Raw genomic sequence first — 144,179 nt, 5'->3', positions numbered from 1 at the left:
TTTTCCCACTGGCTTGACAAGACACACACGTCCGGCAGTAGGTGTCGGACGACACTTTCATCTGAGGCCAATAAAAGTGTGGGACAAGCCGGGCAAATGTCTTGTCTTGCCCCATGTGTCCTGCCAAGGGGATCTCATGAGCCAATTCCAGAAGGAAGGCTCGGTAACGTTGAGGGACAACCAAGGCCCGTGACGATCCGTGCATGGGTGCCTTGGGTTCACTGTAGAGAAGGCCATCCTCCCAGTAAATATTGTAATTCCCCTCAACGTTCCCTGCTGCCTGGGCTTCGGCCTGTCGCCTCAGTCCCTCAAGGGTAGGACACTCCCTCTGGCCCTTGCAGAATTCCTCCCTGGTCGGCCCTCCCTCCACGTGCCACTCGGCCGGAATGGGTAGGTTCTCCAGGTCGGTAAAATCCCCCTCCGCGGACTCCTGGTCCACCATCTCCGGTGGCCTATCCGTCACACGGGGCGCGGATGCCGAGGCAGGCTCCTCCTGCCCTCGGTTCTTCCCTTGGTTGGCAGCCGGCGGTGCCTTTGTTCCAGGCTCCCGCCTAAACGAACTCCCCCTCCGGGTAGTCGCAGACCCTGTGCTGACACAGGCCCAGTCAGGTGTACCCAGCATCTCAGCATGAGTCCGGTATTCCACCTCCTTCCAAGCATTATGCTCCATGTCATTCCCCAGCAGACAATCGACTGGCACGGCAGGGCTTACGGCAACTCGAAGCGACCCTGCAACCCCTTCCCATTCAAATGGAACCTCGGCCACCGGATAGTGGCCCATTCTGCCGTCAGCCATCGCGGCAGGGTGGAGTACATCGGGAATCACCTGCTCTGGAGACACCAGTTGGCTACGTACCATAGTCATACTGGCTCCTGTGTCTCTCAGAGCCTCCCCTCTTTGGCCGTTGATGGTGACCCACTGCCCATACTTTGTGGTATTTGCGGGCACCTGGATCTTAGGAAATATCTCCCGTTCTCCCAGGGACACTAAAGTGACACCCGCCCACTCCCTTCCCTTATCTAAAGGCATCTCCTCCCCGAGCACTACACTAGCTACTCCGGGGGCCTTTCCTCCGATGGGAGGGGGTGGTCTTTTCGGGCACTTCACATCTCCCTTATAGTGTCCGACACCACCGCACTCAAAGCAATGGACAACCCTTGGCTGCTGACTCTGGCCAGGATTAGGGTTTCTGGGGGGGTTAGCCCTAGGGGTGAATCCCGTTCCCTTCCCTTGGAAACTATTTTGGGGGCCTCTAGAGAAGTCCGTTTTCTTTTCCCCTCCCTCTTTCTTCTGGGGGGCGCCCTGTCCGGTCTTTTGAGAGTCCCCTCCAGTCCCCCTTGTGGACACCCGGGTACTAGCCCAAATATCCGCCTCCTCAGCAAGCTTCCGGGGATTGGTCAGCTTGCTATCCACCAGGTGTTGACGCAGTTCAGGGAAACATTTTTCGAGCAGGTGTTCCTTCAACATCAAATCAAACAACCCCTCGTAGTCCCTCACCTCGCTGCCTTGTATCCAACCCTCCAATGCCTTCTTTGCATAGTCCAGGAAATCCACCCAATTCTGTGTGCCCAGTTTGTGGCTACCCCGGAACTTCTGTCTGTACTTCTCGGGTGTTAGTCCAAACTTCCTCACGAGCGCCACTTTCATGGTGGGGTAGTGGGTCTGCTCATCCTGCTCCAGGGCCAATAATGTATCCCTACCAGCTGGAGGCATGTATCTATACAATCCCCCTCCCCAATATTTCTCTGGAACCCCATGGACTCTTAAAGAGACCTCATAGGCTGCTAGCCACCTGGCGATATCATCACCCGCACTATAGCTAGCTACTATGTCTTTTGGCAAATAGAGTTTGGATTCCCTGGTGATTTCTCTTTCTTCGCTGCCACCACTAGGAACAGGGTGTGCCCCGACCCGTAGGATCTGGAGATCTATCTCCCTGAGCCTCAACTCGTGAGCCATCCTCCGTTCCTCCTTTTCTTTCTCCAGCTTCGCCAAATCCCATGTGAGCTGTCTTTTCTCCCTCCGGTCAGTGAATTCTGCTTCTAATAAGCCGTTGCTAGAGACACTGCTGCCCTTCCTTGAAAGTGTTCTGGGCCCCGCTACTAGGTTCCCCACCTCAGGTTGGTACAAACCAGCCTCCTCGCTGTCAGGCTCTCCATCCCTGTCCTCCTTCTCAACCTTACTTTCTCGTTGTGCCTCCCCCCAAGCCCTTAAGCTGGTCTGGAGCTCACCCTTCTTTGCACCTTGGGGACAAAACACCCCCTCTCGCTCACAAAACTCTCTGAGTTGGGCCACAGTGTAAGTTTCCACATCTTCCAATACAAACTCCATTTTGCCCACTCAGGATAGAAGACAGTTGCTTACAGAAGCTATGCAGGGGGGTACCTTTTGTAATACCTCCTCCCACCACCAGAAGTAAATTTGGAAAAAACAAAACTCAAAATTAGGAAGTCCGCTTGGAGAAAACTCCCCGTGTAGGCCTATGGACTACCCAAAGTTATTGTCGAGTGGACGCAAGCACAGCTCAATCCCACCACTGAACACCAATTTTATGTTGGAAACCGGGCAACCGGGTTAGCAGTCACCAGGTTCCCAGCACAATGGTAGCTTGGCTCGAGCGGTTGGGGTCAGGCACCGTGTTAAGCGTACGTCACACCCTCACAATAACCATGCGTTCATCCGTTCCAAAAACGACACTACACCGTAAAAATTATGCAAGTCAAGTTGAAAATATATATGTCTTTATCTTATTTTCTCTTAGTTGCAGGTTTCATTACATAAATACAATACAATAAGATTTTCCCTTAAAAGAGCAGGTCAAATAAATAATACTACATTGGAATTTCAATAAATAGGTTCAGGTCCTCATTAAGCAAAGAATAAATAGATGTGCAATAAATACAAATGGCAAATAAATACAGTCAGACAATATATATAGTGCAGGAATAAATTAGTGGATGACCATAAATAAAGCACCTCCAATAAATAAGGTAAAACAATCAATGACAGTTACAGTTCAAATCATTTTCTTGAGGTCACTTGGTCTTACTTTGCCCATACACAACTTAAGGACACTTAGATGGCATGGGGGTGTCCCACCTAGGTTGGTCAAGGCTGGGGCCTAAACTGAGGCAGAACCAGAGTAATCTAAAGATCTGGCCCTCCAAACTACACAGCTCTTTATGTAGGTCACTGTACCAGTCTCAGTTCACCCCTGGCACTCCCAGGCTGGTTCTAACACCCCTCTAGCCCCTAGAATGGTCTTTTAGGGCTCCATGGGGCCTTAAACACCCCCTCTACCACTTACTGCCCTTTTCACGATGATCGGCTCCGCTCGGCACCGTGTCGACGCCGTGAGGCGGCTCCGGATCGATGTCGCTGGGCGGTCTCGACTCGATGTCGCTGGGCGGCCTCGGCTCGATGTCGCTGGGCGGTCTCGACTCGATGTCGTTGGGCGGTCTCGACTCGATGTCGCTGGATGGCCTCGTCTCGATGTCGCCTTCCGGCGTCGCAGGGACTCGGTCTCCCCACTTCCTGGTGTCTCCGGAGTGCGAACTCCACTCCCGACCTCCGGCGTGCTTCACCTCAGTTTCCGGCGACTCCGGTGGGCGGACTTCACTCCCCCGTCGACGCCTCACCTCGACCTCAGGTGACTCCCGACTCGACCTCCGGCGCCTCTTCACGACCTCCGTCGGCGCCCTCACTCGACCTCGGGTTACTCCTTACTCGACCTCCGGTGACTCTCCACGACCTCCGTCGGCGCCCTCACTCGACCTCTGGCGGCTCCGGGTACGACGTCTGCTTTCTGTCAGCGCCGCTTCTCGACCTCAGGCCCCAGGTCTCCAGGCTTCTCGACGTCAGGACTCCAGGAGGACACTGCTGAACAGGTCAGGAACTTGCTGTTCTTCTTCTTTAAGGCCTGTTTCAAATGTTCAGTTCTTTAAGATGGTTCTTCTGGTCTTGGTCCCACACAGGGCTCTAGGCTGGGCTTGGTCAGTAGGGACTAGCATCAAGGGTGGGTTTCTGGACCCCACTCCAAGCACTGGTTTCCACCCCTGCTGCCTTACTCCGACCTCCTTCTAACTCTGTCCTCTCTCTTCTCCAGTCAGTTGCCAACTGCCACACTGAGATGGCCTCCCAACATTCTAAACTGCCTCCCTCTGTCACAGGGTTCTAGAATGTTCTGGAAACCTCCAGTGGGTTCTGGTGATGTCACAGGTGACAATGGGTGGCCACCATTTTGTGTCTCAGGCCCTCAGACAGAAGTTCCAGGGGTAGGGAAAATGGCTCCCTGACCCTGCATCAACACTAAAAAGTCTGGTAGTTCCCAAAAAGGAAAAATTATAACAGGGATGAGGCAAAAGTGGGACAAAATAAATAATGATGAGGAGGGACCACCCAAAGGGCTGACAGGTCTAACAATGCGGTTCTGTGGAGATTGTACTTGAAATCAAAATAACAGTCACATAGCTGGCATGTGTCTGTATTATTGTGGTACCGAATCTCATTGAGGGGGATCGCAGAGGAGTAACTTTACTTCCATTGGTGTATTCAGTGTCATCTTTTAAATCACTTGATGCTAAGCCACGGTATATTGTCATTGAGGCCGATGGTGTTTGTCTTAAGGCGATGCACTCACCTTTGTTCTTTTTCAAACAGGATTTTCTCTGCATTCTGATTTGTTCTTGTCAGTGTCTCAATGATAACCCAGTTGAGCTCATCAATGGAGTGGCCACGTTCAATATAGTGTTTGCTCATCTTTGTTGTTTCGCGTTTGCAATTGATATTGCTTCTATGTTCACAGATACGCTGCTTGATTTTGCGACAGGTCATACCGATATATCTGAGATTGCATGGACAAGTGATCATGTAGATCACGTGTGTTGTATTACAGTTAGTATGTTGTCTCAGTGTCCATTTCAATTCGGGGGTTAGTTGTAGGTTTTTTGTGATGGTTGTGAGTTTACAGACAGAACATTGTCCGCATGGGTGGTGGCCCGTTACTGCTGGTAAGTTCCACAGTGTGTTGGTAATTCTGTTATTTTGAGGGGTTTGCGGCCGTGTGTGTACTAAAATGTCTTTTATATTCCTTGTTCTTCTGTTTGCAAACCTAGGTTTGGGCCAGTCAAGACTTCCTGAAGTTAATATTCGCCAGTTTTTGTTAATTATCTTTTTGACAGTATTGCTCACCGTGCTGTATGTGGTGACACATGTTAGATTGTCAGGTGTAGGGGTCGAGCAAGCTTTCCCGTGGTTGGTTTCTTGCTTGTTTTTGGCATTTCGCCACTATTTTGCTTGGATAATCCCTTTTGGAAAGTTTCAAGCACAGGTCTTTAGCTTGTGTTTTATATTCTGTTAATTCACTACAGTTCCTCTTTAAGCGCAAGAATTGGCTGTAGGGTAAATTTTCTCTGAGTGGGCGTGGATGGAAGCTGTTGTATGAGAGGAGGCTATTTTTCGCAGTGGGTTTGAAAAATGTCTTTGTTTTGATGGTATTGTCCTCTATGTAGATGGATAGATCTAGAAAATCTAATTGGTGCTGGTCTGCTGTGTAAGTAAATTTTAGGCAATCGTCTTGCATGTTCATCCATTTGTGGAATTGGTCGAGGCTAGTTTTGTCGCCTTCCCAAATCACCATGACATCATCTATGTATCGTTTCCAGAAACGAATCTTGGATCGGTGAGGGTTGATTATGTTGTGTACAAACATTTTTTCAAAGTTGCTGACATAAAGTCCTGCTACGCTTGGAGCAAATGTGCTTCCCATGGAAGTACCGTGGCATTGTTGAAACAGGGTTCCATTGTACTCGAAATAGTTTTCGGTAAGTGCGAGTTTACAACATTCCAGAACAAAATGTCTAGGTGTTTTGTGAGGCCAAATTTGTTCAAAAAGTAATTCCTCCAGGGTCTCCATCGTTTTCTTTTGGGGCAGGCTAGTGTATAGGCTTTCGACATCAAAACCAACAAGAAGCATTGTTTCCTTGGAAAAAGTTTTGTCTTTGAGAAGATTTTGTAAATCTCGTGTGTCCTTGAGGTAAGTAGGAGTTTTTTGGACCAGTGGTTTTAGATAATGGTCTGCGAATTGTGACAAAGGTTCGAGGACCGACCCTATACCTGATACGATAGGGCGTCCTGGTGGTGGTCTTCTCTTTTTGTGTATTTTTGGGAGTGAATGGAAGTAAGGTATTTTCGGTGAGGTGGTTTTTAGAAAGTCAGCCTCATTCTTTGTAATCCATCTGTTGGTCTCCGCTTCCTCCACCATTATGCTGATAGTTTTCTGTAGTCTGGGGTGTAGGGTCAGTTCTAATGATCTTGTAGAACTTGGCATCAGATAGAAGTTCGTTGCATTGTTGATTGTAGTTTTCTTTGTTCAGGAGAACAATCCCGCCTCCTTTATTAGCCGGTTTGACTACGAGGTTTTCATTGTGTCTTAGGTCTTCAAGTGCTAATTTCTCTGTTTTGGTCATGTTCATGAATGGTTTCTTTGCTCGCATTTTGATGTCTTCAATTTCGCCCATCACTGCCTGTTCAAAAGTTAGGATCTCAATTGGTATCTATCGTATCAGGTATAGGGTCGGTCCTCGAACCTTTGTCACAATTCGCAGACCATTATCTAAAACCACTGGTCCAAAAAACTCCTACTTACCTCAAGGACACACGAGATTTACTAAATCTTCTCAAAGACGAAACTTTTTCCAAGGAAACAATGCTTCTTGTTGGTTTTGATGTCGAAAACCTATACACTAGCCTGCCCCAAAAGAAAACGATGGAGACCCTGGAGGAATTACTTTTTGAACAAATTTGGCCTCACAAAACACCTAGACATTTTGTTCTGGAATGTTGTAAACTCGCACTTACCGAAAACTATTTCGAGTACAATGGAACCCTGTTTCAACAATGCCACGGTACTTCCATGGGAAGCACATTTGCTCCAAGCGTAGCAGGACTTTATGTCAGCAACTTTGAAAAAATGTTTGTACACAACATAATCAACCCTCACCGATCCAAGATTCGTTTCTGGAAACGATACATAGATGATTTCATGGTGATTTGGGAAGGCGACAAAACTAGCCTCGACCAATTCCACAAATGGATGAACATGCAAGACGATTGCCTAAAATTTACTTACACAGCAGACCAGCACCAATTAGATTTCCTAGATCTATCCATCTACATAGAGGACAATACCATCAAAACAAAGACATTTTTCAAACCCACTGAGAAAAATAGCCTCCTCTCATACAACAGCTTCCATCCACGCCCACTCAGAGAAAATTTACCCTACAGCCAATTCTTGCGCTTAAAGAGGAACTGTAGTGAATTAACAGAATATAAAACACAAGCTAAAGACCTGTGCTTGAAACTTTCCAAAAGGGATTATCCAAGCAAAACAGTGGCGAAATGCCAAAAACAAGCAAGAAACCAACCACGGGAAAGCTTGCTCGAACCAATACAAAAGACCCCAACACCTGACAATCTAACATGTGTCACCACATACAGCACAGTGAGCAATACTGTCAAAAAGATAATTAACAAAAACTGGCGAATATTAACTTCAGGAAGTCTTGACTGGCCCAAACCTAGGTTTGCAAACAGAAGAACAAGGAATATAAAAGACATTTTAGTACACACACGGCCGCAAACCCCTCAAAATAACAGAATTACCAACACACTGTGGAACTTACCAGCAGTAACGGGCCACCACCCATGCGGACAATGTTCTGTCTGTAAACTCACAACCATCACAAAAAACCTACAACTAACCCCGAATTGAAATGGACACTGAGACAACATACTAACTGTAATACAACACACGTGATCTACATGATCACTTGTCCATGCAATCTCAGATATATCGGTATGACCTGTCGCAAAATCAAGCAGCGTATCTGTGAACATAGAAGCAATATCAATTGCAAACGCGAAACAACAAAGATGAGCAAACACTATATTGAACGTGGCCACTCCATTGATGAGCTCAACTGGGTCATCATTGAGACACTGACAAGAACAAATCAGAATGCGGAGAAAATCCTGTTTGAAAAAGAACAAAGGTGGGTGCATCACCTTAAGACAAACACCATCGGCCTCAACGACAATATACCGTGGCTTAGCATCAAGTGATTTAAAAGAAGACACTGAATACACCAATGGAAGTAAAGTTACTCCTCTGCGATCCCCCTCAATGAGATTCGGTACCACAATAATACAGACACATGCCAGCTATGTGACTGTTATTTTGATTTCAAGTACAATCTCCACAGAACCGCATTATCTGTAGTATGCAATTTTAAAAATATCACAAACCAAAAGAGACATTTTGGCGTTTTCCCCATTTTGCCCCCCTTTATTCTAATTGAGATCTGGCCCTCGAGTACTTTTTCTAATTAAGATCTGGCCCTCGAGTATTTTACCCAACGTGAGTATTTCTTCACTCTCCTTCATCTGACGCTTTAACGCTAGCGCGAGAGACTCTGCGCGAACCGGGAGCCTGCAAGCTGTGTCAGCACAAGTCGTGCTTAGACCGCCGAAGAGGTAGGAACAGCGCTGGACCAGCACTCATCAAGACACGTAACATACCTGATAACAGTATACTTAGTAACCCAATTCCCCCTTCCCTTTTAACCCACTAGCAGGTACTACGCCGCTGCTGGCCCCGCTTGGAGCCCGATTTGGGATTTCAAGAAAAAGGTATGCAACCGACACCTCCCAACTCACGCTGTAACCCAGCGATAATCTGTATCGAGTAAACTATTACTGCACGCATGAAAAACGCTGAGACCTCTCTGTCACTACTAACTGTGCAACCTCCGGTATATTTATATATTTTTTCAGTGCACATGCGATGCCCCACCTTCGCAGTAGACTACCTAAATACCGGACAATGATTGACAGGTTTTACCTTAAGTTCCATTGTGAAGGGCGTTTCCAACTTTTGTTAAAGACCCACGATCTCCTCACCTTTGAATACTAAACACAATATAAACAATGACTTAACACTATTAAAAAATATTATTTGAGGACTTTGTTACCACCATAAGAATTACAGCTTCAAGAACAAAGAGTTGCCATTTTATACGAATGCTTGAGTGTGTTTGTAAAAACAGTTGGTATCTACTAACTTTAACCACAGCATTTAAAGCATTGCCATTTACCATAGTGTGCTTTACAGATCAAACGATTGCGATCTCTTCTACTTTTAAATTTTGTTTTAATGTTTCCATGTTTGTTCAATGATGAACTTCGCTGGTCTTATTCTCTATTGTTCTACTTGAACTCTGACCAGCACCATTTTTTACACACTATATCGCACCTATGATATCATAATTCTGTCTCTTCTTCTAGGTACTATTGACCTATAAACAGGATATTTATCCTGACCACTCCAATTGGAAAATACCCAATTGCTGCACAGTTCTTAGGTCCTGAAGAAAGCCCATCGACCCTCTTGAGGGCGGGTTCCGGGCTGAAACATGTCGACCATAGTGCGGTGGACTCATAATTAGCCCATCGCTGCACTTGAAAATATTTTTATCCAGTTCTCCCATACACCATACAGAATAAAAAGGTAATTTTTGGCTAGTATGTGGATTACTTTTTAAAGGAGCACCATACCTCACTTTTTCACTCACCTTGATTTCTGATCACTACTGACAAACCAGTGGTTCCCTCCAGGTGGAGGAACCATACAAAAGAGAGACCCTATGATGATGCTGTCACGCATATAATAAGAGGCGGAAAACCAAGATATACCGCCGCACGAGATACCTGCGTGAATGAGGGTTTTTTAAGTATTCCAGTGAGGAGTACTGACGGAAAGAACATAACGGACCCTGGTGGCAGGTACAAGTGATCCATTCCCCCCCCCCTTGATTTTTTGACTTTACAGCAGGAAGCTGAATGGATCACAATTGCTTCTTACTCCCTCAACTTCTGATTTGAATATAATGTATGGAGGTAGCCTGGAATGTGTTGTGGCTGCTTTGTTGCTCTCTGAGTGTGTCTGTGTGCCACTTGACTGGATGCGTGCAGTGATGTGTCCATTCAGGTGGTGTGTACTCCACAATAGGGTAGTACTGCTAACTTGTTTTTATGTAGGTTTCTTGCGACATGTTTTGTGCATGTGTATTGCATTTCTCTCCTGTTCTGCTGTGCTTTTGACTGTGTCTTGTGTCTGTCCTTCCCAGGGTACTTTGCCTGTTCTTTGGTCAACACTGACCCCCAACACCCAGAATCCAACACCAGTGTGGAAGTTGTCAATTCCCATCAACTGATGCACCACACATCCCTGGACTTCAATTCTCCAACACTTTGTGAGCGTGTGTCCACTGTTACGTAGAATTATCTTGCAACTATTGTGGAATAAACGTTGCTGATGTGTAATGAACCTGTGCTACGCTTTGTTATGTGTGTTGTCTGTCTTCCCACATCTGACTGACATCTGCTTACCTCACCTGTGGACTTGTTACCACTGACTGGGGTTGGTGTTGTGTCTGTGCATGCCAATGTGTTTCAGGTCATAATCATTGTGTGGGATGAGTAACATGGCCATGGTGAGTATGTGTTGTGGTGCCATAGTGGTGGGTCTCCCTCACATGTGTCACATCACCATGACTCACCTTCGGTTGGTCACATTGTTGCAGTATTTGGCATGCACTGTGTTGTGTAGCAGATTGACATCTCCATGACACATGACACGTTGGAATTACAACAGAGGCAAGTATGGTGTACTGGTGAGTTTATTTTCAAACATGTGTGAGGAAAGTGCACAGGATGGTGGGTGCTGTACATTGGTTTTGTAATCCAAAGTTCACATTAGAGTTGGATGTGCTGGTAGATGAAATGTCCAGGGTAAAGTCCACAGTCATCTGCTACATTGGCCCAACATGAACCCTCCATGTCATGTGGGCGAGTTGTGTGCGATTGGACAAGGTGAATGGGTTGCGCACAAAGAACATTGTCCAGAACAGGTTTAGAGGCCCTGGGGGATGCGCTGGGACATCTGCCTCTCACATGTCCTTCTTCGGACGACCCCTCTTCTTCCTGGGGGGGACTCCTCAGGTGTAGAGTCCTCCTCCCTCTCTGTGGCGCTGGCAGATGGTGTTGCTACAGATGTGGCCACACAGGGAGGTGTGGACAGGTTTGTGTTGATTTGGCGTAGGCATTGGAGTATGTCCCGATGCACCGCAGTAAGGGCATCCCACTTGGCCTCCATGCGGGCATGGTGGGCAGCCTGCTCCTGTTGCATATCCTTGAGGATCCCCACTACCTGGCCAAATCCTCCGGTGCTATCCTGGTACGCATCTATGATGCGTGCCAGGTGGGAGTCACCATGCAGTCCAGACCCCTCTGCAAGGCGCGCCCTTTGCCTCCCACCCCTCCCAGCACCTCTATCCACACGGGCAGGACCAGCGGCGGGATGCACAGGTGACACTGGGACCCCTTGGGTGGTGTTGCTGGTGGTGTTTGTTGTAGCTTCCAGGGGGTCCTGTGTCCCTGTGCTGTGGGTGTTCAGTGGCCTTGGTCTGTCCGTGTTGGCGGGGTTGCCCTGTCTGTTTCCAGATGCTGGTGGCGTGGGTACAGGGGGAGCAGATGTTGATGCTGCTGGTGCTGCATGATGACTCACACCGGAGGGGCCAGGTTGGTCGTCGTCATCCGAAGAGGACAGAGACAGAGTCAAACCAGAGAGCTCAGTGTCTGAACGAGTCTGGGACTGGGAATCCTCATCATCTGGTGCCCAGCACCACCTGTGTTTGGAAGAGACACACGATGTGAGTTATGTTTCTACATGCATCGATGGTTCACAAACATGACATTTTCTACTTTACGAACAGATGCCTGCCTGTACTCTGCTTTTTTCCCAGCTTGTCACGGACAGAGTTTGATATTGTTGTTGCCCGGTTCCCAGCATGGCCTTGTGCTCCCCACAACAGAGCACAGTGTCAGACATCCTGTCAGTCCATTCCCACTCCCTGTGAGGTGAGCATGGTTCAGTGTGAGCTTGCTGGGCCATGTGGGTGGGTGGGGAATGTCTGTGACTGCAACTCCCATCATACTCTTGGCTACACCCCCCTTCCCAGCATGCCCACACTTCCTTCCTCTTGACTCTGCTTCCCTGTGAGGGGTTGTGACAGCAATGGCAAGATGGCTGACTGTGAAGTCCTGGTGTTTGTTGGTGCCCAGTTCCCAGCATGGCCTTGTGCTCCCCACAACAGAGCCCAGTGTCAGACATCTTGTCAGTCCCTTCCCACTCCCTGTGGGGCGAGTATGGTTCAGTTAGAACTTGCTGGGCCATGTGGGTGGGTGTAGATTGTCTGTGACTGTAGGAGAGTAGGGTCTGCAATCCTATGATCACCCAGATTTTTTTGCTTTTGCTTCATTGGTTTACGACTTTCCCTGGCTGTGGGCCTGCCAATCAGACCCACAGCCTAGCTGTTCTCTCTCGAAATTAACACATGTACATTAGGTGCATCCACTAATTGGAACTGGGCTGCCTTATCAGTCCCTGTATCAGCATACCACAGGTATCCAGGGCATCGGTGTACCCAGGGCCTACCAGGGGCTGCAGCATGTATTGTGCCACCCCTGGATGGCCGCCCAAATCTGACACAACTGGCTGCGGGACAGCTGGGGCAAGGTGGTGTAATCACCCGTTGCTGTAGGTGTAGTATTCCTATACCTAACCCTAAAATGGACGCATGGATTCCTGTCAGTCACTCCTATGGCAGGCCTTATCAATCCTGAAGGCAGAGTGCTGGGAATCATGTGAGATGGTGCTCTGGCGCGAGCTGAGCCCGTCTACAGCTTGCGGAGCCAAATCCTAATAGCCGTTCCATGGTGACGCGGGCCAACTACCTTAAAGTGCATTATAATCCTCGCGGTTATTTGCTAACTTTGGCATCGCGTCACCCAAACATGTCGAGTAAGGTGTCATACGAATTGGAATACGAACCCCTGCCAGTTCTGGCGACGGGGTTAGCATTCCACCCTTCTAGAGGGACACGACATGGAAGTAACCTTGAACCCCGGTTAAAAGTTGACTCAAGCCTCAGCATCACAAAATGGATGCTGCCACCAGACACAAGTCTGACCTCCTGCTGCTGGGAGACCTTCCAGCGAGGGGAGCTTGGACAAAGGGTTTCCTGTCAAGGGCGGTGTTAGCACCATCCCAGACAGGGTTTGTGTATCCCAGGTAGGCAGGGCTGAAAGGAAGGTGATTGCAAGTGGCACCCCGGAGCTCATTGTGCATAGCCCAACTCAAACCAGTTTCGGGGGCACACCAGCCCCTGAGCTGGGGCGAAGCCGGACAAAGGATAGGGGTGTAACCACCCCCCTCCTGGTCCCACCCATAGGTAGGACCTAGTCACGGGCCAGCCCCTTTTTCCTAGAATAAAGGTGGGAGCGGGTCCCCTTCCCAAATTGGATAATTCTGAATCTTGAACTACTTTCCACGAAAGGAACTCTTGACTATTTCTGAAGACTCTCCCTTGTGGCTAAGGAGTAGCCACCCTGCACCAGCAAGCACCAACTAAGCGCTTGCGGTTTGCTGTACGTCTCTCCCACGGATCAAGACTGCCCAGCTCGACGAGACCCGGGTTCCCTGCCATCTCTGACCTCTACCTACATCGTCAGCCCAGCTGAGATTCGTAGGTGTGACGAGACCTGCGGGGCCGGCCATCTTCAGAACCTGCACGACGCTTATCTAGCACACCCACCGAGGGACCCTCGAGTGAGTGCACCTAGGGTTTGAGAAGCCCTAACCCTGAGCGGCTCCAGCACCGAAGTCTGCCTCCCCAGCATCCACGAGATCTGCGTGGGGGCCCTTCTGCTCCTTGCTGCTCACCGCGTTGTCCGACCACTCGCCGACCGGCTTGTGGCCCTCTTCACGACGCACCACGACAGACTTTCATCACTGGTCTGGTTGCTCCAGACTGGCCCTTGCTCCCCTTCAACAGAGGAGTACCTCGGACCCTCCTGGTCCACTCCCGACGCCATCTTGACTCCACCGCGTGGGTTTGCCACTGCCAAGACCTGCTGTCCCATTCTTGGGCCCAGCATCATCGACAGCAGACACCTTCATGGGACAGCTCGCCCTCCCTCCGGGTCGCCGCCGCGCCTCCTGGTCCAAGGAACAGCCGAGTCCGACGTCATCCACTCACCTGGTCGAGGTGACTTCAGCCGGTACCTTCCTGGTACCCACACGATCGCTGGCTAGCGGTTGAGAACTGAGTCCCCTCTGCTTTCAGGTTTCCTTCATCACCGATCCAGGCTTGGATCTCTCTGAACATCGACACTGGTCGCCTGCCAGCAACTTCTTCTTTCAGGCTCCTGAGACTACAACGAGGACTCCCGACATCTTGCTGAACCCCACGCAGCCGCAGCCTCTGGGCTAGGTAACTCGAGCATCTCGGTGCTCCATCGTAGGTTCGCTCTACAAGTGTCCAGTTCCTTTTTCGTTTAGTCCCACTGATCGGATTCCTCCGGAATCAGTGACTTTAAACTATCTAACCTTTCCCATTCCACTTGCAGTGTATATGGTTTCGTGCCCTCCGGGCACTTGTGTAAATTGTGCAACCAGAAGTATTCTCATAAGAGTTTTGTAGTTTGCTTAGCTCTCTGACTCATACAGAGCCAGGGTAGTCTTGTTATAAATAAATATCCTTTATTTTCATAACAGCTTGTGTGGTGTCCTTTCACTTGGTGTTCAAGGGGTATATGTGATGGTAAACAGCTGGCTTAACACGCCCTCTAGAGTTTAGCCTAAAGACTGCTCGTATCCACGCTACTAGGATAGCTGGTCTATAAGGTTGACTTACAACCAATCATCAATAAGGGTCGTTTGGAATGATACACAGTGATCACTAGAATAGTGAGCACTACATATCAGGCCAACTTCTCACAGTGACTGTGACTCCCATCATACTCTTGGCTACACCCCCCTTCCCAGCATGTCCATACTTCTTTCCTCTTGACTCTGCTTCCCTGTGAGGGGGTGTGACAGCAATGGCAAGATGGCTGACTGTGAAGTCCTGGTGTTTGTTGTAGCCCATTTCCCAGCAGTGCCTTGTACTCCCCACAACAGAGCCCAGTGTCAGACATCTTGTCAGTCCCTTCCCACTCCCTGTGAGGCGAGCATGGTTCAGTGTATGCTTACTGGGCCATGTGGGTGGGTGTAGATTGTCTGTGACTGCGACTCCCATCATACTCTTGGCTACATCCCCCTTCCCAGCATGCCCATGCTTCCTTCCTCTTGACTCTGCTTTCCTGTGAGGGGGTGTGACAGCAATGGCAAGATGGCTTCACACAGCAGCACCCAGTACGGTGTATCTTTTGCTGATATTTCACAGAGGTGTGGGTCAATGCATTCTACCCGGTGAGTTGTGTGGAGTTTGTGTTGAGGGGTGTGTGTGTCTCCACATGCTGGTAAGTATGGACAGAGCTGTCAGTCCTCCTTCCCACCCGGCCAGACATCCCACCATGAAACCTGCTTCCATTGTGGAGCGTGCAAGTTGTCTTTCAGGATGTCAGTCAGTGGTGTCCTGCTTCTGATTTGCGCACATGCCCTAGCAGGGCCTTGTGCTCTCCACAGCAGGAGCCAGTGTCAGCCATCTTGTCAGTCATTTTCCACTCCCTGTGATGTGGGCATGTTTCAGAGAGGTCTTGATGGGCCAATCAGGAGGGGGAGCATTATCTGTGACTACAGGCCCCATCATGCTTTTGGATACACTCACTTCACCTGCATCCCCACAATTCCTTCCTGTCAGTCAGCTGCACTGTGGGGTAGTGTGCTTGTGGTGGCAAACTGTCTGGCAGTGTCTATTTAGCTTTGTGCCACTGCCTTACTCTATTTGTTTGTAGGTTGTTGCATGTCATGACACAGTTCCAAGTCACTGTGAGATGGCAGGTATTGTGTTTGTCTCACTGGCATACACATCTTGGGATGGTTACTGTAGCTTTGCTTGCGGTGCATGGTTTCACTGTCCCCTTGCCACACAATCTTGGGTATGTTGTTTGTGTACTCACCAGGCTCTGGTATGTCTGTTAGCCCATGGACGCTCTCTGGTGGTAGGATGTCCCGCACCTTCTCCTCCCAGGTCCTGAAGTAGACTGGTTTGGCAGGAGGGCCACCGCCGGTGCACTGACTCAGGGCGTGATCTTTTTCGATGAGTTTCTTGACCCTCCTGCGAACGTCATACCACCTGTTCTGGATATTGTCCTTTGTGTGCCTTGCTGGTGCTTGAGCATTCACCTCCTCGCCCACATCTTTGTTTTCTGCGACATGGGGGTCCTTTGGACCAATGTACCAAACAAATGTGGCTCTACTCTGATGATCTTGTCTACCAGCACTTCTAACTCACTATCTGTGAACTTTGGATTCTTCTTTGGGGACATGGTGATGGGTGGTGGTGGTGAGGGATGTGTGTGTAAGGGTGCAAGTGAGAGTGGGTTGGTGCTGGTTTTGCTGGCTGTATGTGTGTGTGCTTTTGAATGAGGTGCTGATGGTGTGTGGGTTGTGTGATGGGTGAGTTGTGAGTGTGTCTGTGGTTGCTGTGTAATGGTGTTTGCTGCTGGCTGTGTCTCCTGTTTGCAAGGGATGATGGTAGTGATTGTAGTCCTTTATATATTTGGAGTTGTGGGTGTGTCTTTGTCCCAGTTTTTGTTTATTTGATATTTATTGGCTTTGTCATTGCTCGTTTGGTCCTTTTTTTGTCTTTTTTCCTTTGGGTTTTGTAGGCATGAAGGAGACGTTCATCTGACGGATACGGATTTTTTGACTTTACAGCAGGAAGCTGAATGGATCACAATTGCTTCTTACTCCCTCAACTTCTGATTTGAATATAATGTATGGAGGTAGCCTGGAATGTGTTGTGGCTGCTTTGTTGCTCTCTGAGTGTGTCTGTGTGCCACTTGACTGGATGCGTGCAGTGATGTGTCCATTCAGGTGGTGTGTACTCCACAATAGGGTAGTACTGCTAACTTGTTTTTATGTAGGTTTCTTGCGACATGTTTTGTGCATGTGTATTGCATTTCTCTCCTGTTCTGCTGTGCTTTTGACTGTGTCTTGTGTCTGTCCTTCCCAGGGTACTTTGCCTGTTCTTTGGTCAACACTGACCCCCAACACCCAGAATCCAACACCAGTGTGGAAGTTGTCAATTCCCATCAACTGATGCACCACACATCCCTGGACTTCAATTCTCCAACACTTTGTGAGCGTGTGTCCACTGTTACGTAGAATTATCTTGCAACTATTGTGGAATAAACGTTGCTGATGTGTAATGAACCTGTGCTACGCTTTGTTATGTGTGTTGTCTGTCTTCCCACATCTGACTGACATCTGCTTACCTCACCTGTGGACTTGTTACCACTGACTGGGGTTGGTGTTGTGTCTGTGCATGCCAATGTGTTTCAGGTCATAATCATTGTGTGGGATGAGTAACATGCCATGGTGAGTATGTGTTGTGGTGCCATAGTGGTGGGTCTCCCTCACATGTGTCACATCACCATGACTCACCTTCGGTTGGTCACATTGTTGCAGTATTTGGCATGCACTGTGTTGTGTAGCAGATTGACATCTCCATGACACATGACACGTTGGAATTACAACAGAGGCAAGTATGGTGTACTGGTGAGTTTATTTTCAAACATGTGTGAGGAAAGTGCACAGGATGGTGGGTGCTGTACATTGGTTTTGTAATCCAAAGTTCACATTAGAGTTGGATGTGCTGGTAGATGAAATGTCCAGGGTAAAGTCCACAGTCATCTGCTACATTGGCCCAACATGAACCCTCCATGTCATGTGGGCGAGTTGTGTGCGATTGGACAAGGTGAATGGGTTGCGCACAAAGAACATTGTCCAGAACAGGTTTAGAGGCCCTGGGGGATGCGCTGGGACATCTGCCTCTCACATGTCCTTCTTCGGACGACCCCTCTTCTTCCTGGGGGGGACTCCTCAGGTGTAGAGTCCTCCTCCCTCTCTGTGGCGCTGGCAGATGGTGTTGCTACTGATGTGGCCACACAGGGAGGTGTGGACAGGTTTGTGTTGATTTGGCGTAGGCATTGGAGTATGTCCCGATGCACCGCAGTAAGGGCATCCCACTTGGCCTCCATGCGGGCATGGTGGGCAGCCTGCTCCTGTTGCATATCCTTGAGGATCCCCACTACCTGGCCAAATCCTCCGGTGCTATCCTGGTACGCATCTATGATGCGTGCCAGGTGGGAGTCACCATGCAGTCCAGACCCCTCTGCAAGGCGCGCCCTTTGCCTCCCACCCCTCCCAGCACCTCTATCCACACGGGCAGGACCAGCGGCGGGATGCACAGGTGACACTGGGACCCCTTGGGTGGTGTTGCTGGTGGTGTTTGTTGTAGCTTCCAGGGGGTCCTGTGTCCCTGTGCTGTGGGTGTTCAGTGGCCTTGGTCTGTCCGTGTTGGCGGGGTTGCCCTGTCTGTTTCCAGATGCTGGTGGCGTGGGTACAGGGGGAGCAGATGTTGATGCTGCTGGTGCTGCATGATGACTCACACCGGAGGGGCCAGGTTGGTCGTCGTCATCCGAAGAGGACAGAGACAGAGTCAAACCAGAGAGCTCAGTGTCTGAACGAGTCTGGGACTGGGAATCCTCATCATCTGGTGCCCAGCACCACCTGTGTTTGGAAGAGACACACGATGTGAGTTATGTTTCTACATGCATCGATGGTTCACAAACATGACATTTTCTACTTTACGAACAGATGTCTGCCTGTACTCTGCTTTTTTCCCAGCTTGTCACGGACAGAGTTTGATATTGTTGTTGCCCGGTTCCCAGCATGGCCTTGTGCTTCCCACAACAGAGCCCAGTGTCAGACATCCTGTCAGTCCATTCCCACTCCCTGTGAGGTGAGCATGGTTCAGTGTGAGCTTGCTGGGCCATGTGGGTGGGTGGGGAATGTCTGTGACTGCAACTCCCATCATACTCTTGGCTACACCCCCCTTCCCAGCATGCCCACACTTCCTTCCTCTTGACTCTGCTTCCCTGTGAGGGGTTGTGACAGCAATGGCAAGATGGCTGACTGTGAAGTCCTGGTGTTTGTTGGTGCCCAGTTCCCAGCATGGCCTTGTGCTCCCCACAACAGAGCCCAGTGTCAGACATCTTGTCAGTCCCTTCCCACTCCCTGTGGGGCGAGTATGGTTCAGTTAGAACTTGCTGGGCCATGTGGGTGGGTGTAGATTGTCTGTGACTGTAGGAGAGTAGGGTCTGCAATCCTATGATCACCCAGATTTTTTTGCTTTTGCTTCATTGGTTTACGACTTTCCCTGGCTGTGGGCCTGCCAATCAGACCCACAGCCTAGCTGTTCTCTCTCGAAATTAACACATGTACATTAGGTGCATCCACTAATTGGAACTGGGCTGCCTTATCAGTCCCTGTATCAGCATACCACAGGTATCCAGGGCATCGGTGTACCCAGGGCCTACCAGGGGCTGCAGCATGTATTGTGCCACCCCTGGATGGCCGCCCAAATCTGACACAACTGGCTGCGGGACAGCTGGGGCAAGGTGGTGTAATCACCCGTTGCTGTAGGTGTAGTATTCCTATACCTAACCCTAAAATGGACGCATGGATTCCTGTCAGTCACTCCTATGGCAGGCCTTATCAATCCTGAAGGCAGAGTGCTGGGAATCATGTGAGATGGTGCTCTGGCGCGAGCTGAGCCCGTCTACGGCTTGCGGAGCCAAATCCTAATAGCCGTTCCATGGTGACGCGGGCCAACTACCTTAAAGTGCATTATAATCCTCGCGGTTATTTGCTAACTTTGGCATCGCGTCACCCAAACATGTCGAGTAAGGTGTCATACGAATTGGAATACGAACCCCTCGCCAGTTCTGGCGACGGGGTTAGCATTCCACCCTTCTAGAGGGACACGACATGGAAGTAACCTTGAACCCCGGTTAAAAGTTGACTCAAGCCTCAGCATCACAAAATGGATGCTGCCACCAGACACAAGTCTGACCTCCTGCTGCTGGGAGACCTTCCAGCGAGGGGAGCTTGGACAAAGGGTTTCCTGTCAAGGGCGGTGTTAGCACCATCCCAGACAGGGTTTGTGTATCCCAGGTAGGCAGGGCTGAAAGGAAGGTGATTGCAAGTGGCACCCCGGTGCTCATTGTGCATAGCCCAACTCAAACCAGTTTCGGGGGCACACCAGCCCCTGAGCTGGGGCGAAGCCGGACAAAGGATAGGGGTGTAACCACCCCCCTCCTGGTCCCACCCATAGGTAGGACCTAGTCACGGGCCAGCCCCTTTTTCCTAGAATAAAGGTGGGAGCGGGTCCCCTTCCCAAATTGGATAATTCTGAATCTTGAACTACTTTCCACGAAAGGAACTCTTGACTATTTCTGAAGACTCTCCCTTGTGGCTAAGGAGTAGCCACCCTGCACCAGCAGGCACCAACTAAGCGCTTGCGGTTTGCTGTACGTCTCTCCCACGGATCAAGACTGCGCAGCTCGACGAGACCCGGGTTCCCTGCCATCTCTGACCTCTACCTACATCGTCAGCCCAGCTGAGATTCGTAGGTGTGACGAGACCTGCGGGGCCGGCCATCTTCAGAACCTGCACGACGCTTATCTAGCACACCCACCGAGGGACCCTCGAGTGAGTGCACCTAGGGTTTGAGAAGCCCTAACCCTGAGCGGCTCCAGCACCGAAGTCTGCCTCCCCAGCATCCACGAGATCTGCGTGGGGGCCCTTCTGCTCCTTGCTGCTCACCGCGTTGTCCGACCACTCGCCGACCGGCTTGTGGCCCTCTTCACGACGCACCACGACAGACTTTCATCACTGGTCTGGTTGCTCCAGACTGGCCCTTGCTCCCCTTCAACAGAGGAGTCCCTCGGACCCTCCTGGTCCACTCCCGATGCCATCTTGACTCCACCGCGTGGGTTTGCCACTGCCAAGACCTGCTGTCCCATTCTTGGGCCCAGCATCATCGACAGCAGACACCTTCATGGGACAGCTCGCCCTCCCTCCGGGTCGCCGCCGCGCCTCCTGGTCCAAGGAACAGCCGAGTCCGACGTCATCCACTCACCTGGTCGAGGTGACTTCAGCCGGTACCTTCCTGGTACCCACACGATCGCTGGCTAGCGGTTGAGAACTGAGTCCCCTCTGCTTTCAGGTTTCCTTCATCACCGATCCAGGCTTGGATCTCTCTGAACATCGACACTGGTCGCCTGCCAGCAACTTCTTCTTTCAGGCTCCTGAGACTACAACGAGGACTCCCGACATCTTGCTGAACCCCACGCAGCCGCAGCCTCTGGGCTAGGTAACTCGAGCATCTCGGTGCTCCATCGTAGGTTCGCTCTACAAGTGTCCAGTTCCTTTTTCGTTTAGTCCCACTGATCGGATTCCTCCGGAATCAGTGACTTTAAACTATCTAACCTTTCCCATTCCACTTGCAGTGTATATGGTTTCGTGCCCTCCGGGCACTTGTGTAAATTGTGCAACCAGAAGTATTCTCATAAGAGTTTTGTAGTGTGCTTAGCTCTCTGACTCATACAGAGCCAGGGTAGTCTTGTTATAAATAAATATCCTTTATTTTCATAACAGCTTGTGTGGTGTCCTTTCACTTGGTGTTCAAGGGGTATATGTGATGGTAAACAGCTGGCTTAACACGCCCTCTAGAGTTTAGCCTAAAGACTGCTCGTATCCACGCTACTAGGATAGCTGGTCTATAAGGTTGACTTACAACCAATCATCAATAAGGGTCGTTTGGAATGATACACAGTGATCACTAGAATAGTGAGCACTACATATCAGGCCAACTTCTCACAGTGACTGTGACTCCCATCATACTCTTGGCTACACCCCCCTTCCCAGCATGTCCATACTTCTTTCCTCTTGACTCTGCTTCCCTGTGAGGGGGTGTGACAGCAATGGCAAGATGGCTGACTGTGAAGTCCTGGTGTTTGTTGTAGCCCATTTCCCAGCAGGGCCTTGTACTCCCCACAACAGAGCCCAGTGTCAGACATCTTGTCAGTCCCTTCCCACTCCCTGTGAGGCGAGCATGGTTCAGTGTATGCTTACTGGGCCATGTGGGTGGGTGTAGATTGTCTGTGACTGCGACTCCCATCATACTCTTGGCTACATCCCCCTTCCCAGCATGCCCATGCTTCCTTCCTCTTGACTCTGCTTTCCTGTGAGGGGGTGTGACAGCAATGGCAAGATGGCTTCACACAGCAGCACCCAGTACGGTGTATCTTTTGCTGATATTTCACAGAGGTGTGGGTCAATGCATTCTACCCGGTGAGTTGTGTGGAGTTTGTGTTGAGGGGTGTGTGTGTCTCCACATGCTGGTAAGTATGGTCAGAGCTTTCAGTCCTCCTTCCCACCCGGCCAGACATCCCACCATGAAACGTGCTTCCATTGTGGAGCGTGCAAGTTGTCTTTCAGGATGTCAGTCAGTGGTGTCCTGCTTCTGATTTGCGCACATGCCCTAGCAGGGCCTTGTGCTCTCCACAGCAGGAGCCAGTGTCACCCATCTTGTCAGTCATTTTCCACTCCCTGTGATGTGGGCATGTTTCAGAGAGGTCTTGATGGGCCAATCAGGAGGGGGAGCATTATCTGTGACTACAGGCCCCATCATGCTTTTGGATACACTCACTTCACCTGCATCCCCACAATTCCTTCCTGTCAGTCAGCTGCACTGTGGGGTAGTGTGTTTGTGGTGGCAAACTGTCTGGCAGTGTCTATTTAGCTTTGTGCCACTGCCTTACTCTATTTGTTTGTAGGTTGTTGCATGTCATGACACAGTTCCAAGTCACTGTGAGATGGCAGGTATTGTGTTTGTCTCACTGGCATACACATCTTGGGATGGTTACTGTAGCTTTGCTTGCGGTGCATGGTTTCACTGTCCCCTTGCCACACAATCTTGGGTATGTTGTTTGTGTACTCACCATGCTCTGGTATGTCTGTTAGCCCATGGACGCTCTCTGGTGGTAGGATGTCCCGCACCTTCTCCTCCCAGGTCCTGAAGTAGACTGGTTTGGCAGGAGGGCCACCGCCGGTGCACTGACTCAGGGCGTGATCTTTTTCGATGAGTTTCTTGACCCTCCTGCGCACGTCATACCACCTGTTCTGGATATTGTCCTTTGTGTGCCTTGCTGGTGCTTGAGCGTTCACCTCCTCGCCCACATCTTTGTTTTCTGCGACATGGGGGTCCTTTGGACCAATGTACCAAACAAATGTGGCTCTACTCTGATGATCTTGTCTACCAGCACTTCTAACTCACTATCTGTGAACTTTGGATTCTTCTTTGGGGACATGGTGATGGGTGGTGGTGGTGAGGGATGTGTGTGTAAGGGTGCAAGTGAGAGTGGGTTGGTGCTGGTTTTGCTGGCTGTATGTGTGTGTGCTTTTGAATGAGGTGCTGATGGTGTGTGGGTTGTGTGATGGGTGAGTTGTGAGTGTGTCTGTGGTTGCTGTGTAATGGTGTTTGCTGCTGGCTGTGTCTCCTGTTTGCAAGGGATGATGGTAGTGATTGTAGTCCTTTATATATTTGGAGTTGTGGGTGTGTCTTTGTCCCAGTTTTTGTTTATTTGATATTTATTGGCTTTGTCATTGCTCGTTTGGTCCTTTTTTTGTCTTTTTTCCTTTGGGTTTTGTAGGCATGAAGGAGACGTTCATCTGACGGATACGGAAGCTGATGTTGTCTCGTGCGGGCTTCGCCGCCTCGTTCACGCTGTCTGTCTTCAATGTTTCATATGCGTCGGTCGCGAAGGTCTCTATTGCTTGTGGGCCCGGTTGTCTGTGTGTGTCGGTCGTGCGGCTTGGTCTCCGTGCGAGTCGGTCTGGTTTTACACGCATTGCATCGTACTGCGCGGATCGGACATCGCGGGTACGGGTCGGTCGGATTCATTCCGGGTTTGTGTCGGTCGGTGAAATTCGCGTCGGTTTTCCAGCCGGATCACTATTTTCCCTATGGCTCGGTCGTATGGCTTGTATTTCGTACGTGTTGGTTGTAATTCACACACGTTGCATCGTACTTCATGGGTCGTACGGCGCTGGTCCGTGTCGGTCGGTATCCGGTCCGGGTCCGTGGGGGTCGGTTCGTTTTGCGGCCGGAATCTGAATCGGCCCCTTTGTGTTCAAGGATAGACTGAGGGTGGCAGGCAGAAGCCAGATGCAAGCATGGATCATATTATGCTCGAGGTTCCAACGGGACCTATAGCTGAGCCAGGGCCAGGGCCAGGCTTTAGGCTCAAGCTTTTATCGGCTCGCCCACCACTGTGTGTTATGATCACAAATATAGTCAGTGTCTGGCTCCTGAGAGTGCTTAAGTGAATGCGCCCAGCTCAGCTCATCAGAAATGAAGGCACTTACAATCAGGACAAACCAGAAGTGCCATGCCACTGCAGAGGGCCTTACTGGCATTGTGTTTATCAAAACCACATCCCTTTCACCTTCTAACCAAAGGATCCAAAGTCTTTCCAGAGTCCTGATGAATGGGATCACTATCATAATATCGACGAGCAAAATATAGAATGGACATAATATCGACGCCAAAATATCGAAGTACAAAATATCTGCTCCCTATCTACAAACAGGTAAGTACAAAAATATCGAAGACAAAATATCTTTGGTTAATATTTAGAATGTAAAAATATCGAATTTGTAAAATATGTTAAAAGTAACATTAACTTAAATATTCAATATAATTAAGTAAAACATACTTTAAAATTATTTTAAAAATGTTAAAATTAATAAATAATATATGTAATCTCTTAAAAAACATTTACATCACTGTTGGATAGCGGGAGGGTAAAATTTACTATTCCCACTCCAGCGAGTGGAACAGTAGGGAGAGAGTTGGATAGCGGGAGGGTAAAAATTACTATTCCCACTCCAGCGAGTGGAACAGTAGGGAGAGCATTGGATAGCGTAAGGGTAAAAATTACTATTCCCACTCCAGAGAGTGCAACAGTAGGGAAAGCGTTGGATAGCGGAAGGGTAAAAGTTACTATTCCCACTCCAGAGAGTGCAACAGTAGGGAAAGCGTTGGATAGCGGGAGGGTAAAAATTACTATTCCCACTCCAGTGAGTGCAACAGTAGGGAGAGCGTTGGATAGCGGGAGGGTAAAAATTAGTATTCCCACTCCAGTGAGTGCAATAGTAGGGAAAGCGTTGGATAGCGTAGGGGTAATAATTAAGTAAAGCATACTTTAAAATTATTTTAAAAATGTTAAAATTACTAAATAATATATGTAATCTCTTAAAAAAAAATTACATCACTGTTGGATAGCGGGAGGGTAACATTTACTATTCCCACTCCAGAGAGTGCAACAGTAGGGAAAGCGTTGGATAGCGTAGGGGTAAAAATTACTATTCCCACTCCAGAGAGTGCAACAGTAGGGAAAGCGTTGGATAGCGGGAGGGTAAAAATTACTATTCCCACTCAAGAGAGTGCGACAGTAGGGAAAGCGTTGGATAGCGGGAGGGTAAAAATTACTATTCCCACTCCAGAGAGTGCAACAGTAGGGAAAGCGTTGGATAGCGTAGGGGTAAAAATTACTATTCCCACTCCAGTGAGTGCAATAGTAGGGAAAGCGATGGATAGCGGGAGGGTAAAAATTACTATTCCCACTCCAGTGAGTGCAACAGTAGGGAAAGCGTTGGATAGCGGGAGTGTAAAACTTACTATTCCCAATCCAGAGAGGGCAACAGTAGGGAAAGCGTTGGATAGCGTAGGGGTAAAAATTACTATTCCCACTCCAGTGAGTGCAACAGTAGGGAATGCGTTGGATAGCGTAGGGGTAAAAATTACTATTCCAACTCCAGTGAGTGCAACAGTAGGGAAAGCGTTGGATAGTGTAGGGGTAAAAACTACTACTCCCACTCCAGTGAGTGCAATAGTTGGGAAAGTAATGATTTAATATTTAAATAAAAGTAAATGAATTCTCAATACCAATTAAAAAAATTATTTAAAATTAATTACCAAATACAAAATATTTAATAATTAATTAATTATAAATACCAAAAAATATTGTATATTAAAAAATTAATTACCTATTAATGATTAATTAACAACCAATTATTTTTTAATACCAAAAATGTAATAAGTAATAAAGAAATTACCAATGAATAATTAATTAATAAATGAATTATCAATGCACAAAAATAATTTCAATAATTACTTAATTACAATTAAATTACTTCCCACCCTATTTCCCTATAAACCCACAACCCGCTCAGAATAATAAATTACAATTAACACAATTTTCAATTAATTAATTAATAAAAATTAATTACCAATTAATAATTAGTTAACAATAAATTAATTATCAATATCAATAAATACAAATAAATATTTACTTAATTACAATTAAATTACTTCCCACCCTATTCCCCTATAAAAATACAACCTGCTCCGAATAATAAATGAATACAATTAACATAATTATCAATTAATCAATTAATAAAAATCAATTACCAATTAATAAAAATTAATTACCAATTAATAATTAATTAACAATAAATTAATTATCAATACTAATAAATAAAAATACATATTTACTTAATTACCATTAAATTACTTCCCACCCTATTCCCCTATAAACCCACAACCCGCTACAGAACTAAAATGCAAAATTAAGTTAAACATAATTAATAATTCCTAAAAATTAATATTTAATTTACTATAATTAAATTACTTCCCACCTTAATGCCCTATAAACCCACAACACGCTACGGAAGTAAAATACGCAAAAATTATTTTACATACATTTCTTAACTTTAAAAAAATAATTAAACATACATTACAAAAATAATATACACTTTTAACACATATACTAACATACAAAATACTTTAAAAAATTCGATATTATTAAAAATTCGATATATTTTAAAGCCTATATTATGTACTTCGATATTTTGACAGTCGATATTACTTACCTGCATGTCGATATTATTAACCACTACATTATGTCCATTCGATATTATGTCCATTCTATATTTTGAATTCGATATTCTGTCCATTCTATATTTTGTTTTTGATATTGTGTCTAGTTATCCCGACCACCGCCACACTGTGGGCTCGCCGACTGGGGTGGTCAAATTGCCACTGGACCGCTGCTACTGCCGGGGATCCAGAATCCTGCGGCGGTCGCGCAGTGGTTAGAGGCAGAAATATGCTGGCAGTGCTGCAGCGGCACTGCCAAGCATATTTCGAGTTGCCTCTCCACCGCCCTTTTCATGCCTGCGAGCCTGCCATGAACAGGGTGGCGGCGAAGCAACAAAGGGGGCCCTAAGAGGGCCTCCTGCTGCCTCTGGGCCAGGAGATGCATGCAGGGGGCACATGTAGTGCCCCCATGGATTTGCACCCCCATTTCCTGCATGGTGTGGCATGAATGCCACACCGTGCAGGAAGGTGCAATTGGCTCCCTGAGAGCGGCGGTCTGCATGTTAGGCTCTTCTATGAGCCGAACAGCAGACCGCCGCTGTCAGACAGCCGCACGACCACCCACTAGACTAGGATTAAAGTACTAATCTGGCGGGCAGCAGCACCATGGCTTTGGCAGGCCAAAGTCGTAATAAGGCCCTAAGTCTTGCACGTCAGGACCCAATATAGCATGTTGCATTCATCGTCTCCCAACACCCAAACCTGCAGACTCTACTCTGTTCGACATGCCTAATTTTTCTGCTCTGTTACACTGGTTTTCTCTGGCAGGATTACAGATCGAAGGAGGGCAGTCATGAGGAATGCGAATGTTTAGCAGACCCAGAACCCTCCCCTTCCATGATTAACTTTAGACTTCATAGTGCAGTTTTGTGTTTGAGAGCAATATGGGCTGCCCATCCAGCTGCACGGATGGTTAGGTCCAGTTTGACAGTCCAACTGTCAATTTACCATATGTGGTCAACAAAAATTACCTTCCAGAGCTCTACTGAGAGAGAGACTCGACCCACACGCCGGTTCTCCTGGGTACAGCATTTGATTGGGCCAAAGTTGTGTATTTCTACTAAAAAGATTGGTTGTGATGCACTTTTTGACTTGTGGTAAATCTTATATTTGATACAACGTGATTGAGTGGGACATGGTAGTAAGCCAGTGATCATGGCCATAGGCTTGATCTGTTTATTCTGAGATTTTATGATGAGAGCACTAGGCCTGGTATATTTTGTGTGCCATAGGCCCGATCTGCTTATTCTGAAACGTTGTGACAAAGGCAGTTGGCCTAGTTTATTTACTGCGAAAAGCATTTGTTAAAGCCAGTTTGCCTTTAATAGTTGGTTGTACTCACATTGTGCTATGGGCTATAGACAGGTATTTTGTTACATGTAATCTCACAGATTACGCTACTAGGCAATTGTATTGGCGTTGGCCACCCACTATGATAAACCTTGGAGGTTTTCACTGTGATGATTCTCATTAGGTCCTTTTGAGAGGGGTTCTCCATTGTTTTGCAAGTTGCTTTTTTCTACATATTTGTAGTTTTATAACTGAATGCATAATGTTAATGCGTAAATCTAAGTGCACTTGAATATGCCGGTGTTGGGTAAGCTGTAAAGCTAATGATAAGAGGTACAGGTCTTATTGGTTCATTGAGAAAACCACTGTACCTGACCCACTTATTGTGAAAATCATGTGTTAAAAACAATAAGCAATAAGCTTTTAAGGGTAGTTGTTATTACACTGGGCTAAAGCCTGTAGGCAAGTATTTTGTTACATGAAATTTCACAGATTACTGTAGTGGGCAAGGGTTTTGGGGTTAGCAATCTATCTGAACAGTCGTGGAGTTAGAAGATATGCACCACAATAATACTTGTTATGCTCTTTTAAGAGAGATAGCATTTTGCTTTGACAATTATAATTTTGCATACATTTTTACTTTTATGACCGTATGCTGGATGGCTGCCTTGTGGAAAGCTTACGATCCGTACAGTAGGCTAGAGTTAAGTACGGTGACAAGCCAATAGACCTGGTTGTTTCTTATGAAAAGTTACAATAAGAACAGTAGGCCGGGTATATTTATTGTGAAAGCATATGTTAAAGTTAATAGGCATTGATGGGTGGATTGTTATTCCTCTGATTAAAAGACTACAGCTAACTTTTTTTACATGGAATTCCACAGTTTACATAAATAGGCAAAGATTTTGGTGTTGGTTACGCCCTCTGACAAACCAGCGGTATGGAAGATTTGCACAGTGAGAATCCTTGTTAAGTCCTGATTGGAGAGAAAGTATTTGTCTTTACGAAATGTAATTTAGTATGTCTTTAGAATTTTATGAATATATGCATGATGGTTGACTTACGTTCAGTACAGTAGACCTGAATTGGTTATGGTGACAAGTCAATTCTAATGACTATAGGCTTCATTGGTGTGCAGGGAATAATTACGCTAGATGCCATAGGTCTGCCTGTTTGTTATGAAAAGTAATTACAAAGGCAATAAGCCTGGTTTATTTATTGTGAAAGATTTATGTTAATGCTAATAGGCCTCTGATTGTCATTGTGCTAAGTTACAGGCTTTGAACGGGTATTTGGTGACTTGTAATTCACAGATTATCATAGTATACAAGGGTTTTGGTGTTCGTTATCCACTCTGAGAAACCCTGGGATTAGAATTTGACTATGATGATTCTTGTTAATCCCTACTGAGAGAGGTTGTCATTTTGCACATGTTTGTAATATTATACATGTATGATAGATGGTTGCCAGTTTATGTGCACTCCAGTAGACCTGTGATGTATATAGCGGCAAAACATGGAAAAAACGGCTAGATACCTCATCGGTTTACTGGGAAAAGTTATGTCTGATTCCTTAGGTGTGATCTGTTTATAATGAACCGTTATGACAAAGCAAGTAGGCCTTACTTATTGTGAAAGTTATGTATTAAAGGAAATAGGCTTTTAAGGGTGGATTGTAATTATAATGTGATAAAGCCTGTAGGTCGGTATTTTATTACATGCATTTCACAGATTACCATGAATTTCACAGATTACCATAGTAGGCAAAGGTTTGTTATTGTGACCCACCTGAACAAACCATTGGGATAGGCAATTTACATCAAGGTAATCCTTATTAAGCGCTATTAGTAGGGATTTTATATTGTTTTGACAAATGTATTTTGTGCATATATGTAATTGTATTATGGTAGACATGATGTTTGCCGAGTGGGAAGGCTTTTGGCCAACACAGTAGCTCTAAGGTGGTTCTGGTGACAAGCCAATATTAAAAGGTTTTAGGCCTGATGGTTTATAATGAAATGTTGTTATAAACGCAGTAAGCCTGACATATTGATGTGTTAAAGTTGATTGTCATTTAAGCATAGATTGCTATTACTCTGTAATAAAGGCTACAGATATGTATTTTGATTTATGGATTACCGTAATTGGTAAGGTTTTAGTGCTGGTTACCTGCTCGGACAAACCGTGGGCAGAGAAGATTTCCACTGTCAGAATTCTTGTTAGGCCCTCTTTGGAGGGATAGTACTTTGCTTTGCCATCTGTAATTTTGTATTCTATGTAATTTTATATACTTTGCCTGATATTTTTCCCAGTGTGAAAATTTAAGTTCAGTACAGGAGGCCTCAGCAGGGTATGGTGACAAACCAATGATGAGAACTAGAGGCTTGCATTTCTTAATTTGTGCTAGTGGTTTCTGGTCCTCAGCACCAGCACCTAATTGTCAACACCAGCACTTGTGACAATCCCCCATATGGTGGTGCTGTTTGTCTAATTTTGAGATGAGCACAACAGTTGTTTAATATTTCAATATACAATAAAAATGACTAATACTTGCCACCCAAGCCCATCTTAAGGCTCTGGGTGGCCTGGTATAGTCTGACTTGCAACACTTGTAGGAGTGTGATGGTTAGTAGTTGTGTTGGTACTGTCATTGGCAGATCTGGCAGGGTTAATGGGTGGCACTATCTGCAGTGGACTCCTTATATTTTGTTTTTTACAAATTAAGCACCGCCTGATTGATTCACCAGGAACAAATATTTACAATGCCATAGGTCTGGTCTGTTTATTATGAAAAGGTATGATAAATGCAGTAGGTCTGACAAGCTCATGCCAATCGTCATTGGATTGTTATTTCTCTGTATTAAAGCCACAGGTAGGTATTTTGTTACATGAAATGTCACAGATTTCTTTTATATGGAAGTATTTTGGTGTTGGATACCACCTCCTACAAACCTTAGGGTGGTGATTTGCAATATAATAATTATTGATAGACTCTCTTCTTAGTAGTCTGCCAGACTTTTGTAATAAAACAAACATTAAGGTGCCTGTAAAAATAATTTGCGTACGACCCGTATCCGTATTTTTTTACGTACGAGTCGTACAAGTACCGTACAAACTGCCAAGTACGATTCGTCCGTGAAAAATAACTACGAATAGCGTCGGGAAAAGTCTACGAGAGTGCGTCGGAAAGTTTTCACGTCCGAATATCGTCGGGAAAAGTGTACGAGAGTGAGCCGGACATTGTTACGTGGAAATCGTAAAACACAAGTCCGAGCGCGCAAGTACGATCCTGACCGTCCGTCCGAATGCACATTCGCACGTAAAATGGCCCATACAGAGCCAACGCAGTAGCACACATGTACACGGGTAAACTTATGCCCGTGTATGAGCCGTACAGACCCCCCCACCCCCAAATATGTCAGCACCGTACACCACCCTGTCCGCACTGTACCCCAGCCCCGCAACTGTACGCGCCTTACCCCCCCATGTATGCGCCGTACCCCCCCATGTACGCGCCTTACCCCCCCTCTCCGCACTGTACCCCAGCCCGCACCTGTACGCGCCGTACCCCCCATGTACGCGCCTTCCCCCCCCTGTATGCACATCACCCCCGCATGTACGCGCCGTATCTCCGCATGTACGCGCCGTACCCCAGGGCCTCACGTGTACGCACCGTACCCCCACCGCATGTACGCGCGTTAACCCCCCCATGTACGCGCCGTACCTCCGCATGTACGCGCCGTACCCCAGGGCCGCACCTGTACGCACTGTACCTCCACCCCATTTACGCGCCCTCCCCCCCATGAACGCACCCTCCCCCCATGTACGCGCCTTACCCCCCCATGTACACGCCGTACCACCGCATGTACGCGCCGTACCCCAGAGCTGCACGTGTACGCACCGAACCCCCACCGCATGTACGCGCCGCACTCCAACACCGTACCCCAGCACCCTCACCCAGCATCGCGTCGGTACGGATCGTACCTAAGCGAAAAAGACTCTTACAGAACCAGGACACTGTAAAACAGCACAAGGAGGGTCCATTCGACTCGCACAACACCGCAAAACACGTCTACATGACAAAATACATCTCAATGACTGACCTGGCACATCCAAACAGGCAAACAGAGGCCCCAAATCACAACCACCTCTTATAACACACCCACCAAAATTAAAAAACAGCCACACCCAAAAATGGAACAATAAAAAGGGCCCACACACACAACCCATGAGCCTTTGCAACAGACCCACTGCTGCCAGACCCCACTGAGAAACAACTCCACTGAGAAACAACTCCACATCACTCATACCTCCACTACACCTTCACTCACACACCTTCACACAACCTCCTCCACAAACATCCCCTCTTCACATTCACACACACACCATCACATTCACAACCACACACCCACAACCACCCACACCCACACCCCACACCATGCCCACAGACAAGAATCCAAAGTTCACAGCGGCGGAGCTGGACCTCCTTGTCAACGAAGTCATCAGAGTCGAGCCACAGCTGTTTGGAACATTGGTCAGACAAACCAGCATAGCTGCAAAATCTGCCATGTGGCAGAGGATTGTAGATAAGGTGAATGCTGTTGCGCCCATCCGAAGGACCAGGCATGAATGCCAAGCCAGGTGGTACGATCTGCGCAGGGCGGTCAAGAGGAAAATGAACGAAGAGTATGCCCAGAGTAACATCACTGGAGGTGGGCCGCCCCGCAGACCCGTACACTGCCATCCCTGGGAGGAGAAGGTGATGGCCTTGCTACCGCCGGTGGGAGTACACGGAGTGGAAGGAGTCGCAGAGCCTGGTGAGTACACAAACAACTTACGTGACATGGGGGCAATGGGGTCCACACCATATATACACCAAATGCACGCAACTTCCCGCAAGCACTCACCGCACACAACCACACTCAAAAACCACGCTCATGCCACTAACGTCTCCATGCACCCTTCACAAATCAAGGCAAGGCCATGTCCAAGGCTACAACAACCACAAACACAAGACTGGATGTCCGGGAGGCTGGGAGGGTGGGCCCCACACAACACATTGTGAAAATGAGACGCAGACACCAATGCCCTCAGCCTATATGGCATAGGTACATACCCATGCACAATGCACAGGGACTGGCAAAGTACTGACAAGGTAGCTGACACTTGGCCCTGCTGTATGCAGCACACGGCCCTCCTGGGACCACTGTACACTCAAACACCAACTCCACAAGCACAGGTATCTAGCACAGGAACTCACACTCACTGTCATGCCAGCATGCACCATGAGGGGACACACACATCACCTGGGAGACCCAATGACAACTCACACTACACACAACAGCACGCCCGGTCACAACCCCCCCCCCCCTTAACACAAGCACACACCCCCGGGGCAGGCAACGGATTTACACACTCCCACAATGGACATGTGACACAACAAGACCAATACAGAGCCAAATAAGCATCAGAGCAAACAATCTACAGGTCAAACACTCAGGAGAACATCCCAATCTGTCCCCCGCAACATACCCATCCCCAAGTGGACATTGAGAGGAATGCTAGGCACATCCAACTACCTGGAGGAACTGTGTCAACTTGAATATGTATGAAACATAGATGTCGCATGAAACAACATTAACATTGTCTCTCTCTCACACACAGGGCAACGTCGACGATCTCCCCCCAACACTGGGGGGGAAGATTCACAGTCCCAGACTCCGCGTGAAGACGATCCCACCGGCAGCGATGACTCTCACCACTCCTTGGATGACCCCGACCAACCTGGACCCTCTGGTGCCCAAGCCCCTGCAGCACCTGCGTCAGGTACATCTGTGCCAACCACCACCCCCATTCCTGCCACATCCCAGGACACACCCAGGAGATGCTGCTCGCACTGAACAACAAAGCCAGTCTGACCAGGAGGGACAAGGTTCTCCAGGCACCCAGGAGGAGGCAGGCAACACTGCAAATGCCATCCCTCAGGGGTCCCGTAGACCCGATGTGCCCACAAGGGCAGGCCAGGCTCAAGTGGGCAGGGGTTGTTGGAGTGGAGGCAGGTGGAGGCGCGAACCTGACCAGCCAGCTCAGGACACCGGTATGTCACACATACGCAACATCCTGGACTCATACCAGGCATCAACCGGGTCGTGTCCAGACTCTCCGATATGCAGGGGACCCTCGATGAGATTAAGAACCTACAGGTCGAGCATCATGCCAGTCATCAACAACACCAAGGACGGATGGAGGCAAGACTGGCTGAGCTCCTGGCGGTGCACAGGGACGTGAGCCAATCACTCCGTCAGATCGCCCAAAGCATCGGCAACCCTCCCTGTGCCACCAGGCGTAGACCAGCACCAGACACAGGGAGGGAGGAGGAGGATTCGTCTGATGGAGCGTCCCCAGCATCGTCAAGGCCTGCATCTGAGGGTCCCCGGTGGAAGGTGGGTCGTCCACGGAAAAGACTGTGAGAGTCAGCGGACCATCCACATCTCCCAGGTCACCTGGCCTGGCACCTGGCCCTCTGGCGCAACAGCAGCACCTCATCCAATTACATTTTCTGCCACATGGACTTGCTGGTCACAGTCTGACCAATGACGACCAACACTGTGCCCTGGACTCTGATGACTTCCAATGCCACGGATACCATCTCCCCCTGTGAACTTTGGATTCTATTCCCCCGGTAGAGCACCTAATTGCATCTACCAAACCACTTAACCCACCGCAAATAAATATATCACTTTGGACATGAGACGTTCCTGTCATTTTGCATTATTCAACGACATATGTGTGTGGAAATGTCAAACTATGCCTGAGTGTTGAACTAACTCCAGCCATCCATACCCTGGGATCAGAGTCTGGTACAGGACACACATGGGTCACAAGGTATCATTCAATGTAGGCATGGAGCACAACACTCACCTGTGATGGCCTCCGGCTGCTGAGGGGGTGCTTGCTAAACTGTGAGGACAGACCTATTTGGGAGATTATCATCAAGGCGTAGAGGACATGGCTCATGTGGAGGTTCCCGGGGAGGGAGTCCCAGGTATATGTGGCCAGGTGGGAGAACAATGTCCTGTATGCTGGAGTACGGTGGATGTGAAGAATGGTGGCCAGGGCAAGGTTGGATGCACGGAGATGGCCAAACGGGATCTAGGATGACAGACGTACAAGGTTGGTTTGGGGTCGGGGTTGTGGACTGCCTCCTGAGTGTGGGTGGGGAGTGTGGAGGTCATCCTGCAGCAGACAGTGATCCATTGCAGCTATCTATGGTGTATGGTGAGGTGGCTGGGGCGCAGGGTGTTGAAGCTGAGGTGTGCAGATGCACCCTGGAAGTGGACAAGTTTCCTGGGAGTTTGGATGTACTTGCTCCGTAGAGGGCAGGGCAGTATTTGACATGGATGTTGTCATGGACCTGGGGGATGGTCTGTCTTTACTTGGAGTGGATCTATATGTGGATCATGTGCATAATGCAGAGGTCGTTGCAGCATGAGGTACAGATGGTGATGACTAGCATGGCATATGTGAGCGAGCCAAACATGATGCACACCATCTTGTGTGTGTGGCCACTGGGTGCTTGTGCAGGGCTCTTGCGGGTGGGACACAGGCACTTGACCCAGCTGGAAGGGGACAATCCTAAGATGATCACCTCAGTCCTGTACAAGTCCAGCCTCAGGTGGCTCGTGTTCAGCCATTCATCAATGGATCTCATGCATACTTGAATGATGGAACTGCCAATGTCTGTGTCTTTGTTGAGGGTGAGGAGCACCTGGCTGTCAATGGCATACGAGCTGATGATGAGGTGCTGTGCACATGTGATGGTGGAGAGGGGGGTCCTGGACACTCTGTAGATTGACATGCTGAGAGATGATACCTGTGCCATGTCCCAGACGATGACACCATACTACATGCTGAAGCCTTGAGTCCCACTCCCATGCCCTTGCTGGGCTACAGAGCCTGTGGGGAGTATTAGGGACGTGACCTGGTTGGTGTGACAGTGCCTGGAAGGCGGGGCTGGGCAGTGTAGGCCGTTGGAGTTGCACACTCAGCATGCAAAGGTGTCGTGTGTGTGCCCAGGGTATGTCTGACAGCAGGCGTTAGATGTGTGGATGGACATAGCTCAGAGTGTGGCTGATACATCAGACTGTAGTGTGATGTGGGTTATGCAAGGACAGGATGGTGGTGCAATGTGCACCTTGCATATGCTGATGGTCCAGTCTGTGGCACCGCGTGGCGGCAACAGTGGCATAGACAAGCTGAGGACAGCCAAATGAATGGGTGGAGGGAGGAAGTGAGGAGCATCTTGGAGGCGTGTGTGTTGCCCAATCTGGATACTCTGTGGGCCCTTGCTGCAGGGGCCGCAGCAGCAGGCGGCATCTCCTTGCAAAATGACAGAATTTGCACACATAGACTAGGATGTCAGAAGGACAACTGCAACAGGCGCGTGTGTAAAGTAAGGAGTGTCCAGTGTCACATGGCACACCCAGAGACAATGCATGCACAATCACCAAAGAAGCATGACACCGGATCAGGAAACTGAAGGCCGACCTGCGCACAGGAGACACACCCTCAGCAGTTGTTGATGGCCCATTGTGTGGACCAATATGCCAAAAAACATACACGACCATGTACTTCATGCCCAATAGGGAGCCTAACCCATGAGCAACTGCATGCATGTTGCTAAACTACACATGGACTCCTATGCATAATCTTCCACAACTATGCCAGATATGCCGCATGCAAAGTGGCAAGAGACCTGCATTGACAGATATGAGGCACCTTGGAGTGTGACGAACACCTTTATTACTCAGCCTCACACTAAGGGAAATGCATCAATTGGAACAGACTCACAGGTCATTTGGCTGACCATGTGTGACCTACACTGGACACCCCCTTCAACACACAGATGTGTCAATCCTACTGAGCTGGCACACAAGTGAAGGGGTTGAGCCTAACACCCCTTGCTGCACACGGAGAGTCTACAATTCCCCATTGAGCCTCATATGGGGATGTCTCACACTATGTCCACCATTAGCATCCCGTATGTTCCTGAGGGACGTTATACACACCTTGATGCCCCGTGCCCGAGCCCTTCATCCTCCACGGGTGGATGATCCTGCTCATCCGGATCAAGGATGAGTGGCACGGCCTTCTCAACTGCCATGTTGTGCAGCATGCAGCACACAATGAAGATTTTGCAGACCTTCACCGGGGCATATGGGAGGGCGCCGCCGGTCTTGTGGAGGCACCGGAATCTGCTCTTCAGGAGTCCAAACGTCCTCTCAATCACGCGCCTCGTCTGCCCATGGGTGTCGTTGTACCGGTGTTCTGCGGCTGTTCTGGGGTTGCGGAGAGGCGTCATCAGCCATGGCATGTTGGGATAGCCAGAGTCCCCTACATGGAAACATCATGTGAAGAAGTGGGTCAGGAGATGCTGTAAGATACAAAGATAGCGCTGAACACAGGACTAACAGAGTATACCCACCAACAAGACATGCTCGTTCCGCGTGCAGCTGCAGCATCATTTCTGGCACCCTGCTACGCCTCATGATGTATGCATCGTGTGCGGACCCTGGAAAACGTGCACAGACATGGGAAATCAGCATGTTAGCAAGACACACCACAAGGGCATTAATGGAGTGGTAATGTTTTCTGTTTCTATAGGCTACCTCCTGTGCCTGTGGTGGCACCAAAGCCACATGTGTCCCATCAATGGCCCCAATTACATGAGGCATCCCTCCCAGGGCATAGAACTCATCCTTGACACATGTCAACTGCTCACGAGTGGGAAAATGGATGAATTCATCCAGGTGCACCAACATGGCTTCTATAACATGATGCAGGACACGGCTGAACATTGTCTGGGACATGCCACCGACATCAGCTATGGTCAATTGAAACGTGCCAGTGGCAAAAAAATGTAGGGCTGCCATCACCTTCACCTTGGGGGTCAGAGCTGTAGGATACCTGTGTTGTGGTTGGAGGTGTGGTGCAAGCCGGCGGGTCAAGTCCTCTATCAACTCTTGCGAGAAGCGGTATCTGCGTATGCAGTCATGTTCACGCATGGCATCCAGGTCTGGCATTCGTCTGGGGAGAGGCGGTGCCCTGCAGAGATTTGGAAGGAATAACGAAGAGTGAGTACATTACCACACCAATGTCACTGAGGTGAGCACATGTTCAACAGCAAATACACATCTGCTTAATACAGAGTCTGTGCTGTGCAATACATCCAGGACACGTGGGCCAGCCAGGTGATACTCCTACGAAGAGTCAGCCACAATAGTTGCATGGCAATGTTGACGTGACATGCCATTACAAGAGCTGTGGGCCAGTGTAAGTGACAAGCCAGACACATCACATGAGTGACAGACATCCACATATCAGCATTTGAAGGATGTCATCTAATACAGACAGCTGGCGGGAGTCTAGACGCACAGGTCATCTGGAAATGGACAGATAACACACATTTCCATTAAGGGGTCCATGTCAAAAACTGATGACACAGACATTGAGAGAACGCAGATATTGTCTCATGTCAGGAAGTCATCTTCGAACCATCATGACACATGTAACGTGTGAGTCCACATGTGGCATGGTGTGCGTATATGTGTGTCATGCACATATGCACACAGACACATGTTGGATGCTGCAACAGCAGAAGGAGTTGACGGAACACCAACGGAAAGCTCATGGGAACACATGACACACACATGACATAGTCACATCGTGCCACGCTGGGAGTCACATGTCAGGTGTAATTATCCGTGTACCTGGCATCAGGGGACAGTTGCGGGTGTTGCTGACTGTGCCATACCAGTGATGCAGTGCTTGACACGTGTGTCGTACATGCACACATGTGCAAAGTGTGAAGGGGAAGTGTGCCACGTAGTGCCCCATCACACATGACATGTGTAAACAGCTCATCACACATCTATTGTGCCACAACATGAGGAGACATGTGCCACAACACTGCCTGACACACCTAGACCCTGCACATGAAGGACTGCACTGACAATGACTTGATGTACAGCCTTGTGCGAGTCTGACACCTCCATTCCTTTCGTGTGCGCCTCCTATCACCAGTGTAAGCAGTGAAACGCAGTACACACGCTCTGAGGGCATGTGTAGGGCCCGTACTCACGCGTGAGTACCTGCCGTACACGCGTGAGTACGTGCCTATCACTATAGTTGTGTTACTGTAGGTCCGAGTGATACGGCACGTACTCACGTGTGTACGGCCGTACACGCGTGAGTATGTGCCGTATCACTAGGCCAAAAGGTACCCCCAACTATACTGATAGGCACGTACTCACGTGTGTACGGACCGTACACGTGTGTGTACGTGCCATATCAAGCGGACCTACGGTACCCCCAACTATAGTGATAGGCACGTACTCACGCGTGTACGAACCGTACACGTGTGAGTACGTGCCGTATCACTAGGCCCTACGGTACCCCCAACTATAGTGATAGGCACATACTCACGCGTGTACGGGCCGTACACGCGTGAGTACGTGCCGTATCACTCGGACCTACAGTAACATGACTATAGTGATAGGCATGTACTCACGCGTGTACGGGCCGTACACGCGTAAGTATGTGCCGTATCACTGTAGTGATGGTGCCCTAGGGGTACGTGTGAAACGCGCCGTACCTGTGTGGGGATTTAAGAATTACAATGGGGACACATGAGGGACAAGTATTAGGGCCTAAATGCATGCTGGTTGTCATGGATACCGAGTTTCAAGTTCAAAATTTTACATCATGTGGTCTGGAAAAAGCAGTTGGCCACATTTAACATTGTTGCAAAGTGGTTGTTGACTTGACATGATGCTGCAAAATCGAAAGATGCAAAGGCTGTCACTGGTGTATGTTTAAAGGGATTGGAGGAAACGTAGGATGCAAATTAGTCTGACCAATCACTCTGTACTCCTGTACATGAAATAGGCCAGCAAGGCAGATATAAGGCAGGCAGAACCCATGAGAGGGCACGCATTGCCTGCACAACATGTCAGTCGATACCACTGCTGCTGTATTGTCTCCCTCTGGCACCATGTCAAGGACTGTGGAGAGGGCCCAGCCTTTCACCCAGGAGGAGAACCAGGCCCTGCTGGATGTGATCCTCCCACGGTACCCCATGCTGTATGGTCGACCAGGGGAGCAGGTGAGTGCTGACTCCGCTGCCTTTGCCTGTGCACCTTTATTGTGTCTGTCACTTCTGGCATTGTGGCCAGGTGTGACAGACATGCAATGTTGGTTGGAGTGGGTCCCAGGGGGGGTGGCTGGCTTATGTCTCTCATGCAGGGCTTGATGTAGTTCATGTGTGCACTCCTCACTTGCATTGTGCTTACTGTGACATTCACTGCATAGTGCATGGCACATTCCGCCAGCCTAATCCTCTTGGGCATTCTTGTTCTATTGTCCTTCGGTGATTCAGTGGTCACCCCGGTGTGACAGGTGACTGCACCCACAGATGTGTGTGAGAGTTGAGTGGAGCTGTGGTGAGAGTGGTGAGAGTGTCCAAATGATGTGCACGCCCCCTGGACATTGATGTGTGTGAATGTTTCTTGTCATGTGGGTGAGTGTCTATGTGGAGTGTTGCACCACAGCTGCATGGAGGAGGCAACTGCTCAATCCATCTGATGTGTGAAGTAAGCCGTGCTGTGTGTCTGACTTGCTGAGCTAGCCCCACACCTGTGACCCCCCCCGGCAAGTGGCACATGTGCAGAGTGATGTTTGCATCCGCTGTTGCCAATGGCAAGTGATTGATGTGTGCCTGTGTGTGTCTGTGTACTCTGCTGAGGTTTCGTCAGTGGCCTGGGGCATGTGACTGCTTTGCGGTGCTGTCCATCAGCCTTGTGTTGCTTGGGATGCACAGTGTGTGCCATGATCAGGGATTGTTTCGCACCCCTCATGCCACCTGTGTACTTACTATGCCATGTAGTGCATTGCTGCGTCCCCAGTGGAAAAAGTCCCTATGACTAAGGTGCTATTACTTGCCAGCATACTATGCCCTGTTCAACAAATCTAAGATGTTCAAATGTGTGTCTCTGTGACATGGTGCAGGTGTAGTGATGTTGTCCCACTTTGTCATCCACACAGGTATCCCCCTACCACAAGGGGAAGATCTGGAAGGATGCTGTCAAGGCCGTGCAATCGGTGGAGGGTCGCAGTCGGCACCTGCCACAAGTGAGGAAGAGATGGCAGGACATCCGGTGCTGGACCCGGAGGATCGCCCGGGTCATGCTGAAGGAGGAGGCTCCTCGCAAGCATGGCGGGCGCCGGCGCCTGACCCACCAGATGCGGCGTGTCCTGGCGGTGGTCTTTCCTGACCTGGATAGGCGGATACAGGAGTTACAGCAGCAGGAATGGGGTAGGTACATGTGTGTTTGTTGTGTGTCGCCAGCTTTTGGAGCTGCTCAGTCGCCTGGATACACTGCCAGGCTATATATGTGCAGTGCATATCCTGTACCCCAAAGTCAACCTGTGCTGTTCTTCCTCCCTTCCCCTCCTGGACATGTGTTACCTGGTCTGTGTGTAATCACTATAGCACATGGTCATCTAGGCTGCCAGTTTATCAAGGTGCACACTGCTTTCAGCATCATGTGTGGGGGTGGTCTGCCTGTGCCCTGTCCTGTTCAGTCATTTGGGGGTGCATAATTGTTGGCACTGATGCTGAGTCCCAACATAGGAGTGTGAGGGTTTAAATGAACAGACTTGCTGCATGCATTACCAATGTTGTGGCCTCAGACATGATGTGCATGAGTGGGATATATGCATAGTGCCGGGACGGTTGCTCCTGTAACAGTCAGCTCATTCCAGGACCATGGAGCAGTGTGCACACTACAGTCCCCTGACATAGCCTGCCCTCCTACTCATGTGTGTCATCCAACACTGTGCACATTCACTGTGGGTTCATCATGGCTCTGCCTCTGTGGCATTGTTCCCTGGCCTAGGTAGTAGTTTTCACATGTGTGATACATTTGTCCACTGGACAGGGCTACACCAGTTTGCTTGTGCATACTCACACTGGGCAGTGCCTGTGTGGCTATTCACAACAATCTGTTGATGGTTGTTTGTGACCAATATGTTTTGGCAGCCCTACAAGGTGAGGTCGTGTTAATGAAGCAAGTTTTCAAGCACAGTTATTGTAACCCTGAATAAGAGGTTTCACTTCTTGATCGGTATCAGTCACATTGACTCAGGTATGGGTGGGTGTGTGCGGGAGGGGCGTACATGTTCAACCCTGATGTTTCATTGCCAGTTCAGACTTGTGTGTGATGATTCGCAGTACAGAAAGTCATCGTGCAGTGCCCCCGTGATGTTGGCCAGTGCTTAATGTTCGTGCTTCATTGCCTGTGTCAGTTTTTGACAATCATGTATCCTGCGTGTACATTTTTGGCACCTGTGTGTGGTTCAGATGCTACACAGTTGTGACTTTGTGTGCTGACATCTGTGGGTACATTCTGGCTTGCCATGAGGGGGAACCCACAGTATAGCTAGGCTTTTTTGCTAAACAATTGCAGGCCCATTAGCTTATGTATTGTCCTGGGTGTGGACATGTGTGCCACTCCAGATGACAGTCAGTAGGTAATATGTGAAGCCAACTGTGTGATCAGGTGACGGATAGCAATGTGACAAATGACATTATTCAAGTTGTTACTCAGATAAAATGTTCATTGGCACTCACTACACCTGTCAACATGTCTCAATGTTTCATATGCGTGACCATGTTGTTTGGTTGTGAAGGACAATGATGTGCCTGCATGACAGATGTCTCCCAAGGAAGTGCACAAGACACCACCTTTACACTTTCCAGGGACACGCTGGCACATTTTAAAGTAAGGCACAGTTTGAACAAAACTTGTTTTGAGTTCATAGATATACATGTTCCCACAGTGTGCTGGCATTTGGGTTAGTCCTTGGTTGTTGCTGATACCAACTTACGAGTGTCAAGTCATCCGGACCACCCTGGTGCCATGTATATGTACTTACTGATTCGGCATTTCTGCCTAACAGTGGCTGATTTGAATGAGTCTGGCAGCTCAGACAATGACTGTGTACATGTAGTTTGGTGTGCACCTCCTTGTGTGACTTCTGCTATACAGACACATGTGTGTTGTGTTCACTGAGTGCTACATTCACACATGCTAGACATGTCCATTGTGTAAAGGGTTGTGATTCTCCAGGAGTCACAATGTATTTCTTTGGGGTGTCAAAAGTACTCACAGGTCTCTGAGTGTGGGGACACCTTCTGCATTGACATGTGGTATTTGGCCTTGGGTGCGACAATACTGTCTGTTTCACAGTGAACAAGAGGTGGCATGCCTTCATAGTCTTGCTGTGCTCAACTGATCCCAGACACTAGCTTCTCATGATCTTGTGTTTTCAAGTTATTTGCTGTTGTGTCCTAATTTTCATTGTTTCCAAGTGGCATGGTGGGTCAACCAACTGGGGAGTGCAGGGCTTACATATGTGGGGAGTATCCTAGATGTTACTTATGATGCCTTTCCTGATATGCACTGTTGCCTATTTTGTTTGGACTCATGTGTCAGATGTATACAGGTGACTGATTTTTTCCTGTCTCTTCACCTTGCCCACAGCATCATCGGAGGACACCGAGGGAGACACCTGCACTGACGTTGAGGAGGGATCGAGCAGTGGTGCCACCACTGCTGAGGAGTTGGTGGAATCTAGTGGCATGGAGGGCGAGGGGAGTGAGGCGGAGGACCTGCCCAGTACCAACACAGACTACGAGGCAGACGGGTCCGAGGCTGAGCTCCCAGAGGGGGCGGAGGCTGCTCCCACAGCTGAAAGCAGCAGTACATCTCTCGCCGCCCCCTCCATTCCCATCACCGCCCTCCCACTTGCTCGGGTCCCTTCTGTCCATGCTAGGCCACACCGTGTCTCCTTCGTGCCAGGCACCGCACCCCCTGCCCCTGTCCTCCCTGCTGCCCTCACTGCCGAGTCTGTGGACATTCAGCGGCAGTTGCAAGTTGGGCAGACATCGATCCTGACTGTCCTCCATGGCCACACCAGACTGCTGACCCAGATGGTGTCGTACACGGAGGGCATGTCATCAGCGATGTCTGACCAACGGATGTTGCTGAGGTCCCTGGACTCGTCACTGACGGCAGTAGCAAGTCACCTGCAGCGCTGCGTCCCCCCCTACCCCTGCCCCATCCACAAGTCTCACACCCATGCCTGTCCCAAGCACACCAAGACATCCACACACACGCACCCCACCAGACACAAGCAGCACACCACCACGTAAGGGCAAGCGCACACCTCCTGACACGCACACTCAGGGGGAAGCAGGCACACCCACTGGGTCTGGGGCACACAGGCAGGCTCGCAGCCACAGTCCTCGTCCACATGACTCACTCCCCAGTCCCTCCGATGTCACTCCCCTTGGCTTCCCTGCCCCAGATTCGGAGAAGGAGGCCTACTTTGCTGGGTTGGGCCTCAGCCCCACTAGTTCACCTGGACGCAAACGGTCAAGGCACTCCGCGGGTAGGGGAGTTAAGTCCCCCAGCCCGTCCACCACCTCCCCCAGTAGCGCTGCAACCCATCCCTCCGACCCCCCCCTCCTTGGGGCCTGTTGTTTCTCCGGGTGCAGGGGAGACGCTTGAAGAACTGGCAGAAGTGTGCCGCGCCGAGCTCACCTCCACCTTTGGCGCTGCCCCACCCCCTGTGGTGGAGTCGTCCGTCCCTGCACCCACCACCCCCCCCCCCCCCCCCCCAAGGACTGATGATATGGACTGGCCATTGGCCTTTGTGAATAGTATTGTTTACACATTATTATTTTTATGCTGAATCTGCGTGCCATCACAAGGTCTCTGCAAAGATTCTTTGTCGTGTATGTTCTGTGTGTTTGGAGACATTGTCCCAAGGAGTGCTCCTTCCTCTGTGGCACCTGACATCTCCCCTGCAGAGAGTTGCACAATTGTTGTGTTGCCCTGTGTCTACATGTCCTTTGTTGGTGATGGATCCCTTCAACTCTGGCCATGCCTGGTCAGTAATGGGTCAGGCTGCATCGTATGTGCCATCCTTGGTACTCACTGTTCTTGTGTATAGCGTATTTTGCCATGCCTTCATGGATAAATTGTCCCTTTTCCGCACAATGCATGTGTGTAATCCCAGCCTAGTACACATATGGTACTTGTTCTGCTGGGTATTTGAACACCTGACTCACAATTGTGGGCATTGTATCTGTGGGAACTCCACCCTATTCCTTCCATGACAGACAACATCTTGGTGGCTAGCCCAGCACCTGAACATTCCTATCAGTCCTGGGATGTGTGTGACAGTGTGTGTTCTCTTTGGCTCTCTTAGTTTATTAGGCAGTGACATGACTATAAAGTCTTGTGGCATGATCTCAGTGTGTGTATTGTGCTGCATCTTCCAGGGGTGGGTATGCATGTGTTATTTGTCCTCACACCCACATGTGGTGTGTCATGCAGTGGGGGAAAGACATCCATCCTCCTGGGAGTGGGACACTGCTGTCAGTGATATATTGTTATGGCACTATCATCACTGTCCTAAGTTAGGGATACGTACATTCACCCATGGAGCTGTGGTCATCTGATAATGATGTACACCCCCCATGTCTCTGTCCACTGCTGGGAGTCCTCTGCACCCACCCCTCATATGTCTGGGCACTGCTGGGAGTCCTCTGCACCCACCCCTCATATATCTGGGTGTTGGAAAGGCGTTCGCCGGAGGGGGGTTCGATACACGTCTTACCCACCCCTTTGACCCACCTCTCCCAAGTATGCCGAGCCAGGCGCGCACCACCCTGAGATACACTACGAACAGAGTGACACCACACGTATTCTTTGTAGGACGATAGGTTCTTTTATCGATGATTTCAAGAGATCTTTATGATCCAAGATGCAAGCAGTACAGCAGTGGCACAACGTACCACAAATCGGTCGTGGGGAATGGGGGTAGCGGGACAGTCTTTCAAGATAGTGTCTCTGCGAAATACCCTGCGGAAGCTCACAATCCTCGAGCTGGAGGGTGTCGTGTCTCTGGGCGATCTCCTACCGAGTCGTCCTCAAGGGGAGCGCCGCGAGTCTCTCAGCAGGCACAGGTGGTCGGGGTTCGGGAGCCGCGATTCCGTCAGCAGGGCTCAGATGGTTCAATAGCTGGGGGCCGCGAGTCACTCAGCAGGCCTAGGTGGTTCAGTGTCCGGGAGCCGCGACCTCGTCCGCAGGGCTCAGATGGTTCGATAGCAAGAGGCCGCGAGTCACTCAGCAGGCCCAGGTGACTTCAGCATTCAGGAGCCGCGACAGCGTCTGCAGGCTCGGATGGTTCCAGGTCTTCTCTGCCCTCGTTTCTCCGGCACCCCTTGTTATACTCCGCTGGTTCTTTGAAGTCCGGAGTGCTCGCAGAGGGGGGACTGGGGTGACGGAGGGGGTTCGGCGGGATTTCCTGCCGCTCACTTCTTTGGTCTTTTCAGGTGGGTATGGGAGGGACCCCAGACGCTCGGCAGGGGAGGCGCCTGCTCCCCAGGGGCCTGGTGGCCGATTGAGTCCTCCCGGGGAAGGCGACCCGAGGTGTGACTGGGCTGGCGCCTCTGGGTCTGGCTCGAGGGTTCCCGCTCCCTCGGTTGGACATGCGTGGTAGGGTGTTGAGTCTGTCAGGCCTCTGGCCGGCCCGCGGATCGGGGGTGGCTGGGGCGGCCGGAGTCGGAGATGTCGTGTCTTGAGGGTGGTTGCAGGTTGGCTGGATGATGGAGAGGGCAACGCCGTGAGGCCGGTCTCACACGCGTCCCCCCCAGCTGAAAGGCATGGAGAACTACCCATCCACTGGGGGGTTCTCCTCGCCGAAGCGGAAGAACCGGGACAGGCCGTCGGCGTTGGCATGATCCGTCCCGGGGCGATGTTCGACAGTGAAATCCATCCCTTGGAGAGAGATGGACCATCGTAGTAGCTTGGGGTTCTCCCCCCTCATCTGCATTAGCCACCGCAAGGGCCGGTGGTCCGTCTGTACTCGAAAATGGGTTCCGAACAAGTAGGGCCGTAGTTTCTTGAGGGCCCAGACTATGGCAAAGGTCTCTCGTTCTATAGTACTCCAACGCTGCTCTCGCGGCGGCAGCCTTCGGCTGATGAAGGCTATGGGCTGATCAATGCCCTTGTCGTCGAACTGCGAGAGCACGGCCCCGATGCCGTGTTCGGATGCGTCGGTCTGGACCACAAACTCTTGGGAGTAGTCGGGGGCCTTGAGTACGGGGGCGGTGCACATGGCGGTTTTCAAGGCGTCGAACGCCTGCTGGCACGGGGTGGTCCACTGCACCTTCTTCGGGAGCTTTTTGGAGGTCAACTCTGTGAGGGGCCCCGCGATACTACCATAATTTTTAATGAACCTCCGGTAGTACCCCGTAAGGCCCAGGAAGGCCCGAACCTCTGTCTGCGTGGTGGGGGGCTCCCAGGACTTGATGGCGTCGATCTTTGGCTGGAGAGGGGCGACCTGGCCGCTGCCCACCTGATGCCCCAGGTAGACCACGGAGCCTTGCCCGAGCTGGCATTTGCTGGCTTTCACTGTTAGGCCTGCTTGGCGCAGGGCCATTAGTACTTGTCGGAGGTGCTGGAGATGCTCGTGCCATTGAGAGCTGAATACGGCGATGTCGTCAAGGTACGCTGCACTGAACTCCTCGAGTCCGGCCAGGACCTTGTTCACCAACCGCTGGAACGTGGCTGGGGCGTTTTTCATCCCGAACGGCATGACCCTGAAGCGGTAGTGGCCATCTGGCGTGGAGAAGGCAGAGCGCTCTTTCGCTCCCTCCGTGAGAGCAATCTGCCAGTATCCGCAGGTCAGGTCGAAAGTGCTGAGGAACCGGGCGGCCCCCAGGCGGTCGATGAGCTCGTCGGCTCGGGGAATAGGGTGAGCGTCTGCGCGGGTGACCGCATTGAGCCCCCGATAGTCCACACAGAATCTTAGTTCGGGGGCGACCCCTGGGGAAGCCGCCTTCGGGACCAGAACCACCGGGCTGGCCCAGGGGCTGTCGGAGGGTTCGATTACTCCCAGGGTGAGCATCTTCTGTACCTCGGTCTTGATGCAGGTGCGGACCAGGTCAGGCACCCGGTAGGCTCGGTGTCTCACAGGCGGGCTGTCGCCGGTGTCCACGTCGTGGACACACCAGTCGGTAACCCTTGGAATGAGGGAGAAGAGGTCTGCGAATTGTCTGAGCAGCTGGCGGCAGTCGTCGGACTGCTGGGGAGTGAGGGTGGTCGACAGTTTCACTCCCTCCACGGAACCATCCAGTTCTTTAGCGCACAGGAGGTCGGGCAGGGGTTCGGTGTCTTCTTCCGCCCCATCATCGGTGGCCAGTAGCAAACTTAATTCCGTCCTCACAAAGTGGGGCTTGAGACGGTTCACGTGGAGGACCCGGAGGGGGTTCTGTGGGGACTGTACGTCGACCGGATACGTGACCTGGCTCTTCCGCTCGACCACCTTGAAGGGACCAGTCCATTTGTCTTGTAGGGCGCAGGGTTTCACCGGAGCCATGACCCAAACCTGCTGGCCCGGCTGGAACTCGACCAGGGTTGCGTTCTGGTCATACCAGCGCTTCATTTCTTCTTGGCTGGCCTCGAGGTTAGCCTCTGCAAGTTCTCTGAACTTCCTCGTCTGGTTGCGGAGCGCCAGGATGTAGCGGAACACATCAGGGGGTGTCCCCCGGGGGCTTGTCTCCCAGCCCTCTTTGACCAGGCTCAGGGGCCCTCGGACAGGATGTCCGTACAGCAGTTCGAAGGGGCTGAACCCCAGAGACTTTTGGGGGACTTCTCGGTATGCGAACAGGAGGCAAGGGAGGAGGACGTCCCATTTCCGGCGCAGGGGCTCTTCGAGGCCCAGGATCATTCCCTTCAGGGTTCGGTTGAAGCGTTCCACTAGGCCGTTGCCCTGGGGGTGGTAGGGGGTCGTGAACTTATACGTGACTCCGCACTGCTGCCACAGGGACTTCATGTAGCGGGATATAAAGTTAGTGCCGCGATCACTCACAACCTCGCGGGGAAATCCGACACGGGAGAAGATCCCCATGAGAGCCTGGCCCACCACGGGAGCCGTCACGGTGCGGAGGGGGATGGCCTCGGGGTAGCGGGTGGCATGGTCCACCAGGACAAGGATGAATCTGTGGCCCTGGGCAGTCTTCGGATCCAGGGGTCCCACGATGTCGATGCCGACCCGCTCGAACGGGGTACTCACAACGGGGAACGGTTGTAAGGGAGCTTTGCGTTTTCCGCCACTCTTCCCACTGCCCTGGCACGTGAGGCAGGATTTTCAGTGTACTTCTACATTCGCTCGCATCTTGGGCCAATAGAAGTGGGTAACCAATCGCTGATATATCTTGTCTTGGCCTAAGTGTCCTGCCAAGGGTACATCGTGGGCCAGGCCCAGGAGGAGGCTCCGGAACCGCAGGGGTACCACCAGTACCCGTGCTGCGCCTAGCTCGGCGGACTTTTGCTCGCTGTATAGGAGGCCATTGTCCCAATAGATCCAATGGGTTCCGGTTCGGTCACCGGCGGCCTGGGCTTCGGCTTGTTGTCTAAGTCCCTCGAGGGAGGGGCAGGTGGCCTGTTCCTGGCAGAACTCTTCGCGGGAGGGCCCCCCTTCACAGCGCCACTGGGCCATCTCGGGCAGTTCTTCGAGCTCCGTCAGGGCCTCTGGGGCAGAAGGTTCCGGTCCTTCCCCCGGGTTAGTGTCTCCTTCTCCCTCGGAAGGAGGGTTGTCTGCTTCTGGTAGGGGGTCCCGGCTCTCGGGGATAGTGTTCGGTAAGAGGGCTTCACCGCCCTTGGAGAGAGGCAATCGTGCGGTCATGGAGCGCGTGGTGGCGCAGACCCATTCTGGTAGGCCCATCATCTCCAGGTGGGCTCTTCGTTCTACTTGCCCCCACGGGGAACTCTCCAGGTCGTTGCCCAGGAGGCAGTCTACGGGCTGCGAGGTCCGGACCGCTACCTTCAGTTCCCCGGAGACCCCTCCCCACTCGAAGGGCACCAGCGCCATCTGGCAGAGGCTCTCAGAATTGTCGGAGGATACGACCGGACAGAGGGCCCCGGTTAGGATCTGGTCTTCTGAAATTAGGCTGCGGTGGACCGCGGTGACACTCGCCCCGGTGTCGCGAAGGCCCTCGCCTCGGTGGCCGTTGATGGTCACCTGCTGTCGGTATTTTTCTGTGTTGGCGGGCAAGGGTGTCCCGGGGACCATTTCTCGATCACCAAGGGAGACCAGGGCCATGGCCGCCGGTTCCCATTCCTCGGAGTCTTCCATCTCTTCCCCCAGAGCCACGGGGGCCATCTGCCGGGCCATGGGGCTGGTCGTTGTGGTTCGCTGATACTGGAGACACTGGGGGTCATTGGCGTAGTGTCCGGGCTGTTGGCAGCGGAAGCAGGTGATCCTAGCTCGTGGACCTGGTCGTCCTGGGGCTCCGGTGCTTGCTGGGGACTGTGCCGAACCCGCCGCTGGTGGGCTGCTGGGGGGGCTGGTTGAGGACCCCCCGGGGAAGTCTCTTGGTCGGCCGTGGTTCCCTCCGCCCCTCTGGCGGGGGGGGGCCTTGACTGTGGCGGCCGTAGTCCCCCACGGGGCCCCGGGTGGCCCGGGTGTTCACCCAACGATCAGCCTCAGCGGCCAGCTTCCGAGGGTCGGTGAGTTTACTGTCCAGGAGATGCTGGCGCAGTTCTATAAAGCAATTGGCCGCTAAATGTTCCCAGGCAATCAGATCGAACAGTTCTTCGAAGGTGGAGACCTTGCTGCCCTTGATCCACCCATCCAAGGCTCGGCTGTAAAAGTTCACGTATTCTACCCACGTGGTGCCCGGTATCTTCTTGCAATCTCGGAACCGTTGTCGGTACATTTCGGGGGTGAGTCCGTACCGGCCCACGAGGGCTTCCTTCATGTGGCTGTAGGAGTTCATGACCGTGGAGGGCAGATCTAGCAGAGTGTCTCTTCCTTCGCTTAAGAACCGGCCCCATAGGCCAGCCCCCCAATCCTTCTGCGGGACTCGGTGAGAGGTCATGGCGACTTCGTAGGCCTTAAACCACTGCTGGATATCATCGTTCTTGTAATACTCCTTTACCACATCCTTGGGGATGTGAACTTTGGTTTCCCCGGTGGGAGCGGACGGTGGATTCCTGGGTGGCTGTGACTTTTCGTTTCTGGCCCGCCACTCAATTTCCTTCAGGCCGCGTTCATGTTCTAGCTGGAGTTTCTTTTCGTCGTGCTCCCTTTGGAGTCTCTTCTCTTCGAGTTCCCCTTGTAGCCGTAACTGCTCGACGGCCAACTTCTTCTCTGCCAGTTTTATTTCTCCCTCGATTTTTAGTTTTGCCAGTTCAAGTTCGTGGTTGCGGCTTCTCTCTCGGTCCGCTAGTTCCTCGGGGGACAGGTTCCCCTCTGGCCCATTGTTTCTCGCCGGGATGCTTGGTGGTTCATGGGTAGAGTCTCCTTCCGTTTGGCTCGGGGGCGCCCCCGTCTCGACCCAGGCTTTCAGTACTTTCTGGAAGTCTTCCTTTGTGCTTAGTCCGGTGGTAGCGATGCCAAGGTCTTTGCAGAACTGTTTTAATTCTCTATGCGTGTAATAGTCCAATTGATCCTCTCGGAACGGTGAGCTTATTTCGGTACCTGCGGCACCCATGGAGGTTTCTCCTTCCATCTCTGTTTGGTAGTGCGTCAGTCGCTCACTGCACGCTCTCTTTCGGTGTCGGCTCGGATCCCGTCGTCTGCCACCAAATGTTGGAAAGGCGTTCGCCGGAGGGGGGTTCGATACACGTCTTACCCACCCCTTTGACCCACCTCTCCCAAGTAGGCCGAGCCAGGCGCGCACCACCCTGAGATACACTACGAACAGAGTGACACCACACGTATTCTTTGTAGGACGATAGGTTCTTTTATCGATGATTTCAAGGGATCTTTATGATCCAAGATGCAAGCAGTACAGCAGTGGCACAACGTACCACAAATCGGTCGTGGGGAATGGGGGTAGCGGGACAGTCTTTCAAGATAGTGTCTCTGCGAAATACCCTGCGGAAGCTCACAATCCTCGAGCTGGAGGGTGTCGTGTCTCTGGGCGATCTCCTACCGAGTCGTCCTCAAGGGGAGCGCCGCGAGTCTCTCAGCAGGCACAGGTGGTCGGGGTTCGGGAGACGCGATTCCGTCAGCAGGGCTCAGATGGTTCAATAGCTGGGGGCCGCGAGTCACTCAGCAGGCCTAGGTGGTTCAGTGTCCGGGAGCCGCGACCTCGTCCGCAGGGCTCAGATGGTTCGATAGCAAGAGGCCGCGAGTTACTCAGCAGGCCCAGGTGACTTCAGCATTCAGGAGCCGCGACAGCGTCTGCAGGCTCGGATGGTTCCAGGTCTTCTCTGCCCTCGTTTCTCCGGCACCCCTTGTTATACTCCGCTGGTTCTTCAAAGTCCGGAGTGCTCGCAGAGGGGGGACTGGGGTGACGGAGGGGGTTCGGCGGGATTTCCTGCCGCTCACTTCTTTGGTCTTTTCAGGTGGGTATGGGAGGGACCCCAGACGCTCGGCAGGGGAGGCGCCTGCTCCCCAGGCGCCTGGTGGCCGATTGAGTCCTCCCGGGGAAGGCGACCCGAGGTGTGACTGGGCTGGCGCCTCTGGGGCTGGCTCGAGGGTTCCCGCTCCCTCGGTTGGACATGCGTGGTAGGGTGTTGAGTCTGTCAGGCCTCTGGCCGGCCCGCGGATCGGGGGTGGCTGGGGCGGCCGGAGTCGGAGATGTCGTGTCTTGAGGGTGGTTGCAGGTTGGCTGGATGATGGAGAGGGCAACGCCGTGAGGCCGGTCTCACACTGGGCACTGCTGGGAGTCCTCTGCACCCACCCCTCATATGTCTGGCCAATGCTGGGTGTGATAGGCACCCACCCCTCATATGTCTGGGCACTGCTGGGAGTCCTCTGCACCCACACCTCATATGTCTGGGCACTGCTGGGAGTCCTCTGCACCCACCCCTCATATGTCTGGGCACTGCTGGGAGTGATAGGCACCCACCCCTCATATGTCTGGGCACTGCTGGGAGTCCTCTGCACCCACCCCTCATACGTCTGGGCACTGCTGGGAGTCCTCTGCACCCACCCCTCATATGTCTGGGCACTGCTGGGAGTCCTCTGCACCCACCCCTCATATATCTGGGCACTACTGGGAGTCCTCTGCACTCACCCCTCATATGTCTGGCCACTGCTGGAAGTGATAGGCACCAACCCCTCATATGTCTGGCTACTCCTGGGAGTGATAGGCACACACCCCTCATATGTCTGGGCACTGCTGGGAGTCCTCTGCACCCACCCCTCATATGTCTGGGCACTGCTGGGAGTCCTCTGCACCCACCCCTCATATGTCTGGGCACTGCTGGGAGTCCTCTGCACCCACCCCTCATATGTCTGGCCACTGCTGGGAGTGATAGGCACCCACCCCTCATATGTCTGGGCACTGCTGGGAGTCCTCTGCACCCACCCCTCATATGTCTGGGCACTGCTGGTAGTGATAGGCACCCACCCCTCATATGTCTGGGCACTGCTGGGAGTCCTCTGCACCCACCCCTCATATGTCTGGGCACTGCTGGGAGTGATAGGCACCCACCCCTCATATGTCTGGGCACTGCTGGGAGTCATCTGCACCCACCCCTCATATGTCTGTGCACTGCTGGGAGTGATAGGCACCCACCCCTCATATGTCTGGCCACTGCTGGGAGTCCTCTGCACCCACCCCTCATATATCTGGGCACTGCTGGGAGTCCTCTGCACCCACCCCTCATATGTCTGGGCACTGCTGGGAACCCTCTGCACCCACCCCTCATATGTCTGGGCACTGCTGGGAGCACTCTGCACCCACCCCTCATATGTCTGGGCACTGCTGGGAGTCCTCTGCACCCACCCCTCATATATCTGGGCACTGCTGGGAGTGATAGGCACCCACCCCTCATATGTCTGGCCACTGCTGGGAGTCCTCTGCACCCACCCCTCATATATCTGGGCACTGCTGGGAGTCCTCTGCACCCACCCCTCATATGTCTGGCCACTGCTGGGAGTGATAGGCACCCACCCCTCATATGTCTGGGCACTGCTGGGAGCCCTCTGCACCCACCCCTCATATGTCTGGGCACTGCTGGGAGTCCTCTGCACCCACCCCTCATATGTCTGGGCACTGCTGGGAGTCCTCTGCACCCACCCCTCATATATCTGGGCACTGCTGGGAGTGATAGGCACCCACCCCTCATATGTCTGGCCACTGCTGGGAGTCCTCTGCACCCACCCCTCATATATCTGGGCACTGCTGGGAGTCCTCTGCACCCACCCCTCATATGTCTGGCCACTGCTGGGAGTGATAGGCACCCACCCCTCATATGTCTGGGCACTGCTGGGAGCCCTCTGCACCCACCCCTCATATGTCTGGGCACTGCTGGGAGTCCTCTGCACCCACCCCTCATATATCTGGGCACTGCAGGGAGTCCTCTGCACCCACCCCTCATATGTCTGGCCACTACTGGGAGTGATAGGCACACACCCCTCATATATCTGGCCACTGCTAGGAGTGATAGGCACCCACCCCTCATATGTCTGGGCACTGCTGGGAGTCCTCTGCATCCACCCACCCACCCACTTGCGCCCTTGCTGTGGTACACTGCTGTCCTGGGCATACACCACCCCCAATTTACAGCTGATGTGCTGCACCAAGCCGTACACCTACATCCGTGGCATGTGTACGCCTTGTATCCATCATGTAATGGGGCTGTAGGGGTATGCGTGGTACGGCCCGTACCCACGCTCTGGGGGGCGTGGGTACGGTCCGTACACGCGTACCCCTACATCCCCACTACAATGGTGGTACAGCCCGTACCCACGCTCTGGGAGGCATGGGTACGGTCCGTACCACCATTGTAGTGGTGATGTAGGGGTACGCGTGTACGGACCGTACCCACGCTCTGGGGGCGTGGGTACGGTCCGTACCACCATTGTAGTGGTGATGTAGGGCTACGCGTGTACGGACCGTACCCACGCTCTGGGGGCGTGGGTACGGTCCGTACCACCATTGTAGTGGTGATGTAGGGCTACGCGTGTACGGACCGTACCCACGCTCTGGGGGCGTGGGTACGGTCCGTACCACCATTGTAGTGGTGATGTAGGGTCCGTACATGCGTACCCCTACATCACCACTAAAATGGTGGTACGGGCCGTACCCACGCTCTGGGGGTGCATGGGTATGGTCCGTACCCACGCTCTGAGGGGCGTGCGTACGTCCCGTACCACCATTGTGGTGGTGACGGGTACGCGTCCACGTCCACTTCCGTTGTGGCGGGACGTGGGATTGGTGGACACGCCCCCCAAAGTGACCAGACCATGGAGGTAATTAATGTGCAGGATGTATTATTATTTTGTGGGATGTGGGTTATGTTTCCTGCCCCTTGCACCCCTACCCCCCCCCCCCTTAGTCCCTGGGGGTTGTTTTGACCTTCTGCGGCATCTGCGTCGGTTTCTGAAAACGAGGTCATAGGCTATGAGGGCCGGGATGACGCGTAGGTTGGGGTCCATCGCTGTCCGTCGCATACCGGTGCTCCTTGTTCGCGGCGTCCTCAATTTCCCGGCAGTTTTTGGCGCCCATGAAAAATGCTACGTGCGGAGTGACGTCGGCACGAATCGTACTTGCTGGTCCGTAAAACGCTGCCTGACTCCGTCCGGACGTCGCGTATGCGCCGTCCAGAATCAGATTTGTATGTATTTTTTTGATGGTCGGTGTTTTTTACGACTCGTACGGAAATGGTATTTCTGTGCGAATCGTACTTGCGAGTTTGTAAGGTGTTTTTCCCGGGTACGAGTCGGACGGAAAAAACGCTCCGTACGACCATTTGTACCCAGGTTTTACCGGATCGGAATCGCCACCTAAATGTCTCGCAGAGCAACGCATGTGCTGGCTCAGCGAGACCTAAAAAGGACCCATTCCCGTTTGCGATTGGGTTGCCATCTCCTTAAAGGAGTCAGTAAAATATGAATATTCATACATGCTCCTGCGACTCACTAATAGGAAGGGACGCACTTGAAACGCCCCTTCCCAATACAGACTCGCAAACACTATTTTGCGAGTCAGTAATACGTTACGGACTCGCAAAATAGGGTTGGTACATGCTAAAAGCTGTTTTAGTGGTCGCAAATGGCCTGATTCTCCATTGCGATGCGTCACATCTAGGACCAATATGTTAGAGCGCAAGGTGACTTTGTCACCTTTTCACGCTCTAACACATTGGTCCCCATAGAGTGGGCTACTTGAGTCAGATTAAATTGCTGCAACCTCACTTTTTTGATGCATTGCTGTTGTTGCGTCAGTTTTCTTGCGCCATGGAGAGCCGTATCATAAATACGGAGCATATATGGCGTCGTAAGCAATTTTGCCACAGTTGCAAGTAAACTGGCACGTAGCTGCTTTAGTGCAGCGATGCGTCCGTTTCTTGTAAATGAACCCCCAAATTGAATAAGACTATAATGAACTGAGTCCAACAATCCTAGTTATTTTAGATTTACAGGATACACCTTGCAATAAATTTCGGCAACATTTTTCGTGGATTTTTGGTTTGGTAACTGCCAAGTGGCAGGAAGATCACATTTGTCAAACACATCCTCTCAATGGTTTGGTGTTTCTGCCACAGAAGGAAGACCCTTTGTCCCGCAAATTAGTCAGTGCTGCCATTACTTGGTCTCTTCGATCTCATCTATGTAAGAGGAGTATCTTCTCTGTCTCCCCATGGCAGCCACTGTCTTTGCAACTGTTCTAAAAATCATGAGCCGTTGTTCAGCAGCTGGGGAGGGCATGCCTTTTGGATAATGTGATCTGCTCCTCTTAGCTTGAGAGAGGGAGCAACAGCGGGAACCGGAAGGGCTGCACCATCTATTGCGTCCCAAACAATTTGCAGATGCACTTCGACATGCTTCTTAGCCAATGCATGCATTCAATACTGGAGTGAAACAGCACACAACAGCACTTGACACTCAATGTATACTGGGAACCACTGCATCTATTACCTGACAGATAGGAAATCCTGGTCGCAAGAAGTCATCCATATGTCCGCGTGCTTCTGCTGTGACTCTTCCTCGAGGATGCCTGGTCACCATGCCAGTTTCCAGTACTGCGCCTGTCCTTGCTGCCCAGATAAAGGAAGTACTCATCTTTGAGCAACAACTGTAGCATCTCAGCAGGTGCTCATGGAATGTCATGTATGGTGTGAATAGATGCTAATGGGACACTTCTATAGGGCCAGAGCAGGTGCTGTAGAGTCAAAGATGGGGCTGCCAAGAGCACAGCAAAATGGTACAGGTAGGTTGTAATAGGACACATCTATATGGTGATCAGATATAGGTAAAGAATATATGGTAACAGGACACATCTATATAACTTTTTTTTAATTTAAATTTATTTTATTTGCATCTTTTCTTAAAATACAGAAAGCATAACATACAGCTATTACAGCTACTGCGTTTATACATTGCATTTAGAACCTAAAATATAATGTGGGTATAAGGCTTAGTTACAGGATTATGCATTCATATAGGTATATAAGGTACGATGGGGGGAGTTGGGCGTCTAAGAAGCACAAGTCTTCGGCATATACAGTACAGGTTAGAATTTTGGACCATACGACAATAAACAAGGCCGCCTGGAATTGCGGTTCAGGCAGTGGGCATCTGGGATCCATGGTGTCCAACGTAGGGCACTTTTTATATACATGCCTCAGAGCTGGAGGAACTAAGAGGTGTCGGCAGCAGGGATAAGATGGCGGCTGTGTAGTCTGGCGAGTGCCTGCATTAAACCGACTTAGGCTTGAAAGTGATTGGCCTTCTGCTCCACAATCTCTTCATACTGACCAGCATCTATCCGGTCAGTGCAGGTTCTCATAGGATGGATCTATAGAGTCAAAGCGGGTGCTGAAGGAGCGCATCTGTAGGGCCAAGGCAAATGTTAACAGAACACGCCTAGGGGACAAGGGTAGGTGCTTGCGGGTCACATCCAAAGTTCAAAGCAGGGGCCAATATGGGGGGCAGGAGAAGATGCTTATAGGACACATCTCAGGCATGGGAGGAGGTTTTCATAGGACAAGTATATAGTGCCTCAACAGGTGCTTCAATGACACATCTATAGTCTCAGGGCAGGTACTAATGGGACACATTTATAGGGTAATTATTGACAACAAATTTACATCTATATGCATAGGCCAGGGCAGGTGGCACTTGTGTAGGGTCGGAGCAAATGCTAATGGGTTTCAGCACTTGTAATTGCTAGGTACAAAGTTCTCAATAATTTTGGAGAAAATGCCAAAGTTGATTATTGGCTTCTTGCTTGTTAGGTGCAAAGGACTAAAACTGGACTTCGTCGACAGGATGTGCAAGCCTCTTCTTTAACTTGTGGGGGAGAACAGGGGTGGCCTGAACGGAGCTGTAGCCCAATTAGCACTACCACAAGCCATACATTATTTCTGGGGTCAGATGACCACTGGCCTTCCAAGCCCAGTGACCAGCCTAAAATATTTCAGGGAAGACACGTCGCCAGTGAAGCCACCTGGCAGTCAAAGCCAAGGGTATCCGAAAATCATGGGGAGCCAAGAACAATTGGAACCCTAATTTATGGCAAACAGCTTGTCTCGGCCAATTACCACTACGGCAACTACATAGAACAAATCAAAGCAAACATAAGTAGGTTTGAGGGGACAGTGGATGAGGTTTATAATACGTAGAACACAATTCTTGGACTGCAGCTGCAATGCCTCAGGTCATTTTCCACTAATTACAAGGGTGCCAACGGTGCCAAGGATGAGGATGGCCATGGCAATGGACAGCAGCACTGTGATTACCACCATACCCCCACTGCGCTGCATAGTGTTGGGAATGTCTTCGTAATTCTGAACTGCAAAGAGAAAAAAGTGACCATTAGTCGAGAGACCCTCATAATATGCTCATAAAACAGGGGATTGTATGGTGTGATTAACCTCAAATGGTGCAACCACTTTGGGTATACATTGTGAAGAGGTTCGGAGTACTACTATATCATCGTGTATGGTGCAGTGCGAATCGTGAATAGTTGAAGATTATAATTTGCTAACTCCTCGACTAGATATAATTCCAATTAAAAAGGCTGTTTTTACAGCTGAATACTTGAACGTTGACTTATTCGTAGGCTCAAAATCTGCTTTCAGACAGGCTCCAACCAGATTTAAAATAATTCCACTTTGGAGCTGGAAGATATAACCTTTTCACCCCTTCGGATAATCTTTTAATACCAGCCATTGAAAAAGATCTTTCTTGAATGTATTGCTTTAACAAATGCTGCTATGGCTGACAAATACACTGATAATAAACCATGACATAATTTACACTCAGCAAAATACATTAAGTATTGGAGGATGACTCTTTCTTCTGTTAAATGTTTGTGGAACTTATATTTTGACATCTGTTGATGTACCTTGTCCATTTAAAATGATATCTTCTTTCTTTCTTTCTTTGATTGTAGATGAATTTTTTTAATTGTCACTCAGTAGGTGTGTGCATGCATGATGACGTATGCGTGCACATGCATCCCCATGCATCTGCCTGTCTACTGAATAATGGGGGCATCATTTTATTATTTACAGATCCAAGCTAGTGGACCCCACTTGGCACTGTATAAGATTCACCATCTTTTGTATACATTTCTGACATTGTAAATGTCAATTACCTATGACTATACTTAGTGGTTTTCAACATTAGATGCAGCACCACCTCTGCCAGACATTTTATGAAAGCTATACAGCATATTTCATTCCAAAAGCTAAATATGTGAACGGCTAATGAATTCCTTGCAGTACTACATTGGAGATCTTTTGTGTGCCTGATGCACTGGTATATGAAAGTATGCGTACTTGATCTCAATTGTAGCTAAAAAGTCATCTTCTTCCATTTGTGAAATAACTTGTTGAAGAGTCATCATTTGGACCTTTCCATCTTTACAAATTTGTTTAAGAACAGGACGTCTAGAATTGGTTTTAGCACGAGATCTTCTTTGGAATTGGAAAGTATATTGTCTATACTCCCAGGTGACATTCTTGAATTGCTATTTCTTCTAATGCATCTTTTAGGAGGAATTCTTAATAGGTCTCACCTATTAGATAGCTTTTAGGTGTCTGTAGGCGCAAGCCTCTTTTGGACAATTGCAAAAATGTACAGTGGGTGTAAGGTCCTCCCAATGCTCACCATTGGTTCGTGTCATTGTCACTCTCATTTGCTTGCTTCTTATTCAATAACTTGCCTTCCTCTTCTTGTGTTTGCTCCTCCCCTGATGCGCAGCCTCTTTACCATCCTTCTGTTTGGCTGACTTGATCCTTGTGTGCTTCTCCCACTTCCAAATACCTGCACCTATATTCGGTGTTGCTCTCTTTCTTGTCTGCTGTGCTCGCTTTCTTTTGCTTCTCCCCCTGTCAGATTCCCCACACTCTGAGTTGCTCTCTCCATTGTATGCGGCTTTTCCCTTCTTTTTTATTGCTTCCTCCTCCGCCCACCTTTATTTTTACTTCATTCTTCCCTGCACGTTCCCCATTGCTTCAACCCACCCACTCCTTGGTGCTTGGCCACCCTTTATAGTCCTTCTAATATTTATTTTTAAAATGTTTAACATTTCTTGTAGTGCACAGCAGCTTCCACTTGCTGTTGTGCTGCTGCGCTTGCAGAGATGTGCTTTAGCACACTTGAAAAGGTATTTTTTTTATTTACAGCGCCAAGTAGCTTCTGCTATCTTTGGGGCATATTATCAAGCACGGCGTTAAAATTATCGCCGCTTTAGCGGTAGAAAACTGCCGCTAAAGCGGCGATAATGGGCTTGATAATATGCCGCAGAGAATTCCCATAGAAGCCCATGTTGACACCAGAACATGGGCTTCTATGGGAATTCTCAAGGGCATATTATCAAGCCCATTATCGCCGCTTTAGTGGCAGCTTTCTGCCGCTAAAGCGGCGATAATTTTAACGCTGTTTCTTGATAATATGCCCCTTTGATTGGTCAATACAAAAAATAATGGTGTCCAAGTCATTCAGTAGGCCTGTGCAACCGTGGTGATAAATGCCAATGCATATTTCATCACGCATGATCCCACCTACTGATTAACACTGGAGCCAGTAGCGTCATGATATGTACGAGCTATGAGCGTGCCGTTTCATGACACATTTTTTTTGTTGCAAATGCTGCAGCATTGGGAAATCACATTTTGCTTTTTAGTGATGCTGTACAGCATCACCAAAAAGCACTGGCAAAGCCAAAATGTCCCACAGGTGAGACCTACTGGCTCTACCAATCCTTTTAGTGGTGGTGGAGTGATGTGATCTTACTTATAATTTTGAGCCTGTGTCTGATTGATAGAGATGTTTTCACAAACTCAATACAATAACCGTATCTGCGTCATTTGGAACCCATTTGTCTGTAGTTAAAAGGCTGCCATTTTGAGAGTTAGAACCTGATTTAGAGTCTAGCGGACGGGTACTAAGTCACAAACGTGATGGACATCTCATCCACCTTATTACAAGTGCCACAGGATGCAATGCACTTGTAGTAAGACAGTTGGGATATCCATCGCGTTTGTCATGGAGAATATGTAGTAACACAGAATCAGAAAAAACATTTTTTAGATAAGACCCTCAGTTCTTAATCCTGTTCCCTACAATTGTTTTGTGTTGTGGGGGCAGATTGACTGATTAATTTACTAGTCGTTACTAGATGTTGTGGTTGCTCTTGCACTATGTCCTCTTCCACTAGCTCTTCCACAAAAGAAATGCCTTTGTGTAGTAGATTGTTGCCACTGCCCTGAAACCTGGGATAGATACTGTTGTCTTACTCTCTGTGGAGTAAAAGTATGACAATCTTAGCCTCTTTTGAAACCTCAGATTATAATGGCAGCATAGCGCTGGCTATTTTATTTGCCTTTTTTATTTTTAGGTCTCGCATGGCGTTGCAGCGCAAAGCGCTGCTCGCCCTCGGCGAGAGATTTTGTGAGAGAGGGATTTCAGAAGGGGGCTTGAAGCCCGCCCCTCATTTTCATTGGCTGGCGTCACCGTTTATGCTAAACGGTGGCCTGCCATTGGAAATGAGGGTTTTTGGGTGACGCCCTTTTGCCTTGGATCCGGACTGGGTCGCCTGCTTTGCTGCTGTTGCAAAGCACTTTCTTATCTTTATGGGGCCATGTGGTTCTAATTAGAAACACATGGCCCCATAAAGACAAGAGATCTTTAATATTTGTTTTTGAATTTGCGACATGAAGCCGGCTCCGGAGGGATGACGTCAGCGCACTGACCTCTGCCTTGGCACCTTGGGTGGAGATGGGTGTAGTAATGGGCAGTTGATGAAGATGCTAGCTCCCTCCCCTCCTCCAATCAGGCGAAGCGGAATTGGCTAAAAGAGCATTATGGATGCTCTGACAAATACGCAATTATTTTATGGATTGAATAAGTAGAGCCGGGGTGAAACTTCACAAAGTGTTTTTCGAACTAAGAAGCTTTCCCTGGTTCTTTGGAGCGGATCAGAGCACCTCGATGCTGTTCTGTGCGTTATTTTGCGTAATTTAGATAAAAAAACAACATGTTCTTGCATCTGAGCAGCATTCTGCGGTGGTTCAGTTGTTTGCGACTACAGCAGAAAGCGCAGACCCAGCAAGTACAGGCGCTGGTGTGAGTTAGAAAGGAGACAGATACACAGAGTAGGCCTTACCCGAGCTCGGCAGCACATGCTGGGGCACCTCCTCTGCCTATGGTCGGCTGCTCCTGAGGGGCCGGAGGGCGGCCTCTTCTAGCCGCTATGTGGTGGCCGGTGAAGTTCTCGAGGCGGCGCCGCAGCAGAGTGGAGAAGGAGGGAGAGGTGTCAGGGGAGGGCAGGCAGAGACCCGACAACCCCCTCGAACTATGGAGTGTGCCAGGAGCCCCCTCTTCTGCAGGGGCCCTCTGGAGTCTCTTGTCCCGAGGAGCATCCGATATCATGCAAGGTACGCCACTACTGGAGGCCCTGTGACACTGGTCTCACCTCTCTGCAGCCTCTTACTAGAGAGTTATAACGTCTTGGGGCAAGAAGGTGTGTTCAAGCAGACCATCTGGTAAAACAGGGGTACTCTAGCTCCTTGAAGCAGGTGGCTTGGGTCTCTAGTACTGGTTTAGTCGCCTCTGGTCGTGGTTTTGGCCCCTACAGATGTTGTGTCACTCTTTGTATGCTTCCCTCCTGGAGGACTTCCTTGCGACCTATTGCCTCTAGGAGGGGCAGTTTCAAGCGTCTGTCTCTATAGCGCCTCGTGGCCGACGGAATGAACGGTGGCCCTGGCTCCGCTGCTACAGTACCTCGGGCGCACTAGTTTCATGATGGAAAGATGCTGCTCCCTGCCTCACGCCCCCTGCACCAGCCAGTGACGCCACGCTCCCACCTTCACGGCAATGATTCCCTCCTCCCTGGAAGAGAGGATGCTCATGTGTAAAGCTGGCCAGGGCTGATAAGCGGTAGACTGACGCCTGGTCTGTGCCGATAAGTATGCGTCCGCCATCCGAGGCAGGAGGGCAGAGACTTGGAAAAGGTGCAAGAGGAAGCGGTGCCGCAAATGGTGTCACAGGAGGTGTGTGCGAGGAGCAGCACGAATGCAGCAGTGCGCACGTGGCCAGCCAGCGGACGAATGAGGGAATGAATAAGAACTCACTCAACGGGGCATGAGCAGGGACGGCATAAACAACTCTACTACTCGGTTCCCTTACCCACTACAAATAGAACCAAAAAGCGCCACTACAAGATTCCCTTACTGACTGCAGCATGAGCACGAGCAGAATGACTTCAAGCTTCCCTCACACACTGCAGGTGCAGCAGAAGCTCACACTCCAAAACCCCCTGCACACTGCAGGAACAACACCACCAGCATCACTGCAAGCTTCCATGACACACTGATGATACAGAACAAGCAGCATCACCACAAGATACATTTACCTACTGCACGCACATCACAACAAAACTCCTCACACACTGCATCACTGCAAACTCCCATTAAACACTGTCGCAACAGCACACACAGCAGCACTGCAAGCTTCCCTCACCCACTGGAGGTGCAGTATGGGCTGTCACTGCAAGCTTCCCTCACACACTTCAGGTACAGCACAAGCAGCCTCACTGCAAGCTTCCCTCACCCACTGGACGTGCAGTATGGGCTGTCACTGCAAGCCTCCTACACACACTTCAGATACAACACAAGCAGCATCACTGCAAGCTTCCCTCACACAGTGTATGTAAGTCACAAGCAGCAGCATCACAAGCTGCACGCACACCCTGCTGGTACAGTACAAGCAGCATCACCACAAGCTTCTCTCATTTACTACTGGAACAGCACAAACAGCATAATCGTAAGCTTCACTCACACACTACTGGAACAGCACAAGCAGCATCACCGCAAGCTTCATGGAAAAGCACAAGCCGCATGACCGAAAGCTTCACTTACACACTACTGAAATAGCACAAGCAACATCCTCATAAGCTTCACACTACTGGGACAGCACAAGCAACATCATCGCAAGTTTCACTCACACACTACTGTAACAGCACAAGCAGCATCACTGCAACCTTCTCTCACACACTATTGGAACAGCACATGCAGCATCACCACAAGATTCACTCACACACTACTAGAGCAGCACAAGCAGCATAATCACATGCTTCACTCACACACTTCTGGAACATCACAAGCAGCATCACAGCAAGCTTCACTCACACACTACTGGAAAAGCACAAGCAGCACCACCCAAGCTTCACTCACACACTACTGGAAAAACACATCATTGCAAGCTTCACTCACACACTACTGGAACAGCACAGGCAGCATCATTGCAAGCTTCATTCACATACACTACTGGAAAAGCACAAGCAGCATCAACACAAGTTTCACTTACACACTACTAGAACAGCACAAGCAGCATCATTGCAAGCTTCATTCACATACACTACTGGAAAAGCACAAGCAGCATCACCACAAGCTTCACTTACACACTACTAGAACAGCACAAGCAGCATCACAGCAAGCATCGCTCACACACTACTGGAACAGTACAGCACAAGCAACATCATTGCAAGTTTTACTCACACACTACTAGAACAGCACAAAGCAGCATCACTGCAAGCTTCTCTTACAAACCGCAAGTACAGGGCAAGCAACATCACTGCAAGCTTCCTCACACACACACTACCGGAACAGCACAAGCAGCATCACTGCAAGCTTCACTCACACATTACCGAAACAGCACAAGCAGCATCACTGCAAGCTTCACACACACTGCAAGTATATTGCAAGCAGCATCACTGCAAGCTTCACACACACACTACTTGAACAGCACAAGCAGTATCCCCACAAGCTTCACTCACACACTATTAGAAGAGCATTAGCAGCTTCACTCACACACTGCAAGTACAGCAAAAGCAGCATCACCGCAAGCTTCACTCACACACTACTGGACAGCACAAGCAGCATCACTGCAAGCTTCACTCACACACTGCAAGTACAGCACAAGTAGCATATCTGCAAGCTTCACACACACATTACTGGAGCAGCACAGCAGCATCACTGCAAGCTTCACACACACACAGTACTGGAACAGCGCAAGCAGCATCACTGCAAGCTTCACTCACACACTGGAAGTACAGTGCAAGCAGCATCACCACAAGTTTCACTCACACACTACTGGAACAGCGCAAGCAGCATCACTGCAAGCTTTACTCACACACTAGTGGAACAGCACAAGAAGCATCACTGCAAGCTTAACTCACACACTGCAAGTACAGTGCAAGCAGCATATCTGCAAGCTTCACTCACACATTACTGGAACCGAACAAGCAGCATCTCACCTCATTTACTGTAAGTAGAGCGCAAGCAAGATCATCACAATCCTCCCTCACACAAGGCGAGGACAATATAAGAAGCATATCTACAAGCTTCACTCACACACTACTGGGACAGCACAAGCAGCAAATTTAACTCACGCACTGCAAGCACAGTGCAAGCAGTATCAATGCACTTTCACTCACCACACACTGCAAGTACAGCACAAGCAGCATCATCATACACTTCCCTCAAAGGCTACAGGTACAACACAATCAGTGTCACCTCAAGCTTTGAAAACACATAACAGGTACATCTCAAGAAGTATAACTATAAGTTGCTCTCCTGGACTGCAGGTATATCCTAGACATCAGTAGAAATCATTGCTAAAACAGGCAAAGCCATTACATATGGCAGGAACAGAGGACACTTTCCTCACATTCACAAGCACAGCATCACAACAGATGCAGCAGTATCAGTACTAGAATCACTTACACCACCAGTACACAAATACAATATGAGCTGTGGTAATGCGAACATCTCTCACATTCGAAGAAGATACTTTAGAGAGAACAGCAGTGCAAGCTTCTATCACACTATAGGTATAATGCAGACGGCAGCAGTGCAAGCTTCACACATAGATGCAGCCTAAGCAGCAACAATGCAAGGTTCTCTGACACGTTACATGTCAAGGACAGAAAGAAGCAGTGTGTGCTTCTCTCACAAAAAGGATAACACAGACAACAGCTCTGCAAGCTTCTCTCACATACAGAGAACAGGTACAACACAAGCCGCAGCACTGCAACCTTCACTCACATCAGGTAGATATAGCGGGGGCAGCATCATTTCAAGATTCTTTCATGCTCTATGGGTATATTTTCAGCAGACCCATATGCTTCCTTCACACCACCAGGACACATAACTTTATAGCTTTAGCACTGCAAGCTTCACTCACACACAGAACAGATACAGCACAAGCTTCACCACTGCAAGTTTCACTCACATCAGGTAGATATAGCGGGGCAGCATCATTTCAAGATTCTTTCATGCTCTATGGGTATAATATCAGCAGACCCATATGCTTCCTTCACACCACCAGGACACATAAAGTTCTAGCTTTAGTACTGCAAGCTTCACTCACACACAGAACAGATACAGCACAAGCTGCACCACTGCAAACTTCATTCACATCAGGTAGAAATAAAGGAAGAACAGTAGAATGTTAAGACTCTTTTATACTCTACGGGTATAGCATAATCAGCAATCCAATAAGATTCCTTCAAATCCCCAGAACACATACAGCTCTAGCTGTGGCACCGCAGGCTTCACTCATATACAGAGAACTGATACAGCACAAGTCACAGCCCTGCAAGCTTCACTAACACACACAGAACAGTTACGGAAAAAGCCACAGCACTTCATGCTTCACTCACACACAGAAGAGATACAGCACAAGCCACAACACTACAAGCTTCACTCACACTTACAGAACAGGTACTGCTTCACTCATATAGAGAGTAGTTATTTTCCCAAAGTATTTGTACAGCAAAGAAAGCAGCACAAGACACAGTCCTACAAGCTTCCCTTACACCCAAAGAGAATGTGGCCTAACGGCTAGAGCGGTCAACCTCGAAGCTGGGGAACAAAATGAATGTGTCCACCTGTAACGTAACTGGTGCTCATGTAAAGCGCTCTGATACCTTCGGTTTGAGTTTGCGCTATATAACCCCCCCACCCCCCCAAAAAAAGCAGGGGCAGCTGCTTTGCAAGTGTTGCCCAAATGTTACTGGCATCGTACAAGCAGCAGTAATGCAATCTTTCCTCAAACTCAAACAACACATATAGGGGACGAGTTACAGAATCACAGCCTATCCTCACACTCAAAGGAAATACACCTTGGGCAGTAGCAAAACAAGCTTCACTATCCAACAGAAAACCAGAGTGCAGGCAAGGGGAGGGTAAGTTCCTCTCACTCAAACAAAAGTGCAGAGAACAGGAGGGTAAGTTCCTCTAACTCAAACAAAACAGGTACAGTATAAACACAGGTACAGTATAAGCAGCAGCAAGGCTAGCTTCCCTCGAAAAATACCAGATATATCTCTGTGAGTAGTGGTGCAAGGTTTAGTCACATGCAAAAGATATAACAGAGGCAGCAGTGCAAGCTTCACTCATATACAAAACATGTACATCACAGACAATAGCAGTGGATGCTTCCCTCAAACACATAAAAGCTAGAGCACAGAAAGCAGCAGTGGAAGCCTCTTTCACACACAGAAATTGTAGTTCCTGAGCAGCAGGTGTGCTAGCTTCACCATCACACATAACAGATGCAGCATAGATATAGCAGTGTAAGCTTCCCTAAAAGAAAGGGCACGTATAGCACCGGTACCTGCAATACAAACTTCCCATATAACTAATGTGTACAGAATAGGCAGCAGCCTGGCATGCATCACTCTTGAATAATGAAAAATGTGGGCTCCCGAGCCATAAAAGTTTTACTCACTCTCATAAAAAACAAGCATTGAAAATGCAATAGGTCTCGCCTTTGATTAAGTTAAAGCCATTTGCTTTGCTAATGGTATTGTATTCTAGCTTTGTATTATTTAGTGTATATTTGTGATATGTGCATATATTTGCTCTCCCCTCGCCTCTTTTGTCTCCCTTATGCTATTGTAATCCTCACTATACAAAATTAACACATACTATTCTTCCATTCATTCACCTCCCAAATATGAAACACTGCTCTTTTCCAACCAACGCTATGCTTTAAACTACTACACAGCCAACAAAACAATTCTAACTACATACAACTACAATATATCGCAAATATACACTAAATAATGCAAAGCTAAAATACAATACCATTAGTAAAGCAAATGGCTTTAACTTAATCAAAGGCGAGACCTATTGCATTTTCAATGCTTGTTTTAAAGGTTGTCATCAACCAAGGGTCTAAATACATGCTCTCCTGTAAGAGGCTTATCAATTATATCAAACCAAAATTCTGATCTGAAGCAGGCTATATGCTGTGCTTTATTTGTAAAAAGATAATTTCCAGGGCCCTTCTCAGAAGCTCACTGCAGCCTTCACCACCCATTGCCCCTGCCAGCGCTGCCAATGACAGTACCAACTAGCCACGGCCGGTGCAGGTAAGAGTGGTAGGGCCGGGTGGGAAGGGAATTTCGACAGACGAAGATTAGGGGAAATTAAATAAATAATTAATTTTCCTTCGTCGTCTGTCGAAATCCCGCACACCCACCAAGCCCCATCAACCGATCACTTTTACCTGCACAGGCCGCAGCTGGCAGCACCATAACACCTAAACATCGCACTCGTACAAGTGTGACACTTCAGACTATTTCAGGCCACACAAAGCTTTAATAATTGCTTTAGAGGCTGGTATTTTTAATTTTCAGTGTATATTGACTTAATAAACACGGCTGTTGTGCTCGTCTCAAAATTAAAAAGAGAGCACCAGCATGTGGTGGACTGTTACTAGAGCCAATGCTGACAACTAAATGCCTGTACTGAGCACCAGAAACCACAGGCTCAAATTCAGCACTGGCTATATGTAACCATGCATGTCTATGTAGGCCAGTTCCAGTGGCTACGGGTCTACCATAAGCCTCGCTGAATCTAGTGGTTGCTTTAAACAAGTATTGAATGACCGACTTGAGCCTCCCCATGAGATTAAATTTCAACACAATAATGGTTTGTGAAGGCATTTTTATACCAAATGCTACTGTAGCACCGTTGTCAAAAGTATATGTGCTTATGGTTTATGGTCGAATGGTGTATTGATTAATAATGAATAGCAGAATTGAGTAGTTACAGGGCAGCTGAAAGTTTGACAACCATCATGGTCTTTTCTTATGACTCAACTGCCGTTTTCATTAAAGCTGATCGTGCTTAGTGTGACGTACTTTGACTTATCACTGCCGGTGTCTTTTGTGTAATGATGGATGGAGATTTTTTTGCTAGTAATTCTTTGGCTCAATGTGTCAAAGTTTGCCCTCCAACTTTGGGTCCGCGACAGCTGAATACTTTGAGGTTACAGGGGCCTAGAGTTTTTTGAAGGGCCTTGTAAAACTTTTTCAGTCTCAGAATCAATACATTTTCCCCACTGGGCTTCTCCATTTGCCTCTCAACCATCATAGTCGCCAGAAAACTCAGTTTCTTCCATAGACGGATCATGTTTACTCAACTTATAAAATTTAGGATCCATCGACATTTCCATTTTTTTAAAAAGCCTTAAAATCTTTTTATTTTTAATGGTCCAGGAGGGGGCGGAGGAACTTTCCCGCGCTTCCCCCTACATAGGATCGATGTGTCAGTGTTCAGGCAGCGGACGCGTGCAGCTGACATGCCGCTAAGGCAAGCCCGTCTGCGCCCGTCCGCACCCGGACAGGACCAGGTGCTACGACCCCTGCTCCCCTCAACCCCTCCAAGACAGCCACAAGCACTATAGAACACTACTCAAGGGAGTCTTTGCTCGCGATATCCCCAAATCTAAGATACAATAAATTGCAGTGCATGAAAGCCCATCCAGGAAAAGCTGAGGGCCTGTTTTCCTGCCGTGGCTGTAAGTAGCACAGTTTAGCGTTTTCTGTCCATTCCGACACAGAGACAGACGATCAGCTAACACTTAGATGTTTATATTTTAATGCCAGGTCGATACCTAAACACTCTTCCGATATCTGGGACACCTTAAACTAGAGAAATCCCGACCTGGTTTTTGTAACTGAAACATGGTTGGGCGATAACAACCTCCCTGATATCGCCAACGCCCTAACCCCCAAATATAAAATACTGAAACAAGATAGGCAGAGACGGAGGGGAGGGGGGCTGGCTCTCTTGTTCAAAGACCGTCTCGCCTGTCTCCACTCTGAAGTGGCGCCATTTGAAGAGCACGAAGTACTAACATTCCAGGTGTCCAGTGAAGGCCACACTTTGCTTGGGGAAGCTGCAATCTATAACCCTCCAGGCCACCAAACTGAACTGAGTGCCAAACTTTTTACTCAACTTTTCCCTTTATGCCTGAAATATAAACATTACCTAGTTATAGGAGACTTTAATGTACACTTCGAGGAAGTACACAGTACCGCAGCAAGGCACCTCGAAAGAGATATGCAGATTCTCCAGCTCAAGCAATGGGTCAAATGCCCCACACATAGTGCCGTGCACACTCTAGACCTATTATTTTCCAACATAGAGGCCACAAATATTCAGGAGATCACTCCAGTATCTTGGAAAGAGCACTCACTCATATCTTTTGCACTCAACCTGCCGGCGAATGCAACCAAACCCCTAAAGATCGTATGAGTGGCAAACAGAGCCTGGAAACTGGTCACTCAGGACCTGTTCCAGGCCCACTTTTCTCCTAATAACCTAACTACTCAAGATACTCTTCCAGCTAATGCAGAAGCAACAAAACTTGAAGCCGAGATCACCAATACTTTAGATACCTTTGCCCCCAAACTTAAACTTAAACTAACAAATAAACCTCTATCCGAGAAGTGGTACTCACAGGATCTCAGGATACTGAAAAGGAAGTGTAAATCATTAGAACACTCCTGGCGGCTGTCTAAACAGGAAACAGACAGAACAAGATATAGGGCAGAATTAAGGATCCATAATAATGCCATCAATAAAGCTAAGAAGACTTACTTTTCACAACGGATAAACGAGAATTGCAACTCGGCAAAAGAATTATATAGAGTAGTGAAGGAGCTCTGCAAACCAGCCAGCTTGTCTCAAACTTTGCCTCCTTCAGAGGAAAACTGTGAAAAGATCAGCGAATTTTTCGCTGATAAGATTAGCAAAATCTACTCCTCATTTGACACTAACTCCTCTTTAGCCGTAACTAACTGGGAACACCTACCCCCTCATCCAGATGTCACAATACAAATGGGAAACTTCTCCCCTTTTACAGAACTAGAGGGTGAGGGAGCCATGATGGAAGTAAAATCAGGATCCCCCTCGACCCATGACCCCATTTCATATTCTCGCAGATTACATCAATAATACGCCCTTATGTCACTCACCTATTTAATAGATCCCTGGAGACAGCAGCATTTCCAGAAATATGGAAACAGGGTGTAGTGACCCTTCTGGTGAAGAAAGTCAGAACAAATGTTCATAACCCAGAGAACTATCGGCCCATTTCTCAGCTTCCATACCTCTCTAAGGTCCTTGACAAGCTGATGAACAGACAACTGTCCAACTACCTGGAGGCTAACAAACTACTGGACTGTTCTCAGACTGGCTCTAGAGCCACCAACAGCACAAAGGCCACTCTCCTAGCCGTCCTAGACGACATAAGATTACTGACTGATCAAGGAAAGGCTGTTGCCCTAATCTTATTGGACCTGTCGGCGGTGTTCGACACGGTCTCACACAACCTCCTGATGGAAATTCTCTATGAAAAGGGAATCCACGCCGAAGCTCTTCAGTGGCTTAACTCCTTTCTGAGGAACAGAACTCAGATGGTACGGGGCCAGTTCTCCTCGAAACCAAAAAACATCAGCTGTGGTGTTCCACAAGGAGCCTCCCTGAGCCCAACACTTTTAAATGCCTATGTGTCATCTCTGGCATTGATAAGCAGGAAATGGGTCTTCAGCATCTGCTCCTATGTGGATGACACAGCTGATGATAACCATTGAAGAAAAACATGAGGACACCAGGGTTAAGTTAAACAATTGTGTCTCAGAGATGGCAACCTGGATGTCCGAACACTGCTTTAAGCTAAACGCAGGTAAATCTGAAATACTGCTCCTCAGAGGAGCTAACTTAATCTGGGATGCCACTTGGTGGCCACAATCCCTGGGAGATGCTCCAGCACCTAAACAATGCGCAAAAAACTTGGGTATAAACATCAACAACACTCTGTCTATGCAGGATCATGTGCGGGTTCTGTATGGAAGAGGCTTTGAGATAGTGAAGCTCCTAAGAAGGCTTTTGCCTTGGAACCCACTAGAATGTAGAAGGACGGTTACAGAGGCATTACTCATCAGCAGATTAGATTATGGAAATGCACTGTATGTGGGCATGGCAGACTACCTTTTCTCATGCCTACAAGTGCTGCAAAATGCGGCTGCCAATCTTGTGTGTAATAACAGCAGATTTAGTTCAGCGTCCGCATGCATGAAACAGCCCCACTGGCTACCTATGCGCCAAAGATCAAGATTCAAGCTGCTGAGTCATGCGCACAAGGCACTGCATCGCCTTGGTCCCAGAATTCTCCAGAATAAAATCGAATTCTACGCCCCCACGAGGTGCTTAAGATCATGACACCAAGGACTAACCAGGCCCAGACGTATAAAGAAAGTTAGAGCAGGAGCCCGATCATTCTCATACCTGGCGGCTAAGCACTGGAACGAATTACCCCAAGACCTACGTCTGACCGAGGACTAAGTAACTTTCAGGAAAAAACTAAAAACCCAGCTTTTTCCTAAGACGTAAGTGTGGGCAGTTGAAGGCACCCAATACAATTTACCATGTGTTCCTCTAGACAGCGCCATGATATCCGTCAGGATGAATGTTGCGCTTTACAAATAAATAAATAATGTTTACCGATGAAAACATGAGGCGGCATAACCACTTTCTCAGTAATGGTTAGTGGGCAAACATGGATGTTCGTCATTAGATGCAAACTTGCAGAGGCAGTGAGGACACCATTTGGAGTGTTCTCCATGTTCACTCTGTAAATGGCATTGAAGAGACCCAAAGTAAACAATCCCAAGACCAGTCATTCTTCAGCCTGGTCGACAACCACAGGAAACACCTGTCTCATCGACACTGACGTCAGATGTTGGTCTTCTAAAATTGTGCTGCTTGGCTTTTCAATAAAAAAGCTTGATGTCACATTGAATTATGCAACAATCTCTGCAGGCAGTTGTGTTACTTCCGGACCCACCAACAGAAAAAAAGAATTTGGAGTGATGATTCAGCACTGGGGCATTGTGGGCTTACTGATGTCATCATAGTAAGTGATTATAACTCCACATACAGTTGACACGTAAACAGGTAAAACTTTGAAGAAATTTAGATACAATTCTGGACACTACCACCAGATGTGGAATAAAGCACAGCATGTGAATCTAGAATAAGTTGATGCTGCATAATTTCATGAGATAATAGCATGGCACAAAAACACAACAAAAGTCCTTGTCACAAAACTGAGTTTCGCATGGACACTTACCACTACGAGTCGTGAAGGTGATATTAGATCCTGTATCCGTACTGCCGATAATACTGTACTTAGCGCTGCAAAATACAATAGCAGTTAATAGTGTATGTGCTCCCTCAACTTCTATAGTTAAGTTGTGGCAGGAGAGTCCACAGTAAATCCATGACGGCCTTCAAGATAGCCACACAGGAGAACTTTGCATAGAAAGAGGTAGAGGGAAATCTTATACATAGAGGTTATATGACATGTATGCTCTCCTCAATCTAAGTTTGACACCCTAGTATTATGTCATGTCACATTTCGCACTCTCCTGCATAGCGTTTTGATGCCTTGCTTCGTCTAAAGTGCTCTATAAATGCTACAAATACAAATAATTTCCATAGCGTGCTTGCATCATTGTTGAGGAATCTTGTGCAGGCAGAGTACACGTATGAGCTTGAGCTCTTCAGACCTCTTGAGGCCAGATGATGAAAGTTGAAGTAATCTGTTTCAAAAGCACTAAGAAAGGTCACATGACTAGGTCCATGTGTAGGATGTATCAAAGAGAGAGCGAGGAAGGACAATGGGGGATGTCCTTTTCCCCTGATTAGCAATGATTTAGAACAACGTGGATGGACCCACTAATGAATCCTCCTACCAGGATGACTCAGTGCAGTGCACTGGAATACAAGAAATCCAATAGGTTTGTAAGAAGAACCCTCACCCACCAACCTAGTTGGCGGCATGCTTCATCATTGGGTTCTCAGCTGGGTTGCCGAATGTAACCCAGCTGTGCTTCGACGTCTGAGTTACAGCGCAGCGGGTTTTGGTTTTTCAATGTGATGTGTGCTCAGAGTGGTGAAATAAAAAATGCCTCTGGGATGCCCTGCTGAAAAAGTTTTATTCACGGGGTCCTAGTACACAGTTAAAAACAGGGCGGGGATATAGTGACGATGAACAATTGGTCTTCGTTATCCCCTAAATACTGGTGAACATGTTGCTGCCTCGTAAACAATAATGAGGCTTTCTTCAGGACCATATGAAGTGAACTGTGATGTGGCAAAAAATAAGCCACATGAGGTTTTTTTCTCAGCACACACGCTAACGTGTGCTGTGCATGCAGTGGTGTAACCGTACTTACGGACCCACCGACTGGTTAAAAAGACAAAACACAACATAAAGAACATACAAAACATGTAGAGAAGCATAATTGTGAGTGTTCGTGTCTAGCTTTGTTATCCATTTGCTCGTGATGTACTTACTTATGCATTCAATTGCACTCCGTGAGTCGGTTTTAAGGATTCTTTGCATACAATTAGTCACACACAGACATGCGACATACACCTAGTGTATTTAAATTCATGCATGATGGTTGGTGCAGGCATGCATGTCTCATAGTGAACATTCATAACTGGCTTGTGTGGCCACATATATCTGTGATTGCAGCTTGAAGCAAAGCATGTTTGTTGAAGTTGCCGTTTTGACTCTCCATTGTAAATGGTGTTCTGGGTAAGTATAACCTGGAAATGGTGGCCAATGTATTTGGTCAAGGATGAAATATGCCTTATTGTGAATGCATGCGTAACGGAAGGCATGCGATTAAAAACATTCCTATTGTCCGAAAAGTAAGTGTAAGCGTAAAAGGCCAAAGGTATCTTACACTAGCTATGTGAATAGTGCAGCTATAATGGATCCCGGAAGGGGCGGACTCCTGTAGTCAAACACTGTGAAAAGACAAATGTGGCATCTTAGTCAGTACTAGGCCTCGATGCGGAGGAAAGTTATGGCCGATGGATGCCAGATCGGGCCTAAGTCTAATGGTGGACACTTACTTCATCAAGGCTGACCGCCCACCTGCCTCACCTATTCCGGTCTTCTCGGGATCCTGCTGGTAACTGTAGGAGGCGGCTGCGGAACTCTAAATGTTTCCTGGCAGTAGCTGGGGGCGTGGCCACGCAAGATGACGTGTCCGCATCATCATGAATACGTGAAATATGGTCCGTATCACTTGGGCGCTAGACCGCAACCCAGGGTGGTAGGCTCTCTATTTTGTAGAAAGGCGGAAGGGGATGCTTGTTCGTTTTAATATGGCGTGTGCAATAACGTTATGAAACTGTTTTTTTTAATAAAAAATGTGGCACGTACAATAAAGTCCCATTAATTATTACGGGCTGTGAATAAAAATGTATGTAATGTTATCTTTGTTGGACTGATGTGGCTAACGGCTATACTTAATGAATGTTCGTTTTGCACTAATTATATATCTTGGAGACAGAAAGGGCTATAGGCAGCTGTAGGCAGCTGTACATTATATGAGGCGTCCATTCTGATTATTGGTATATACATAACGACGCTAGTTGATGTACGTGAAACTTGTGCTCTCAGTACGGAGACACTAGAGTGCTGTGCCTTTGATGGTATCGCTATCAAGTTAGCTTATGCAGGTTCAGGGTTTTGGAAAGACCATAGGCAAAGGATGTGGGCAGAGGAGCTGGGGCTGCCACAATGCTATGCTCTATGTTATGAACTTGTGCTCCCAGTATGGAGACGCTAGAGTGCTGTGCCTTTGATGGTATCGCTATCCATTTTGCTTTATGCAGGTTCAGGGTTTCAGAAAAAACATGGGCAAAGGATGTGGACAATGATACTGGAGCTGCCACAATGCTATGCTCTAAGTTATTAAAGGCCAAGTGGCAAGGTTTTTCACTGCTACCATGAGTTGGATGTTGGGGGCCTTTCTATTGAGGTCTGTTCAATGAGTTCCATGGGATTATATTGTTGAGTCCATTTTAATGTGTTGATAAGCGGTAGATCCACTGTTGTTCCTTTTCTAAAAGGCGGCTCTGTAGATTGGTGGTGTCCTTCTCCAGTTGTTCAATAATGACCCATCTTATGTTGTTTGTTGTGTGTCGAAATTCAAGGAAGTGATCAGTCATCTTTGTGGTGTTTCGTTTACATCGGATATTGCTGCTATGCTCGCAGATCCAGATTTTGATTTTGCGGCTGTTCATGCCGACGTACCGGAGACCACAAGGGCAAGTGATTAAGTAGATTACATTGCAGGAGTTGCAGTTTGTATGTTTTTTGATGTGCCAGGTACTTCCTGGTTCCAGGTGCAGAGATTTAGTGGGTTTGGTGAGATGGCACACGCTACAGTTCCCACAAGGGAAATGGCCAAGTACATTAGGGAGTCCCCAAGCATTTACCACTGTATTTGCAGGGTTACCCATGGTGTTGTGGTCGTGTAGCCACCAGGCTATCTGTCAGGCTTCTCGGTCTTCTGTATGAAAACATTGGTTTTTCTCAGTTGAGTTTGTCTGTTGTCAGCATTCAACAGATTTTTTGTTTGATCCTTGACACTTTGTTAGAGATGGAATTATAGGTGGTCATGCATGTTAACGGTATTGCTGAAGATGTGTGTTGCATTTGTTCCAGTAAACCTTCACAGTTCTGATTTCTTGCACATTTTTGTGCTGTGCTGATGACTCTGTCAGGATAACCTCATTCCTTGAGTTTGGTTGTTAATGACGATGCTTGGTCCTTGTAGTCTTTGATGTCACTGCAATACGCAGTCTGAGGTATTGCCCAAAGGGTGTGTTTTCTCGCAAAGGCCTGGGATGGAAGCTATCAAAGCAGAGAAGAGTGTTTCTGGCTGTTGGTTTGAAATGCGTTTTTGTCTTTAACTGACCTCCCTGGGCTATGATATCAAAGTCTAGGAAGGTGATGCTTTTTTAATTCACATTAAGGGTGAATTTTAAGTTTGGGGCACATCCATTGATCCATACAAGAAAAGAGTGTATGTTTGCAAAAATAGGTCACCTTCGAACTCAAAGAAATTGTCCTAATAAGTCTTTTGTGTCTTTCAAGTAAGTAGATGTTGCCTGTACAATCGGTTGTAGGAAAAAATCACAAAAGCGTGAAAGAGGTTCCAGCAGTGAGCCAATGTCTGAGACTGTCGAGCGGCCTAGTGGGGGGTATTTGTTTTTATGTTTTTTGGGGATGGTGTAAAAGTACGGTACGCTTGTGGTCAAGAACTGAGTTTCCTGTTTACTGATGTTGCCCCTTGATTCTGCATCCTCTACTAGGGCTTCTATTATAGCTCTGAGACTTTCGCTGTAGTCTTGACCCAAACGTCTGTAGTTCTTTCTGTCGTTGAGTAATCGTTTGCACTCTGCTCGGTAATCATCCCTGTTTTGAAGTACTATACCGCCCCCTTTGTCTGCCAGTTTGATGATGATCTTGTCATTAGATCTTAAGGTCCGTAAAGCGTCAAACTCTGCGCTGCTTGTGTTTTTGAAGTGTGGTTCTTCATTTGTTTTTTCTGTTTCATTGAAGATGGCCTGTTCAAATGCGGTAGGTTCTACTGTTATCGTGTGTGGAGGAGGGATGAATGTAGATTTTAGCTTCAGCTTGGTATCCCATTTTATGACCCTCACGGCCGCTTGGCATTCACTTGAGCTCAACTTTGTAAAGTTGTTTTGTATACCTGTATTAACCTAATTGTGCCACCTTTAATTTTTCAATAAACCTGACTGTATATGTAACTTGTTAGTGTGTAAATCTCCTCATGTAACTTACTTGGTTCTATGGTAAAGTGCTTTGACACCTTTGGGTAAAGTTTCCGCTATATAAAACTGCATTAAATAAATAAATAAATAAATAAATAAATAAATAAATAAATAAATAAATAAAAAGGCTAACTTACATGTAGGTGGTGTTCTGCAACAAGTCTTCCACGCGGACACCAACGTTTCTGATCACGGTGTTGCCAGAACTGCTGTCTGAGAGCACGACTGCACCGGAAGCCCGCCTCGTGCGGCATTGTGGGACTTTTATGGAGACGTTAAACTGCGTCTCTGTCAGGAAACAATGTGGAAAACCCGGTACGAGAACTTTAGTGGGATGAGTTACTGAGGGCAGAGACGAAATCTACCTCAAGAGACGCTGTTACATTCTGCATACATGGCCAAACAAGGTGCTTTTGTAGCAAGTGTTTACCTTTTTTGACTTCTGCATCTGCAAATATTGGGAGATCACTTTCCGATTTTTTAACTCAGAGAGCTGAGTTGAAGGGTGACCTTCTACAACTACTTTTCCTCTACAGCTACATTTCCCACAAGATAGTAACCAGAAAATGTGAAATGACACCCACGCCTCCCTTTGACCCACACCTGAGATGCTGATCGAGAAGACGAGCAAATAATGTTGCCCTTAGAAGTGTTCCAATGAGGACTATAAAGCACATTTAAAAAAGTTCCAATGGTACATTTAAAAACACATTAAAAATATATATATATATATCTTTATTGAGTTTTGTGTTAAAACCAGCGAAAACGACCATCAAAATAAAATTTCACAAAGCACCAGTATGCAGAACATTATTGGCATGTATCCTATACATCTAAATACCTTTCCTTAACGAATGGTTCTGGATCAGCCATTTTTCTATTGGTTGCGACCACTTTGCTGGCAGTACGTTTTCTTATTGAGTAACTAATTGGTGGTCAATCGTCTACTTTGTCTGAATAGTATCCTTCCTATCTACCTCAGATTTTATTGAGTTTTAGGGGGTAACCCTGGCTTCATATATCGGGAGCTCAAATATGTGAGATCTGTCCATGAAGCAACAAGGGGGTGTTGACTTCCTCTGTGCTATGTCTCTTGTCCCCAGTGGTAGTCCCAATTTCAGTAAAGCCTTCTCAGCCTTCGTGAAGCCTCGTTGTCCTGTATGTTTAATAGGGCAATATTTTTGTTCAGTTTGATAGTCGTTCAGTATGGCATGGAATGTACAGATTTACCCCTCCCAAAAGGACCTAAGTACTAGGCAGGACCAGAAAGTGTAGAGGAATTCCCCCACCTCAGGCTTGCATCTCAATTGTAGAACACAATTTAAAACAGATGTTTGAAGGTAGCGAAACATATGTTAGGTGTTTTTGAAGGGACATTCATGAAATAATAAAACAAGATAATAAAATACTGCCTACTACTGAGGCTGACCTTCCCAAGGGGTTTTAGGGGGATCATTTACCCAAACCCTCCTTTTGCCCCCTCCTTCTTTCCCTCATTAGTCCCCCTCTGTTTTTCTGTTGTCTCATGTTTTTCATTTCCCTTTTATTTCTTTTCAGCTTTTGTTCTTTCTTTTTTGCATTTCTTTCTTCCCCTGTAACTTTCACCCTTCCTTTCTTTTTATATTCTATATTTTCCTGCTTCTTTCTTTTTCTCCTCTTCTTACCTTTTCCTCCTTTTGGTTTTTGTGTTTCTGTCACCCACTTGCTTTATTTTCCTCTTTCTCCTGTTTCTTCCCAATATTCATTATTTATTTTTTACTGTCACCATAGTCACTTGTTTTCCAGCCTCCAAACCCCACCTTGCAGCTCTATCAAGGAAACCCCCTGATGTGTTACATATGAACTTCTACTTGCAGATAGAAGGAGGTCTATAAGGAAATATTTAGAATGTTATGTGACCCAGGATGAGAGGATCTTCCGTATTTCTCATGGTTGCAGCAAACGTCAGTCGAGGATACCGTCATGCTACACCTCGCCACGCTTCTATAAGGCGCACCCAGCTAAGAAAGGAATGGCCAGTGCGTGAGACTGCCCACAAAGGAATGTCCTAAAAACGTCCCTCGAGGTAATAAACATTCATTTTCATGTCCTGTTTGTTGTGGTTAGATTGTCTCTGTGTCCATAGTGTGTGATTCAATTACCCCAGTTGACTGCCTGCGTGGTGAGTATTTGTGTGTTTGTGCAACTCAGTGCTGTCAATTTTATGTCCAGACAGGAGGCTAGCATTATGCATTAACTTAACTTTTATTTCCTCCTTCTGAGCAGCAACACATTAGAAGCTTCCAAATAGAACATTTAAAGACATCACAAAGAATAATAAGAATAATAGAATGTTCACTCCCATAAATGCTGGTAAACCTCCATCTTCCTTCCTCTTTTGTTTGCTGCTTCTGAGAAGATAAGTATATTTATGGTTTCATTCTAATTTGTTGAGTTTGAGGTGATTAACGGCATAGGTTATTTTTGTATGTTTATTTTTTTAGTAAGGAGACTCTCAAATTACCCAAATAATCGCTCGCAGGTCTCAGCTAAGATATCTACATGCTGGAGATGTCAACAGTGGATTACCCAATTAATCGCTCACAGGTCTCAGCTAGGATATCTACATGCTGGAAATGTCAACATTGGAGCTGTGCCTGGAGCTGTGGCTTTTTGCTTATTTTACACTAGCTCTGAGCCCCGGGAGATTTTAGAGATGGAGAGGGCTTTTAGACGTCCAATTTGAGGCACGAACAGGACTATAAGACGTCCATTTTGAGGCACACAAAGAGGGCTTTAAGACGTCCATTTTGAGGCACATATTACAGGGAAGTAAAGTACTATCTGAAAGACAGACCATAGTTGGCGCATGTTTGTAATTATGATTTCACTTGTCGTTACTGAAGTGGCAAATATGTGGCAAAGCAACAATTGCCTAAATACTGGATTTCATCAAATCCAGGTGGATTATTTCTGTCTTTTACCCACTGGTGTTTGAAGGATGGCCTGCTTCTAGGTCCGTCTTTTGATCTGGCTTTCGCAGGTATACCCAGTGTCTATTTGTCTCTCCCACTTGCACCAACTGTCTGTTGGTCTCAAACAAGCTGTGTGAACTCTCCACCTGTCACACAGGCTACATACCCTATCCATTTGTCTATAGCAGCTATGTCCATTGTGTGTTTGTCTCTAACAGCTATGTTCATTGTGTATTTGTGTATTTTTCTCTAACAGTTAAGCTCATTGTCTGCTTGTCTCTAACAGCTATGCCCGAAGTTAATTTGTCTTTAACAGTTAAGCTCATTTTTTGTTTGTCCCTAGCATCTATTCCAATTATGTGTTTGTCTCTAACTGTTAAGGTCATTGCATAATTGTCTCTAGCACCTACGACCATTGTGTATTTGTGTCTAACATTTAAGCTCAATGTCTGCTTGTCTCTAGCACCTATGCCAATTGATTTTTTACATTTTTTATCCTCGTTCACCTCAGACCAAAGTGGGCATAGAAGCTGCCCGTACCGTTATTTGATGTTAGAGAAGTGTAGGCTGGTGGATGGGGACCAGGAGGGAGCGCTCCGCCTACCGGTACAACAGCAGACTAGGACGACACTGACCCCAAAGTAAGGGGGTACGGTCACTCTCACATTTGATCCAGGTAACCATGGCGACTGTTGATGTTGGCAGTGAAAGGAATCGGAGAGTGCCCAACATAGTCAGGAGAGTTTCAAAGAGGCATAATCATAGGATCCATTTTTCTTAGATAAATGAGATTATCCAGTCTTGCAAGACTAAGCATTTGACCATTTTAATAAAAAATCCCATACTGTTTTCTTCTTCCTACTCCTACTACGGGTCCCACTCAAATCCAGTTTCGATGTCGCAAACAACGAGGACAGCCACTCGGTGTACAGAGGAGGTGCACATTCTACCCATATTTTACATATTTCCCTCCTGGCCAACAACTTAGCATAGAAAAAAAGATCTGGCAGGGCCCGTGACTTCACTGGATATTCCAAAAATTATCAAAGTTAGATTTATTTGGATTTGAAGGCCTAAAATGACTGCGGTGGTATTGCCTACTCTTTCCCAAAAGTCCGCTATGGCAGGGCACCTTAAACTTGTGTAGATCCGAGGCTCTCTCCAAGCCACATTCTTTACAGCTAACTGGAGGCCCGTCCATCATTTTTGACAGCCTTAACGGAGTTGGATAAGCCCTGTGGTCCGTAAACAGGTGATTCCTTCTGAGCCAAGCTGGTTTTACGGTGGCAAACAGGATGCTAAAGGATGTTTACCAAAGATGTTCCCACGGTTCATTTGGTAGGCTAGCATCCCACAACTCTTCGGCCAATTTAAAGTCCCCGTCAATAGCCTCCTCAATGCCCCAGTAACAAAAGGAGACCTCCTTCTTCCCAATAGGTCTTGCCACTAACTGTTCCTCTAGGATGTTACCTTTGCCTATGGGTTTTTCAAGTTTTGAGACCAACTCTGCAGCTGGATATATTTAAATTTAGACAAACCCTCTTCTGCCCTGCTATGTAGTGATTACCAAGATAAGAGCATGCCCTCATGGGCCAAATCTCCCCACACCTTCAGCCCAGCCACTCTGAGTGGTAATGCTAGTCTGTCCTTCAGGCACTCTGGCACACCTGGAGAGTCCCACATGGGGGCCAGGCTAGAGAAGTAGTTAAGACCCGTCAGCCGTTTGATGTTAGCCCATGTTCTTGCCATTCCCAGTAGGACTTTTAACTTAATCTTCTTGAAGAATTTAGGTTCTCCAAATTTAAACAAGAAACCCTCTTGAGACAGACCAGCACCCTTTAACATTGCGGAAAACATGGCCCCTACCCAAGTGCTCTCTGGAGTTTTTAAAAGCATCCTGGAATGGGATAATTGAAAGGCCCAAGCATAATATTGCAAATCCGGCAGTGCAAGTCCTCCCTTCTCCCTCCTGCGTCTCAACTTCTTCCAGGCAATCGTGGTACCCCTATACGCCCAAACAAATGAGTTGATTGCCTGCTGGAGCTTAACTATAGCCTGTTTGTCGAAGTGTAGTGGAATAACATTAAAGAGGAAGGTGATTTTCGGGGGCACTACCATCTTTACCAGATTAATCCTACCAAAAATGGATAGGGGGAGATGAACCCAGGACTTCATGAGTTTCTGACACTCCCTTGTAGCATTGGCCAGGTTGGTTCCTGAGATCTTATCGATATCCTGAACAATTCTGAACCCCAAATACCTCATGTCACGCTTGGCCTGATGTTGACACTCCCCCAAATTCCAAGCATTGACCTCGGTTTTCTCCGCATTTATCTTGTAGCCAGATAGCTGAGCACCAGACGAGTCAAAGAGCTCATAAGGACGGGTCTCGTCAAGCTAGAGCCTTTCACCTGGTGTCAGCTGATATGCTCGCTGACGCACTCCATGCACATCCTTGCATTACGACTGGGAACTTAGAAGTCGACCTGCCGCTAGTCCAGGACTGGCTTCGGACAAGATTCGAGGAGCTTGCCCCTCGGAAACCGGTCAGGACAGCCCCCTGCCAGGATTCCGCTCCTTGGTTCACTGCTACTCTGCGAAAAGCGCGCCAGGACTGCAAAAGATCTGAAAGGCTCTGGCGGCGCAGATATGCGCCTGAGGAGAAACTGAAGTACAGGGGTGCGATAAAATCCTATCACAGACAGATTGCCGAAGCTAAAAAGATCTACTTCGAGCATAGAATAGACCAGGCTGATAACACGAGCCGGGAACTATTCCGAATTGTGAAGGAATTCGTAGAGCCGGTGGCGGCCGCTAGGGTTCACTCCCATACTGAGGAGTGGATCAAGCAGCTTGCTGACTTCTTTGTGGACAAGATCCGTAGGATTCAGGACTCTTTCGATCGGGTGGGGTCCCTGGAAGTGGCTGCAGCTGTGGAAAGTGATCTGAAGGTCCTTCCATCCGCTGCAGCCGAGCTGGCGCCCACTCTTTCGACGTTCCCCCCGCTATCCTGCGAGTCCTCTCTGGAACTGCTTTCCCGGCTGAAATCTGGATCCCCCTTGGATGCGTGTCCGGCTAAATGCCTGAGCTCGGTGGCACCAGCTATTAACAACTTGCTGAACCCCTTGCTCAACATGTCTCTGAGTTCTGGAGTGGTCCCTAAAGAATGGAAGCATGCTCTTATTCTCCCGCTCATTAAGAAACCTCTGCTCGAACCTTTACAGTGGGCCAACTATAGACCAATCTCCCTCCTCCCTGCTCTGGCGAAGGTGGCGGAGAAACATGTTCAGCATACTCTTACCACCTTTATAGAGAATAACAAACTGCTGCATGACTCCCAATCTGGTTTCCGTGCCAATTACAGTACAGAGACAGCTCTTGTGGAGGTGACCGACGCCATCAGGGAAACGCTTGATCTTGGGGGAAAGGCTATGTTGGTCTTGCTGGACCTGTCGGCGGCATTCGACACCGTCCCACACGCCGGCCTCCTCCTAAGACTCAGGGAGGTAGGTCTGCGGGGGACGGTGTTGGACTGGTTTCAATCCTTCTTAACCGACCGTCGGCAGGTGATCTGGGCTCCTCCGTTCTCCGCGGAAATGCCTTCGCTAGAGGTGGGGGTGCCTCAAGGATCCATCCTGAGCCCCACCATATTTAACATTTATGTGGCCCCTTTGGCGAAGGTCGCTGAGGCATTTGGAGCCCGGGTCATCTCATACGCTGATGACACCCAGCTCCTGTTTACCTGCAGGAAGGGAGAGGTTTTTAATGGCGACAGAATCAGAGACTGCCTGAGTGCTGTTTTTGCATGGTTTCAGCACCAGAACCTGAAATGTAACTCGGATAAGTCCGAGTTGCTCTTTTTTGGCTGCGCTGAGGACCCTGGCTGGAAATCGTGGTGGCCTTCCGACATGTTCCCCCCTGAGAAACCATCTGCCCAAGTAAAAAATCTGGGTGTGGTATTTGACGACAGTCTTTCTTTTCGTCTCCACATCACGGGCCTGGCGGGGAAATGTTTCGGTATCTTGAAGATGGTGAGGAAATTTCTCCCACTGCTTTCCCTTCAATATCGCAAGAACATCGTGCAAGCACTTGTGGGCTCGCGTTTAGACTACGCTAACGCACTTTTCTCTGGTCTGCCTAAATATCTGGTATCCAGATTGCAAGTTGTCCAAAATTCGGCGGCCAGAGCCATCTTTGGCCTTCCACGGAGAGCCAGTGCCTCTCTACTGCGCGGTAGGCTGCATTGGCTGTCTATCCCTAGCAGAATTAGTTTCAAGGTCCTCACGTTGGCGTTTAAAGCCCTCCACTGCATTGGCCCAGCTTACCTCAGGAAGCGGATTGCTCTCTACGTTCCCCGGAGGAGTTTGAGATCTGGTGACCTGGCTAAAGTGGAGGTACCAGGGATCAAACGCGTGCGGATGGGAGGCCGGTCTTTCCAGTTTATGGCGGCCAGTTTGTGGAATGAGCTCCCTCTGTCACTCCGCAAGGCTAACAATCTTCTGGCCTTTAGAAAGGAGCTCAAGACGCTCCTCTTCTCCGCCTAACCAGTGGGCCTACAGTGTTTCTGCCGCTGGGTTTTTCTTGGTTGTGTTCAGGACTCTCTGCCAAAGCGCCGGGACACCCGTTCTGGGTAGCCGTGCGCTCAAGAAATATAGTTCTAACATAACATAACATATCTGACCAAAATCTTGTGCAAGCTTTATAACTGCCAGAAAGGCCAAAGAGAGATCAGAGGAGAGGACCAAAATGTAATCCGCATACAGGGCCACCTTCCTCTCCCAATCCCCATGCTTGAATGGTAATACTCGGATCCTCTCTTAACCGCTGGGCAAATGGCTCAATGTACAAGTCGAAGAGAAGGGGAGAAAGGGGGCAACCCTGCCTAGTGCCCCTGGTGATTTTAGAGGGTCTGGTCAGATTGCCATTTACCAGCAGTCTAGCTGACGGGTCTTGATAAATCAGCTGGAGGGCTCAGCGGAACTTCCAACCAAGGTTGAATTTCTCCAAAACCACCAACAAATACACCCAGTTGACCCTGTTGAAGGCTTTGGTGGCGTCTAATGTCATTGCTGCGAGGGGGACCGTATAGGTTGTAGCCAAATCTATTGCACCTATAAAATCATAGGTGAGGTCCTATAAATTCCTGCCCTTAACAAAGCCTTTTTGGACGGAGTACAGCATATCTCCTGCAACGGATCCCAACCTGCTCGCCAGGATTATGGCAAAGATTTTATAATCCGCGTTCAACAACGAGATGGGTCTATATCACCCACAACTCGCTGGGTTCTTCTCCGCTTTCAAGATCAATGTGATGGTTGCCTCTCCCCATGAACCTGGCAACTTTGTACCAAAAGATAAGATCTCATTAAAAACTGTGTCAGAATGGGAACGATCGCCTCACCCAATGATCTATAAAGCTCTATTGGCAGCCCAGTAGGTTTCCCCTCCTTACAAGCAAGAGTGGCCTGTTTCACTTCTTCTTGTGGGATGTCCTGCTCTAGATCCTCCTGCTGAGTTGAATTCAGGGGGCTAAGCATGCTGCCACTCAACCACTCCATAGCCTCGGATTTATCCACCACCTTGTCTTCTTGGTATAGATCCTGGAAGAAATCAAAAAAGGTGCCCCCTATTTCCTCATCTGTAGACAGGGCAGTAACCCCATCCATGCTATCAATTTGCTTAATCAAGTTACGCATCCTGTCTAACTTTGCCTTCCAAGCCAGCAGCTTGCCTGCACCTTCGCCATACTCAAAATGGGCAAGCTTACTTGCCTCCCATCTACGAATAACTCTAGTCTGGAGAATGGTATCTAGCTGGTCTTTTAATTCTTTCAGTTTGTCTGAATTTTCCTGCTGTTTCTCAGAGTCAACCCCCCTATTCAGGCCAAGCTCTACTGCCTTCATCTCTGCTTCCTTGTGTGCCACCTCTTCTCTGTATTGTCTATTCCTAAAACATACCTTACTCGTGATCATGCCCCTTAAAAAGGCCTTTAGAGAGTCCCAAACAACAGAAGTCGCAGCCGATTCTAAATTAACGGCCAAAAAGCTCTCAGTCTCCTGGGATAAGTATTTCATCTCCTCACTATAAAGAAGTAGAGTTCGATCAAACATCAAAACTCTAGAATGCTGACCGTCTTCCAGATCCAGATCCATCCATACCCCTGAATGGTCAGACAGATGAAGAGTCAAATAACAGATGTCCTTAACTTTCCCTCTCAGGCTGTGGCTAACCAAGCTAAAATTCATTCTCGACTTATGGCCCATTGTGTTTTTGTCTTTAACATTTAAGCTCACTGTCTACTTGTCTCTGCTTGTCCATTTTTTGGTTTGTCTCTAACAGTTAAATTCGTTGTTTAATTGTCTCTAACAGATATGCTCATTATGTATTTGTCTCTAACAGTTGAGTTCATTGTTTGATTGTCTCTAGCAGCTATACCAATTCAGCTTATTTCCTGCTTGTCTCTAGCAGCTATACCAATTATGTACTTGTCTCTAACAGTTCAGCTCGTTGTTTGCTGTCTTTAGCAGCTATGCACATGTTTGTGTCTAATAGTTCAGCTCAGTGTTTGCTTGCCCCTATAATTGTACTATGTGGCTCCAATATGTGTGTGTAATGGTTGTCTGTTTTCATGAACTGTGTGCACTTTCTAGTTGCCCCAACAGCCTTTCTTCAGTGTCTGTTTGTCTCTAGTGTCTATGCCGCTTGTTTTTGGCTCCAACAGCTGTGAACATTGTCTGCTTGCTTTTATCAGTTGGTCACATTCTCTGGTTGCTCTTGTCACCAAGGTGTAATGTCAGGTGGTCCTGAACAACTGCATGCACTGTCTGTTTATCTCTAACTACCATAACAAATGGTCCATAACAACAGTGTGAAATATACTGTATTGGCTGTGTGCTTTGTTGTACATGTATCCCTATCTGCTGTGTTCTGTTCCTGTCTCTACCAGCTGCGCGCACTTTTAGTCAGCTATGCCCGCTATCCGGTTACCCCGTTCGGCTTGGCGCACTTCAGTTGCGTCATTCCCTCCCACGCGCGCGCGCTAACAGAGGACACTCACTCAATGTGGTAGAGTTGATGATCATCAGGGTGGCATCCTGACCGCTGTACTGGCACGGTGGGAAGTCCACAATGGCAAACGATGAAAAGTCTTTGGTGTAGAGGCCGGTTTCGGTGATGTTGATTTGATAAGTATCTGCAACTAAAAACACAGAGAGGTTTGTGAGACAAGAGAAGCGTCCATTCGTTCACTCGCCCTTCGGCCACCCACACTGGGTCATATACCAACTTCACCACCATTCATCACTGTTTCATGGGTTTTATGCTCCGCTACCCACTCACAGTATCCTGTAAAGAAGGTGTTGCATTAAATAAGCACTTGCCTCTAGTTCTAACAAGAGGAAGTTATTGCTGTTCAATGAGAACCATCAAAGCGTGTCTAAGATGATTAGTCTTTTATTGTAAATACCTTCCATTGACTTGTGATTTATGAGATGGAAAACATTGAGTGCGTGAAATGATGAAATGTTGTAAATGAAATAGTGTAATTGGTTTTCGTATGCAGCAGCACATTAATGGGAGGGATGCAGTGGCTTATGGGACTTGTAGTTTGTGCAGCACGTGGAGCTTTTAGATGGGTAGTTTGAGTTACATTTGTGATTGGCACACACATAGGAGGGAGTGGTCATGTTCGTGGAGTAAAAAAATGGGAGTGTCACGTGGGAGATGGCAGCTGAGCACTTAGTGCCAATATTGGCAACACACCTCACCCACACAACAACAGAGCATGCATGCTGAATAAATAAAAACACAACACAACTTTTGTTTTGGAAATATATTGCTGCAGGTTTATTCCAATCAAAAGTATGCAATCCGGTGGGTTATCTTACGGGCGATCCAAGGGCAGAAAGCTGTAACCAACCCATGCTGCCATGCCTGCCTGATGAGCCAAGCACTGTGGAGATCCCAATCAGTGCTACACCTTATGGGGTGATCCTCTTTCAGGATCACGTGACATATTGGTCCCTTATTACTCACGCCCCTTTCAGGGCAGAGCGTAGCAAGGCAAGCCCCCGGATGTTCAGGCCCACAACCGCCCGAAGGACAAACGGGGCGCCGACAAGGTTTTTCAGGAACCTGCCATGAGTCTCCTGGTATTTGGCTCTGGCACCCCTATTGTGCCGCGCAGAGGTACCCCTCTGTACCCATCTGCTTTCCGATCACCCTGCATCTCCACCTTCAACACAAAAGGAAATCATTACAACATTCCATGAAACTTGCCTGCCACCCCCCCACGCCGGGTAAGTGGTAGGGTGAGAGACGGCGTGCAAGGCGCAACAGAGGACGCCAGTATGGCCGGGGGAATATATACCCTCCTCTAGTTCCTGTCGCGCCGGAAGTGACGCACCTAGCGCGTCACAAGCAAAGGGGGACTCCTCCTTGAGTCCCAAAATCAGAGGGGGTGGCTTGGTGCCCAAATGGCACTAAAGGGGCCGCCCACTTAGGGTGGCCCCCGGCTTGGGCCGTCGGCAGCCGCATTTACGGTGGAGTTTTAAATCGCGGCTGAGGCTGTTTTTCTGTCGAGCAAAGGACAAAGGTTTTGCAGGTATTTGATAGTTTGATTTGTTTTTGTGTTTTGAGCATGGTGTGGGTGTGTTAATGGGGTAGTTACATGGGGGAGACCGGAGGGGATAGAGCAGGGAGGCAGTGGCGTAACAAGAGTTGAGGCCCCCCCCCTGCTAGGTACCTGGAGGGACCCCACTCCGGATTTAAACTGGAGCTCTCAAGCCTGAGTACCTTGCTGAGTGGGCCCCTTGCAGCTCGGGGCCTCCGCGCACCGCGGGGGCCTGTGTTACGCGCCTGCAGGGAGGGGTTATGTCTGTAGTGTTGTAATGGGAAGTGTTACGCAGGTAATGGTATAGTGGAGGTTTGGATAAGGACTGAGGCGGGTTCACCATTGAGCATAGGAGAAAGATTCAGCAGACACACTGAAATATTCGTTTCTTGGTGTGTTTACAGGGGATGGACAATTAACCAGGGTGTAAGGGATTATGGGAGCCCACAGATTAGCAAGGCACACAGGGCATCACGGTTTGGGAGATTTCGGGAATAACCAAGGGTAGTGTTTTGTAATGCATGGTTTAGAGAATTTATACAATGCAATGAGAGTAGTATAGATCATATTACATGTTAAATGCAGTAAAAAGAAGTAATGGTGTTTTTCTCTTCAAATTTGTAGTTACCACTGAAGAAGGGCTCCTTAGCCCGAAATGCATTGGGTGGATGCGGACTGCCTTGGATGAACAATGCATTTCTATAAGTGTTTTAAAAAAAGGCCTGGATGGGCATATCTCTAGCATGAGAAGTAATGGAAAAGCATGAAACCTTATATGTGGATGACGAAAGAAATGAAATAATACTCGATGAAACAGAATACAATGATTAAACATGGATGGTGGTTAGTCTAAATATCGAGTTTTAAATGTCGACCTACAAGTATATCGAGTTGTTAATATCGTAGGTAAAGAATATCGAAGTCAAGAATATCGATGGACAGAATATCGACCCCAAGGTAAGTATTATCGAAGTTAATAATATCGAAGTCATTAATATAGATGTAAGTAATATCGTAATGAAAAATTTCGATGTCAATAATATCGATATTTTATTAGTGTAATGTATTTTAATATGTATTTTATTTGTATGTTAAAGATTATTGTAATGTATTTTAATACATTTAAAAATAAATGTTTCGAGATTAATAATTATTTAAAATATAATTTAGCATTTTAGTATCAGAGCGGGTTGTGGGTTTATAGGGGAATAGGGTGGGAAGTAATTTAATTATAATTAATTAATTAATATGTATTGTTTAAACGGTATTTATGATTAATTAATTGTTAATTAATTACTAATTGTACATTAAATATATTAATTGATTAATTAATTGTTAATTAATTATTAATTGGTTAATTATATAAGTTATAATTAGTTTAATGTTAATATTTATTTATTGGTATTGTTAATTAATTAATTGTTAATTACTAATTAATTGGTGATTTAATTTTATTAAGTGATTAATTGATGATTAAATTAATTATGTGAATTTCTATGTGCAGTGGGTTGTGGGTTTATAGGGGAATAGGGTGGGATGTAATTAAATTCAAATAATTACTGATAATTTTTATTTACTTGTAATTAATAATAATTAATTGTTAATTATTAATTGGTAATTAATTGGTATTAGTACGTTAAATATAGTAAATATAAATAATGTATTATTTCATGGTATTTGTTGTTATTGCTAATTAATGTATTGTTCATTAATAATTAATTTGTGAATAATTGTAATTTGGTAGGTAATATGTATAAATTAGTAAATAATAAGTATATTAATTATAAAGAATGTATTATTAATTGTAAATAATAGATAAACTGATATTTAAATGTATTGTGTATTTTGTATGTGTAGTGTGTTGTGTGTTAAAGGGGGAATAGTGTGGGATGTAATTTAAAGTTATTTATATAAATATTTATTTTAAATAATTGGTATTTAAGAATAAATATTTTGTAAATTAATTATTAATATGCTATTTTTTTATAACTAATTATTTAATTGGTTATTATGTTTATAGAATCCCTATGCTATCCAGTGCTTTCCCAACTGTTTTACTATCTGGAGTAGATATAGTAATTTTTACCCCTACGCTATCCAGCGCTTTTCCTACTGTTGCACTCTCTGGAGTTGGAATAGTAATTTTTACCCCTACGCTATCCAGCGCTTTCCCTACTGTTTCACTTACTGGAGTGGGAATAGTAATTTGTACCCCTACGCTATCCAGCGTTTTCACTACTGTTGCACTCTCTGGAGTGGGAATAGTAATTTTTACCCCTACGCTATCCAACGCTTTCCCTACTGTTGGACTCACTGGAGTGGGAATAGTAATTTTTACTCCTACGCTATCCAACGTTTTCCCTACCATTGCACTCTCTGGAGTTGGAATAGTAATTTTTTTCCGTACGCTATCCAACACTTTCCCTACTGTTGCACTCTCTGGAGTGGGAATAGTAATTTTTACCCTTACGCTATCCACCGCTTTCCCTACTGTTTCACTTACTGGAGTGGGAATAGTAATTTGTACCCCTACGCTATCCAACGCTTTCCCTACTGTTGCACTCTTTGGAGTTGGAATAGTAATTTTTACCCCTACGCTATCCAGCGCTTTCCCTACTGTTTCACTTACTGGAGTGGGAATAGTAATTTGTACCCCTACGCTATCCAACGCTTTCCCTACTGTTGCACTCTCTGGAGTTGGAATAGTAATTTTTACCCCTACGCTATCCAGCGCTTTTCCTACTGTTGCACTCTCTGGAGTTGGAATAGTAATTTGTACCCCTACGCTATCCAGCGCTTTCCCTACTGTTTCACTTACTGGAGTGGGAATAGTAATTTTTACCCCTACGCTATCCAGCGCTTTCCCTACTGTTTCACTTACTGGAGTGGGAATAGTAATTTGTACCCCTATGCTATCCAGCGTTTTCACTACTGTTGCACTCTCTGGAGTGGGAATAGTAATTTTTACCCCTACGCTATCCAACGCTTTCCCTACTGTTGGACTCACTGGAGTGGGAATAGTAATTTTTACTCCTACGCTATCCAACGTTTTCCCTACTATTGCAATCTCTGGAGTTGGAATAGTAATTTTTTTCCCTACGCTATCCAACACTTTCCCTACTGTTGCACTCTCTGGAGTGGGAATAGTAATTTTTACCCTTACGCTATCCAACGCTTTCCCTACTATTGCACTCTCTGGAGTTGGAATAGTAATTTTTACCCCTACGCTATCCAACGCTTTCCCTACAGTTGCACTCTTTGGAGTGGGAATAGTAATTTGTACCCCTACGCTATCCAGCGTTTTCACTGCTGTTGCACTCTCTTGTGTGGGAATAGTAATTTTTACCCCTATGCTATGCAATGTTTTCCCTACTGTTGCACTCATTGGAGTGGGAATAGTAATTTTTACTCCTAAGCTATCCAGCGTTTTCACTACTGCTGCACTCTCTGGAGTGGGAATAGTAATTTTTACCCCTACGCTATCCAACGCTTTCCCTACTGTTGGACTCACTGGAGTGGGAATAGTAATTTTTACCACTATGCTATCCAGTGGTTTCCCTACTGTTGCATTCTCTGTAGTTGGAATAGTAATTTTTTTCCCTACGCTATCCAACACTTTCCCTACTGTTGCACTCTCTGGAATGTGAATAGTAATTTTTACCCTTACGCTATCCAACGCTTTCCCTACTATTGCACTCTCTGGAGTTGGAATAGTAATTTTTACCCCTACGCTATCCAACGCTTTCCCTACTGTTGCACTCTTTGGAGTTGGAATAGTCATTTTTACCCCTACGCTATCCAACGTTTTCCCTACTGTTGCACTCTCTGGAGTGGGAATAGTAATTTTTACCTTTACGCTATCCAATGCTTTCCCTACTATTGCACTCTCTGGAGTTGGAATAGTAATTTTTTTTTTTTTAATTTTTTTTTATTAGAAACCGTAGGTACACGATAAAATACAGACAAGGGCCTACAACCACCAGGGCCGGCCGCTATAGAGCCCGAGGGCCCGCAGTGCAACGCCACACATTCAAATGAACCAGAGGCAAAGCTCCCGGCAGTTCGTGAGCACATGTAACAGGCTGTGGCCATAGGCCTGGAGCAATCGGAAAAAACAGTTTCATTTTCTATTAAATATAAAACACACTCAAGGCAATGAGAGTCCGAAATAGCAGCGAGAATAGTAATTTTAACCCTATTCTATCCAACGCTTTCCCTACTGTTGCACTCTTTGGAGTTGGAATAGTAATTTTTACCCCTACGGTATCCAACATTTTCCTTACTGTTGTTTTTGTTGGAGTTGGACTAGTAGTTTTATTGTGTCTGATATTTAATATGTTTTGTATTATTTTTGCTATTGTAATATACCATTAATAATAAAAATTATTCACATTAAAAATATTGATTATTATTTGCTATATGTAATTATTAAATATTTATTAATGTTATTGTTTTATGTGTATAGATGTATTGGTAATTTTTAAAAACATGTAATAATTTATACGTTACAGAAATTATTATTAAAATTAATTATTAAGTAAGTATATATATTATATATTATATGTATATGTTTAATTAAAGTTTTATTAAATTATATATATTAATTATACATTTTAAATATTATACAATATATTTAATTATGTTTATTTAATTTCTAAGTATAATTTGGTTTATTTTACATATATTTTTAAACTAAAAGAAAAACGATATTTTTAATAACGATATTTTTGACATCGATATTTAATTTTCGATATTTTTGTACTTACCATGTTGTAGATAGGATGTCGATATTCTTGACATCGATATTTTTGTTGCGATATATTTGTAGGTCGATTTTCTGTCTGTCGAAATTATGTCATAGAACCAACATGGATTACTAAATTGAGATGGAGTATTTTGTATACACATGGATATTCGCTATGCGACTGGGATTGGGGCGTAACAGCGCTCCACACCTGATGGATTCACAAAAGCGCGCCATTGGAGCAAGCCACGTGCCGAGTCTGCACACGCAAGTAAAAGACGTGCATTTAAAGAAACTGAGAATAAATGAATTCAAATAAGGAGTGCATACTATCACCTATTTGGACATCTAGCACCTTCACCACCATTCATTATTGTTCCATGGGTTTTATGCTCCGCTACTCACTCACCGTATCCTGTAAAGAAGGTCTTGCATTAAATAAGCACTTGCCTCTAGTTCTAACAAAAGAGTGTAGATGGCCATGCCTGTCTCCTTTAACCAACTCATGGGTGCGCTACCACACGGGGGCATGATCAGCAACTGTTTCCCAGAGCTGCTCATCAAAGTCATACCCAACACGTCACTGCCCATATCTGCATAAGAGGCCTGACCCTCCACCCCTCCTCGACTGCAGAGCTGACAGGTTTTCAAATGTATTAGAATTGATTGCATACCAATGAGCACATCTGCTGTCAGAGGAAACAATGAAAGGCAACCTTTTACATTAATGACAGCACAAGGAAGTAACACCAATGAACTAATTAAAATAGATTAAATGTATGAGATAGTCCTAAAATAATGTCAAGCCTCATTTAAATAGGGATGTGTCATTTGAGTGTACTGAAGGCATGATACAGGCAGAAGTATACAATATATATATGGAAAATATATAACCTGTGGGTAGTGAGGAACTGCTGCACGCAAAGCAGCTACTTCGACCACCTATAGAGGTCAGATAAGGGCTTGTCTCGTCAAGGGAGGGCTTCCAGTACCCTTTTATGCTGGCTGAAGTAGTTCTACAAGCAGATGAGTGTGACACTTGGATGGCAGGGCCTAGCCCTCTTCATTAGGTGTGAGCTAGTTCCTAGTATGTGTGAGAGGTGATTTCTAAATGCGTGAGTCTCACTCATGATGGGTGAGACTTGAGACGTTCCCTTTTTTGGTCTCACCTGCTAGACAGCGCATGTGTTGTCTGTTGTGAGACATATTTTGGGCTTACCAAGAACATAAAGGTGTTTTGGATCCGCCCCTTGCTTATATTGGTTGGCTTTCCTGTCACTCATTTGCCTGTTTCTTATTCCTGTCCCAGCTTGTCAATCATGTTTTTGTCCTTTCCTTGTAGCATTGCCTCTTTATCATCACTTTTGATTGGCTGGCTTCTATGCTTTCACTGCTTGCTTTTCAAGCACTACTTTTTCTTTTCAATTGAGCCCTCCGAGAGAATGCATGTTTTTTCCAACTGTCTCCCTTATGCGTCTCCATGTTGCTCACTCTTGTCCATGTGCTTCTCACCATCCCCCTCCATGTTGCACTCAACCTCATGCACTCCCCCGGTGCTTTCACACACATATGCTTCACCCTGCATGCGCCACATTGCTTTTATGCTTGTTGCTTCTCCTCCCAACCCCTGCATGTAGGAAACTGGGTTTTTGTTGCAGTAGCCCCCCCACTTTTTGCCTGATTTTTTGATGCAACTTTGACTGGAGTGCACTGGGTTCCTGCTAACCAGGTCCCCAGTGTAGAATATGACTCTTTCCAATGCAAGTCATTACATCGCGTGCCTTTACAACGCGGTCGTTGTAACGACCACGCTGTTACAACGCAGTACCATTACAACGCAAGTCGTTACAACGACTTGCTCTAGATGGCTCGCTGGACTTCTTAGTAATAGTATGATTTACTCTTCCAACTCCAGTGTGTGCAACAGTAGGGAAGGTGTTTGAATAGTAAATCATACTATTCCTTAGTCCAGAGTGCCATCTAGAGCAAGTCGTAACGACTTGCGTTGTAATGGCACTGCGTTGTAACAACGCGGTCGTGGTAACAACCGCGTTGTGAAGGTATCCCGGTGTAATGTCAACGTTGTAAAGGGTGTTTCTCCCAGTGCCAGTGTTCTTGCCCCAAAACAATTGTCCAGGCCTTTATCACCTCTGTAAGTCCCTAGTAAGTGGCACCTCTGGTACCTAGGGCATAGAGGGTACTTAAGAGTTGCAGCATATCTTGTGCCACTCTAAATGGCCCAGCACTAAACTCAGGCAGACTGCCACTGCAGGCTGAGGGACAATGTGCTCCAAAAAGTGAAAACACAACATGGCACACACCCTGTGTGCCATGCTTCCTAACACGGCATGTAATATTTGTAAGTCACCCCTACAGCAGGCCTTACAGCCCTAAGGCAGGGTGCATTATAGGACATATGTGCATGAGCAGCTCTGTCCCTGTGCTGGCCAGTTCAATTACTGACACTACAAGGGAACAGGGAAGCCACCTTAAGGTATGTACTGCGCACTGGTCAAAACGAGTTTCCCAGCTACGTAATGGCTTCACTAAAACCTATGGTGTTTGGTATCAAACGCATGATATTAATAAACCCACACTGATTCCAGTCATGGATTTATTAATATATGCACCCAGAGGGAACCCTTGAGGTACCCTCTGAAAACTTACCGACATCCAGTGGATTCGCTGGCTGGTCCTGTCCAGCCTGCCACCACAGACTTGTTTATGACCCCCTAGGGGTGAGTGCCGTGCTCTATGAGGTCGGAAACAATGCCTGCTCTGGCAGGAGGTATTACCTCCTCCTCCAAGCAGGATGACTAGTAATCAGTATTTTAAGGCAGTAGGCTTCAAGAGCCTCCACCGCCTTTGATATGCAATCCTGACTCCACCAGACAGGGGAAATGCCACCCCCTGCCCAGGGCCTATTTCACACCAGGACAGGCACGTAAATTAGATAGTCAGGAGGTATGTTCACCCTCAGGCTAGTACCACCCCTAGGGTGGGCTGCCTAAAGTGAATAAGACTAGGAAAATTCCACCATCTTTGTTTTGGTGGAATTAGGTCCTCTGGGTCAGGGTTATGCTCACTTTCCACATGATGTGGTCATATAGAGGGTGTAGTCATCTAAAGGTAGGTAGCCCATTGGCTACTACCTGACACTCCCTGTAATGCCCCTAAATACAGTATTTAGGTGGCACCCCTGATACCAGGATTTCAGATTTGATGAACACAAAAAAGGAGTGAACAAAGAATATTGCTGGCACAAGAACAGAGGAGCAACTACTGACTTGGCACCAACCCTGCCAGCCTGCCTGCTGCACCCGAGCCTCATGGAGGAACCGACTCGTCCTGCCACTGTGGAGACTCCAAGAATTCTGGAGGGCTGCCAGCACTTCTCAAATTGCTGAGAACTCCCTTGGAGTAGATGAGCTATTCCCCGGCAGCCGCGGGCACCAAAGAAGTAAGGTCCGGTTCACTGTCCTGCCACTTACCGAGACTACCGATGCTGTAGCCACCCAGGAAGAGGTTGCCGTGCTTCCACAGATCAGATCGGTCCTCCCTCCTTGTGTGGGGATCCCAAGACCGACCGAGCTGTACAGCACTAATACCTGGGGTACCAGACCCCTTGCAACAACCAAGGCTTGTTGTGTGCAGACCAGACACCAACACTGAGGAAAACCAACCTGTATGTCAAATGACTTCAGGAACAGTGAGACCCACATCTAGAGTGGCCCAGCTGTCCTGTTTGCCCCGTTTCTGCAGAACCAAGAAAAACTGAGCCTCCGACTGCGCCACCCGATACCTCAAAGTACCTCTGCACCCACACCTCCCAGCCCGAGTTCGAGAGAGGTTACTGTGCCAATGGGGTCCTGAGACCCTCAAAGGCTGAGCCCACTCTTGGGTTTGCCTAGACTGGACTCGTAGACTCCGCCTGCAGCCTCTTTGTGCAGGCCCCCTCAACCGCCAGTGTCTCTCGCAGCATGAAGCCGACACCTAATAGCACCACTGCACCCAAGCCCCACAGCATGAGGAGTGGTGGACCCAAGGTGTCCCTACGTGCCTGAACTTCTCAAGAACTGAGTCCCTCATGGGTTCACCCAGACTGGCCCCCCAGTCACAGCTTGCAGCCTCTTTTCAACTGGTCTGCTCCCCATTGAAGTGAGTGGGGCACCCAACACTGAAACATACGCCTGCACCCAACTGCCCAGGTGCCGCCTGTGGTGACCTTTTGGTGTTGCCTTGGTCCTTGCTCCCTACTCACCTTAAGTCAAAGAGAAGGGTCCCGTAAGTCACTGACAAGTGCCTGAATGCAGTATATGTTTTTCACCCAAAGGATAAAATTACCGCTCCAGAAATTGCAATGTGTGAACTTTTCAAACCTGTAAAAATTCATAATTCGAAAAGTACTTACCCGATGATCTTGGTATCTAAATTCATTTAAAAATGTGTGTATTTTTTATAAATAGGTGTCATATTTCTTTATTGAGTGTGTGTCTCACTTACTGCCTTGGTGTGTGCAATAAATGCTTAGCACTAACTACCCACTGACTGCTCGCCCATACTACCAAAAAAGAGAGCATTTAGGTTATCATTTTTGCCTCTGTCAGCCAATTGGGGTTTGCCTTTACACAGTGTACCTTATTTTGGTCCACTGTGTAAAAAGCCAGCTTCCTACACCCCCTTCATGTTTCTTCTCATTTCCACACCCTCCTCTTACGCCCTTTGCTTCTTTTCCCCACCCCATACTTCCCTGTTGCCTGCTAGCCTGTGTAGTTCTGCCCCGCCTGATCAACATTGTTTTCTCGCCCATTGCTTCACCTTCTTACCTTCTTAGACCCAGAGCCCTCCCATTGATTCCAACCTCCAGTGTTGCTTTTGCCCAGCCCCATGTTGCTTTCCCCCACCCATTAATTGTTTTTTTTAACGCTTTTGCATATTTTTTTTATTATTTGTTACCTATCCAAGTTGGATAGTTAACTAAACAGAAAAAGAAAGTGCCTGTGTCATTTTTTAAGGCGCACACATGCATGGTGTGCATGCCTCAAAATGGCATAGGCGACTGCATCAAAGGCTTTTTTTTATTCTTCAGCCATGCTGCTCTGAATTGGCTTTGTCAATGGTTGGCTCTGCTGATCAGTGTGTACGAGGTAACCTGCTTCTCTCGTAATCCGTGTTTCCTTGCTGCAGGGACTCGCTGGCCCACCTGTGTGTTTTCCTTTCTTGCTTCAGCTATTTTTCTCTTTATGCTTCCTACCTCACTTAGAATGCTTGGGGACCAAAGTTCTGGATTTTTCACCATATGATACATATGTAAAACTGTACATTCAATTCAGAAAGCAGATCTAATATATTTTAGAGATTGCTCATCCGATCAACAATTTAGATTACTGGCACTAACTAATGTTTGTCAGTGTTCTGTGTTCAGTCTCACAACACAGACATGAAACCTTTTTTATTTCATCGCCAAAAGACCCACTTGGGAATGTCTGCTTTACAAATACAGATATGTTTCTGTTATATGGAGGCAGTATGTGTGATTCCTTTTGAATATGTATGATTACATTAGCATGCTAATAACCTCATGAATCGCAGACTTTTCACCGTTAACGGGCTTTAAAGCCCTTTCCCTCATCATGTGCCTTCACCTTAATCCAATAACTATGGAGGAGGCAGTTGTCTGAGGGTGATCACTGTTAATGTTCAAAGCTGAGGGCATTAATGCCAAACGCCTCCTCCTTTGCGTGCCCCTGACTATGTATGGAGCCCGCTGCCTCTTGAGTCCTCTCTCATTGGATTTTGAGTTGATAAACAAGTGAGATCTTGCCCCTGAGCTAGGACTCCCTCAGCTAGGAAAGTGGGCTGAGACCCCCAAGAACAGTAAGAAAAGGAAGCAGCATCTTTCATCCATGGCGTCGTGGCTGCGGCTGTGTTTTTGGAGGTGAACAAGTAACAGTGGTTCATGAACTGTCCTCCATCACGCTGCATGGACTCTCTAACGCCTTCTGTGAATCCTTCGCTCCTCCAAATCCTAGACCACTAGGAATGTTGTGTGGGAGCGTCTCCTGCCAATTCATGGCCTGAATTGCCCAGTGCTCTTTCAGTTGCCCACCTTCAGGGGAATTCAATGTCAATGGAGTTTCCTTTTAGTTGCCCACCATTCACAAGTGATTGGCTAACTGCGGGACTCTTAGAGCTCCAAATCTGTCGACTCAGTGGGTGTCGAAGGATTATCAGTGATAGTCACAGCTTCCGGCTGGTTCAGATATCTTTTTGAGGCACATCAAAACTAACTTAATGACATGGACATGTCTGTTCTTAGCCTTTGGCGACACCATTTTTGATACCACTGAAGCAGACGGGCACCTGTCATCCAGAGAGTACTTAAGTACAATTTTCATTTGGGTAAAGTTGCTATTAAGGAGATGAGACTGTCTGACGTCAGTCCAGATACTAGCACCGATGATGAAACAAATGAGGATGACACAACTCCACACCCTTCTAGAAATTACTTTGCAGTCTTATAAACATCTGTGCAAGTTTTTTTTCCTATGAAGAGTAAATTGTCAGCTCTGCCCATTAGTATTTTTGTAGCGATAGCCTTTGCAATGAACACTTCACCCCACTCCCAGCATCATGACTTGAAGCAGCCTTTGGAGATATGAATCGAGTCTCACCCAAGGCATTAAGGAGAAGGGGGAAACGATCTGAACAATGCGGGCAGAGCCATGCATGCCATTCCAACGCTCGCCTTAACCATGCTCGCCGAAACCACACTCGCATTAACCATGCATATACCTTAACCACACATATGCGTGGTTAAGGCAATGCGCGGTCTAGATGCTAGAATGGGCGGGCCCAGGAACATGAAGTATCGGGAGAGGAAGCAGTGAGATAAGTGAGGCTGGGCCGGGTTTTGGAGGGACGGGGGTAGTTTTTAAGGGTAGGGGGTACTTTTTAGGACTCGGGGAGTCAGGGTAGTTTTTAAGGCTGATGGGATCAGGTAGTTTTCTGGACTCAGGGGGGTCAGGGTAGTTTTGAGGGCTCAGGGTGGGTCTGGGGTACTTTTTGTGGCTCGGGGGGAGGGGTACTTTTAGGGCTTGGTGGGGTCAGGGTAGTTTTTAGGGTTTGGGGGGTCGGGGTACTTTTTACGGTTTAGGGGGGTTTGGTCTAGTTTTTAGGGCTCGGGTGAGGTCGGGGTACTTTTTAGGATTCGGGGATTCGGGTAGTTGTTAGGGCTTGGGGAGGTCGGGTCGTTTTTAGGGCTTGGGGTGGTCCGAGACGGTTTTAGGGCTCAGGGGGAGGGGAGGATGAGTTTTAAGAGCTCAGGGTGGGGTCAGGGTACTTTTTAGGGCTCAGGGGTAATTGTTAATGCTAAGGGCAGGTGGCATAGGGCATGATCTTTGCCACACATCCCTATACCAGTCATGCCTTTACCACTAAATTGGGTGGTAAAGGCATGCATGGTAAAGGAATGCGTTGTTCAGACGCATTCGTGGTTTAGGCAGCGTAGTAGAGCCATGCGTGGTTTAGCCATGTGTGCCTCTGTCATACAGTCAGGAGAAGGCCCTAAAGAGGAGCCACATCCACTTCTGCTAATCCTCTAATACGGTCATTGTTAGCTACAGCAGCCATGAGAAAGGGAAGCGTCTTCCTCTCTTATGGACAAGAAGCTGAGGTCCATGCAAAGACACAGCAGAAATGATTTATCATCAAGGGTCACCTTGTTCGAGGCCCTGACAATATCCTCTACACCAGGTTCATCTCCTGCATAAACTTCTTCCCTCCTTAATTTGTGACAGACTTACGCTGTTGCAGCCTTTCTTCATACCTTGATACCCTGACAGGCAACACACTATACCTCCTGATTTGTTTGACACGTTAACCCACTGGCACTACTGAATCTTTCCACAGCGAGCCCATGCTCCCTACTACTGCCTTCTGTTTTTGTTTTTTAACCAATTTGTATTGATATTTCGCCCTACTACTGCCTTCTTAATGCAAAGTCCTTTCCCTCCCTTCACCATCCCCAAATGCTCCCCATTCCCGCTTTATAATCTTAGGATGTGCTGCTCACTAGTAATAGACAATGTTATAATACACGACAACCTGTTGATTCCCTCGTTGGGTGACAACCTTCGTAGTAACACATATATATGGTTTGGAAAACTGCCTTTCTGAATTGGTCGCCCTCTCGCAAAACATTTCTGATGTTTGTTGAATTGTGCCTGATGGGATTGCTACAGTATTTGGCTGTTTTTTTGTTAAATCATATGTCTATCTATAAAGCAAATCAAAACAAAAAATCTAAGAAACGATTGGTTTAAAAAAATGATACACATGAACAACAGTGCTAGATACGGGTGAAACATTGCGCCAAAAGGCAAAACACGACTTGATCCACGAGCCACCATGAAATGCTGACACATTCGGAAATGTTGTGCTTGATAGATTACCCTTTGCACTTTTTTTGCTGCTTCGTAGAACACAAACAAGAACTTCTAAAAAAAACATGGCTGTTTAGCAAAACAAAAAATAGTACACGCATGCCTCAGAATGACAGCCATATAGTTCATCAGAACTCAGGGAAGTTCTAATTTAGCATCTCTCTTTTGGCTCAGAGTGGGACATTCCTCAAGAATTTGTCTTTGTTTATCTCATATTGAAAGCTGTGGAGCTGACACGGTCAGAGCCTTTATTTGTGAGATCTGAAAATGAGAGTTCTCAGTGCCATCATTCAGGTTTCATCCTGTCCACAAATTGATATTTTACCATCACATCTATTTCAAGCACAAAACATTTGATTCACGGGTTTAGAAAGGGCCAAGCTTCATGTGGGTGGTCTAAAGACAGTCTAGTTAGAGAAGTGATTCTAGTTTTTTTTCAGCAACCCCATTAGTTCCAAAGATCCTTTAGAAGTTTCAAAGACGGCAGTAACCCTACGACTGGCCTACTATACCATCATCAACCTGCTGGACTATTGGTTCTCAGAGTTTCCAACCTACACTACCCAACTACCTCAAATATGCAATATTTTGATAACTGATAAGGAAGAATTCTCCTTCACTCACTCAACGTGAGTGCTCGGTTTAGAGAGACTGACCCTTGCACGTCAAGGTCTCGCGTGAATGTGTGTATGTACTGGTGGCTGCCAGGGAGACATGGAGATGATCTCAATGCGTGACCAAAGGCCTGTGGTTTGGGCAGAAGCATCATCTCTCTGTCCTGTTCCGTTAACATTATTATCATGTCTTTACTAAGTCATTTGGTACATCAAGTTAACAATTTAGCCTATGTACAGGCAATGTGAAATCTATACACACTGTGAAGTGATATCCTTCGTAACATCTAACGTGCTTAAAATTGTCTCTTTGCCTTCTTCGCCTTTTGGGAAGGCCTGGACTGGAAGTCTTTGGATTGAAAGACTCTACACTTGGGGGCCCTTTAGATGTAGGCAGCGACCTGTGGTTCCCCCTGCACATTTAGAAGTCAGGGAACCGCTGCGCTCACGAAGGCGGATTTCTCAGCTAGCTCCTTTGTCTCAAACCATGGCCCAGACACAGGAGTGCCAGATCACAGTGGTAGAAGCCCCGCCCTGCGACGAGGTGTTCGGCATTGACTTTTGCTTCCGGCATCGCCTTACGAGGCGTGGTGGACCCAGACAGGGAGAAGAAAAATGTCCCCAGTTGCTGGGAGGAAACTAATTGGAAGGCACACCTCTCAACTCAGCCTCCTTTGGAAGTGGTTACTGTTCTAGGACTCATCTTGACCCTCCAAACAAGCAAAATGCCTTCCATAGACTTCAATGAGCCCCCACTCAGCCGGAAAATCCTTCTCACCCTCTCAACATTGATTTAAATGTATTGAATTTAATGGAGTTGTCTTCGAAAACTGCTCAACTATCCTTGGAGACTCAAAAGGTTGAGGTATGATTACTCTTTCCGCTACTGTAGCTCCTGTGTGCGAGGGAAGCTTGCACGACTGCGGTTTTTGCTGTCTGTTTTTGTACGTCAGGAAGCTTGCACATCAGCTGCTTGTATTACAAACATTCTGTATGAGAGGGTTTCTTGCTCTGCCTTAGCTACTGGCTGTGATGCATCCGTTGTGTGTTGGGGTGAGAGAGAACAGTTAGCACTGATACTGCTCACCCGTGTTTGCGTTTGTCGGAAGCTTGCGTCAGGGCCGGCTTTAGGGCAGTGCGACCGGTGCCACCGCACCAGGTGCTGGCTTCCTGGGGGCGCCGTGTTTGAAAGTTTATTAAGCTTTTGAAGCACCTGCTGCAGCGTTTCTTTCCGCCTGCAATTACCAGGCCTCACATAAATGTCAAGAAAACTCGTGTGATTAATTATCTTCCTGGAGAGAAATCAGCGTTTTGTATAGTTGAGGTTTTGACTTAGGTGAAGTTAGTTCAGAGGGTTAATATGCCTGCTGCAAAGAACTTGTATCAAGTAGATTACATATGATGTAAACAGGTCAGCAGATTACTGCTTTCAAAAGAGACATCCTTTTGTTACTTGCAATTTATAACTTAAAGTCCTAATATAGAATAGTGAGCTATTAACTTTTATCCCAGATCTGCATACACAATGCAAAGTATACATTATTAGAACATGGATTAATGTTGCAAAAAGGGTTAATTTGGCTAGAAATCGATTCTTATTATTAAAGAAAACTCCCAACTATGCTTTTTTTTTTTTCGACTCTGCGTTTGTGCTTCTCCACACCAAGCACTCTTAAACTATACTGCCTACCAGTATGGGTGACATGTGACTGCTACACTTTTAGTCCTTTGGCTTAAGTAACATTTCCTATACACTGATTTACACTCGTATGATTGATTGTCTCTGTGTAATGTGTGTGTGATGCAAAGTGCTCTGGTATGAGTGGCGCTATATAACTAATTCAATGCATCTGAGAGAGTGGGGTTATGGTGACTTGGTCACTGCTAAAGGGTGCTAGTGAGAGAATCCGTGGTGGAGGTGGTGGGGGGGGGGTGTGCGCCAACAAACATTGTCGCACAGGGCGCCACCAGCACTAAAGCCGGCCCTGGCTTGCGTTATTACTGCCTCGTTACAGTTACAGAACTGCCAAAGCTGTGGGTGAAACTTGAACTGCCGCCACTGCCTGTGCTGTACCTGTCCTTTGTGAGTGAGGCGTGTGCCGCCCTCACCGTGCTGCACCTGTCCTGTGTGAGTGAGTCTAGCACTGTCCTGACTGCTGCGTACGTGAAGCTTGAAACGCAGCTGCACGTGCTGTACCATTTCTGCGTGCGTGGCGCTTCTTTCTCTGCGGGCGCGCGCCTGGTCTGGGGCGGAAGCTTTCTCTGTCTCGTGGGCCCGATGCTGTACTTTTAGTGTCTGACTGAACCTCACGTAACACAAGAAACGTACGAGTGACTTACCCTGGACGTTGATGGCCGCGGCCAGTAGCAGGAGGGCTGAAAGGGTCGTGGTGAGCGACATGGCGGCCAGGGACGGAGGAATCCTTGGACTTTCCTCCAGGGTAAAGGGCGCCGGTTCCGAAGCGGTGCTGGAGTAGAAGGGGATGGTCCCTGGAAGAATAAAGTGGAAAACCTCTTCAGGTTCGCTCTAGAAGAAGAAAGGAAGATATACACCCCAGGCAGCAGCAAGGCGCTATACTTTCAAGACACTAGACGGTTCTATGCCTCAATACAGTGGATCGCTGCAAGCAACTCTTTGGTTAGGGTGCGGCGAAGTGCTTAAGACGATTCTTCGCCCTGGGTGCCACAATGCGCTATATTCAATGCTTCGCTCTTGGTACCTCAAGGCGCCGTGGGCAATGATTTGCTCTGGATGCAGCAAGGCGCTAAAGACGAAGCGTCCCTTCTGGTGCCACGACAGAGGGGCACGACCACTCAGATGGCTGCCGAGGCGCAGAATGGCTGGTAGTGAACGTGACCCCGGGAGAGTTTCGACAGCACCGGCAAGAAACGAGACCTCGGCTCTCCAGGAATCCGGTTAGACCAGACTGTCGAGAGTTTACAGAAAAATTCCACTAGAGTGAAAAACACATTCAAACAAAGAGACGGTTGAGAGAGTTTGAGATTCCTCCACGGTTGGCGTACCGTAAAATGAACAGAATGTGACCTGTGCCCCCTGAGACTCCCATACCTTAACGCAATCCATAGGCCTTAAACTGAAGTGGGAGGAGGCTCATGGGGGGAGGAGGGGGCGGGGGTTCCCCCCCACCCACGGGCCACAGGTGCCTGTTTTACGGCCCTGCCGTGCCGGACAAATGCGAGAAATTTGGTGTCTCACCCTCCCGCCGCACCCTGTGTAAGTGCAGTGGGTTCATTTTCCAGAAACACCTGCCAGCTAGCACGAATGTACCCGCCATTTACTGATGGGTTTTGCGAGGCGAGGGCGTGAAGGAAGTGAAGAGAAGGATTCGCCATTGCACCTGCAAGGGCCAGCGAGAGCAGGACAAGAGGCCTCACGCAGGCCAGGCAGCCCGGAACCAGCAACAATGGACCACAGGGACACCCAGAATAGGCAAGTATCTGCAAAAAAGAAACAACAGCAAACAATAGGGCCAACCAGACTAGGCCTGTATCTGCAAGAACCAGCAACAGCGGACCACAGGGCCACCCAGACCAGGTATGTATCTGCAAAAAAGAAACAACAGCAGACAATAAGGCCAACCAGACTAGGCCTCTATCTGCAAAACCAGCAACAGCAGACAACAGGGCCACCCTGACTAGGAATGCATCTGCAAGAACCAGCAACAGCGGACTGCAGGGCTGCCTGGCTAGGTATGTATCTGCAAGAACCTGCAACAGGAGAGCACAGGGCCACTCAGACTAGGTCTGTATCTGCAAGAACCAGCAACAGCGGAACACAGGGTCACCCCGACTAGGAATGCATCTGCAAGAACCAGCAATAGCGGACTACAGGGCCACCCAGGCTAGGCATGTACCTTCAACAACCAGCAACTGCGGACCACAGGGCCACCCAGTTTAGGTATGTATCTGCAAGAACCAGCAACAGTGGACCCCAGGGCTGGCCTGGCTAGGCATAAATCTGCAAGAACTAGCACCAGCAGACCACAGGACCGTCCTGGCTAGGCATGTATCTGCAAGAACCAGCAAGAGTGGAACACAGGGCTGTCCCGGCTAGGTATGTACCTGCAAGAACCACAAACAGCAAACCACAGGGCTGCCCCAATTAAGCATGTATCTGCAGAAACCATAACCAGCAGAGCAAAGGGCCACCCAAACTAGGCATGTATCTGCAAGAAGCAGCAACAGCGTAACACAGAGATGCCCTGGCTAGACCTGTATCTGCAAGAACGAGGAACAGCATAGCACATGGCCACCCAAACTAGGCATGCATCTGCAAGAACCAGCAACAGCAGAGCATAGGGTACCCAGGCTAGGCATGTATCTGCAAGAACCAGGAACAGCAGACCACAGGGCCACCCAGACTAGGCATGTATCTACAAGAACCAGAAACAGCAGAGCATGGGGCCACCCAGGCTAGGTATGTCTCTGCAATAACCAGCAACAGTGGACCACAGGGCCACCCAGACTAGGCATGTATCTGAAAGAACCAGCAACAGCGGACCACTGGGCCACCCAGACTAGGTATGAATCTGCAAGAATCAGCAACAACAGACCACAGGGCCGCCCGACTAAGCACGTATCTGCAAGAACCAGCAACAGCAGAGCATTGGGCAACGCAGGCCAGGCATGTATCTGTAAGAACCAGCAACAGCAGACCACAGGGCCTCCCCGGCTAGGCATGTATCTGCAAGAACCAGCAACAGCAGACCACAGGGCCACCAGGGCTGGACTGGCTGTAGCAGGCACCAGGCGTTTTACCCCGTGGGCCGCCAGGGAGGGGGCTTTGTTTGGGCTCCTGGGTAGCCATTTTTGTTACCGGGGGCTGGCAAAATCGCCCCCCTGTAACAAAATCGGCAGAGACTGGCCCTAACAAACAGCTCGGCCGCAACATTCCCCCCCCTTCCTGGGGGCCGGCTGAGCAGTTTGCCCGGGCTGGTTTTGGTTCCCAGTCCGGCCCTGAGGGCCACCCAGGCTAGGCATGTATCTGTAACAGACATCAACAGCGGACCACAGGGCCGCCCGACTAAGCATGTATCTGCAAGAACCAGCAACAGCAGACCACAGGGCCACCCGACTAGGCACATGTCTGCAAGAACTAGCACCAGCAGACCACAGGACCGCCCCAGCTAGGCATGTATCTGCAAGAACCAGCAACACTGGACCACCGGGCCACCCAGGCTACGTATGTATCTGTAAGAACCAGCAACAGCAGACCACAGGGCTGCCTGACAAGGCCTGTATCTGCAAAAACCAACAACAGCAGAACACAGTGCCACCAGACTAGGCTGCATCTGCAAGAACCAGCAACAGCAGACCACAGGGACACCCAGACTAGGCATGTATCTGCAAGAACCAGAAACAACAGAGCTCAGGGCCACCCAGGCTAGGTATGTATCTGCAAGAACCAGCAACAGCAAACCACAGGCCACCCCGACTTAGCATGTATCTGCAAGAACCAGCGCCAGCAGAGCATAGGGCCGCCCTGGCTAGGCATATATCTACAAGAACTAGCAACAGAGGAACACAGGGCCACCCAGACTAGGCATGTATCTGCAAGAGCCAGCGACAGAGGACCAGCGGGCCACCCAGGCTAGGTATATATCTGCAAGAACCAGCAACAACAGATGACAGGGCCGTCCGACTAGGCATGTATCTGCAAGAACCGGCAACAGCAGAGCATAGGACAACGCAGGCCAGGCATGTACCTGCAAGAACCAGCAACAGCAGACCACAGGGCCGCCTGACTAGGCCTGTATCTGCAAAACCAACAACAGCAGACAACTAGGCCACCCAGACTAGGCATGCATCTTCCAGAACCATCAACAACACACCACAGGGCTGCCCGACTAGGCCTGTATCTGCAAAAACCAACAACAGCAGATCACAGGGCCACCTGACTAGGCATGCATCTGCACGAACCAGCAACAGCAGACCACAGGGCCACTCAGGCTAGGCATGTTTCTGCAAGAACAAGCAACAGCAAACCACAGAGCCGCCCCAACTAAGCATGTATCTGCAAGAACCAGCAACATTAGACCACAGGGTCACCAGCTAGGTACGTGTCTGCAAGAACTAGCACCAGCAGACCACAGGACCATCCCAGCTAGGCATGAATCTGCAAGAACCAGCAACAGCGGACCACAGGGCCGCACCGACTATGCACGTGTCTGCAAGAGCCATCAACAGCAGAGCATAGGGCAACACAGTAGGAAACTCACGAAATCATTCAAATCTCGTATTTTGCCCATTTGAAATATAAATGTAAAGGAAAAAATACAGACGAAAGCATGGCTAAATAATTTCAATGCTGTCTAGATTATTCTTTGGTGGTTTTTACAGCTAATAGTGACAGCTCTGCTGTGTTAAAAAAAGGAAAAATAATTTTAGAACGCTTTTGGGTACCAGCTTCTGACCCTTATCAAGCTCCAAAACTGGTACAAATGGCCAATATTGTTCTCAGAAAAAGGATGCAACCCTATCAAATGCAACACAAGTGACCAGGCACCATGGCCCAACAATTGCCTAATAACAGCGTGGCAAAAGGCCACACAAATCAGGGATGAACCAACCAGGCCCCAGCAACAGTAGGCACGGTCCTGCAAGGGTCAAGCAACAGTGGGGCAAGTAACCATACACACACCAAACATGAGTCTGCAAGTGCAGAGCAACAGGACAAGAAACCACACATTTAGATGGAGGTCTGACAAGAGCTCAGTAATAGTAGATAGGAGCCACACAGACCAGACAAGGGCCCTGCAAAACTCAACAAAAGAATGAATTGACTCCAGACTAGACACCGGCCAGTGAGGGCCTAACTACAGCAGGGCAGAGAGGTATATAACGGCACAGAATTGGCCATTCAGGGTCCATCCGCAGTAGTGCAAAGGAACACCGAGACCAAGCATAGGCCTGCACGGGCCCAGCACCCACTGGACAATTGACCACACAAACCAGGCAAGGCGTCCAATCAGGGCCCAGTGAACAGGAGGACAGGGACAATGCACACCAGATATGGGATCTGCGGTGGGCGCACCAAACATCAGGACTAAGGGCCAGTGGCGGCCGGCATGGCTCGTTGGTGCAAGGGGGGGGATGTGCAAAGAAAAAAAAAGAAACACCTTGCCGCCGGGTCCTGCGTCTCTGCTCCTGCTCGCCTCGTTGGACTTGAGGTACAGGAAGTACAGCCAGGAAGTACAGTCAGGCTCCCCTGACCAATCACAATGCTGCAACGCAGCGTTGTGATTGGTCTGAGCGTCCTGGTTCGACGCTCAGCCAGGGAATGGTGGCCTGGGCATGTTCTCCACGCAGGCTGTAATGCAGCCTGCATGGAGAACAGGGAAAGTGCGCATGACTGTTTTGGGCGGCTCAAGAGGGCCAGCCAAATAGTTATGTGCACTTAGGAGTGGGTAAACGACTACTCCCCTGCCATGCTCTGAGAGTAGAGCAGCCCTGCAGCCAGCAAAGCAGCACGGAAACATAAAATGATAACAACTCAAAGTTATTATCATTTTATGTTTACTTTACTTTGCACTGCCTAAAAGCAGTGGGGCGATGCTCCTCCGAATTAGCGGAGGTGCTGCCTCTACCTGCTCATGCCTAGCAGCGCAGGACACATATTTTAGAAGCACCAGTGTAGGAAATTGGGTTTCTGATCGAGGGGGTGAAAACCCTTCTCAAGCAGCAACCACAATCCTTAGCCAGGGGGGAACCTCAAACGTTACTAAATTAACCTATGTTTCACTCTGGTAGCTTAGCACAAAAGCAGTCAGGCCTATCTTAGAGGCACTGTGTTAAGTATTTATGCCGCATACAAACAGTTATAAAGTGAGAACACAACACAAGAAAATTCCTACACCAATGAAAAAAAAATAGAGTAAAATTTGATAAATAATTTGAAGCAAAAATGACAAAAATACATTCAGTAGAACCAGCGATATGCATATAAAGGTTTAAGTAAAAAATAGTGCCAAAAAGGAGAAATTGCTAACTGTGGATATCTGATCATGTTAGACCAGGATGAATTGATGCCGGATACAGGGACCAGGTGAGTTACCTTCTCAAAGTCCGGCACACAAGAGTTCTAAACTTCTGGATTTTCCAGAAGTAGCTTACCTATTGCCAGCCAAGGGTCCAGGACTTGGGGAGGCATTTCTTGGGGATCAGGAACTCTCTCCAGTAGAGGCCATCAGGGCTCAGGCCGGTGCACTTGCAGGTCCAGGCAGGGCTCGTTGCAGCAGGTCAGCTGGGAAGTTTTAGTGAGGTCTCTGGAGCTTGTTGTGGCCCTGTAGTACAGAAAAGGAGGTCAGCCAACTGCCCCTTGACATCACTCAGGTGAGCCTGGGACTATGTAGCAGGTCCAGGATTCATCATCAGAGAGCAGGACAGGCCTCAAGCACCAGGGTATTCCTCTGGGGTACAAGGTAGGCATCAAGTAGCAAGGCATTTCTCTGGGGCACAAGGCAGTTCTTCTGCAATGCCCAAGAATCCAGGAGTGTACTGAAGAGTTGGTTTGAGATCCAATATCTAAACCTGGTGCCTGCCTTTGAAGTGGGGGAAACGTACAGGCTATCCCCTCACCTGGTTCTGGAAATGTCCTTCCTTCCCCTGCCTATGCTCCAAGTGGTGGAAGGTGACAATAGGCTGGTGTCAAGGTCCTTTGTGAGCGTGTTGGAGGCAGCCTATTGAAATGTAAGGGGGCCAGGGTACAGCTTTGTCCCTCACATCCTAGCAGGATGGCCCTCCCCCGGCTACACCCAGCTCCTATTGTTCACTAACTGGGCCCCATACCCACTCCTGATGGTGGAACATTTAACAGGCTGAGGCAGCAGAAAACTCGTAGAAGGCCTTAGAAAGTGTAGGGCAGGAAAATGTCAACTTTCTAAAAGAGGCCTTTTCAAAATAGTAATCTAAAATCTGACATTACCATTAAAGATGATTTTAAATTACAATTTATTTGAGCCCAAACATAACATTTCTACCTGTTCTGAATCAAAAGTTACATTAAATGCAATAAAGCAATCCAATGTTATCTTATGGGAGAGGTAGGCCTCACAGTAATAAAAAATGAATTTGTTTTTTTTCACTTCCAGGACATGTACAACTTAAAACCACATGCCCTATCATTTTAATACAATGCACCCTGCCTATGGGCTGTTTAGTGTCTACCATATGGGTGACATATGTATTAAAAAGGGAGGTCTAGGCCTGGCAAAAAGCTTATTTTGCCAGGTTGTATTGCACATGGCAGGCCTAAACATGTTTTAAAGGGCTACATAAGTGGGTGACACAATAAGTGCTGAGGGCCCACTAGTAGCATTTAATTTACAGGCCCAGGGTACATGGAGTACCACTTTGCTAGGGACTTATAAATACATTAAATGTGCCAATTGGGTGCAAGCCAATTTTACCATGTTTAAAGAAGAGAGCACAAGGATTTTAGCACTGGTAAGCAGTGGGAATGTGCACAGAGTTCTAATGCCAACTACAATTAATTTCAGAAAACAGGAGAGGTGAAGGAAAAATGTTTATGAGTGACCCTGCAGAGCAGGCCATGTGCAACATCCAGGCTTGGTGTCATCAAGGGTCAAGCAACAGCAGGATAAAGGGTCTGTAATGGTGACACATAACCAGAATAGAGCATGACAAGGGCCCAACAATGCAAGCATGAGACCTGGAGAGCGCCATGGCCTGACAACTGCAGATAAGAGGGCCATAAACAAAAGGCATTACAGCAACATTGGTTTTAAGCCTGCTGCTCTCCCGGCCGTGCTTAAGGGGAGGGGGGGCGGATCACCACCTGCATATAGCTGGGCTTCCCGGGCGGAAGATCGCTTTGCGTTCTAATAGAAACACGTGCGTTCTTCTGCCCTTGTGTCACTCACCTTTCTGCTTCCTGGTTTACTGACGCCACATTCATCGTGCTCGGTGGGCAGTTGTTTCTCAGTCTTCTCTTGAGTACTCGTGGAGTTACTCCTGGTTCAGGTCATGTGATCCTGGAGTACCTGTGGAAACAAAAGGATAAAAGAGCATTTAAAGCACCGTTGTCTACAAATCCTGGCGGTAACGCCCTTCCCCCTAGCACTTTAAAAGTATAGGCGAATACTTATCTGACCATGATGCCTATTTGAGATCTCGTTCTTTTTGTCTCAGTAGAAAGCTGGATATATCTATAAACAAAGACAACAGATTTGGTTACAAGTTATTCAGCTTTGAAGACATGCAGAAGCCCAACATAATGTTTTTGCTACCTTTTTTTCTCTATACCTGATTAAGAGGAGTACAAAAGATAATTGTGTTTTCCTTTCTACAGTAATGGGACATTACTATATTATTTTTAGAGCTTTTGATTGAAGCATGTTGCAAAATGCTTTTTAGGTATGTTTCCCCTTAAACATTGCTTTCCAAACCACACTCTTACTATACTAGGTGCAAACCGGTGTTCTCTTTTCTTTTCTCTTACTTCTATAGATTGTATACTATTTCTGGGTACACAGTCTGCTTCATTGGTTTCGGAAGAGGGGGATTAAACTGCTATTTGAATCTCCTTAGATAGGACGCTAAACACATATTTAAAGCTTTCTTCTCTTTCTTGCAGGCAGGAAATACACAGAGATATACTGGACACTCCATACCTCCCTGCATTGCCTCTGTGGGATACATGTATTTTCTCTTCCCTTCCCCTCTTCCCCATCTCACCTCAACTGGATTTGACTTTGTTGGGAAGTCCCGACGGAGAGGAGAAGTTGGGATCTAGCTTCATCGTATTTCCTATTGCTCCTGCAGAAAACTCAGGTGAGCAGGACAAATAACCACACACCTGGAATGGGGCCCCAACAAGATCATAACAAATTACCAGACTTGTCGCTCTAAAGTGCCAAACAGTGCATCATTTCTGCTGATGGCTGCATGGGTTGGGCACCAGCATTATTTTTGGGAACCAGTTCTTTATTTCCTCATCGTACTTTGACCAGAGCAAGAGGCAGAAAGGTGAAAAATCGAAGAAGAAGGGGTCAGAGATGGTAAGACAACAGTGAAAATGGAGAGCCCAGAGATAAGAAAGAGCCTGCGCTTGGAAGAAAGTATATGGAAGAAAGAGGCCTGAGGGTGGAATCAAGAATAGGGAACCTTGGTATTTGGCAACGCTGGCATAGGGTGGCAAACCTCTAAGAAAAACCTTGGGATCCTGTGCTAATTTTTTTCACTTTAAGCACTGATGCCAAGCAAGAGCATTGCATAGATCATGAACATATCAGCCTTGGAGGCTGCAAAAGCCCAGTAAATGCAGCACAAAGGTCACTTCATACTAGACAGAGGCGAAGCTCTACCATCAGTTTAGAGTGGGTACACTCTCTGTTAAAGTGTTTACAGCGAAATGGAAAAGTTTATCGAGTGAGGAGTGCTCATTCTGTGTAGGCCAAAAAGAAACCGTCCCACATGTGTTATTTGTGTGTTCCGCATGCACAAGGTTTCGTTCCCTTTGGATTGTACCAGTGTGTAAGTTGCTCGGTACCTCTATCCACATGATTGCCCTAAGAATACTACGTACTGATGCATCTCCCTTGTATGTATGTGCAGTTGCAAAATTCTTGGGGTTTGATGTGGCCAAAAAGGAGGGCTTTCATTGCTGCTAAGGAACTTTAAGGGTTGATCAGTGTACTATTTTTATAATATTTTAAAACGTTTTTTACTTTATTATATAATGTGAATTTTGTATTAGAAATTTTAATTTTTTTTGTAAACTTGTTTTTATTGCAGAAGTAAGAGTAAGGCATCCGTGAGAGCAACCCTTCACCAGATGGTATCTCAGAGCACACCCATCGGTTTAGCATAGCACACAGCCAATCAGCCCACATCCCGGAGGCCGGGCGGCGTACCAATACAGAAACTCTGAGTATCATAGCCATCAATTCACGCAGTGACAGGTCACAGCCCCATTTAATATCTGCTTTTTTTAACCCACCCGCCTCAATCCCCAACATTCCGTCCTGACTGCTCACTCCGGACTCTACTTCAATACCCCCAATAACTCCCCCCCACCCTCCCCTCCCCCCCCAACTACTGCTGAGGTGGGCCCTGGGTGTGGGGTCTAACGCAATTATTCTCCAGCTCTCACTTGTGACATGCAATCTCACCATCCTCTTGGAACCCCGCCCTCCAAACCCTCGTGCTCCGTACTCTCCAGCCGGTAGTCCTTCAGCGCCTGTACTATCATCTCCCATGCCCTGACCCATTCCAGTCCTTTCTCGTCTCCTGCGCTGGTCGCCTGTCGCCTCCGAAGTATACTCTCACAGCCCGCCCACTTCAACAGCTCAGCCATCCATCTCCCAAACGACGGGCCCTCCCGGGATTTCCAATGCCATGTAATTTCTCTCTGGGCCAACATAAGTCCTAAGTCAATGAATTTGCTCGTCACTTTCGTCTTTGCTGTGTGAGGGAACCAGAGCAGTAAGCAGGCCGCCATGTCGAACTCCACCTCGCGGTCGGTGACTGCGTTCAAAAGCTCCCCCACCTCAGCCCAATACGTCCCTAGCTTAGGGCACCCCCACAATAGGTGGTCCAGCTCCGCCCCAGGCGCTAGGCATCTCGGGCACGCCGCGTCCTGCACCTTAAAATATCGTTTAATCTTTCCCGGGGTCAAATAGGCCCTGTGTATTACGAAGAAATGCACCTGTTGGAAACGGGCATTCCTACTTCCCTTCCACGTCCTTCGCAGGATGTGACCCCACACCGTATCCGGAATGGGTTTGCCTATACTGTCCTCCCAACTCTCCTTCAATGCTGTGAGTGGCTCCAGTCCTTCCCGTAACATTCGCGAGTGGAGGCAGGTTACCGCCTTAACCATTCCCACCGCCATCACCACGTACTGGCAGGTCTGTATCACGGTAGGTTCCGCCAGTCCTTCCCTCCAATGCTTTTGTACCGCCGCGCTCACCGCCGCATGCAGTAGGTAACTCCCATCCGGAAGACCAAACTGCTCCTGCAACTCCCCGAAGGGGGCCAGCGCCCCGTTGACATAAAGGTCTCCCACCATCTGCAACCCCAGCTCTTCCCATTCCGCTAGCGGGGACCAATCGCCGCCGTGCGGCAACGCTGTCAACATCCCCAGCGGGATCTCCGGCGCATACGGACGCGCCGCTTTTGCTCTCTTCATACTCCTGTGCCAGCACAGCCGGAGGGTTCTCTCCTCTATGGAGAGGTCTCTCATGTCTAGTTTCTGTTGCATAACTATGTACGACAGAATGTGTCGTTGGATGCCGGTCCCCCTCTCGTGGTCCGGGCCTCTAAACACTTTAGCAACGTTCTTCGTTAGGACCTGTAGCTGTGCCGCCAAGTAGTACAACTCAAAATCAGGGACCGCCATCCCTCCATCAGGTTTGGGCCGCATCAGAGTAGCCAGGGCCACCCTCCGCCGTCCCTTCCCCCACAGGAAGCCAATAACCAGTGACCTCAACTCTTTGAAGATCCGCTGTGGAATCCAGACCGGTAGGGTGCGGAAGTAGTAAAGTAGCCGTGGTAGAGCCACCATCTTCAGGAGCGCCACCCGGCCCAGAACCGACAGCGGTAGAGAGGCCCAAAATGTCATGCATCCCTTCAGGGCCTGTATACTATGCCCTATATTGCCCTCCAGCAAGTCCACGACGTCGTGGTAAACATGGACCCCCAGATAGGTGAAACTCGTAGCCTCCCAGACCACCGCCGTAGTGAGTGGGGGGTACGGCACATCCGCCCGCAGCGGGAAAACACAGGTCTTAGTCCAGTTTACCCGAAGTCCCGAGACCCCCCCAAAGCCCGACAGCAACCCCATGGCCCCCACCAGTGCTTCGTCGGAATTCTCCAGGTACAACAAGAGATCATCAGCATACAGGGAGATATAATGCCTCGTCTCTCCACACCGAACCCCCCCGTACATCGACCCTGTCCTCGCCCGTGTCGCCAGAGGCTCCATCGCCAAGGCGAACAGCAGGGGCGACAGCGAACAGCCCTGCCTCGTGCCCCTGCCCACCGGATATTCTGAGGAGATAACCGTTCCCAGTCGCACCCTGGCAGTGGCAGAAGAGTAAAGGACCCTCGTCCAGCGCCCAAAATCATCTCCCAGGCCAAACTTCTCCAGTACGGCGTCGAGGTAGCCCCATTCTAGGCTGTCGAAGGCCTTTTCGATATCTACAGATAATACCGCCGGCTTCTGGGTAGGGTCTCAAACACTGTCTATTATGCGGACCAGGCGCCTAATGTTCATGTCTGTGCTCCTAGTGGGAATAAATCCAGCTTGGTCCTCATGAACCAGCCGGGTCATGTGTGGCAGCAATCTAGTTGCCAGGATGCGACTCAGTATTTTATTATCGACCGTCAACATAGATAACGGTCTATACGACGTCACATCAGATGCTTCCCTGCCGGGCTTCAGCAGCGGCACCACTAACGCCTCCCTCATTGATTGGGGTAGGCGCCCGAGCGTCAGAGCCTCAGCGTAGACCAACTGGAGCCGTGGCGCCAAGATGTCCACATACTGCGCATAAAATTCGATCGGCAAGCCATCTACCCCAGGCGTTTTGTTTCTAGCCATCTGCTTGATAGCCACCCGGATCTCCGAGAGCGTGACGGGCCCACCCAGCTCCTTCGCGGTCTCGTCCTCTAACCTCAGGAGCTGAACAGTCTCCAGGAAGTCGGCCAGTGCGCGGCCCTCCGTCCCCAGTTGACTCCTATAGAGGCCCGTATAATACGACTGAAAACGCTCCAATACCGCCGCCTGCGTATAGACTACCTCCCCTGCCTCTGTGCGAAGGCTCATGACCGGACAACCTCTGGGTTCCGGGTTAGCAAGCCGCGCCAGTAGCGTTCCCACCTTATCCCTCTCCGCATGCACTCTAGTAGCATACAACTTGTAATCAAAGCACCGCAGTCGCTCCGTCTCAGTCACTACCAATTCCTTCGCCTCATTCAACCTATCCTGTAATTCCGGTCACTCAGGTCTGCGCCGCTCTAAGTCCCGCAACGACCCCTCCGCCTTCGTCAAGTCCGCCAATACGGTCGACCGTACATTCGAGAACCTGCCCAGACAGACGCCCCTAGTCACCACCTTCATTGCATCTCATTCTGTCGCCCTCGTGGCGGTGGATCCCTCATTCTCCCTAAAGTAGTGTTCAATGCCCTGCAGGACCGCATCGCTAAACACCGCATTTTCTAACGCTTCAGGTCGCAGCCTCCACGTCGGTACTGCCGACCTCGGCCTCTGCCACTGCACCGTCAGCAACAACGGATTATGGTCTGAAATAGTCCTAGTTAAATACTCCGTGTGCGCCATCTTGGGAGCTAGGGAGCCACTACACAGAATAGCGTCTATCCTCACATGCAGCGCGTGTAAAGCGGAGAAGAAAGAATAGTCCCGAACTCCCGGATGTTGTTCCCTCCACACGTCCACAAGGCCCCACCGCTCCTGCCAATCCGCCCTGTGCGCTGCTAACCGGCGCACCGGAGAGTCGGCCAAAGGCAGATGCGACCTATCCAGTGCTATATCAGTGATCGAGTTGAAGTCCCCTCCTATCAGAATTGGGCCCGCTAGGAAGTGCGCCAGTGACCCTGTCATGCCAGCAAAGAAGCGTGCTTGGTCCACATTAGGAGCATAGACACTACACAATACCACATCCTGGCCATACAACCTCCCCTCCACCGCCACATACCGACCTTCCGGGTCCACCAACTGCTTTGTAACCTGGAATGGAACCCCCGCTCTCACCCACACCAACACCCCCCTGGCAAACGCTGAGTACGTGGTGCCAAACACCTGGCCATGCCACCTCCTCTGTAGCGCTGAGTATTCCTGCTTGGTTAAATGGGTCTCTTGTAAGAAAGCGATTTGAATGCCTCGCCTCACTAGCTGGGCGTGTACCTTATATCTCCTTGTCATAGTTCGGAGTCCACGGACATTCCACGTGAGGCATTTTAAATTAGGTAATGTCCCCATTGCTGGTTGCCCCCAACCATCGAATCAGGGCCCGTTGACCACCCCCAGCAGCATAGTAGAACCCCTTAACCAAAACACCCCAACCAACTCCCCCCACCCCTCTCCCCAGAACAGGACCCAATAGCGCCATATCAGTCCCCATCCAAACCTGCAATCCTCCAAACATTCCCTACTCTGTGGTCGTCACCACAGAAGGCCTTAAGGGCCACGAGAGGGTGCTTCTGAGCCGACCCGGGGCAGGCCCAGGCCCCGCCCCCAGCCCATGACCCCACAAGTCTCTCAACATGGTACCTGCCAAGCCGCAGAGCACCAGGGCCCCCACCGGTCCCAGGGCTGCCCCCAAGGCCCCCCCTTCCCAATGTCATTCGTTAAAAAGACCATCAGCTGTCTGTGGGGTGACCACTGGCCTCCCGGAGCTATCAGCCTCCGACACCTCACCGCCGGACCGCTCTCCCTCCTCACCAGTGTCTGAGCCCATCGAAGTCCTCTCCTCTGGGGAGCCCGTGATGATCGCCGGCGCCGCCAGCGCTCCCCGCCTTTCAGCCGCCATCCGATCGTCCCGCTCTTCTCTCCGGAGTGTATCACGTTTGCGGATGCGTTGGGATTTCCGTACCGGAACCGGCTTGCGCTCCGGCTTCTCACCTCGCCCTGAGCGACCTGTGCCAGCGCGATACAACTCAAGCCACGACCACGCCTCATCAGGAGTCTGAAAGAAATGGGTCGTTCCATCCTCTATCACCCGTAGTTTCGCCGGGAACAACAAGGAGTATTGCAGCCCCTCGGTCCGCAACTCTTTCTTCACAGCCAGAAAAGAAGCCCTGTGTTTCTGGACCTCCTGTGTATAGTCGGGGAACACTGTGACCGGGCTATTCTCCACCTGGAATGGGCCCTCCGAGCGCGCCCTCTGTATCAACAGATCTCTGTCCCGGTAATGCAAGAGTCTGACCAACATTGGTCTGGGCGGGCGGCCCAGCAGGGGCGGCCGCGCCGGAACCCTATGCGCTCGCTCCAGGGAAAAGAAGGAGGAAAGACCCTCCGGGGCCACCACCGTTTTAAACCAGTTCTCCATGTAGGCCACCGCATCGTTCCCTTCAACTTTTTCCGGCAGGCCCACTACCCTCACGTTATTCCTGCGATTGCGGCCTTCGGCATCTTCCGCCCGTTTCTCCAGCGTCGCCAGTCGGCCCAGGATATCAGCTAGTTTGTGGTCTGCGGCCCCCACCGCTGGCTTGAGCTCCTGCAGTAGTATCTCATTGTCTTTCACTCGGTCCGCTAGTTTGGCATGGTCCGCCCTCAAGAGGCCCAACCCAGTGGCGACCTGCGCTATATCGTGATGCAGAGCCTCCTTGGTCGCCGTGATCGCTTCCAATATCCCATCCAGCCGTTTGTTCAAGCGCCGTTCCTGCGCTGAGCTCTCTAAGTCGTCCCGGGCCCCGCCGGCCACAGCCGGCGCCGCCCCCCGGTCGCGCCCAGGAGGCAGCTGCGGCGCGGAACCCTTGTTCGCCATCTGCCCGGCGTTAGCGCCCGGGCAGGGTCACCACCGAAGGAGGAGGACGCACCACTATCCAATCGCCGCGGGCGAGAGGGGCCCCCCCTCCAGCTGCGCCAATGTCCGCTTCAAGGCGCTGTCTCAATCCACGGGGATCACCGCACTCGCAGCCGGCAGGCCCTCCCCCGTTCGCAAGATGGCCACCCGCTGGCTGGTGCCTCCCCCTCTCAGCACCGGCAGCCCCTGCCGCTCTCCAGACGCCAATGAAAGCCGCACCGATCAGGGCCTCTCTCCGCTCCACGCAGCTTCCCCAGCAGCGCCAGTCTACCTTGTCAGCAGGCCTGCCTCGATTCCGCTCCTGCGCGATCCGCCCAGAGGGGCCTGCTCCGTATCCCGGGGGAGCACCGCTCCGCGACAGGCCGATGCGCCCACTCGCCTCACTCCGCCATCCGAGCCCTGCTAGCGCCTCTCCAGCCAGCCACGTCCCAGCTCAGCCAGCCTACTCCGCCTCTGAGTCTCTGGCGGAGACCAGCAATCCGCCCTGGTATCGGGCGCGGGGGTCCCGGTCTGTCTCGGCTGCCCCGTCGTCACCGTGCTCCTCTGTGCGCAGCCTTCCCTGGTCACTGCCGTCCTTATCCCTGCCACCACCGCCACTCCGGGCCCCAAGCCAGGCGCCAGACCCGGCCCACGAAGACGCCACACTCTGCAATGGAGGAGGGGCGGCTCCGTCCTCCGTGCCTCGCTCCGCCGATGGGTGTCGGCACACCGATCGCGCCCTCAGCAATGGGAACGCTGGAGATCCGTCCTCACCCAGCGCTGCAGGGGCCGAGCCTCCCTCACTCCGGGCGCAATCCTCCGAACGCCGTCATCGGGGCCTCCTCGATCGAGGGCGCCGCCATATTGCCTCCCAGGCACCACACTCCGCAGCTCCGGCACCGGGCGTCAGCGTCGCTCCCGGTCCCCCGCGCCCCCTCCACCTCGACCAGCTGCAGCCCCGGCGCTCCGGGCTGCCAATCCGTCCGGTTGCAGCACTCTTTAGGCAGGTCAGACAGGATTAATGTCGGGATCAGGCTCGGAGCTACAGGCTCACGCCGCCATCCCGATCGGCGTCCAGCCCACGCCCCTCGTATTAGAAATTTTAATGTAGCGACTTATTGATTTTCCAAATATGGACGCGGATAGCCGGGTATTGACAATCCTGATAACGTCATTGTGCTTAAGTACTATCTGTATTTATTTATTTATTTTGCTCACTTTTATGGCTTAAGCCAAAATAAAGTTATTTGAAATAAAATGTAAGCCAAGCATCTGCAGTGTAAAGGGTCACATATGCCAATTATGGGGACTGTGGGAGCCGGGGAAAAGGAAGCCGAACAGACACTTAAAGAAGCATGGAGCATGCAAAGAAACAGCAAATGCGTGCCAGGGCAATGCAAAACAGGCAAGAAACCCAGCGTGGCAAGGCAAAAGGCCACACATCCACATTATAAAGGCTGCAAGGACCCAGGAATATTAGGGGAATGTGATCCACATAACAAATACAGAACATAATCAAAACCTGAAACTGCATGTCAAAGAACCAAGTCGATCCGACGTGTTGTCCATCAAAGGACAGGTCTTCAAACATGACTCTTTGCCAAATAGCAATCCTACTTAACGGACACGGTGAAGGTAATTAATATGTCAGCAGCTCTTACTAACACCAAGAAACCCTTGGATGTGGGAGTAGTCAATGCAAGCGATACAACATGAAATAGTATAACAAGGGTTCAACCCATACTTAATTCTGCAAGGCAGGTGGCCATAGTAAGTGTAACTGTAGCATGTACATGTCCAGCCACCACCACCACCACCACCGGGGTATGAGCAGGAATTGAAGGCATGAAGCCAGAAACCGCAGAGCCAAGGGCCAGGGGCCCGGGCCCAAAACATCAGAGCAAATGGCCCAGATACCAGGCATGGAGTCAGTAAGCTTTCAGGAACATCCGGATAAAGAGCTAGACATGTCAGTGGTGGCTTCGGTTGTCGGGTTTTGGCTGTTTCGGAGGCCTCTGAGTCTTCTTTTTGGAGATTCTTTAGAACAGGTTCATTGTTCACACAGAGGTTTTGAGTCATTTTTAAAGGCAAGTTTCCAGAGTCACAGCTGCAGTCAGGTCGACTTTGGCACCGTTTTGGACAAGGTATGCAGACAGGCCGGCAGGGTTTTACCAGGTTATTTTCTTGGCTTTTGCAGTTCTTCGGTGTTCTCTCTCTTTTCATGTCATCATGATATGCTTCTCTGGTGCCAGGGACTCCCCTAAATACTACATTTAGGGATGTTAGGGGAGTGTAGGGTAGTAGCCAATGGGCTACTGACCCTTGGGATCACTACGCCCCCTACATGACCCCTTCCTGTGGGAAGTGGGCTTATCCCTGTCCCAGAATTCTCAAGTATGCTGGCACAACGATGACTACTTTTAAAACATCTTTTACAGCTCACAGTAGTCCACCTTTGAGGTGTTACTAGCCTGGAGGTGGTACACCTACCTGACTAGCTAATTTTCCCGCCTGTCCAGGTGTCAAGGGAGCTTAGGACAGGGGTGTGGCTCCCTCTCCTGTGAGGGGAGCCAGATTTGCATTCCAAAGGCGGCAGCTTCTTTGAAGCTCGCCGGCCCAAGGAGGCTAATCAGCAGGCCATCCTGTGGAAGAGGATGAGATGTTTGATACCAAACATCCCTATTTTCAATAAAGCCACCATGTAGCTGGGGAACTTGTTTTAACCAGTGTTCAGCACATTTTAAAATGGCTTCCCTGGTTACTGACACTGGCAGTAATAGGACTGACTACCACAGAGGCATTTCTGCTCATGCAGGTATGCCCTTACATGTAATATTCAGCACCCTGCCTTTAGGCTGTTAGGCCTGCTGTAGGGGTGACTTACAATTATTACATGCAGTAGTAGGGGACATATGCAAAAAGAACAATTGATGAACAGAATGCAGAACAATGTCATTCATTCACCCAAGTACAGAGATCTGGGCCTAAATCCATCGTTTTTTACTCCCCATGCCATTCCAGTTTGAACCCAGCCATATGCAAATCAGTCTTGACCCTGCTCCCAATGGGAACAGTCCAGCCCGAACTGCCAGGCCAAGTCCTCCCTGGACTGAAACCAAGCATCCTAGGATGGGTTTTGGGGTTTCACCCTTCATCAGCCAGGATAGCTTGACTCCAGTGGTATGCAGTGCACAGCAGTTCAGGCTGGACTGTTCCCATAAGGAACAGGGTAAAGACTTCTTTGCATATGGCTGGGTCTAAACTGGGGTGGTGTGGTGAGCAAAAGAATGATGGATTAAATCCAGATCCTTGTGACTGGGGGTGAATGTTTGCATTGTCCAGCATTCTGTCCATCAATTGTTTCTTTTGCATATATCACCCTAAGTGGGAAGGGTATGCCCAGACGTGAGTCCCGTGCTCACTAGACCACTGGTTTCAAGCTAGCCTGGCTGATGAAGGGTGATGCCCTGAAACCGGTCCCAGGATGCTTGTTTCTGGTCCAGGGAGGATCTGGCTTGGCAGTTCAGGCTGGACATTTCCCGTAAGGAATAGGGTCAAGACTGATTTGCATATGGCTGGGTCCGAACTAGGGTGGTGTGGTGAGCAAAAGAATGATGGATTAAACCCAGATCCTTGTGACTGGGGATGGATGTTTGCATTGTTCAGCATTCCGCCCATCAATTGTTTCTTTTGCATAGTGGTAGGGGACATGGCACACAGGGATGTGTTTGTGTTTTCACGTTTACCTGCACGAAGACGCGCAGCCTGCAATCTTACATGTGCTTGGTGAGGCGGTCCCTTAGAGTGGCACATTTTGTGCTGAGCCCTTAGGGATCCTCTTTAGAACCAGGGCAACCATCTACTAGGGCATGGGTACTCACAAACTTTCTCTCGGGGGCCAAATTTACAATGTGGTTTGTGGTCGAGGGCTGCACCTGCGGGGGCGGGGAGTCAGTGGGGGCGGGGCTAGAGAAAAAAAACTGGGACCATGAGGTCGAACACAGGCCCCTGCAGCGGACGCATTAGTCCACTGAGTCACTAGACCCAGCATACACACACATGTCTGTCTGTCTGTCTGTCTGTCTCTGTGTGGGTGTGTGTCTGTGTGTGTGTCTCTGGCTTTGTGTGTGTGTGTGTCTGTCACTGTGTAAGTTTCTGTCTCTGTGTGTCTCTGTGTGTGCGTCTCTGTCTGTGTGTGTCTCTGGCTTTGTGTGTGTGTGTCTGTCTCTGTATCTGTGTCTGTGTGTGTGTGTCTGTCTCTGTGTGTGTGTCTGTGTGTGTGTCTGTCTCTCTGTCTGTGTGTGTGTGTGTCTCTCTGTCTGTGTGTGTGTCTCTGTCTGGGTGTTTGTGTCTCTGTGTGTGTGTCTCTGTGTGTCTCTGTCTCTGTGTGTCTCCGTCTTTGTGTGTATCCGTGTGTTTGTGTCTGTCTCTGTGTGTGTGTGTCTCTGTCTCTCTATCTGTGTGTGTCTCTGTGTGTGTGTCTCTGTGTCTGTGTGTGTGTCTCTGTGTGTGTGTCTCTCTGTCTCTGTGTGTCTGAGGGGCCGATTCACAGAACTAACTTAAGACAAAATACTAATCTTACTACTTTTGGTATTCACAGAAGTTAGGATTTTTTCTTAAGTTTGTCTTAAGACAAACTTAAGACAGACTTAAGACAGACTTAAGACAAACTTAAGACAAACTTCAGACAGACTTAAGACAAACTTAAGACAAACTTAAGACAGACTTAAGACAGTCTTAAGACAAACTTAAGACAAAATCCTAACTTAAGTCTGTCTTAAGTTTGTCTTAAGTCTGTCTTAAGTCTGTCTTAAGTTTGTCTTAAGTCAAACTTAAGACAAAATCCTAACTTCTGTGAATACCAAAAGTAGTAAGTTTAGGATTTTGTCTTAAGTTAGTTCTGTGAATCGGGCCCTGTGTGTCTGTCTCTGTGGGTGAAGTAGTGGCTGCGATAGAAGATGACGTCGTTGGCAACACAAAACAGGAAACTTCCCAAATGGCCCTTTAAAAGTCAGCTGTGAAAACGCTTACAGCTGACTTTTAAAGGGGGCTTTTAGGAAGCTTTCCGACTGTGCCATGTGTGAGGTCGCAGAGGCCGGCAGTAATCACAGAAGATGGCTGCAGGAGCATATATAGTGAATAAGTATTTAATACGTACACTATTCACTACGTATGCTGCTGCGGTCATCTTCTGGGTTCACTGTCGGCCTCACTGGCAATATAAAAATGGCATGGCAAGGTCCACGGCCCGCCAATGAAGGCCTGCCGGGCCACTGGCGGCCCGCGGGCCGTACTATGAGTACCACGGTAAAAGGGACTTACAGTGGGTGCGAAAGGTTTTGCCAAATGGGTAAACAATTGTACATTTTTGGGGAAAGAACATAGGTACTGAGGACCTAGTTAGCAGGCACCCAGTACACTTCAGTCAAAGGTGCATCAAATACCAGGCAAAAAGTGGGGGAGTACTGCAACAAGTACCCAGCTTCCTACAAACCTCCTAGGTGAAATTTGCTAGAAGGTAGAAAGAGCAGCTGAATAACCTACAACATTACATACCCAAAAGGCCAAAGCCAAGTAGAAAGGCTGAGGGATGGGGGCCCAGAGCCTTTACATAAGACATTGACCACACAGAAGGGAACCCATTCCCTCAACTTACCTGCTCTGTTGTTTTATTTATAAATAATATCTGAAATATAGATTTTTTTACTTACTTGTGACAATATATGTACATAGTGTCATACCAACAAAGCCTCATTGTACCTTATTGCACTGGAGTGTACTGTATTATTGAATACTTTATTTTTACTTAAAGTTAAGTTTATCTGGACAAGGCCTGTCTATATAAATCCTCACATACACTAAAACACCAAATATTGTTTCAAAAGTGTCCTAGAAACACAAAGTCAAAAAACAAGATTTGATTTGAACATCAACTCACAGAAATGACTATGCAGGGTGAAGTCAGAAACTATTAAGATCAAGCCCAGAGTTTTCTGGGCCGTCAAAGCTCTGGACACAATAAGAGTGGCTTGTTAAGCTCCTTAGTTTCTCATCACAACAGTCAAGTCACTTACTTTATGTTGGCATCAGCCTAAGCACATCAGAAGCAGCAAACACCTCATTGTTGGGCGAGGCACTAACACCAGTAAGTATTCATTTCCAGCATAACTTCGGAACTGCTGAACCTGGAAAAACACCCCTTTTCCTCATCGTACTATCTATCACTACAGAATGCAGTAAAAAAGAAAATTCCTTAACTTTATTTTAACTATTTAAATCCCTGCAGAGGATTAATACATTTGCATTGTACAGCAGTGCAGCTATCACTAGTGCAGCAGTGGCACCATGGTCCAGTGCTGCTGGGGCGCTGTGTTCCCAAATTATGGCACCAGCATACTATTCAACCAGTAGGCGGCAGGTCTATTTTCCCTGCACACCTCATGGCCCAATGGCATGCTTGCGACGTCACTTATAGGAACACAAAAAGAAGATGGAGGGAATGCTGAACATTGTGAAATATTCACCCCCAGTCACAGATCTGTGTTTCACATCACGCCATTCCAATTTAGACCCAGCCGTATGCAAATCAGTCTTGACCCTGCTTCCCATGGGAACAGCCCCACCCGAGCTGCCAGGCCAGATCCTCACTAGACCAGAAACAAGCATCCCGGGACCGGTTTCCCTGTATCAACCCTCAGAATCCAGGCTACCTTGAATCCAGCAACGTCACTTATGCCACTGGGGAGGGGATGTGGCCTACTGGTCAGAGTGCTGATCTTGGAATGGGGAGCATCGGGTGATTCTGGGCATATCACTTAATCTCCTTGTGTCTATAAATGTGTAAAGTCACCTACTTCTCAAAGTTTCTGCTGTACTTCATATCTTGCCATGTGTTTGCCTTAAGAGAGGACCCTGGCTTTCACCCACAAAGCAGCTATGAAGCTGGCTGGTTCATGCAACAATGTGCAGAGGGACTTGAATCCAGTAAACGACGCTTCAGATTTAATGCCACATTCACAAGTTCTTGCAGGGGTGCCTCTATCAAGGCTCAGCGCATGAGTTTTTCCCAGCACCTACTTTCAGTTATCTTATAGTCACACATGGCTTTTAAAGTTGAAGCCGCATTACCTTAAGGTGCAACTGTAGTGACTTTTGGCTATAGGCATTTAGCATAGGTTCAAGATTTGAAAAGATTCACGCTTTAGCACCATAGACTATATTGAACCTCGCCAGCTCGCTCATAGCCCATGCACTACTTTGCTTGTGACCATTTCTCCATGGCAATTCCTTTGGAAATCTCTCAGGAAGATCACCCCCAAGTATCTGCATATTTCCACCACCAGGTGTAGGTCGGATCCCATTTTCCAATGGAACGAAGACTACTTCCTACCAACAAAAGTACTAGCTGTGTCCTGGATGTTTTGGTTGTTAATTGATTGTTGCAACAGTACAAGCGTAATGCTCTCAGTCATGACCGGACTGGCCAGCTGGGCAAGTTGGCAATCCCCCGGGAGACTGGAGCACCCAAGAGGCGGATTTTGACACTTGGAGGCCGGTTTCGGCCCCCAGGGGCGGTGGCGAACGTTACGGGATCCAGCAGCAACTTGAAAGAGTTGCGCTGTTTCTAGCACACATTAGCACTTCTACACGAGGGGGCTGAATTTATCATTTTTTCCAGGGCTTTTTTAAGTTCCCAGTCTGGCCCGGCTCTCAATTGTAGCCGAAGGCCTTGAGGTGTTCCTGCCAAGATCACAAGATCATCTGGGTAGAGTAACACATTCACATGAGTGTCAATTACCCTTGGCGCGTATCCTCCTGCCTCTGTAAATATCATGCAGAGGTTTGCTAGACACAAAGGGGCATATTATCAAGGTCCGGCGTTAAAATGATCGCTGCCATAATCGGCAGAAAACTGCCGCTAAAGCGGCGATAATGGGCTTGATAATATGCCTGTGAGAATTCCTATAGAAGCCCATGTTGACACCAGAACATGGGCTTCTATGGGAATTCTCTGCGGCATATTATCAAACCCATTATCGCCGCTTTAGCTGCAGTTTTCTGCCGATAAAGCGGCGATAATTTTAACGCCGGACCTTGATAATATGCCCCAAAGTTTGCAGCAGCGCCCCTTCCTCAGTAGGTTGGAGAAGGAAATCTTACTAGTTGGCTGATCATTGCTGCCGATCAGGCACATTGGAGATGGGCATATCCCCATTGGATTAGGCTTCTGCAACATGAAGCAGCAGCGCATTGAGTTGAATGCAGTGCGATAGGCTGCAAAACGCATAGATGATTTGCCATCAGTGGCGTAGTGAACGTGGGGGCTGCGGCGGGAATGGTGGGCTGCAGGGCCAGACTGGCCATAGTGGGCACCGGGCATTTCCCTGGTGGGCCTAAGTGGGGGAGGGGGGCGCTGTTGTGTCCATGGGGGCTGGTTTTGTCACTGGCGGACGGTTGTGCAGCAGTTCAGTAATATCGGCTCCCTGTAACAAAAGCGGGAGCGTTGCTTCTTGCTAACACCCCACCCCGCTCCCGGGGCTGATCGAGCAACAATCTGCCAGGGCTGGTTGCTTTTCCCAGTCCGGCTCTGGTGGAGTGGTGAATTTAATCCCAATAAAACATTAATCAGCCATTTGTGGCCTCTTCCGTCTGCAGACAAAATGTTAATCAATAATAATGGATAGGGAATACCATGACAGAGGTGTGTGACTGTAGGCAGAGGAAAAAGAGTAATGGAAAATAGTGGAGCGATGAACAAAAGGGACGACAGAGAGAGAGGGAGAACAGAAAAAGTGTGCACGAGAGAAAGATAAGAAAGAAAAAGGATGAGACAAAATGTGGGTAGAAAGTAAAGAATGAACAGGGCGAAAAAGGAAGGGTGAAAGGAAATTAAAAAGGTGAAAATCAGGATCGATAGGTGAAAGAATGAACGGATGAAAGAGCGAAAGAATGGAGTGAAAGGGTGAATGGATGGAGTGAAAAAGTCAAACAATGGATAGGTGTATGGGAAAATGGATGTATGTTATGCTATCACTGTTTTTATAATGTTCTAATCACCTGTGAGGATATTAGCATGTGTAGGGATGAAAGAGTGACAAAAATTGAGAAATTTAAGGATGAATGAATGGAAGGACGGGGACTGGACAAATGGTACGTGTGAAAGGATGTATGAACAGGTGAATGGATGGATGTTGGATAGATGCTGGCTGGATAGAAAGGTTAAGGGATTGATAGATGAATAGATGAGTAGATAGAAGGGTGAAAGTATTGATGAACAGATGGATGGAAGGAGGTTGAAAGGGTAAAGGGAACCCTTCTATGAAAGGTCAGGTTTGCTCACTTTGTGTGCTGGTTTTAGAAGTATGGTTCAAGTGGGGGGTATTTTAATGTTCTAGCTTCTCCCTTGATTGCCATTAATCCATGGACTTCCGTGCAACATAAAACTGGTGAAGTTTGTTCAAGCCCCAGCAGAAATCTACATGCTCACGAGGCTCTTGTATTACATCTTTCAGACGTGACAGCAGTAGTCTACCAAATAATTTTGCAGCTGAACCTAAGAAAAAATGATTGTCCCTACATGATGCTGGATCATTCCCCCCCCCCCCCACCCCTAATTTTTTTTTAAAGATTGGCCGTCTTGGTTGAGATGAAATGTCCTCTCAAGATTCAAGAGATCATTTAGCCACCAGATTAGATAATCTCGGGCCCCTGCTAGCTTTCAGTATCTTGTTAATACTTCTCAGATTTGCTATTTCAAGATCACACTAAGAAAGGATTTACATTTCTGGCACAGGGCCTTGTACTCTGAAATGATCTCCCCTGGTGCGGACCTAATACTGACTAACGAGCCTATATAATATAGGGTTTGGCCGGCGGCATACTCCTTATTAACATGGTGGATGCCCGTTCGCTGTATTACAATTATAGTTTAGGCCCTTCGCAGCACCTTCATGTTCTATAAGCTCCTTAACTGGCACAAATATTAAATTCTTTGTTTTGTTCTGCATGACTGGACCTTCACCAAAAGCATAAGAATCAATACGTTTTTTAAAAACAAAAACGACCAGGAACACAGCAACAAGGGTCATCCAAAGGAGGCACACTAAAGTGTTGGCACTTTAAACAGTAATCAATCGGAGTATAATCTAGCGGTCTGCACTTAATACAGGTGAAAGGCCACCTCACAGATTACAAAAACACAGATAAGGGAGAAGAGAAGGTAATGGCACCTTGCGACCCTTCACAAAAATTAACACAACATAAAGGTACGGTGACAAGTATCAGAAAATGATAAGCAGTGTAAATAGATACTCCAGAAATGGCAGGTATCGGTTGGGTGTGAGTCATTATACTCCAGATACCCACCCAAGTTTGATTTTTTAACCATACCTAGTGTCCTAGGAATAAAGGTATTCCCCCGGGCACACTAAGGTATTTTTAAGCATATATCTGGATCCCCATCCCTTTGGTGATGTCCAGCAAGATTTATGCAAGAATTCTCTCCTATTTAGTCAGTCTTCGAGGAGGTTGAGTCCGCCTCGGTGGCACTGTCCTACCAGGGTGGGGAGAGGATTCCTAAGATGAAGCATGACACTATTACTGTGTGAGGTTTCCTCTTCCATTGAGGATGACTTCTTGTAGTTAGGAATCTAAGTTCTGTGCTGTGTATTTACTTGTAAGAGCCAATAATCACCTCACAGATCATCCTTGGGGAAGCGGCCATTTTGTATACAAGGAACTGCTACATATGGTATTTTTCGAAATATAATGTTGTAACTATACAAACATTCAATTCTCTTAACTGGCTCACTCTTGAAGCTTGGTCTACCTACAAGACTGCATGTCTCACCTTCAAGGCCTTACACATAAATTAACTTTTCCGCCCATTGCTTGATATGTAAAAGAAAAAAACTATAAGTGCAGGTGATCAAAACCTTTTCTTAGGAAGCCACCTCCCACTGCCCTCTATTGGCACTGCCCACTTCCATCATTATTGTTCAATTAAATTGTTTTGAGTCGTGAATCCCGTGCATAGGACAGGCTCAATTTCTGATTTTGTGGAGCTGGGTAATTATACATTGATAACTAGTATACTTCCATCCTTGATTTATTTGTGATCCCTGTTATCAATGTATGTGAGAATTGTTTGTTTTTGAACCCCTGTTTTTGCATTTTGTATATAAATCAGATTATTATCGATAGACTCAGCTATTGTAATTTACTTACTGAACGAACCGTGTAAATTTTGATTTCATTATTTTGTGGTGTTATATGCTGTCACTCTATAGAAGATATATTCAGTTTTTTGATTTTTGAAGCTAAGCGAGAAAGCCAGTTCCCAACAAGGGGGTTTAGTCGGAAATGGTCTTGCTCTAAAAAATGTTGCCCTTGGCGCGTTCCATATTCCGAAAGCCATGAAATTCCTTCATATGCTTTCTCATAGAATTGCATTTACAGCTGTCACATTTGCAACCAATGCTCTGTGGGCACTGCAGAGACCAAGGATTGAGTGAGCATGTTGTAAGGGAACCTTAAAGACACTTTGACTGTCCTGAGCCTAAACCTCAGAGCTCTTGGGTATGCCATCATGAACACCCATCCAATACGTAAACTCACCCCAGCAAACAGCTGAAACTCTGTTCAAAGCACGAGCGAAACAAGACTCAAATGTTACATGAAAAAACTGCAGAAGCACAACATCTGGGAAAAACACTCTTAGGACAAAGGGACGCATATGCCAAGCAATGTGAAGTAAAGGTGTGAAATGGTGAATGCAATGCTAACTTGATTACCCTAAGGGTTCTTGCACACATTATCATGAAAGATAACACTGTGCTTGCTTGTAAAGTCATTTTCATCTGTGCTCAAGAAGGCCTCATCTACGATGAGTAAGGTGGCGGTTTCGGGGTGTAGTGCAGGTCTCTTTAGGAGTGGGATGATCTGGCCAGTCTTGGGAGATACTGTGAAGCTGCCTTGAGGGAGGTAGGCATTGACAATGGTAAATAGGGGTAAGAGAACACCTGCATAGAGAATGTTGATGAAGGACGGTGGTAAGACATCATCTTCATAAAAAGAGTCTTTGAGGGGGCTGTGTGTGTCAGCCAGATCAGGGAGACATAGGGCTTTGAAGTTTGACCATTGTAGGATTCTACAGGAAGGGGTCGATGTGAGAGATAAAGCAGGCTTGGTATCACTCATGTGCTGACCAATCTTCTCTATTTTTTCACTGAAGAAGAGGTTGATGGCATTGCACTTTACTGTGGGGTGTGGAAACGGTGAGTCGGGCAGAAGGTTGATGCAGTGCTTGATTGTCTTGAACAGCAATCTGCTTCTCTTGGTGGCTTCATTGATACATTCATTGTGGGGTGAGGGCTTTCTTCTACTGTATACTAGTGTCTTATTAGTAGTCTGTTGGAATTTTTTCTTAGTACCTCGACACCCAAGGGAGGAAGCATTACATATAAAATCAAGTTATTTGTGTCATTAGTTGCAAAACTTAGTATTGTCGCCGTCAGCTGTACCTCTTTCTTTCGACATTACGGCTGGTTTGACAAACAATATTGACTGCCAAACTGGGAAGACACATTTTTATCCTTCTATTGGGGGATTTTGCAGCAATAACTATCAACGCACCAACAAAGCCACAGGTTTGAGTCAAGAGAGGAGCTGATCATATTTCCAGCAAAAAAAGGCACCTAATGAATGCAGCTTGTGGGAGCAGTAATGTAGTAAAACAAGCCTTACCAGAGCAGACCGAGCGCGAAGCTTGGGCGAGGCCAGGCAGAGGTAAAAACATATACACACTAATTCCTTGCCTGCAGCAACTCTTGTGACGCAAACATGGCATCAAATATTAATACTTGAGTACCAGAATGCAAAGGTCAGAACACACAATCCTGGGCGACCTAGTCACACCTAATATAGAGCTTCAATCTGGTGCCTCCAATCGCAGTACAGTTCTGAAATGCATATTGGACAATACCTCACCATCTGTTTTAAAGATTCAGATCTGATTAAGAGATTTAAAGGTACATTCCGTGCCTGTGTTTTTGCTTTTTTTCCCAGTTCCCTTTTGAAGGACTGGATATGTTATTTACCAGAAACGCCCCATGAATTAAGCAGCGTACTGTCCCTTGCTCTGAGGGCATTCGTCCCAGGCTGGCTCATTGACTGCTCATGACTGCGTGAGCTCCCGTAGTGACGGGCTGCGGGCACCGCGCAGGATGCGCTGCATAATGAACAATTATGGTCTACACACTGCATGTTCAACTGCAGGATGACGACGATACCAAATGCACAGGTGTGGGTTCAGGGCCGGACTGGCCGTAGCGGGCACCTGGCATTTCCCCGGTAGACCGCCAGGGTGAGGGCGGTTTTTGTTACCGGGGGCGGCAATATCGGCCCCCTGTAACAAAATCGGCCGAAACCGGCCCTAGGAAACAGCTCAGCCGCACCCCCTCCTCTCCCACAGGGGGGCCGGCCGAGCAGTGTGCCAGGGCTGGTTTCGGTTCCCAGTCCGGCCCAGTGTGGGATGCGGGAGAACACGGGCACTTTCAAAACCATTCAAAACATAACATTCCTATCACTGCCGCTGCGTGTGTCGCTACGCGGGGTGCAGGCATGGCCTATAACCCTGAAGTGGAGTAGGAGGCCAAGGCAGATGAAGCAGTCTAGCGTTTCCACGTTCCCCTGCATCAACGCCCCTCTTGGATATCCGTGCTAGTCGGAGTAGGGCTCCTCGTGTGCCACAGCATAAAAGCACCCGGGAGCTCTCTGCCTGCAAATGTAATTTAAATTTTGACTTCCAGTGAAACAGCGCTCTGATTTTAAGATCGGATTTTTAAATCCTTGCATGGCACTTGCCCTGAATTTGTCTCTTCACGTATTTGCAGGTACATTCCTGCTCCCAATCTAAGGTATTCGCACCTCAACCTCCTAGTCATTCCCTCTTTCAAGAAGAAGAGGCAAGGAGGTACTAGATTTTCTGTTCTGGCCCCTCAATTCTGGAACTCTCTCCCATCTAATATTAGATCAACATCCTGTTATCTTAAATCCAGATGACTTGAAAACTTGGTTGTTTATACAAGCATATAAATGAGTTTTTGAGCCGCTATTTATCTTCTTTTATCTAGCGCCAAGAAACTGGTTGGCGTATGAGCGCTTTATAAATGTTTTTAACATAACAAGACTTACCTGGTTTTGTTTCCTCTAACAGCCTAGTTTCTCTTTCGTCCTGGTGGCCATGGGGGTGAATCCTTGGCATTTGTGAGTTTTCTGTTTCATGTAAATGCTGTCCTTTAGGTGCCTTCCGAGCCTGACTACCTCCTTCTTTGAAACCTGCAAGGATATAAGGAATTTAGAAGGATTGCCAACAGCTGACTGTTTGTCTGTGTTGGAAAGGTGTATAGTACTACATATAGTTGGATAGCTCTACTCACCGTCCATGCTGTGAGTTGCAATTCGTACTCCTAGTAACTATTTTATCTGCAAAAGAAGGAAAAGACTGTTATAATATGCTCTTCCTTGTACCATACAACAATGGAAAAGTAAAGACTCTTATTAGTGATACAATTTTTTGCCATGGGACATTACTATTTTTATGGATATATATTTGACATTTTGCTACGTATTGTAGGAAATGATTTAATCCCACTGCATGTTTTGGGTCAGTTTTGAGCCTTACCTTTTTGTTTACGAGGTAATTATCAGTACTATCTTAATGCCTTACTAGTACTTGGTTAGTACGTACCTTTTACCTACTATGAGTATCCACTTTCCTTAGGAGCACACTGCATACGTAAGATTCCAGCTGGTATATACCAGTGGGAAAGTAGGAGGTATTAGGTAAGAACATTTACTTATCGTTCCTACCTAGGTATATGCCAATCCATGTCTTAGCAGGACAAGTACTATGTATGTTTATTAGGTACACTGCAAACACTGAACACGGAAGGTATCGGCAGCGAAGAGGACTAAGGCAGTCGTCTGGAGGAATTGCAAGGACGCCATCTGTTGTTTTCTCCACTTCCTCTTTGCCCAGGGTACTGTTCTTACCTGGAGGTTGCCTTATTCCTCAGTTTTTTACACGATTCCTGTGGCATCGGGTATCAGCTTCTAACATTTGCGTCTTGCTCCCACAAGATTACACTGCTATATCAGCCTCGGGTGTGGCCAAACGTTACAATTCCTCTCAAAATTCAATAGATATTGTGAGAAGTTGGCCTGGTATATGCTGTCCACTAATAAAGTGGGCACCTTGTACCAGTCCAAACAACCCTTATGGTGATTTAAGAGTTCAAAGATAACCTTAGAAAGCTATCCATGTGGTAGCTGTGGAGAGCAGCCTTCAGGCTTAGTCTTGAAGGAATGTTAAGCAGCTTGTTTTACTAGAATGCAACCTTATAGTATTGATTAAATGAAAGGAGAACCACACAGTAGTTCATAAAAATATGTATTTATTAGAATAACACTCTAAAAGTACGACACAGTATCTGCTACACGAAGATACTCATAAAGCACACAATACTGTAGCACATAAACAATCGTAAGTAGCACTAATACAAAGTGGGCTCCAGGGGGAGACCAAAACATATACTAAAATAGTGGTATAAGAACCACGACTCGAGTCACGACAGTGTCTAAGGATGTAGAATCGCTGGGACCCCAAAGAACCATCCAAGGCGAGTAAGTAGGGACCCCACAGAGGAGGGGTGCAGTGTGGGAACATGACCGGGTGCGCCACACAATTCTATGGGAGAGTCGCGGTTGCAGTTTTAAAGTTTAAGGACCCTTGTGAGTCGACTTCGAAGGAACCCCGTGCAACTTAGGAGGTTGGAGAGCCACCCTACCAGTGGATACCATAGTACCGGAGTTACCAACCCCAGGGAAGCCAGGTGCATAGGTCTGAAGTGGAGTCGGAAACCGCCGTCGATCTCTATGGAGAACTTGGAAGAAGAGCCACTGCTGGGACGAAGAAATGTGTCCGTAGGAATCCAAAGGTGGATTCTTGTTGAAGAGTACCTGAAAGCAGAGGGGCAGAGTCTGGGTCACTCAGGAGTGACCAGGGGCTCATTAGACGAATGCCCACCAATGTCGGGTGCTTCAGGTGCATTGACGTGATTCTTGACTCTGCAGCTACCAGGACCAGTAGATGTCGAGGACCAGCCAGGAGCTTGATACGAGCTGTCCCACAAAGGATGTCGAGTACTGAGGGGCGGTGTCTGGCTGGAGCACCAACAAGCCTTGACCACGTCAACCCATGCAGAAGGTCGAAAAAGATTACGGTCCGAACCAACAAGGTCCAGGAGACTCACCAAACACAGGGGACTCAGGGCAGGCCTGAAACAACCAGGGGAGTCCAAGAAAAGCAAAGATGACCTTCAGGAGGACCCACAGGCCGGAGGCAGAGGATTCGCAAGAGGACCTCGAACAGTTTCACAAAGCAACAGCCCATGGAACACTCAGTGCAAGGAGGCCAAAGTTCTTTGGGGGAAATGGTGCCAGAGGTTGGGGCTACTCGGAGTCCGATGCACTTGTTTTGGAAATGCAAACAAGCATATGCACTTGCAAAAGTATACAGGGCACAGGGGTATGGGTATTGCAGCCCCCACGGGGGATTCTGACCTCAAACCAGGTGAGAGGGCATCTCAGACCTCAAGGGACTAAGTAACCCACCTCTTGTGTTGCTGGAGCCTTCGGAGTCCGTAGGAGCTCAGGAGCTGCAGACCAGTCAATCGTGATGTGGTGCCTGCGGTTGCAGGGGAGTGACTCCTTCACTCCAAGGGAGATACCTTCAGTTGTTCTTGATGCTCCACAGGTCCTGCACGGAGCCTGTATGGTGCACGGGTACAGACTATGCTTTGTAAGGAGTGGTCAAACGAAATCCTGTCTGGGAGGTGATTACACACACCTCCCTGTGACAGGATTCCTATTGTTCTGCCTTCTCCTGCTTGAGCTTGGCTCAGCAGCAGGAGGGCAGAAATGTGTCTCTGGTCAGCAGCAACCCTTTTGGGCTGCCTGGTACTAGAAGGCTAGTACCGAGAACACCAGGGACCTCACAAAGCTTATTTCTAATTGGTGAAATCATACCTTCCGCACCGGTTACCGGTATGGGGGTCAGATTACACAATGTTTGACACCAAACACAATAGAGTTACTTTTTTATACTCAGCCGTTTTAGAGTTGGTCATCACGCGGTCGCATAATACCACTCTATATGTCGTAAATGGCTGCAGCACTACCAACCAGGGAGAATGGACTACGTAGGCTGCAGGGGTGTCTTACTCATGCAGTGGCACCCTCTCACTTAGAACCAAGCATCCTGCCATCAGGAGTGTTACGACCTGCTATAAGGGTGACTTATAGATTTTAAGTGTAGTGACACTTAGATATAGTAAACCCATATCTTAAGTAAGTGGTGCATACACCAACGTACACAGGCTGCAATGGCAGGGCTGTGGATCCATTCTGCATGGCCTCTCATGGGTGGCATAATACATGCTTCAGCCCATGGGAGGTCTCTGGGGTACCTATGCCCTGGGTACATGGGTACCATATACTAGGGACTCACAAGGGTACCCCGGTATCCAATCCGGAGTGTACCTAAGTACATGACATAACAGTTTAGGGAGAAAGCAGATAGACTGGGGTCCTGATTAGCAGGATCCCAGTCAGACTAGTCAAAAACTGTGTAACATGAAGCAGAAAGTGAGGGTAACCATAAGAAGCAGATCCTACTTTCCTACAGATATTCCATAACCTAGCTGCACAGCAACAGGTAAATATTGAAACTAAAATAAACCAAAACATAATACAAATAAAATGAAGATGGTCCAAGGTAAATACAGTGATGACGGAGTCTACAAAGAATAACTGTTTTGCAACCTATCAACAAACTGAACCTGACTGTCATCATAAGCACTAAGGGCCAGATGTACAAAAATTTGGATTTGCGATTCTCCCCAAACCGCAATTAGGAAATCGCAATTCCTAACGTAAGAAACCTTAAAACTTTTAATTAGCGATTCCTAGTGGGTCACAAATCGACCAACCTCAGAAATATTAATGAGTTAGGTTGCAGTTTGTGACCCTTTATGAATGATAGCTATCACAGGGATGGTGGCCTACAGGGGTAAGCAAACCACCATGTCTGTGACTGATTCTAAATAAACAATATTTATTTTGAAATGCAGCCTGTTTTCCTTAAAGGAAAATGGTATACGTTTTAAAACAAAAAAAATGAAACTTTTACGTTTTATTTTTTAAGAGTGGGCGGTGGCCTGCATGTTCTTACAAATATTTTCATATTGTTTAACTTTCTAAAATGGAAAGGGGTCCTCTGTAGGCCTGGGCGAAAATTTTGTTCTGTTCGCGGAGATTGCGATAATATGAAATTTTCGCGTTCCGCGGAGAGCGCAAAAATATCAAAATTTCCGCTTTCCGCAGCTTGGCGATAATTTGTTTCTTGCTCGCGCTGTAAAATAATACATTCTCGCGCGCGATCGCCTTACCTGAATCCCTGCATTCGCCGACAAGTTTTCTTGATCCGGTCGCGTTCTCTATGAGATGTTGTATTGCTTTTAGCCATTTGCGCTGTCTCGCGACAGTTCGCGCCCGCAGTGACGTCATGCGTCGCGCGATCACATCTTTCTTCTCGCGATCATGCACTGCGAGACAACTGAAAACAAGATGGCCACGCCCGCGAGCAACCACATGGGTAAGTTGGCGAGCCGCAACCATGCAGAAAATCTCGCGAACATGCGGGAAAAAAACTTCCACATCTTCGGGATATTTCCGTGTGTTTGCGATAATTTTTAACATTTTCGCGATAATTTGCGAAAGTGGATTTCGCAAATTCCGCCCACCCCTAGTCCTCTGGGGATCCCTTTCACTTTGCGAATGGTTACCACTGGCTTTCAGTAGTCAGTATAAAATGTATGTTTTGCGACCGTAATTCGGTCGCAAAATATGAATATTTATCACTGCCATTTGGTATTTGGCAGGGACGCCCTAAACATGCCCCTTTTAATTGGGGATTGCTAAACCAAATTGCGATTTGGCAACAAGTTACTGATTTGCAATTTAGTTTTTGTCCATTTCAAAATATTTTTTTGCGGCCGCAAATGATCTGATTCTGTGAATCTCCAATAAAGATTTGTACATGAGGCGCATAATCATACTGCTGCGAGGTCTGTGGATGTGGCCTCAGTGTGTAGTGGTGAACATAGCCCAGATAACTAACCCCGGAGTCTCCGGGTGGATGACTGCCGACTCTCTGTCGTGCCTCAGTTGGGGTACTACATAACCTTGACAGTGTCGATGGGCTAATTTTCTTTATGCAAATTCAAGAACTATAAAGTGCTTCTTTGGCAGGACTGAGGGTGGTGTTAATCCTTTTAAGAATTTTGGTGCGCCACACCTAAGCCCGGTCAACAAATCAATATATTCAACATTATGTGAAGCACACCAGGTTTAACAAAAAGGACAAAGAATATATTAGTATAAAACCATGAACAGTTATTAAAAGTTAATGGTTTACAGAAGGCAAAATAAGGTTAGCAGCAATTTCTAATCAGAATATATGCGGTTCAATTAATAGCCAATAAAATTCAGCCGCAGCCCGTCCTAATGAGTCATTACATTTGGGAAATGTTAATTGGAAATAAAGACTTTTCATACTACAAGAGTATCTTGGACTTCTTTGCCTGGCACCCACCCACTTGTAGCTGCTACAAAAGAAAATGCAATTAAATCGGCGACTTAGCTGCTCTGTAACTGATCAACGTTATTCCTTTTGTTATGTTATTATTGATTTGTATAGCGCACTAATCACCCAAGAGGGTATCCAGGCGCTTGGGCAGATGTGTAGGTTTGTGGACCTCAAGGTGCTTATACAAAGAGCCAGGTCTTCGGCTTCTTGCGGAACTCAAGATGTGAGAAGGAGGCTCTGATCTGTTGGGTGCGATATAGGAGAATGAGCGACCTCCAGTTTTGCATTTTTGAATACGGTATTAGTGAAGCAGAGCATAGGTGTCTGGTGGGTTGGTGAAAGTGTATGTGGCTGGTCAGGTTTTCTGGTCCTGTGTTGTGTAATCTAATCTGATCTAGTTGATTTGTAGAGCGCATGGCTACCCAGAGGCTTCCCAGTGCTGAGTCAAAACTAGCAGGTCACAAGTCAGCACAACTAGGATTTGAGCAAAAGGGGACTAGTGAAAAGCCATGTTTTCAGAGTCCAACTGACGCAATGTGAGAGCCAAGGTATTCCAGAGTCTAGAATGCAAGAAGTTTGAAAGAGCGACCACCCCATCTGGATTAAAGGAAGCTAGGTGCGAGAGTAGCGGACGTTAGAGATCTGCCCAGGTTGTAAGGTTCAACCAAGGCATGAAGAATTAGAGGCTGCTTTTATGAAAAGCCTTGTAGGTGATGCACAAAGATTTAAATTGAACTGTTGAATTGTTTCTTTATAGGTAACCAATGAAAGTCAGCCAGGGCCCTCTTTGTGGAACGGTGCCTTGGAATTTTGAAGAGGAGACAAGCAGCGTCGTTTTGAATGGTTTGCAGCCTTTTCTTGACATAGCAAGAGAGCCTAAGTATAGGAAATTCCTGTAATCCAGCCGAGAGAGAATCAGGGCCTGGATGATCAGTCAATGCAAATTAAGTCCCAGATACACGTGTTGAGAGAAAAGGTGTCTGGTCTCTGCCGCACACCTGAGTGTACAGGAGGTGACTTGATTCAAAAGCATTGTTATGTGAAAAATAACGCTAAGTAAAGTAATTTGTCAGCTCTTTACTTATACTTCATGCAGTAGCGGCTGGAATATGGTGTAAATGGTGAGGTAACCAGGGGGGACAAAAATAAATGAATAAATAGAACACCTGCTGATCGCTGATCGCCATTCTTTTGCTGACTGCTGTGCACAGGCTCAGGCCCCAGGCTCCCCTACAGCCAATCCCAGTGCTTCTCTCTACCAGCATGAGAGAAGCCTTGGAATTGGCCTGACCCAGCTACAACAATTTCCTTTTTATATCAGGAGGTGGATGTATGACGTTACAACGCATGCTGTTACAATGCATGCAGTTACAATGAAAGTTTTACAACGCGAGTGCATTGACAACGCAGGACATTACAACGCAAGTCTTTACTTCGACTTGCACTAGATGGCGTGCTAACATTAAAAAAGTGTAATTTACTATTCCAACTCCAGTCCGTGTAACAGTAGGGAAGGTGTTGGGATAGTAAACTACACTATTTTTAATGTTAGCACGCCATCTGGTGCAAGTCGATGTAAAGACTTGCGTTGTAATGTCCTGCGTTGTCAATGCACTCGCGTTGTAACAGTTTCGTTGTAATGGTAGTGCGTTGTAAAAGTTGCGTTGTAAAGGTTGTTCCCCATTTTGGACAAGTATAGGCAATATTATTGTGCTCAAGTGAGACACACACCCGTCACTTACCGAAATAAACTCATACATTTTACATTTCTGCACCGTCTATATTATATACCAAAATGCATTACCCGTTTTACACCTGGCAGTATTATACTATACCAGAAGTGTAGGATGATCAACGCTCCATTCCGGCATATTGCTTGGTACTGTCCAACCCTCTTTGTACACTAGGGAGCATTATTCGCCTCAATGCTGAAGGTCTCTCTGGTCCCCACTCTGGATTGGCTTTATTAGGGCTAAATAGAGATTTAGCAAAATTGATCAGTCGATTCATGCCAATGGCCATATTGTTGACCAAATTAAAGGTATCTATGTGCTGGATGTCCCCAGTGGCCCCCACAGAAAGAGCATGGTGGTCGTACATGGCCTACTGTCATACAAATAATAAGGAATATAGTGCTCTTGTTCACGCTAGGGCGTGACCAAGGGACTTCTGGGAGCCTTATAGAATCTACTTACAATCGCAGGGTACTCCTGCACAATCTATATAAGGCTCAGACACTGGGGAGGGTGAGCAATTCTTCCTCGAGGTATCGAGGTTTCTCCAAAATGGAAAGATGAATTGCTGTTTGATTCTCATAACTTGACGTGCCTCTATACATATTAATGTGAATGCACATCGCTGGTGGCAGGGTGCTTTTCTTTTCGAGCAGCAGCAGCAGGACTTACGTGAGAGGTGGAGGTGGACGATCTCCATCTCGCTGTCGGCGGCACAAGCTGGGCACTACAAACGGAGTGAAGGAGACTACAGCTCCCAGGGTCTCCAGTAGTAGCTCCGCCCCCAATTACCGGAACTTCCGCGCCCGGAGGCGCTAAAAACGAACGGCTCCTGCGGTGTAGCGGGTGACATCGCTGGTGGCAGGGTGCTTTTCTTTTCGAGCAGCAGCAGCAGGACTTACGTGAGAGGTGGAGGTGGACGATCTCCTTCTCGCTGTCGGCGGCGCAAGCTGGGTACTACAAACGGAGTGAAGGAGACTACAGCTCCCAGGGTCTCCAGTGGTAGCTCCGCCCCCAATTACCGGAACTTCCGCGCCCGGAGGCGCTAAAAACGAACGGATCCCGCCGCGTCGCGGGACGTGCGCG

At 48.1% G+C, this 144,179-nt stretch overlaps 1 protein-coding gene across 1 annotated transcript; it reads right to left on the bottom strand.

Annotated features, from left to right (window-relative positions):
* Positions 1 to 57,588: 57,588 nt before the first annotated feature.
* Positions 57,589 to 107,083, bottom strand: UPK2 (uroplakin 2). Its single transcript, XM_085645881.1, has 6 exons — positions 106,866 to 107,083; positions 106,486 to 106,635; positions 88,790 to 88,930; positions 78,916 to 79,066; positions 74,244 to 74,308; positions 57,589 to 59,097 (listed from the first exon to the last, which is right to left on the bottom strand). Exons 2-6 carry the CDS (start codon positions 106,544 to 106,546, stop codon positions 58,964 to 58,966), a joined length of 552 nt encoding a protein of 183 aa, XP_085502007.1. The 5' UTR covers positions 106,547 to 106,635; positions 106,866 to 107,083; the 3' UTR covers positions 57,589 to 58,963.
* Between the last annotated feature and the right edge of the window lie 37,096 nt (positions 107,084 to 144,179).

The sequence above is a fragment of the Triturus cristatus genome, chromosome 3_1 (assembly GCF_964204655.1).
Source record: "Triturus cristatus chromosome 3_1, aTriCri1.1, whole genome shotgun sequence".
NCBI lineage: Eukaryota > Metazoa > Chordata > Amphibia > Caudata > Salamandridae > Triturus > Triturus cristatus.
This window is presented reverse-complemented; position numbering and strand designations above follow the sequence as displayed.

Excerpts from the sequence above, each read along its gene's own strand:
- UPK2 (XM_085645881.1), bottom strand. The coding sequence starts at position 106,546 with ATGTCGCTCACCACGACCCTTTCAGCCCTCCTGCTACTGGCCGCGGCC. Across the intron at positions 88,931-106,485 it reads CGCGGCCATCAACGTCCAGG|TTGCAGATACTTATCAAATC; the intron begins GTAAGTCACTCG and ends CTGTGTTTTTAG. Across the intron at positions 74,309-78,915 it reads TTGCAGAACACCACCTACAT|CGCTAAGTACAGTATTATCG; the intron begins GTAAGTTAGCCT and ends TGTATTTTGCAG.